This window comes from Zootoca vivipara, chromosome 5, assembly GCF_963506605.1.
Source record: "Zootoca vivipara chromosome 5, rZooViv1.1, whole genome shotgun sequence".
In the NCBI taxonomy this organism is placed as follows: domain Eukaryota; kingdom Metazoa; phylum Chordata; class Lepidosauria; order Squamata; family Lacertidae; genus Zootoca; species Zootoca vivipara.
Window position 1 is genome coordinate 30,627,517 of NC_083280.1, and position 144,179 is coordinate 30,771,695.

Genomic DNA, 144,179 nt, shown 5'->3' on the forward strand with positions numbered 1-144,179 from the left:
TACCTTCCCACTGTAGCGGTACCTATTTATCTACTTGCACTTTGAGGTGCTTTCAAACTGCTAGGTTGGCAGGAGCAGGGACCAAGCAACAGGAGCTCACCCCATCGTGGGGTTTCGAACCGCCAACCTTCTGATCGGCAAGCCCTAGGCTCTGTGGTTTAACCCACAGTGCCACCCATGTCCCATACCAGTAAGTACTGTCTCAAAAAAGCCCTGGCTGCAAGAAATGACCCAGTCCTGCATGTTCCTTGAAATATGAGATCGGTTAGTTTTCTTCCTCAACATCGTTAGTTTTCTTCCTCAACATCAGGTGTGAAAACCTTTGATCCTCCAGATGTTAATGAACTATAATGCTCATATAGGGGCTTGTGATTCTGTCACTTTCAGTTCTCTCACTTGCTCATTTTTCCATTCTCAAATTCAGTTCTCTGCATTTCTGCAATTTGCAGGTTTTTCCCCCCAGGAAGAACCCATCGTGATTTTTAAAATTGCGTTTTAATGCAAATTTCTCCTGATAAACACATTTCGTATGCTGTTTTGACCACTGTTTGGTTGACATTCGTTGGTTGGAAACTACACTGCAAAATTCAGTTAACTGCAAATTTCAAAGGATGGCTGTGTTTTCATATTGTTTCAGAAAGTGCAAATTTGATAAATTCGGCTTCACGTGCTAAGAGAATAAAATATCTCCCCCATCCCTACTCCCATCATCCCTAGCCAATGGCCAGACTTGCTGGGGCTGATGGCAGTTGGAGTTCACCCACTTTACTTCACTGAATATATCAGAAAAGAAGTTGGTCAACAGGCTGTGTTTGCTTCAGGATCCAGCCACAATAGGAGGATAATGCTGTTGCAAATAATGCTGTTGAATGCTGTTGAAAATACACAACACTAATAATATTATTATCTCCTTCTCATATTCCAAATGATAATTCACTCTTTCCACTTCCATAGCAACAAACTGCAATGTTGATCTTCCATTATTAAATTTGAGAGCCTTATACTAGGAAGCAGCTGTTCCTTTTCTCCATTCGTTCAGTAATGAGACACTAATACATCCAGACATTTACAGTGCAAGTCCACTCTGAAGTAAGCCCCAAAGAGTAAATTGGGGCTTCCTGCCAGGTAAGTGGGAATAGGATTGTAGCCTTAAATCAAACCTCCTTCTTGCCTTTTATTCATTTTCATTATATTACAGCATACTGAATACATGTCATTATGGAAAGAATATGAAAATCACAAACACCCAGCTCCTTTGAATGGAGCGGAACTACGTGATGTGTCTGCAGATTATCTTAGTGGACTGTCTGCCAATATAAATAGCGTATGGATATTGTGATAAAACCATGATGGAAAGACATTGGCTAAGCTAAAACCACACGAAGCTAATCTCTTCATCAGTGGGCTGCTAGATAATTATGAAAGAACACACATAAAAGATTGAGTACATGTAAGCACAGCCGCATATTCATATCAAAATGCTTTATTCTTCTTAGGCTTCCGTTCAACAAAATAATCAATCTGTATTTTAAAAAGCCATAATACAGCAACAAGGCTGGAGCAGCAGAAAACAGCAGGTTGTGTGTATGTATTTTGCAAAAAATGTTCAACACACTGCAAGGCCTGTTGAAGGGCTATTCTTGATTGGAATTTGCTACCAAGGTGTGTGGTGGAGTCTCCTTCTTTGGAGGTCTTTAAGCAGAGGTTTGACAGGCATATGTCAAGAATACTTTGATGGTGTTTCCTGCTCGGCAGGGGGTTGGACTGGATGGCCCTGTGGTCTCTTCCAACTCTAGGATTCTAGGATTACCTATGTGATTAGTATAGGAAGCAACACTCCCACTCTGAACTGCTTTCACTTGGAAGTTAGCAAGTTGCCTTTTGCTAAGTCAGACCGCTGCCATATCTAGTAAGTGGCCACTCTCTTCTGGGAGGGCTTGGAGATGGTAAGAGAACTGTTTTTCCTTGGGGGTTTCAAGGGAAAGTGTGGGCAGTAGAGATGGGTCCATTAGAATGAACGGGACACTGTCCCACCAATGTCAATCTGCCCTTAACCACTCCCACGTGTCAGCTTCCTTCTCTTCAGTTTCCCATGTTGTCCTTGTAAAACTCAGCAGAAGACTGGGCACAAAACTAGAATGAGATGGCTCTGCCTGCCATTGACTCTGGCTATACCTCTGCCTACTGTCAGACTCCCTGCCTTCTGTTCTGCCGATCTCAGTGGGGCCAACCATCATTGATGTCTTAGGGCAATCAGTGGCTGTATGACCCATGACCTATGACCCATGACCTCTCCCCCCTCTCTCACACAGCTCCTTTTAAGTGAACTGGTGCATGAGGAAGCAATGAGCTTTGAATAATTTTGTGAACCAGCAGTGCTGAGAATGACATGAGAACCAAGAATGTGGTATCAAGGGGGAACTGAAGCAAATGCTGATAGCAAGCCAACCTATGTATAGGGAAAGCAGCTGCTAGGGTGTCCAGCCTTAGCTAGCGTTTCCCTCGGCAAGCGTTCTCATCGGAAACTAAAAGGAAAGGACTGGAACAGACAATATATGCTCTTTTCTCCCCACTTCCAGCTCCCTCTTCAAGCATGAGTGGTTTGTAGAGGAAAATAATATTGGCAAATTTTCACATTATCTCTTTATCCCCCCCCCCAGTCTTGTTTAATTAAGTTCCTGCATTACATCACTCATGTCAAGCAGCTGTTCAGTTGCACTGGAATAATCTCAATGCCTCCAAAGCGTGATCCAGTTGTCTGGGGGCTCGATTCAAATGAAAAACTACTATAGATACATGCTTGGTTAGTTGGTGCAACTCGCAGCAACTATAAATTAGGAATTTAGAATTTATTTCTTTATTTGTGTTTTGTGTGTGTGTGCAATTCTGAACTGACAAATGCTTCCAGTGGAACAAATGCCTGAAACTGTACACATTCAAATCATAGAACTATAGAGTTGGAAAGGACCACAATGTTGGGCTTGAACCCACAACCCTGAGATTAAGAGTCTCATGCTCTACCGACTGACCTGTTTCACAAACTCATTTTTCATGGTTTCCATTGATAATGCTTAGACTTAATTTCCCCTCTGCCAAAAGCTTTTTGATTACTAAAAAAACATGCTTTTGAAAGAACAAAAAAAATCAAGCGGATTTGATGGGGTCACTCATGTGACTAAACCAGGAAGCATGATCCTATTTCTTAATTGATCCCAGTACCATCCAATACACTGCTGTATTTAATTGGTTACAAGAATAAGGAATCTCGGACCCGGGGGCCAATTGCAGCCATTGAGGCCTTTATTATCTTGTTCTTGGGACTTTCCACAGCCACCCCACTTGGCCCTCATCAGCACTGCTTTGCAGCCTCCTTGGAGTTTTTGCCTGGCTGGAATGTGTCTTTGAACTCGGCTAATGCTCCTTGCTTGCATCAAGAGGAGTGTAAGAGTGAGTGTAAAATTTAGCCTACTGTGGAAAGGTAATGAATGTCATCCATTGCTCTAGCCCTCTCCACCACTGTCATGTGACCCCCAGAGTGAATGCAGGCCTGGAGATGAAAAAGGTTCCTTGTCCTTGGGCTGCAATGATGTCATCCTGTTTACTCAGGGAATCACTATGTGACTTAAATGAGGAAAGATAGCAGTGCAGAGTGAGGGGAAATTGGTGCAAAAGCACTTGCCTCCAGGGAAAACAATAATACAGAACAGAAAAGGGGAGCAATTGTTTACAAATACTTTTTTCTGTCAAAATATTTCTGCCCCACTGAAATTGTTGCTTTCAACCTGAAAACTAGAGAATATTCAACAGTTCTAATGCTTAAGAAGTTACATCGCAAAGTATTAATTGCACCTCTTCCCGCCTGTCTCTTTGGTGAATGAGCTCTGAACAGAAAAAATCACAACGCATGGCTCCTTTAGAAGCAAAAGCGGTTTGTCTTCCTCTATTAGCATTATCATTTGGGAGGGGTGCTGTGGACAAACTTCCCAGAGAATCATCAATTTTGTCTCATCACACTACTCTTCTAAATAAACACACCAATTACAAAAGTACAAAGTTCCCGTCCCTGCTAAATGAGTATCTTTGGCTTATTAAATCACTTCAAGTACAGTACAATACCATATAGCTTAGGAACGCCTAATATGCCACATATTGCATTGCATAATTAATACAGATCAATAGCTAGGCAACGAGCCATACACGAGCATTCATCAAAAACATTTAAAATCATTCAGTCAACACAATACATTTCTCTTTCAAGAAAACTAACAAACCAAAGGCACAGTCTGCTCTGAATTTTTCTGCTGCAACCACTCTGATACTAACTGAACTCTGCAAGAGCATACCTCTGCAAAATCCATACCTGTTTCAAAAGGTAGGAAAAATTTCCTGGAGGAACAAGACTGAAGACATGGGAGCCCTCGACTTATTCCATGAGCGCTCTCTTCACATAGTACAGACCAATTATCTGTGCTTACAGATTGAGTCTGTCTCGGAAAAAGCACGAGATTAAAAAGCATTAGGATTCTTTGTAGATTTGCAATGTTTTGTTACAGAATGGTATCCATTGAGAGAATGAATAAAAATGCAGTCCCAGACAATACAAGAACACTGAGAATTGCAAATCTTTTTTTAAAGCAAATTAGTCACATTGTACCCAGTTACACAGGAAGATTGTAACTCTTGTAAGCTGTTGGAGAGAAGGGTTGGATGGAGTAAAAGGTTGCTTTTCACCAGAAAGCAACTCTTCTGAATCAGATTCTCCCTGTACTTGAACCTGCATTTAGGTAAATGTGAGAGATGCATGCTCTGATATCCCGTACTTTTCTTTGTTTTTGTCAAATAACTCCTGGAGTTCCTGCAGATATTTCTCATGGAGTTGATTAATTTCTTCAACGGTGGGATTCAGATTCTGTTTCACAGCAATGGGGTTCCCAACTGCAAAATCAAAAACAAAATAAGAAAATCCCAGTGAGAGTCATCTGTGTAATTGCTCTGATCCAAATATCTAATGATCTTTCATAAATTGTAAGGGACCGGTAAAGGTAAAGGGACCCCTGACCATTAGGTCCAGTCGTGACCGACTCTGGGGTTGCGCGCTCATCTCGCATTATTGGCTGAGGGAGCCGACGTACAGCTTCCAGGTCATGTGGCCAGCATGACAAAGCCGCTTTTGGTGAACCAGAGCAGCACACGGAAACGCCGTTTACCTTCCTGCTGTAGCGGTTCCTATTTATCTACTTGCATTTTGATGTGCTTTCGAACTGCTAGGTTGGCAGGAGCTGGGACCAAGTGACGGGAGCTCACCCCGTCGCAGGGATTCGAACCGCCGACCTTCTGATCAGCAAACCCTAGGCTCAGTGGTTTAACCACAGCGCCACCTGGGTCCCTAGACCCCTGGGACCTCTAGAGCTATCCAAATTCTAAACTTTCCTGCATTAGCAGAGCATCACAAATAACCTTGTCAAATGTGGACAGTAGGAATATATATCCATTAGTTTTTCAGTACCACTCACACTGAGGCATGTGGATACTCTTTACTATGTTGTTTTCATGAATCCATTTTTTAAAAAATGGTTCTGCGTGATCTTAGTACTGCAGAGCAACAGCAATGTCCAAGGATGCAATATGGCGAAACTGGCAGTATCAGTGTCACCGCTTCATCAGAAGCTGTTAACAAAGATCAACAACGAGGGTGCCTACAACACTTCTTCATGCACACACATTATGAATGGCAATAGCAATTTGCAAGTGAAAACAAACAAAATGAATGGTCATATGAAAAGTAATGGTGGTCATTCCAAATTTTATTTATTTATTTCTAAAAAAGTATATACTGCTCAATGGTTTGCTTGTTTTTTTTAAATCAAAGTGGTTTACATCCAACAAACTGCTTTTCCAAACAGTCTCACATACTGAAGACAGATTCTTTTGCAGAAAGGAAGCCATTCTGAAAACAGAGTAAGCGGTTCAATATGCCCAAAGAAAATAAATTTGCAAGTGGGAAGAACTTCTGCTGTAGCTATGTTAATTACAGGCAACTGCCTATTAAGGAATGGAAGTACTTTATTGGGCTAGTAAAATGGGCACATTTTGCTTATTCAATATTTATATATAAACAAATGACTGTTGCTATCTGAACAACCTGTTTCTTTATGGTGCCATCTAAACCTAGAGCTGGTTTGTAATTGTGGACACTATTATATGCATGGGATATGTTTACAAGTACTCAAAGATACAATGGCATACAAAACATCATAGAAATCGTCCTTATACCTACCCAGGTGTTCACAGTCTAAAACAGGCATCCCCAAACTGTGGCCCTCCAGATGTTTTGGCCTACAACTCCCATGATCCCTAGCTAACAGGACCAGTGGTCAGGGAAGATGGGAATTGTAGTCCAAAACATCTGGAGGGCCGAAGTTTGGGGATGCCTGGTCTAAAATGACCAGTATGCCAATTGATCTCCTTCCCGTTCTTGTTTAACAGTTATGAATAGACACTTGTGTCTTTGTTGCAATTTGTTCTTGTATACTTTTCAGTTTCCAAAAGTTAGTTATTTTGTTCAATCACATCCACCATGCATTGTTTGTATTTCTCAATGATTTCTTCCTTGATTTTTAAAATCGCTTTCATAAAACAACAGGTTGAATTAGCACCTGGAACCTGCTCCACCCTAAAAGGCTCGTGCATCGGTCAGAGTTTAAATTAAGCAGTCAGTGCACAAATAATGCTCTCGTCCTTTTAGGTTCTAGTGTTTTTGCAATTAGCATTCATTCTTTTCTTAGCCTCTTCCCCTCTCTCCTACCCCTCCTCTAATGATCTCCAACTTGTATTTACAAATGCAAATCTACCTCTCAACATATTCTGTGGCATATCATAGTGAGCAAGCAAAACACCACTTTTTAGAAGAGCTCTTCTCTTAATCAAAAGTTGAGCCAGAAGTGGTTTTCAGTCCTCTCTTCACTCCTGACAAAAGTGGTTAGAACATATCTTATGGTTCTGTTTACATTTTAAAGCAGCTGGCATAATACTTGCACAAGACCTCAAGAATATGGTGTGTTGCTAGAAGTTTGCCATTTGAAAACTACTCAAAGTACAGGAATGGTGGAATGCAATATAGAAAAAGTACAAACCACTCAGCATACGGTATTATCAAACTCCTGCAATAACCTGGTTTTGGTAGATAACCAAATGGGAATGTAAGTGGACATTTTTAAATTATTAATTATTAGGCGCTCAAGGAGACATGCATGGGGATTATTCCATTTTATCTTCATAATTATCCTACATAGTAGGTTCAGCTGAAAGATAATGGGATCTGTAATCATGCTGTGATATAATGGGATCCACAATCACTGATGTGTACCCAGTGGGCTTCTAGGTTGAGTACAGTAGGGACCCAAATCTCTCTGGTCCAAGTCCTCCGCCGCCGCCTTTAGCGATCACTCATAGCCGAGTAAAATCGTCTTCCATGAACACGGTCTTAACAATGAGTCTGTAAGTGACTGTGAAGGCCAATTCTGGATACACATGTCCTTCCACAGTGGGGACATAGGTTTCCTGGTGGGAGTTGATCATGGTGAGGGTTTGCCAAACGTGCCTTCCTCTTAGCATGTTTCTCCCTTTCATCCTGAGTTTGAGCATCTTCAAAGTCCATGACAACTTTGGTAAAGGCTGTTCTCCAATTGGAGCGCTCGCGGGCCAGAGTTTCCAAATTGTCAGTGTTTTATTGGATATGCAATCAAAGTATTTATTATCTGACTGCTGTACTGAAGTTACAAGAGAGCTTTGGTGATTTTAATATATCATTTTATTTTATTTGTTGTTGCAGTTGTTGGGTTTGTATTTTAATTGTGAACTGCTCTGGGATCTTGTAAGAAGAGCAGTATATAAATGGAAATAATAGTTAAAACACATTTGGTCTGATCCACAAAGGCTCTTGTGATGCTCTTAACACAACATACCACACCGACCATACAACATAGGGATGCTGGTAATAAAGTACGGTATGCATTGGATCATGTTATGTAGATTATTTTATGCTGACAAATTCTATGAGCTACATATAAACACAACACAGTCCAAGGGCAGGGGAGGAGGAGGAAACCTATAAATAAATGAACAGGAAAGAGACAAATGCTTATTTCAAACTTCCTCCTCTTCTGCATTTGGTGCTTAGATGGTATATGGAACCATTTGCAAAGGCTAAGCGGCTATTTCTTGCCACAGATTTGTATATTAAACATGTGCATATGAGATCAAAAGTTTCAAAAAGAACTTACCAGTAGTGTGAACAGGTTTCCTGTAAGGCATCAATCCAAAGCTATATTGAAAGATTCCTCTGCCATGAAACAAAGGCAATGCAAACCCCATAATCTTCTGCAGTTTCTCTTGCAATGTTCTGAGCCTCGATCCTTTTGGGTTTGCAACTTGTTTGAACAGTTCATTTTCCCCAAAAGAAAACACTGGGACCAGTTGAGCCCTGCCAGAGAAAAGCAACACTGCAGTTGACATAATTAACGTCAATGGGTTGACAAGTACACCCATTTAAAGGCAGCTAAATAACTTTGGCACATACGGTAACATGCAGACCTACCATGTTAATGAAATTACACTGTAGGTGCCAGGTAGATGTTTTTTTAAAAAAAATGCATGTTGCAACCTACTGCCTGCTAGGAAAAGCTCAACAGGCAATTGGACTAAGCCTCCCATTTACACAACTAAATGCAATATTAGTCCAAGACTAAACCAGGTTAGTCCAATGGGTAGTCCAGTAACACTAAGCAGATGCCATACATCTAGGGCTTTCTTTCGGCCAGAACTCAGTTCTAGCACCTCTCAGGTGGGCACCATTGCCATTCTAAGAGAATGAGGGAGGTGTTCGTGGTAATTTCCAGCACCTCTTTTTCTAGAAAAATAGCTGCATACATCAGAGGTGGGTGGCTAAGCTTATTTTGGCCCGAGGGCCCTTTCACCCTTGGCTAACCATGTGGAGACCACACGGTTAGTCAAGGGTTAGCACGGCCGTCTTAAGCGTATCTGGTGCTCTGGCGCCGTGATGCGAAGATCCCTCCGGCACCACCACCCCGCCCCATTTCCCGGCACAGCTGTCTGGCGGGCACAGAAGGGCTGACGCCGGCACAGCAGCGCAGCACCCCCCTGGCAGCCCGGCGCCCTGACGCATTGCGCCACCCAGCCTTGCCTTAGAGCTGGCCCTGAGGGTTAGTGGGGACTATTGCCAAAACTAAGCGAGGCCACCCCATACCCTTGCATAAACATTCTGGCATTGACATACAGGGTCATATGCCCAGGCAGACAGCGCTCTTCCCAGCCAAAATCAGTGAAGTATTAAGCACAGGGCAGAAAAAAAACTTGCATGGGATTTTTTTAACCAAATTATAGTTGGCTGCCTCTTTCACCAAGATAAAAAGTTAGAAATGACAGTAAATGCAAGAAATGTTGAAATCGGGAACAATAACCACAGGAAGGGAATAGCCCATAGGACTGCTATTGGCTAATAGCTCACTTACAAAGAAATATTGCAAACACACAGTAAAAAAAAAAGTCATGAAACAGGAAGTTGCTACATGTACAATTTCATACTTGCGTATTAAATGACTCTTAGACATATATAGGACAGCTCTTTTCTGTGTGTTTGGTTCTCGTTATTGGGGGTGGGGTCTATTTCACAACTCTGCACATCTTCCCTCATTTTTATATACATGTGGGGTGGAGGATAAATTTAATTCAATTCACACTTAAAGCCAAATTGATCAATTTCTCACTTTCCAAAAGAATGTGAGAATTCTTCATAATTTGCACTTATCCAAATTCCATGTTGCAGTTCTCCAACCAGCATTTACAAAAAGGCACATATCAGGGGGCGGGGGGGGGGCGGAGAATATACTAGTGAAAATAACATACAAAAATGTGTTATATTAGGAGAAAATGTTTGCAAAAGTTGAAATTCCATACAAAAATGTATTAGGAGAAATTCACTTTAAAAGGCTGGTGAATGTTCATGATGATTTTTAAAAAGTCACAGATTGCTGCAGAAATATGGAGAACTGAACTGAAGGTGGGGGAAATGAGAAACTGAGGGAACTGAAATTGACAGATTTTGTATGCAATTTTCTCTAGCAATTTCCCCTAACGTAATGCATGTCAACGCACACTGTGGAACAGCAGGTATGCTTTCGTACTATGATGTTACTTGGGCTGGGGAACTGCATTGCAAAAGTTGGAGAATGCCTTGCAGACAACCACAGTGCTAGAGAGAGACAGACAGGTTGTGTATCCACAGCAGTGACCAGAGGAGGGATTACTGCTGGGGAGGACTACAGAGGGAAGAAATGCCATGGTGCATCTGACCGTTTGACTTTACCCCAAAAAACACACTCCTCCATTGTCTCCCGAAATGGATGGTGGTCAATGACAAGATATACTTATAGAATACTATCAAGTAGTCCATTTCATGTTTTGGGTACCTACATTCCATCTTATTTCAATGACAAGTTCTCTAGATTCCCAGTTAATGCCCTGTGTGTTACCACTTTATTCTGAATGGGTGAGGTCTACACATGGAACTTACCCATGTTTCAAAGCTACCTTGATGAACCCCTTCCTTTTGAGGATGCTAAGAGTTAAGCTTCCAGGACGGGCATCTAAAGACTCTTCTGCTCCTCCAATTACAATCACAGCAACATTTCCACCACCTTCATGGCTGAGCACATGAGACACACTCTTCTTGGATGCTGAAACCAGCCCTGAAAATGTGAATAAATAAATAAATAAGAGAATACCTAATCAACCGATCTGCGTTGTATGGAAACCATTAGTCAGGTGGAATGAAAAAATCTGAAGTTAAATTTGTGCTCCGTACAGTAGTTAATTCTTTGTTTGCATGTTTATAATAGTCTACAAATGCCATATTACATAATGCAATCTAATAGTCACTAATTTACCGTTTATTTTGAAATAATCCTGTATTCAGATTGTGCCCTTAATGAATTGTAAGACAAATATAAATATGTTTTCTAAAAACTCATATTACAGTTTGTTTAAATAGCTACAACATAAATGATCAAATTATTTAATTGAATATGATAGCGGTGGGAAAAGCTTTATAAAAAAAATTAACTGAAGTTCTCGTTTCATGTACTTAAAAGGGGCCCACTGACTCTCAAATTGCTCATTTCTCTCTCTATCTTCCCTTAAACATACCAGCTCCATTAATTCTATCACTGTGGCAAGAAAACAAATTTTACTGAAACCATTTTTGTTTTGTGGGAATTATGGGAGTACACCATTTAGCTGCTGTTAACACTCTGACTAGATTTCAATGTTCTGTTCTTATATGTTAAAGTTATCCCAAAAGATCGTGGATTCATCAGTATTTGATATCCAACTATTTCTTATATATGCTCTGTAACAAACTACTGTTTTAACTTATGAAACAGTAAAGCCTACATGTTGTTATTATTGAATTTGGTGACCCCTGTTTGGGTGTCGTCGTCCCCCCCCCCCTCATGCACAGGGCCAGATTTAGGTTTGATGAGGCACTAAGCTACGGAAGGTAATGTCCAGCTGCCCTTTGTCAACAACAAATTGCCTCTGTTTTTTGTGTTGAATGTATGCTATATGGTAATTTATGAACCTAATAGGTATCTAACCAGTGATATTTTAGGGAGCAGGCTAGCAGGCGGGGCCCATTACTTACATCATAGGAGCCTACACAACACAAAACACTGTTGCTGTATGTAGGTTTTCTTTTTATTTGTTTTTATCTTATATTTTGGAAATGTACATCCAGGTTTTTTTCCTTTACATTTTTTGGGGGCCCCAAGAGAGTGGGGCCCTAAGCTATAGCTAGTTTAGCTTATACGTAAATTCGGCACTGCTCATGCAATTAATAATCACGTGAGGGGGTGAATGGAGCTGAATTCTTCATCCCCATCTGCAACCCCCTGCCTTCTCACTACCCAGAGACCAAGGAGCACATCTGTAGAGCGGAGTCTCCTCTTTGTGCATCCTCTGGTGATGTGGAATGCTGTTTATCAGAAGATGGAGAACACCTGAATAGGGCTGTGAAAATCATGCCACGTTCCAGAGCTTACTTTACAAGATGACATAGGTGCCAAGTTCCGGATTGAAAAATCCAGGATCAGCAGCACCGCGACGCCGGAAGTCGCTTCTATGCACTTCCGGACATGTGTAGAAGCGACTTCTGATGCCACTGTGCCCATTTCCAAAATGTCCGCAGCGCCAGAAGTCACTTCTACACATGTCTGGAAGTGCGTAGAAGCGACTTCTGGTGCCAGCGCGGCACCAGAAGAACATGGTCGCCGGCAGGAGCTCCGTAATCCGGGGGAATATGGGGTATTTTGCCATTCGGGACACCTGCGGGGAACAGTAAGAAAATACGGGGGTTTCCCGGGGAAAACGGGGTACTTGGCAACTATGCAAGGTGAACAAAGTTTGCCAGGTGAAAGCATTACATTGCTTCAAATAGCTGGTGAAGACGTGGCTTTTCGAAAAGGCCTTTATTGAATGATCTCTTTGCGAGCTCAATTTCTGATGGCTGTTCTTCGGATCTGAATCTTTGTGACTTGTATTTTGGTTTTCCACATTTTGACATTGGGCTGGGTTTAATTTGGGGTGGTTATTTGCTTTTCTAGCGGGCAGTATTCAACTAAACAGTTGAACTAGCACATGGATTACTGCTAGTGCAGCAAGATATCCCCCTCTCTTCCCCTGCATCTTCTCTGCAGCATCCCTCAAACTGCTCTGGAGGGTTGTGGGAAAACCCAGAGCAGATTTAGGTGGTGTACGGGGGTAGCAGAGGGGAATAATGTTCTGCTGCACAAGGAAAACTCCTGAAACTGGCAGAACATTCTCCTTAGTGATATGTTAAATACAGTCCACTGTTATTATCTGATTTGTTAACTGTGTTCGGTTGCTTTGGAAATCAGGTAGGGTCACATTTTTTAAAAAAATACTGTACATCAATTCCATTTTTTTAAAAACAGCCACATCTGAATTACTAGGGTTTACTGCTTACCGGCACACATAATATAGTCTCTGAAGAAAGGACACCTGAACCAGAAAGGCAAGATGTGTAGGTATGGAGTCAGACCAGGGAATAACTTCTTAAAACCTGTGTATTCTGTGCAAAAGTTTCCAAAAGCTCCAGCGACAAGGACGCCATGAGGATGAAACCCAAAGAGGTAGTTCTGGCTTGGATCCAAATCCGAGGTTTTTATGAGCTGAAATAAAGGCTCAGTAAGAAGTTTGCTCTCAATTTAAAAGTTGACTGGCAATTGCATACTGGCCAATTCAGGTCCCACAACGAAAGCTAATTATTGCTTTTGCACAACAAACCTGCTCCCCCCCCCACCAGACATTTTGACAAGATGGAAACTTATACCATTTATTCCAGTCACATTGGCGGACAGGAGGGGAGTGTGCAAAGCCCAAGGCTTATCTAGGACCATAATATCATGCTCAGCAATTGTTTAGTGCAACGTGTGGCCATGTTTCTGTGATGGCCTCTTCACACTGGCCATCCACACATGCAAAATTTCAGCACAGGAATAATAATGGAACAAAACAGAAGTGGAATCCTAATGAGATGCAAACTACATCGGCTTTCCTCACCGTGCTCTGGGACATACACACAGTGCACACAAAAGCATTAACTTTCACTGCAAAATATTTCACTCACCTGAATTGGAAAGTATTCCTTAAAGTATCTCCACACAGTCCAGCTTCTGACCCACTTGGATCTTCGCCCCCCAGTTTGGGGGGTTTCCCAGTCGAGGTAGAGCCAGAGCGCATACAAAGCCGAGATAAACCAGTAATCTCCAAACACAAAGATCATGAAGATTCCACAGCAGCACTGTGCTAAAACACACACACAGAAAACACAAAACAATTGAAATGATTCATGCAGCTCATTGCCATTTTCTTCTCCTTCCCCGTCGTGATCCCTATGGCTTGCCAAAAGTAGCCTCTTGAGGGTCCTCTCCATGTACCTAATCCATGGAGGGTGTTTCCCCCAGAGCCACACCAGCTTGCTGCTTTGCTTCTCTGCAACTCTCTGCTCTCAACTCTGACATACAACCTGCTCCCTGCCCCCAAAACTCCTAACTACCATATTGCTGTTGACAGCAATGGAGGGTTCTATCCTATTCTTTGCATTCCCATGCCTAAGGTTGCCACTGTTATATCAGTATGTGATACAGAGAGATAGAAGGAGGGTTTTATTAACCCTTTGAAATCCTTCATCAAATGTTGGGGTTTTTATTTTGCCCTTTCAAAGGCATCTCCTTTATTTTGTTTCATGTTAGTCATTCTGCCTGATAAAACTATAAATCAGAGCATGGAGGCATAATGTCCTGCCTTGGCTAATTTAAAATGATAAATATTAATCATTCTGCTGAGAATATGTGGTTCAGTACTACAATTCCATGATATTTTCAAGCTGAAGCTGGGCAATAATTTATATTGGCTTTGGGAACAAAAAGGAACCTTTCAGCCACACTAATGATAAACTATTCTAATCCTGACATGTATACATGAATAGATGCAAAAGTCGCTTTTCAGATATTCACAGTCAATATGCAGGTGTCAGGGGCTGAGTAGAGCTAACACGACAGTGGCAGATACAGCAAACAAGAGCTTCAGAAAAAATAGGCAGCCAACAGCGCTGTCCTGTTCATGTCTACTCAGAAGTAAGCCCCATTGCTTTCAATCCTACATCAATTCACTTAGCAGCAAGCTCATTTAAATCAATGGAACATATTTCTAAGTAGATGTGTATAGGAATTCACCATTTTAAGGAAAACGAACTTGAGAAGAAATTGTCTAAAGCCAAACTTTGTCATTTTTAAACTCTCAATTTTGTTTCTCATCCAAATCAAATACATTTGTTTCCCGTAATATGGCTTGTATCCAAAATGCATAATCCGACACAATTTAGAAATTATTTGGCAAGAGATAAGGAGACAGAAAGGAATGGGAAGAATGAAAGACGTGGAAGGCCAGACCTTTCTTGAGTAACACACTTTCAAAAGAGTCTTCTCCCAGTGCCAAACTTTAACAGGTTTAGAGCCTGCACAATAATCCCATTTACGTGCAGAACTTAAAGCAAAGGCATCCCAAGAACATTTCAGGGGAGAGGACAGTTATGATAAACTTTCCTCTTGATTTATCAAGCAAGTGGTCATGAGTTCTTGTATTACAAGTATCTTGCAGCACAAGTTTTGCAACTTCTTCCAAAAGGCGAGATGTACGTATTCCATTTGTGGCCGAGCAAGTTCCTGACATGACAATGACTCAATTTAGTCTCAATTGGCTTGACAGAATTACTACCCTTTCAGCTCCTTGGCAGGATTCCACATGGCTTAACATCAACATGACCTTGAGGTATGAAAGTCACACAAAGTTTGATGACTAGTACCTGGCAGGGCTATTCAAAGACTTCACAAAGGCTGCCACACAGACCAGATAGCAACAAAAGCTGATAGGATAGGTTTGATTTCCTACTAACCAAGGGCTTATCCTGAGTTGTGCGTACTGCTTTCTTTAGGGTAGGAAGCAAAAGGAACTCAGAAACACTAAGGTTCAAACTAACACACCCACTGTTCTTTCTGTGTTTGTCTGAATGACCTGTTAAGCAAAGTTAACAAAGCTCATGGTTTTAAAAAGATCAACAACAAATACATGAGAGAGTTCTTAAGCAGCTTTGATTAAAAGTAAGTTGATGACCAAGTTACATAAACCTTGGACAACAACATATTTTTGGTGACACAGGCAGTTCAACTAGTCAATCTCTGCGTGTCACTCTGAGCAATGTTATGGACCTGAAAGAGTAAATAGTCAGTCATTTAGACTAGAACTCCCACCAGGGATGAGCTAAATTACCACTCTTGTTTGCATTTAATTTCAGTTTAGTTCCTGCACCTTCCTGTTCAATTTATCCCTGACTTTCTCCACATGTATGGTTCCTCCTACCCCAGTTGCAGGCTTGGGCTTCCCCCAGGGGTCAAACCCCTCCTATGAACCTAAGCAGGTGGCCTTGGACCAGTCACTATCTCTGTCTAAACTACCTCACAGGGTTGTTCTGAGGATAAAATGGGAGATGGAGGGGGTAGTTTGTGAAGGGTTCTGGGAACTGTAGCTCTGTGAGGGGGAAAACTACAATTCCCAGGATTCAGTTGGAATGGTAAAGGTAAAGGTAAAGGGACCCCTTACCATTAGGTCCAGTCGTGACCAACTCTGGGGTTGCGCGCTCATCTCGCATTATTGGCCGAGGGAGCCGGCATATAGCTTCCAGGTCATGTGGCCAGCATGACAAAGCTGCTTCTGGCAAACCAGAGCAGCACATGGAAACGCCGTTTACCTTCCCGCTATAGCGGTTCCTATTTATCTACTTGCATTTTGACGTGCTTTCGAACTGCTAGGTTGGCAGGAGCTGGGACCAAGCAACGGGAGCTCACCCCATCACAGGGATTCGAACCGCCGACCTTCTGATCAGCAAGCCCTAGGCTCAGTGGTTTAACCACAGCGCCACCTGGGTCAGTTGGAATGGGGGTGCGTTAAATGTGTACACAACCTAAATGTGTTTCCCATAACCAGAGGAACTTTCCCCCATATATTCCAAGACAGAGGCTTATTATTGAAAACGCATTCTACGTTATCCCTCTGCTGGGTTTCACCTCTAGCACAAATGAAACTGAGGGCAGGGCACAAATATCTTGTGGCTTGGGCAGGGTTTTTTCTCTTTTTACAAAATAGGTTTGCATCTGCTTTTACGCCCCTAAGGGAAACAGTGTGGCTTGAAGGAAACGGGGCAAAAGGTGACACATTAATGGCCAATGAGGAAGTGAGACTGAAAGAAAATACCCCACAAGACCTAGGAGCAGGAGTGGGGGAACTTTTTCAGACTCCCTAAGGATATTCTGATGGCTGTGGGTTAGGGAACCAAAAACACAACCACTTTAGATGTACTATGTGTTATAGCAAGCTGTCTATAAGGAAAGAAAAGCTCAAGGATTCCAGTGTGTTTACATGTGTGCTCCTAGCCTAGATCTTGCAATTCCTTCACCTGAACCAGAATTTGTTGCTCCCTGCTGAATACTAGACTTACCACCAGATGACAGCCTTGTAAAGTCCTTAATATATGCTGCTATGATTATGAACTTTGCACCCTCTGTGGTTTCCAGTACCTCTTCCCGGTAAAAAAACAACAACTATCTCTCGGGGTCTTTGGCAACAATTTTGAGGATTCCCTTTAAATAAAAATAAAAATAGTGGACAGTTCACAGAGGAGCATCAGCTTCACTTCCATTCCTGCTGTAAGTGTTTATCCATATAATAAATATATATAATCTCCTCTATTTCTGATGTTCAGATTGTGATTGCTGTTGCTTTCGTAGCCAAAAACGGCAACATTCATGGACAAGAAGAAGATAGTGGGCTGGGGACCCTGCAGTGTTCAGGGGGAAAGCCTAGGAAGGGGAGTGATTCACAAAAAGAACTAGGAGGACCAAGGACTCAGCTACATTGACAAAGAAAAATCGCTTTATATGCATTGTTTATGTATTCTAACACTATGACACCAGATGGCGCTGTGGAGTTCCATTTTTGCTAACCTGATTTCTCATACAAAGTTTGCAATGTGAAATGCTTCTTCAATGTGTCTAGATCCAGCCCAAGTGTTCTCAGTGGCTGCAGATTATGAACTGCTCAGGGTGGTGGGAAAGAATGGAGCAACTAGAATCCTGAATAGGGAGCCCAACACACTGCAACATTTATTTGTACGGCAAAACCCACTTGTTGTATTAGATGGCATATGCAAGCAGATTCATCGTGAGATTAGAGATTCGCCAGGTTTAAAAAGAAGATAACTGTGCTTCTTTTACAGGGCAGGAGGTGTCATTGCAGAGCTTTCAGCAATGTGCAGCAATGGAGAGAGCAGTGTTGGCATTCAGACAACATCCCTATTTCCATCCTCAAACTGTATGGAACTGCAACGTACATGAAAGCAAGCGCTTGAAGCCAGACTTCCAGTTTGGCTCATTTGTATAGCTCCTCATCTAAACAGCCTGACTCCAGTCAGACATGCAACATAGGCGCGACATTATTTGGGATCTAATGCATAAAAGAAAAACCTAACGGAAAAGCACCACACAAAGTCATTGCACTGAAGCAAGTTTTCTCCGCTTTGCTTAATCCGCGCTGGGTGTTCAGCAAACAAAACATCATTACACTAATTGGATTAATCAGGAAACACTTGTCTGAGGCTGTGACTCTAGCTTGCATTAATAAAAAGCTGTCAGAGCATTGGATGGAATGACAGAAAGTCAATTCATCCTCACCGACAAAGAAGCAAGCCGTTTGGTCATTTTTTACTCCGGGCTTAACGGTATAAGAATGTGGAGAGGTGGGATTGCAACTCCTTTTGATGGCAGTGTTTCAAATGTGTCAAGCCAGCCCTGCTGCATTTGGGGCAGAGGGCTCCTCCTCATTCTGCTGAGTGAGGCCCTGAACTTCTGCCTAAAGTCCTGTCCTGCACCACTGGGCAAGTTGAGTGGCATACTGTGGTAAAGATCCAATCTCTTTTTTGCCAATTATTTGCAACATTTTATTCTCTCGTGTGGGGTGTATGGGGGGTTAGGAGGAGCACCTCTGGTGGGGGACACATTGTGCTACTTCTGGGGTAGCTCGTCCACCTTTGGTCCCCACCCTGCACTCAAATCTCACCTGTGGCTGCTAGAAGCTGTCAGCATGCGACAGCAGCCACATTCTGGGAAATGTTCCGACTGGCTGACTAAACCAGGTGAGGGTAGCCACCCTCAGTGGGTTAGGGACTTCCCCTGCAGACAGGCTCCAGCAGATTGAGCAGACAAGACTAATAATGGGCTCTAATGGTCAAAAAGGTGGTTTCTGCACGCGCCATGGAAGGAAGTGAGGAGCACGTGTGGCTCATCAACCCAGGAAGGTAGCCTATCTAGGCGAAGGAAAACTCTGGTCCTAATTTTCCCTGATAAAAAAAATAAATCTGTACCTGCTACCTGGTGGGGCATCTGCAGGAGAAGAAAAGGCTAAGGAGCAAATTCTACACAAATCCAGAATGGAGTCCCTAAGATACCTGGGTGGTTTCTTGTATACCTCCTTCTGGCAACACCTGCAGCCAAGCTGGTGCCAAATGTATTGCTCTGCTTTCCTTTGGACCATATCAGTGAGGCCAAGAGAAGGGAATTGTCATCTGGACAGTCCAAGACCTCCATAAACACTGCCCAGGCTAGCGCCCTAGAGAGGTCACTTCAGTGCTGCTAATGCAATAAAAACAACTTGGGCAGCAGCAGTTATGAATTACCGGCCTCGGTCCTGTATACCTGAAGGAGTGTCTCCACCCCCACCGTTCAGCTCAGACGCTGAGATCCAGCACCGAGGGCCTTCTGGCGGTTCCCTCATTGCGAGAAGTGAGGTTGCAGGGAACCAGAGAGGGCCTTCTCGGTAGCAGCACCCGCCCTGTGGAACGCCCTTCCATCAGTTGTCAAGGAAATAAGCAGCTATCTTAATTTTAAAAGACATCTGAAGGCAGCCCTGTTTAGGGAAGCTTTTAATATTTAATGCTGTATTGTTTTAATATTTGATTGGGAGCCACCCAGAGTGGCTGGGGAGACTCAGCCAGATGGGCAGGGTATAAATAATATATTATTATTATTATTATTATTATTATTATTATTATTATTATTATTATTATTTCATTGACCCAGACAAACTACAGGGGGAATTTTTAAACAGCAACTAGAATACACTAGTTTATTACTGTTTTTTGTAATAATGTAAGTAATAACTAGCTCTGAAAGCAGAAACATAGTCAGAATAATGGCAAGTAGATATTCAAATGTACAATTATTGTACAATTTATTAAAAAATGATTTTTGGTAACTGCACTGGGTGGTGGAGGCTTGCTAGGGTTTCATGCAGGACCTTTGCAGAGCTACTAGTACCTGGAGATGCTGGGGTCCTTCTGCATGCAGGACAGATGTTCTGCCAGTGAGCCACCACCCTTCACCAAAGGGACTGGCTGAGGTTGACTCACTGGAGCTGCACTCCTGGTTCCAGGGTTTAAGGGCCAGAAGTATAAAGCAGCATCCTATGTTTCTGAGGAGAGGGGGAGGGAGGAAGGAAGGAAGGAAGAAAAGAGGGAGTGGGAGGGAGAGAGGAAGGAAGGAAAGAGGGGAGAGAAAGAAGAGTAGGAAATAAGGAAGGGAATAAAGAAGGAAAGAAAAAGAAAGAGGGAGAGAAGACGGAAAGGGAGAAAGGAAGGAAGTAGAGGGAAAGAAAGAATAAGAATGAGGGAGAGGAAGAAAGATGGGAAGGATGGAAGGAAGAAAGGAAGGAAGGAAGGAAGGAAGGAAGGAAGGAAGGAAGAAAGAAAGAAAAGAGGGAGCAGGAGGGAGAGGGGAAGGAAAGAGGTGAGAGAAAGAAGAGTAGGAAAGAAGGAATAAAGAAGGAAAGAAAAAGAAAGAGGGAGAGAAGACAGAGATAAAGAAGAAAGGAAGGAGAGGGAAAGAAAGAATAAGAACGAGAGAGGAAGGAAGAAAGGGAAGGGGGGGGTCGCCGCCTTGATTCAGCGCCAGAAAAGAGCGCGAAGGGACCCAGGGGCAAAAAGCATTTCCCGTGCAGCGTGAGGCAGCAGGTGTCCGTTTTAGGAGAAGTGCGTAACGCCTCAGAGTTGCACGTTCGTGAGGCTGAGCCGCTGCTGAGCTCATGTTCATGAGGCTGAGCCGTGGCAGGAGGAGGAGGAGGTGAGGCAAGAGGAGGAGGAGGCGGCTTGCCGGGTCGGTGCCTGGCAGCGCCGCGCGGAGAGTCCCGAGCCTCTGGGACGCAGCAGTGCTCTGTAGCACTTTGAATCCTCCTCCTCAACGCGGAGCTGCTGGGTGCTTTGTCTGTGCTTCAGCAGCAGCAGCACCCGTTTCCAGGCGCCGAGCCGTGGCAGGAGGAGGAGGATTCAAAGTGCTACAGAGCACTGCTGCGTCGCAGAGGCTCGGGGCGCTGCCGGGCGCTGACCCGGCAAGCTGCCTCCTCCTTCTCCTGCTGTGGCTCGGGGCGCTCCACGCAGCACTGCTCCGGCCGCCTTTCTACCCCCCCGGCCCCAGCTGTTTGTCGGCGCTTTGTCGGCACAGCGCTTAAGCAGCAAGGCCCCGCTGCTGGGTCCCGCTGGCTGGGGCGCTCGGCGGGCCACATGACGAGGTCTGGCGGGCCGGATTTGGCCCCTGGGCCTTGTGTTTGACACCCGTGCATTAGTAGATCTGGAAAAAGCTATGTTCTGTAAGGCCCCATCCATATATAGAAACTTGCCTGAGCTAAGTAGGAATGATAGGAGACTTGATTTCTTTCATCTGCAAGAAGCCCCATGCAGTTGCCTTCATCATTCCTCATGCCACCATGTCCTTGATCTTTACAAATGATTAATAAGAGGACAACTGCTATCTTTGTCTGTTCTGCTTTGTAGAGCAGCCTCTGGTAGAAACTAGATGTATGCTGAGACAAATGAGCCACAAGCTGAAAGTTCCAAGAGAGTATTTTCATGAATTCATGCAAATGGTTTTTTGCTGATATTAGTCATGGAGAAGTGTTTCGTAAGGACACAAGAGCTCTGCTATGAAGGGGACTCTTGCAGCTCTGACTGCTCCTATACTAGCCACACCGGTTGAAGGGAAGGTTCCTCCTGATTGTTCATTCAGACACAGACATACCATGTGACACTCCACACATCTGGAATTTGGAAGCCACGTTCTGCCTTCTCTCCACTGAAAAATTGCATTTGTAACGTTGGCTCAAAAGTCTGTTGTAGTACTAACAACTGGAACACTCCACACCAAGCTGTCCACAATTTACAGTGTGTGCGAAGCCATACTAAACTTCTCAGAAGTAAGTCCCTTGATTGGCGTTCCTCAGGGCTACCCCTCACAAGGTAAGCAGCAGCAATAAAAGTAATGTAAACATCATCAGCACAATCTCTGGGTGCTTAAGACTTTGGTAAATACTACATTTTGCTTTATTTGTTTTTTTTTCAATAGTAGTAGTTGTTGTTATATTTGTACCCTGCCCATGTGACTGGGAATACAGGGTTCCTATTTGTACCAAATAATCATGAATGTTGCCAAATAAACTCATATTTAGTGGGGATGTGTCAACCATGAGTTTGTTTGGTCATATAAATAACAAACGTCCCCAAAGCAGAAGCAAAGTCGGTAGGGTCTACATCACCCCTGGTGGCACATATTTTATGAGTCGGGCTTTTTTGGAAATGGTAAAGGACATGACTTTTTAAAAGCAACAGATCTATAGAATAACAAGATGCATCCTTCCACCATTGAACAGATCACTAGATAAGGGGCAAGCAACAGATATAGAATTAATGGCTGAGAAGGTAGGTCAGAATTGGCCATCAAAAATGGATGAGACATATGGTAACTTAGCACCCAGTGCAACCTGTTTGCCAACAATAATATCAGATTCCATTACAACCTGCTTTCAAAACTTTGGTACTTAGTTTCATGTCACCACATATGTTCCTTGTACCTTACACTCCATAAGGGGGAAACAATATGTGCTGGTCACACCAAGGTAAAGGTAAAGGGACCCCTGACCATTAGGTCCAGTCATGACCGACTCTGGGGTTGTGGCGCTCATCTCGCTTTACTGGACGAGGGAGCCGGCGTACAGCTTCCAGGTCATGTGGCCAGCATGACTAAGCTGCTTCTGGCGAACCAGAGCAGCACACGGAAACGCCGTTTACCTTCCCACCAGAGCGGTACCTATTTATCTACTTGCACTTTGAGGTGCTTTTGAACTGCTAGGTTGGCAGGAGCTGGGACCGAGCAACGGGAGCTCACCCCGTCACAGGGATTCGAACCGCCGACCTTCTGATCAGCAAGCCCTGGGCTCTGTGGTTTAGCCCACAGCGCCACCTGCGTCACTCACACCAAGGTACTTTGGTTAATTTCTGCACTACAGAAAATTGCCAATTTTTCTGTGTAGAAGAGACCCCTATGTATAAGAGGATATGTATAAGATGACCCCTACCTTTGGGAGCCCAAAATTAAGAAATCAGTCTTTTAAATCACCTGAACAACCCACTGCTCTGGTTGATGTCAGTGGTGCTGTATTTCACAGCATAATGGCAGGAGCCTGCATCTTGCTTCCCTCGCCTCGGCTTGGCTCCACAGCTACCTCCACAGCCCAGACTCCAGCCCTCATGGACTCAGGAGCTGCCAGGAACCTCCGAGCCGATGCATAGCTCACCACAGACTTATGGTAGAAATCCGTGTATAAGACAACCCAAAAGTCTGGACTAAAAAATGTGTGTGTGTGTGGGGGGGGTGTTGTCTCATCCACGGGAAAGCTTAGCTCCTCGTGCGATCCTTTTTTAGTACGGTCAAATTGTGATGGGACACAAATCATACTTCAAACTTCCTCAACTGAATTGCCAAATGTCCAGTGCTTCACTTTAATGAAGGATGCAATTCAGAGCATGAAACAATTCATCAGACTTTATTGCTATGCTGCTGAGGGAGTATTGTACATTTAATAAAACAACTAATTCATTGTTTTTAGGTTGCTTCCGTATGTAATAGTGACCTAGTAACCCATCCCGCTGAGTTTTGCTTTATTTGCTTATGCTTAGGAAATTGATCACATTTCTTGTTTTGCAATGGCAGTAATCCTAAAGACATTCAATTGGAAGTATTTTCTGAAACCGGTAAGACTTACTCCCAGATCAATGGGTTTAGGATTGTGAAACTGAACAGCTGTACATACCTCATATTGGCAAAGATTGTAGCTTCTCAAAAGGAAATGTACAAATCTTAATTTCATATATATACAAAACAGTTTTAGCATATTGTGTTGACATTTTGTGTCCTCAAAAAACCTCAGTCATCATCAGGACCTTTTTTGGAATCTTTTAAGCAAGAGACTTCAGAAGAACTATTTCAACAGTTGTAAAACAAGGCTATCAAGAGCTACAAGCTGTGGTGACTATGCTCTACCACTACAAACAGAGGCATTATGCCTCTGAATACCAGTTGTTGCAAATTCCAGGTGGGCATAGCGCTGTTGTGCTCACATCCAGCTTGCAAGCTTTCCACAAGCATCTGGTTGGCCACTGTGAGAACAGAATGCTAGCCTACCGTAGATAAGCCACTGGCCTGATCCAGAAGTTTTTTTTTTCATTCTTAAAACCTCTGGTGTGCAGGCAGCCAAGAGTGACCCAAGTTTATTCTCCCTTCCGTTCTTTTTCATGGACTTTATTTAGAAAAATGTCTAGCCTAGTTTTCCAAAAGTGCAGGGTAGCTCACAAAGCAAACTTGTGGCTTTGGGAAAGTTTTATTTCACATCAAAGGAAGTGCTTTCAGAAAGACAGCTTTTCAAGTCACGGGTGGGCTGTGCAGATTTTGTTGGTCCAAGCAGTAGACTGGAGACTAGCTGGATCTTTTCCATCTACTGTAGATGGTTGTATATAAAACTCTGCACTGGTTGGTTGGCTATTTTTAGTAACTCCTCTTTGCCCTGTTTTCAGTGAGTAGCACAGCATCAAACGATCTATGGTAATTCACACAAAAACTACTCTTAAAATTTACAGCTAAACTGCGGTTAAAGCTTTTTTTAAAAAAAAAAAACCAAGAAGGTGAAGGGAGGAAAGTAATGTGACAGAGCAGTCTCAGCGAACCAAGACTTGGTTGGAAAATTGAAGCCCTGACTTCAGTTTGCTGTAACAAATGGCTCGACAGCTATGGTGAAGGATCTTAGAAGGTCATTTCCAATGGATAATGAGCTGATTAGTAGTCACTGGTTATGGTTATGTTATGTTTTTATAGGGGAGAGGAGGAAGGCTTGGCTACCGAAGCCCTGCACAACCCTCTCAATGAAGGAACAATAAATATTTGTTTTGCATGGTTTTTTTGAAGCATACCTTTCTTAATGTGATTTCTATTCATCATTCAGGTTTAAGGAGTAGGGCATGGGTTATACTGTAGCACTTCACCATGGCGCTACTATTATTTTTCTTCCTTCTCCCCACAAATAGCTGCATCTGATTATACTCGCGCAAGAACTTTGGTATCTCTTTGAATCCACATCTTCTCCATATTCTAACTTGCAAGATAAGTTTCTCCTGTTAGAAATTACCATCTACACACACACACTAGCTAAATACCGTAGTTTCAGTATGTCTAGTACTGTTTCTACTACATCACAGAGGAGTCCTAAAGTCAGGCAGTTATAAATTACTTAGGGGGCAATTGTATGGCAAGAGCCACCTGGATGAGCTGCTTAGGATGCATGTGAAGATATACTGGCATAATTTTCTCATCCCACCTCAGCCAGTTGAAGTGAGGCCAAATGCAACTTCCAAAAAGGGGCATTCTGGGTGTGGGACCAGAGAGGAGGGACTTACTGTAAATTGGAGCCCAGTCACGTGACTTGTGGGGGGTAGCACTTAACACTGTTTTCCGCCTGTTTCTGCTGCATAGGATTGCTCTCTTAGAATCCTAGAGCCATCACATCATCACAACCTTTCCACGAGCGCGCGCAAAGCTCATCACAAACGTATAAAGTTCCAGTAGGCAGTTTCCCAAATCCCCACGTGGGACACTGAACGCATCTTGCCTGTTTCTAGATGGTGCAGTCGGAGCTTTAAAGCACTTTTACTCTGAAGCAAGCCCCACCACTGCTTTAAATGGGGATTTCGTCACAAAGACGTGTGCACTGGCTTGCTGCCTTACTCTGGAGTAAGCCACATCAAGTGAGGAGGGGCTTATTGCCTAGCAAACGCGTTTGGAACTGCAAGCCAACAGACTCAGCTCAGGTTCCCTAAATCGCTCTTTGTTTCAATGCGACTTACTCCTTAGAGTAAGCCAGCAGGTTTATAGCATAGCTGCTTGGGACTGAGCCTCAGCTCCGTGAGGCTTACTTGCGAGTCAACTTGCACCGTGCTTGAGATCGAATTCTGCCCCATCATGTGCATGTTTACTCAGAAGTAAAACTTACTGAACTGCCTGCATAGAATTCCATTGTAGCCGTTCGACTGCTGGAGTATCTCAGTCGGTACAGACAATCTCAGGGTTGTGGGTTCGAGTCCCACTTCAGCAAAGAGATTCCTTCATTTTAGGCGGATGACCCTCGTGACCCCTTCCAACTCTACAATTCCCAGCTTCATCCAAGCTTACTCAAGCAAATTTTTCACTAGCCTACGGCGCGAACACGTTCGTTTACTGCGAAGTCCGTTTCTGCTTACGTCCAAGCAAACTCCACGAGGATCGGGCGCCCGAGAGGCGGCAGAGAGCGCTTACCTAGCAGCAGGAACGAGAAGACCCATTGAAACACGGCGGCCGTCTGCAGCCTCCTCGCCAGGGGGATGTTGAGCGGGGCGAACTCGACCTTCATGGCGCGCCGCCGAAGAGGCTTCACGCCAGAAGGCGCCCAAAGGGCAACCGCGAGCGCGGCTTCTCGCCTCCCCCGGGGTGGGTCCTACTCGCGGGACGGGCTGCGCCTGGCCACTGGAGAGAGCCCATCGCCCCTTCCAAGTTTGGAGATCCCGAGGCCGGGCCCCCTGCCGGCACGATCCCTGGAGCCAAGCCGGCGCGGCGGGATTTGGGAGACCTAGACGAGAGCTTTGCGCTTTCCCCAGCGCCTATGCTGCAAGGATCAGCCCTGGCTGCCGGCCGGGAGCAAGGAGAGCGCTGCTTCCTTGGGCGGAACGTGGCGGCCGCCCCAACGGAGCCCCTCGGAGGCGGTGTTGCTCGTGGGGAGGGGAAGCCTGTGGCCGGGGAAGGGGACAGGGCACAGGCGGCAGCGGCACAACACGGACAAAAGAAAGGAAAGCGCTGTTGCTTTCGAGGCTGTTAGCGTCCCAGACCAGTAAGCCCGTTTAGGATTGCACAGCCTCAAACAAACAGTTTATCCATTGCTATCATTTGTAACTGAAAAGTGTTTTTCATTTAATCCCAACAACGGGATGGAGTGAGTTACTTGTTGGGCGCAGCTCTCCCCCTCCGCCCCGCCCCGCGCTCTTTCTGCCCCCCCCTCCATGCAATAATAAGCCGTCTCTTAGTTCAAAGATCCAAAAATTGGTCTGCAAATGCAATTTGCTTCAGTGGCGTCGATTACAGCTGCAGAAAAGACAAAAGTGTCCCTTGTTCGTGTGAAGCCGCCGGCTGTTGCAAGGAAACAGCCTTGAAAGGTCAGATTCACAACATGCATTTAAACATGGCTTCTCCCCCATCCAAAGAATCCTGGCAATTGTGGTTCGTTAAGGATGCTGGGAATTGTAGTTCTGCGAGGGGGGATTACAGTTTCAAAGAGTCTTCAGAGGGGGAGTCAAGTGCTTTAAATGTCTCTTGACTGTGCTTTGAAAGTATGGTGAGGATTTGCCCTTTGTCATTCCTGAGGATGACTTACACCACAGAATGGAAAGGTGGTGGGGTGACCAGATTGGTGGACCTCTTAGTATTGACTGGCCATTTGAGCTAGGCTTAGGAGGCTTGGTGCTAATGGTGACCAGTGATGTGGGTCTTGGGGACAATTTTTAATTGGACAATGTTCAGGTGCAAATTTCCCCCTGCTAGTATATTGATTGGCCTTGTATAAAACCATATCATAGGAGCCAACTCCTGCGGCCAAGGTCCCTCCGCACTCCCCAATAAAATAGTTGAAGAGGCTGGGCCACCCCAAAGTTGATGGGCATTGCCATTCAAATGGTGTGGGTGCTTATCTGACCTCCACCCAATATTGGCACCCCTTAACCATATGCAGGCCCCTCCCCACTCATGCATGATCAGAACACACTCGACCGCAGACACGTGCCATTTGCAGCACCCAAACTTTGTTTGGACAGCATATACGCTCATCCCACTGACGCAGGTGGCAGCCAGGAACAGAACCCTCGTGTAAGTGGGGATTCCCCTGTACACAAACTGTTGAGGAGAATAAATCCAGATATAAGTTCAAGAAGGCTGGCCATAGTGTCTGCACAGTAATGGATTCCATGTGATATTACAAGTTGTCTCGGTTTGCCTACCAATGGAATTCCCTTCCCCCTGATTTAGTTATCTTGACATCCCTCCCTTTGGGTTAATAGGAAATTTGGGAAGACATGAGGTTTTGCAAGTTAGTTGCATTTTCCTTTGTGAACATTTTAAAAAGAAATATACATACTAGTATTGGAACTATGTATTTACAGTTCCAAAATTGAAACAAAATACTTCTTTACCTTGGTCCTTGACTAATGTTATCAGTAGCAACTCAGTATACCTTATACAATCTTTATCTGCACGATGCAGCCTACAACATTGCTTAAATGCTTTGCATGATGACCTAAGTTGGGTTCTTCCTGCTTCCATTCATTTGTCACTTACGCAAGGACTCATGCTCACACATTTCCCCTCTGCTACTGATCCACAAACCTGTCCACAGCCAAGGCAGGGTATTACATTTGCTGCTTCCCCATTTTGACTCCTGACTTCTTCTCTGCACCTTCCCTTATGTGGGGCTAGTAGATGTGGAATCTGGGGGGAACCAATAGTTTGCGCATTTAAAAAACAAACGAAAACAAATTCTGGTCTTGCTTTGCTCTAAAAATGTCTTTTTGCATCAAGTGCCAGAATGTATGTAGGAATGCAAATTCATATGTGCATCAAATGGAAAGCAATATAGTGCAAATCAATAACAAAATAGTGTGGCACCTTAAAGACTTAAGAAATTGATTATGGCAGAAGTGTTCATGGACTGGAGTCCATCAGATGTAACTGATGGACTGGACTGTAGTCCACAGAAGCTTATCATGGCATAATAAATTGAGTTACAATGTCACTTGGTTGTGTTTGCTGCACCAGACGACCACCTCTGCCTCTACAGAAGTTTCTATAATGTGGTAATGATATCCAGACTCAATATATTAATTATGTGTCCAGTTCCTAATCTGACATGTGCAGTCCAACACAGATCTCTTTAGGTCAGAATTGGGGAACTCATGGTCTTCCAGATATAACTGGGCTACAATTCTCTTACATGTTGGGAATTGAAATACAGTAAGTCCCCAACTTACATGCATTTAACTTGTGTGCATTCAACTTAACACACTTGGCAAAAAATGTTTCTTTTTTTTTAAAGGGGGGGCAGAAATGGGGCAGCCATCCATGAAAAAAAAAACCTCTGGCAATTCCACATGCCATTGAATCCAATGTGTTTTTACTTTTTTGTGATTATGGCTTTAGGCATGATCCCTGGAACGTAACCCCCACATAAACTGTGAGCTTATGGTACAACAGCATGGGGGGGGGGCAATTTCACCATCCCTCCTTTAGGAGGACTGGGGCAGATAACAGTGAAATATAAAGCCAAAAAATGGCATTCCTACTTTATGTTTTCAGGCACTTCTCAATAGGCTTTTTCAGAAGTAACTGTTGCTGAGTTCAATTGGATTCCCTAATAAATTTGTTTAGAATCGCAGTATTACTGCGGGGTAGGGGGGAGTAAAAGGTAGGAAGGTAAATAGGTAGAAATGTAAACGGCGTTTCCGTGTGCTGCTCTGGTTCGCCAGAAAAGGCTTTGTCATGCTGGCCACATGACCTGGAAGCTGTACGCCAGCTCCCTCAGCCAATAACTTGAGATGAGCACCGCAACCCCAGAATTGGTCACGACTGGACCTTATGGTCAGGGGTCCCTTTACCTTTAGAGGGGAGTAACAGGCTACAGTTCAGTGGTAGAGCACCTGTGTTGCATGCATGTGGTCATAGGTTCAGTCCCCAGCAACTTCCCAAAAGGTTGGTGAAGTTCCCTGATTGAAATTGTAGAAATCTGCTGTCAGCATAGGCAATACTGAACCAGATGGAACAATAGTATTACTTACCCCATGAAATCAATATGGCTGTAAACTCAGCTGCAGAGCATCTGCTTTGTGTGCAGAAGGTTCCAGATTCAATCCCTGGTGTCTTCAGGTAGGACTGGGGTGGTTATCTTTGGAACCCTGGGGAGCTATTGTCAGTGTTGATAGTACTGAGCTGGTTGGATCAATGGTCTGACTTGGTATATGGCAGATTTCTATGTTCCTTACAAACAAATCAAAATACTATCATGTTATAACTTTGGGGATTCTGTTTCTTACAGTGATTGTGTTCCCCCAAATTGGAGAATTGGGGACCATCCTGCTCAATGTGGGAAAATGAGAATGAGTGTGTCCCCAAGTTACAGAGGGCTGTCCACTCTCTGCTTGAAGACCCCCCAAGTGAGGGAGTTAGTCCAATTTTTCTACAGAAATTTTTTTTACATAAGAAAGAAAGATGTGTGTGTTTTGCCGCATGGTAAACCAGCACAGACATAACAATTAAGACTTGTTTTTTGGGCTGTGGATGAGATTTCTTGGTTATTTCTTGACACTGTGGCTCTCATTGTTAGATCAATCAAAGATGGAATAAGGAACAGAAAATGCTGAGATATGCTTCAGTCTTATGACTTTAATGCTACACTGATTTGTATCATTACAAACATATCCATCTCACGAAATAGTAAAAGCAAAGACCAAAGTTTGCACTCATCCATCAAACTTGCCCTAATGCATTTTAAGGATTTGAATTGTTGGGGGGTTCCCCCCCCCAGTTGCCTGGGCTGGCAAATGTTTCCTGCTGCAGGAGAGGAGAAATAAACTCTCCAGTGCTGTTGTCTGCATACATGGTGTGAAATGGGTGTGATGTGTGAGAGAGGCTAAGACATATGCTGGTATTTTTTTTGGGGGGGGGAGCAGCAAGCATGGTAAGAGAAGCAGCCCAAGGCAGACTGGCTTATGAGGCTTGTTATCTTCATATTGCAAGTTGGGCTGGAGCTGAAGCTGAGTGGCATATGACGACCCTATAATGCAAGGTAAATGCAATGTCACCTGCTGTCAATCCTAATGTGGCAGGTTGGAAGAGGGTTTAAAATCACTTTCTATTAAAGAGCCATGGTTAGCCCTACCTTGAAGAGGAGTTGGGCAGCAGCAACAGGACATAGACACTAGAACAAACAAACAAATAAACACGGACTGTCTCACCAGAGTAGTGCATGCTCTGATTATCTCCCGCTTGGACTACTGTAATGCGCTCTACGTGGGGCTACCTTTGAAGGTGACCCGGAAACTGCAATTAATCCAGAATGCGGCAGCTAGACTGGTGACTGGGAGTGGCCGCCGAGACCACATAACACCAGTCCTGAAAGACCTTCATTGGCTCCCAGTACGTTTCCGAGCACAATTCAAAGTGTTGGTGCTGACCTTTAAAGCCCTAAATGGCCTTGGTCCAGTATACCTGAAGGAGCATCTCCTCCCCCATCGTTCTGCCCGGACACTGAGATCTAGCGCCGAGGGCCTTCTGGCGGTTCCCTCGCTACGAGAAGCCAAGTTGCAGGGAACTAGGCAGAGGGCCTTCTCGGTAGTGGCGCCCACCCTGTGGAATGCCCTCCCACCAGAGGTCAAAGAGAATAACAATTACCAGACCTTTAGAAGGCATCTTAAGGCAGCCCTGTTTAGGGAAGCTTTTAATGTTTGATGGATTTCTGTATTTTAATGTTTTGTTGGAAGCCGGCCAGAGTGCCTGGGGGAACCCGGCCAGATGGGCGGGGTATAAATAATAAATTATTATTATTATTATTATTATTATTATTATTATTATCCAGTAGCACCTTAGAGACCAACTAGGTTTGTTCTCGGTATAAACTTTTGTGTGCATGCACACTTCTTCAGATACGAAAGCATATACCCAGAACAAACTTAGTTGGTCTCCTAAGGTGCTACTGCGGGAGGCAGTGGAAGACAGGAGTGCCTGGCGTCCTCTGGTCCATGGGGTCACGAAGAGTCGGACACGACTAAACGACTAAACAACAACAACAACAACAAGGTGCTACTGGACAATTTTTGGACTACTGGACTGCGTCAGACTAACACGGCTACCTACCTGAGACTAGAACAAATATAACAGGATATAGAGACATTTCACGTGAATTTAGTTTGCTAACTGTATCCATGTGTCTCAGGCTGCACACCTTTGGCCACTTGGCTGGGAGTAAGCCCGGCTGAACTCGATGGGGCTTCCTTCCTAACAGGCATGCTTAGGACCGCACGTTGTCAATCATCTGTACCCATCCCACAACCACGATGAAAACACACTGGGGTACAAAGACAGTTAATGCATATAGTTCAGCCAAAAGGAAAACACAGCAAAGTTAAATTAACAACTCCCTCGCCCCCTCGCAGCCAGCACGCAACTAAATGCAGATCCGGTTCGCTCTGTGTATTTGCATTAAGAGACAGACACGTTGCCTCGCTTGCAGGCGGCGGAACTAAATGAGTCCGGAAGCCGAAGGCGGGGGGGGGGGGGCTGTCAATCTTCTTCCAACCCCACATAAGTCTATGGGCAGAGAGTGCTGCTGATGCAAACGTTATATTTAGTTGTCTACATCTTGCCTGATCAAAGGTCACCCAAACCGCAGGCGAATTCCCATCTGCTGATGGAGGCGCCGCAATCATGATCTAGCCCCTTGACTATCTTCATGACAACCTATGTACTCTCTTGGGTGAGTCCGGAGAGCTGGGAAGAATCGGAGCGCGGCGGCGCGGGGCTGAAGCTGGATCAGGCACTGATTTAGACAGCGCTCGTTAAAGAAGGAAAGGGCCCGAGGCCCGACCCGGCGAAAGGGCTTTCCTTGTAGGGGCGCGCTTGGCGCACGCGCAGTGAGGTGCTCTTGCCCTGTCGTCTCTTCTGCCGACCATGCCGACTGTCAGCGTAAAGCGGGATTTGCTTTTCCAAGCGCTGGGCAAGAGCTACAGTAAGTGGGGAACGGCGGGGCCGAGGGGGGGGGGGTGGGTGGTTCTCGTGCCAGCGGGGTTTGGGCATCCCTCGATGCCGAGGGAGTCTAGGGAGACGAGCTGGGGGAAAATGTGTTCAGGATCAGGCCTTGAGAGGCTGCTTGGGGTCCCTGCCAGGGAAAGGCAAAGCAGGGAAAGGAAAGGCAAGGCTCCTGCAGGTCTGTCGGTCGGTGTGGGGTCTGGAGAAGGGAGAGGCTGGGTCCTGGTGGGTGGGTTGTGCGTGTGCCCCAGTAAGCTGCCCAGAGTGGCTGGGGCAACCCAGCCAGATGGGTGGGGTGTAAATAATATAGTTATGTATTTATTATTATTTTTATTATTTATTTTATTAAGATGCCTTTAGCTTCGGGTCAGACTGAAATCGGAGGCGTGCCTCTACTTTTTGTAGAAGGAACAAAAGATGTTTGGTTCATTCATTCCATGGCCAAAGGAAGGAAGCATTGAATTCCTGAAGTGGATCTGTTCATGCAACTGTAGGAGTTGGGAAAAGCAGAGGGCTTCTTGCCCAGCCCTTGCTCCCGTAGAATCACAGAACTATAGAGTTGGAATGGTCCCTGAGGGTCATCCACCCCAGCCCCTTGCAATGCAAGCAGGCTCAACACCAGGGGTACTTCTTCCATTTCTGCTTATTTTGAGGTACCAGTGGTTGAAAATCACAGCTGTACATGCTTGGAAGTAGGTCGTAGCTTCATGTGCCTTTTGTTGTTGTTTTAGATTCAGATTTGCTTGTTTAGGGTAGCTGTGGGCTTTCCCATTCTATAATAGAAACTGCACAGGTAGTAAATGTAATTGGTACAATGAAGAGGGAAAGAGGTATAATATAGAGTGTGAAAAGGGCTAGATGAGGAACACAAATGGGAGGCTATATGTAGCTGATAAGAATACTTGTCAAGTGGAAATTAGTAACTGTTAAATTACTATGCCAGAAAGCACAAAGATGGATACTATACTAAGTTGCAATATGATATGTATGGATTACATATGGATACCTTAAATGTTTTAAGGTAGGAGTGGCAAATTAGATACTTTGCAGAACTGGAGTTATTAATATACTTTCTGGCCCCTTCTGCAACTAAGCAGGTGAAATCAGTTACCCTTTTCAAGGACTAAACCATTTTGACTTACTGTAAATATTAGCACATGCCAGAATTAATGAAACAAATTCCTTTCCAGCGGATGAAGAATTTGATGAACTATGCTTTGAGTTTGGACTGGAACTTGATGAAATTGTAAGTAATTCTTTTTAGTGACATATCTACTTGCAAAGACATTTAATTTATGGCATTTGTTGTGTAATCCAGCTGCCATCCTACAACACTTTATTCCTGAATATTTAGGACCATGTTTAATGAACAGCCTACTAGTATAGTGAAACTATACGTTTAGTACTTTTCATTCCATATAATCTTTCCTAAGTTCAGGCTGTAGTTGAACTTGATTATAGTAAGTTAATGACTAATTTTTTTTCCAAATGGTGAGGTCTGAAAAACCAGTCTACACAGTATTATTATTTTGCTGTGAAACTCAATAGTGCAATTAGTTGTCAGTAGAATTTATAGACTTCTTTAAAAAAAGGTTATTTGGCTTGTCACGGTTATGTACCTGCTTCATTATACAAATTTTGCTTTAAAATAGTTGTAACATATTTGGTATTCTGAGTAAAAGTAGTTAGGGTTGTGCTGTCAAACATTTGTATGTCTGACTGGTATAGACTACCACTTCTTTTTAAAACTTCAATACAACTATAGGTGTTTTATTAGTGATCTGCATGTTTGTATGAAAGTCAAATTAACCAAACTCATATGTATTACTGGTTTCAAAACAGTTTCTTATGAAGTACGCTTGTTTCATTTCAGACTTCCGAGAAGGACATAATAAGCAAAGAGAAAGGTGGTGAAAAGGCTGAGGGTGCATCAGAAATAATTCTCTATAAAATTGATGTTCCTGCTAACCGATATGACCTTCTTTGCTTGGAAGGTCTTGTCAGAGGACTTCAAGTCTTTAAAGAAAGGTACCATCGTATTTGGAGATGTTGCAAACCTGTTTTATTGGTTTGCTAATAAGTGCTTAGGTAAAACACTTCCATTTGTTCTGTTCCTGAACAGCATTTGTGTAACTAGGCCGTAGGTGCTGAAGTTTCTAAAGCAAGTAAAGCAGATCTACAGAGCACTCCAAATGCATTGCAATGCATTAGGAAGCAAGAGTATTGACTTACACAAATACTCTTAAGTCCAACTCACTATTTTCTTATGTTTTCAAGGAAAAGTTTAGTATTATTAGAAACTTGGTGATTTTATTCTGTTGTTCTATTTGTTTTATGTAACTTCTGTTTGCATTCATTCGATGTCTGTTTATATTTGAGCAACATTTTCCTGCAAAATAATGTGTTGATAGTAGCACCCATTACATCTTACACATATTTCATCAGCCACTTATTGAATCCAGTAAGACTTACTCTCTAATCATAGAATGATAGAATTGTAGAGTTGGAAAAGACCCCAGGGGTCATCTAGTTCAGTCCCCTGAAATGTAGGAATCTCAACTAAAACATCCATGACGGATGGGCATCCCACCTCTGCACTTTAATACTTTCTAGCAAAAAAAAGTACCAGCTGTTTTCAGTTGTGTGTAGATGCTTTGAAATATTGAATAACACTTAAACAAAGTTTGGTTCTATTTAAAATATTTAAGGCACAGACTGCTTTTGCCCTACATGCATGTGTATGCATGGCTGACTAGAAGGTAGCAGAAGGGTGTTCCATATTTAGGAGTTGCATATGTTGTTTGGAGAAGAGGAGGATCCATGGTCCAGTGCTGTTACCTTTTTTTGTATATGTGTAAAAATTGTTCTTGAATGTTAATCTCAGTGCTTAATATTTTAGAATTAGGGCTCCAAGATACAAGAAGATCACACCACCTAATGGTGAAATTCAAAAGCTGACCATCACTGAAGAGGTAAATAAAACACAACTACATCTCAACATAACACTTCAATGAATATTTGTCATAACTGATGATGATGGGGCCTCTCTTTAGAAATTCTGAAGTCTATGCTTTATTGGATTTAAAGTAAAATATGGCGTTAGCCGTACTAAGGCTTTTGGTCACCGTGTGTGTCTTCAGGAATATATGCATGTGAGAGGACAAATTGATCTGGATGTCATTTACTGTGAATATTGCCACAGTTTAAACCCCAAGCAAGGAGTTCGTACTGTCTCGGTGAAATGTTCACTACTTATCTTTGGATTTCAGAATTCTGTGCTGTGCAGCAGCTTGCTATTGAAAAACTCTTCAGTTTCCGACACAGTTTACCATATTGTAAGGGTGGTGGGTTGCAGGGATGGGGTTTGTAGTTTGATAAAAAGCATCCTTGAGGAGTCCCAGAACTAATTCCATGGTTCTTTGGATCCTGGTCAATCTTTTCTTGCTCCTAGGTAGTGTTTCATTATAGAATATGGTCATTTTTCTTTGTGGATCCCCCCCCCCCCGTGAAAATTAATTGCAAAATATGCTGTGTTTTGGGATTGCTTCCTAGTGGCACAACAGAACCCACCCACCTCCACCAAATTCACTAATCTTTGTAATATACTCTTACACATTGCAGACTACTCAAGTCCGTCCTTATGCTGTGGCTGCAGTGCTTCGTAATATAACTCTTGACAAGGACCGCTATGATAGCCTTATTGATCTACAAGAAAAATTACATCAAAATATATGCAGGTTAGTTGACAGTAATGCATACAGTTGATTTTTTTTTAAATGATGAATGATCAAACTGGCAGCATTCACACATTATGTTAAACCATAGTTAAGCTTCACGATAATGTAAAGGCGAACACACAGCAATCTTGTGTTCAGTGTGCAAATCACTGCTGCTTCACTCCTCCCCTGCCATGTTGCTGGGAGCTACATCATGGTTTGGTTTAACATTAACACCTAATCCTGAGCTCATAATTTGTTTTCCTCAAGCAAACCAGGAGCAGTAAGCCAAGAACAAATGGTTGCTACTGCTTATGGTTTGGTCAGAGAGAGGAAAAAAATGAGCCTGGGTTCAGATACAGTGTTGTCTTGCAAAAGTGGGGGATGAGCAACTGGATCAATTTATTGGAAAAGTTGTGATTGAAGAAGGTGGTCTTATATGTTTGTTTTATATTTTAAAGCAATTACAGTGGTGCCTCGCTAGACGAATTTAATTAGTTACACGGGTCTTTTCTTATAGCGAAAAATTCGTCTAGTGAATCCCATAGGAATGCATTGAATTTTTTTTTAATTTTTTTTTTTGCCCATAGGAACACATTAATTGAATTTCAATGCATTGCTATGGAAACCGCGATTCGCTAGACGAATTTTTCGTAAAACGAATTCGTCTAGTGAGGCAACCTCCGCTAGAAAAAATCTTTCGTTAAGCAGAAATTTCGTTAAGCAGGGCATTCGTTAAGCGAGGCACCACTGTAGCTATTTTTTTAAAAAAACAAGGCTAATTGAAGAAGCTTCTTGGATAAAACATTTTTTCATGGTCCCATTTTATATGCATATTATTGTGCAACATTGAAGGCTGTTTAAGACAACTGGACCACTGAGCAGAAGTGATTTAATAATTCTATAAAGATGTGGTATCTGTATATTTTAATGAGGAATTTCAGGAGTGGGTGGAATCTTCATTGCTGATTACTCTTCTTTTCCTTTTATAGAAAAAGATCATTGGTAGCAATTGGTACCCATGATCTTGACACAGTCTCTGGCCCATTTACATACACAGCTAAGCCACCATCTGAAATTAAATTCAAACCTTTGAATCAGGACAAGGAATACAATGCTTCTGAAATCATGGATCTCTACAGGGTAGGTGACTACAAATTAATAAGATGTATTTTCAGAAAAAATGCAAGTGTAGAGACACATTGTTCACAATCTAGGGTGGTCCACAAGGCCTTTTTTGGCAGCACTCGGCAACATTCAAGAAAAAAAAATCTTTTTATTTTTTTATAAATACTTTTTATTAAATTTTCCAATTAAAAAAAAAACAATTCAATTATTTCAATTATATCCAATTATACATATACATATCAATTAAACCAAATATTATGCCAAATCCTTAAAACAATTTTTTTCGACTCCCCATGCTCCAAAGTCCTGGGATTTTAAGCAGCTGTTAACATTGCCATCCTAATCCTATTGTCAAAATCTTGCTGTTATCCATCATAGTCCCAATCTTTTCAATAATCCTTCTAGATGTTTTCCTCTCTCTTTTATCTTTCGTCGCAGCTTCTGAGATAAGCATCAAACAAGATTTAACACTGTCCATTTTTCCTGTGTGGGTTTTTTATCCAGTCCAACCTCCCCATAAATCTCTCTTAGTCCAGTATGCCTTTCTTGCCACGTCAACAGTCCGACACAAACCAGCGCCATTTTAGGAATCTCGGATTCTATGCACTCTTCTTCCAAACTTCTTATAGATTTTGCACGAGTCCAGCTTTTGGCGTGGAACAGCTGTTTCACATTATGTATAACCTCTTATGATTGACTTACAGCCTTCCTCGTCCTTCAGCTGGTCACCGCACTCCGAGACTCCCGTTTGGCTGCTACTATCCATCAATTTTCACATACGCCACAACTCAGCGCCATCTTGAGTGCCTCGGGATGTACCTTCTTCTTCCAAACTGATTATGAACTTAGCGAGAGAACAGCTTTTTAGCGAGGGGCCGTAATTGATTTATAGCTTTCCTCACCTTTCTGCTGAACCCTGCAGTCCGAGACTCCGATTAAACCACAATTAGCTCTCAGATTCCAAAGACGCCACAGCTCGTAAATCCCACTCGTCAGCGGCATTCAGGCAGTACTGATAAACGTTCCGGGGAGGAGGGGGGGTTTCCAGTTAAAAAAAACATTTTCTAAAATGATAATCCTCTATTTGAATAAGATCCAATGCCACACAGTTCATTTCCATTTCTCATTTGTCTAAAATAGTCAGGCAGTCCGTCCAGGAAAGTTATATGTACGTCTTAAAATATGAAAATAGAAAGTTCACTTCCCTTTTCGTTCCGCCCCAGTCATTCTTTTCTCTTGATAAAATACTCTCTCGGCTCTTCTCACTCAGAAGCTGATAAAGTCCTGGCAGTATCTTCTTCCCTTTCCTTTGAAGCATGTCCATGATTTTAAATCTAATTATTCTTCTTAATCATGGCGTTCGTGCTCGCATGGGGGGCCTCCAGGAGTTTCGGCTCCCATGAGTGCTTAGCCCAGTCCCCCCCACCCCTTCAGGAATCGGGGTGGGTTAAGGGGCACCCGCGGGCCAGCGGCCCCCCCCGTCACCCCCGGGGGGGGGGGTCAGGGGACTGCCTTACTCCCCTGGCAGCCGCCAAAATTCCTCATGGGAGTCGAGAGCGATGGTACGGGTCAGCCATAACTCCCACGAGCACGAGCGGAAGTCCAAGAAAAAAAAAATCTTAAAGCCTTAAAAATACTTTTGTGTTATTCATTATTCATGAAAGCACATTTATTTGTGTATTAAATTTGTTTAATAATTAAATATATTAGCTATATTAATTGTTACGTGTGTGTATGTATGTGTGTATATACACTCACACATACATATGTATAATATTAATGGTGTATATTAAATAATACGACATATATTGTGAACATTTTAATTTATGATATGGAAATTCAATCCAGTGTGTGTCAAACTACTCTTGTGGACCACTTGGTATGAAAATTTGGACTGCCCTAATTTAGAACTAGTTCTCTGTGTACAATGATGTCCCCCCCGCCCATTAGCTCCCCATACTACATAGGAAACCAGTTTTGGAACTGATAGGGAGTTTAAGAAAAAGATGACTAAAGCAAAATACAAGTTACATTGGTGAACCAAACATCATAATGATGCTCAATTCTCATTTTCGGCCATGCATGTTTTCTCTGGAGAAACGTCATGTTTTCTCTGGAGAAACTTCAGCATATGATTTTATTTTTTTTGTCCTAGGAATGAAACACTTCTGTTAGAAGCATCAGTGTTATGTTTTCCCTTCCTGTTATGTTTAAATAATATCATGGTGCTACAATCGCAGGATGATACCTTGCAGTAACTTCTTAGGAAAGAAATGTAAATATTTCTGCTTTGTTTGTTTTAGACGGATAGCCATCTGAGGCATTATCTACACATTATTGAAAATGAACCGCTTTACCCAGTTATCTATGATAGCAATGGTGTTGTGCTTTCAATGCCTCCGATAATTAATGGTAAGATTGTGCTTTTCTTATTTTGAGTTAATTTAGTACTATCTATCTGCTACCTCATTACTTTCTTCTTCTGTTAGGGTCTGGTGAAGTTCATTATTTTGCTTATACCAATACAGTTCTGATACTACCTTTTTGCTGAAACCTATGTTGCATAATAACCTTTTCTGCTTTTGAGAGTCTGTTTTTTATCTATTCTCAAATTCTGATTCTCTCAAATCTATATTAAAAGAAGAATATAAGCTCTGTTTTAAAAGTGTAGAAATCTGAGAAAATTAAATGTAGAGTGTAAATGTAACAAAGTGTTGTTCAGAAATGTACATATTACATCAGTGTGCCTGTCAGGACCAAATTGTAACTCTTAATTTCAGTGTTCAGTTGAGGTGAAGTCTTTGCTGTATGGGAAAAAAATTGGCAAGGTCTAGAAGCCTGCCCATATTTTAAATAAAAGCACTCTTGCAGCATCAAACAACTTCAAATGTCTGTATCTATATTTTCTAGGGGACCATACAAAAATAAGTCTTAACACCAGAAATGTGTTCATTGAATGTACAGCCACAGATCTTACCAAGGTAAATAAGCTTGATAAAGCAGCAAGATGCTGTACAGTATAATTATGCTGAAAGTATAATTCTGATTTGCAAAGTAAATTGGAAACGGTTCATCTTTGAAGCTGACCTAAACTGCTAGCATACATTAATCTCTAGAAATATATATTCGGCAAAGTCCATATGAGAGTTTAGGGTGGGTGTTTTATGGAGCCACCAGATCCTACAATCTCATAGTTGTTGGACTGATTGTTCCTCTGGACATTTAATTTTAGAGCACTAATCCACTTGATGCTCTCGTCTGCCAGCCACATCTTCATCTGCAGGAAAATCAATTGACTCCAACCAATGGAATTGGGTTGGGTAACTCTTTATTGCCTCACTTTTTTGGGGGGAGGGGAGCAGTTAGGTTTTAATGGTGATACACTGCTTGAGTATCTTATTGTGAACTAACATTGTAATACTGTATTTAAAACATGTACATGAAACTAAATAGTATATATATAATCTTTTCTAAAGGCGAAGATTGTCCTTGACATCCTCGTCACGATGTTCAGTGAATACTGTCAGAAGCCATTCACGTGAGTTAACCTTAACACTAAAAAATAAATAAAAATGTTCACGTCTTCTGTCTCCTGCATGTTAAACATTGTTTGCTTTTCCCTCTTCCAGTGTTGAAGCAGCAGAAGTAACTTACCCTAATGGAAAAAGCTACAATTTTCCAGTGAGTATTGCAGAAGCGATGCAACCAGAGCTTTGTTTTCATAAACGCAAGCTAATAAATACACACTGGTGGACCCACTTTTTGAAAGGAGCCATAAGACAGGGTGTATTTTCTCTTTCCCAGCTTCCATGTCTGCCACAGAGCACTTTGGGTATCGACCCTCGTTTGTTCCCTTGCACTTCATAGAGCTCTTTTACTGGGTAATGTTCCAACTATTTCCCCAGAACTGTCCTACTTACCATCTTCAAGTGCAGTGCCAGCCCAAGATGCTTTGCTACCTGAAGTGGAGCCTAAATAGTTCCCCACAAGGGCCAGTACTTTAAAATGACCTGTTGCACCAGCCTGTGTATTCCGCCTCTCCCACCCCTACCTTCATGCTGCCACCTCAAGCAGCTTGCTTTACTCTGTCCAGGTAGGCTTTCTGGTCTTCTGCCAACATACTCTGCATTGTTCTTCTGGGTGCTGAGTGGCACATAAATGCCCCGTAGTTTTTTCATTACATATGTAGGAGAGTGATACACTTAGAGAGAAAATCGATTTCTATACTTAAAACTTCCTCTCTTCTTTGCAGGAGCTGGCTTATCGCCGGGAAAAGATTAAGCCTGAAATACTGAATAAGAAAATCGGAATTAGGTACAGTATGCTAAATCTCTTGGCTCTCTTTGAAGGGTGCACATAGTTCCATTGACAGCATTTGTGTCACATTTTTAATGCTTGTTAGGTTTATACATTTTTAGGATCTGGTAAGAATACAGAGAGGAGCTTAAACCCTAGAGATCCATATTTTATTATGATATATAACCCACTTTTTGGATATACGGTTAAATATCAAAATCCAAAAAAAAAGCCAACTAAAATAAAATAGCAGCAGAATGAAAATTTGTTTGGTAGAGCCAAGAATGCCGTAGATACCATTTTATTTAAACTTCAAGTCTCAAAAGTGTTCTGTTGTACATATTAATGAACTCAGTACGTGGTGCTACAGGCTAGAGTACTATCATGATGACATTACAAAATACCAACAGTGCCAGCTGCTGCTCTGAATAAATGTTGCACCCACCATTCAGTAAGCATTCTCCTTGGATAGTTATGAATGGATTTGTACTGTTGCTCCAAAGCTGTACCTTTTTATTTGTTGTTGCTGCTGCTTTATTTACATATCACCCTTTGATAAAACAAAGGAGCGGTTGAACAACATGCCTAACCTTAAAATGAGAAACACAGTCTGAATCACTGAAACACAACCATATTAAACCTATAACAGAATATAGCATCCCGTAAAAGCATTCTAAGGTGCCATGTACCATATCATGATATTCCAAAGCACTTGCCATGTGTTGCGTTAGTGGGACTCATTTGGGGACCGAAATGCAAGGTAAAGTTTTTCTCATTGGGAGGAACAAAGACAAACACTTGACAGTGAAGTCAAATATGGACCCATCCAATATTCTCTACTTGTATTACTGTTCCACTGAAATACTTCTTTAGCTATAGCATTGCTACCAGGAAATCTGTCACTCAGTAGTGGCTCTATTTGTGGAATGCTCTCCCCACCCTGGCACCTTCATTATACACCTTCAGGTGCCAGGCAAAAATGTTCCTCTTCAGCCAGGCCTTTGGCTGATTAACATCCTATACCCTTTTAAATGTGTTTGTGGAAGGAGGTGGGGGAGCAGGGGTATTTGTTTGGCGGGGTTGTATTATGTATTTTGTGTTTTTATATTGTATTTTTATGTTGTAAACTACCCTGAGATCTATGGATGAAGGGCAATATACAAATTAAATAAAAAGTCCAATCATCTCCCATATGTCAGCGCTCAGATTCAGGGGCACATGATCTCATCTACTCATGCCGCACCTGAAATCTTAATCTGTACAACAGGAGCTGGGAATTGGATCCAGCTATTGGGCCCATGTCCTTCCTTCCCATATTATTTGCAGGTCAAATTAGTCAACCACCTGATGTCGTAAAGAGCCCGGCACAGTGCTTTGAAGTCCTGCTGATCAGCTCGTTGATAGTACAGAGTAGGGCTTTTGGCAGATCCTTTCAAAGACTGACTGGCTATGGAGCTCCCCGTGAGATTCCAGGGAGCTTGAAGTCGCCACCAGAATCTGCTTTCTTCTGGATCAGCTGCACTACTGTGTTCCCCTGACTGACAGTGAGAGCAAACCTCTCTTGTTAATGCACAATCAAGAAAACACTTTAAGGCGGCTCGTGGTTTGGATTGGCAGCTGACATCAGATGTGAGGTGGGTGGGTTTAGTTAGGGGGAAATGGCCTTATGGGTCAAATTGGGACCCATGCTAAGGTGTATGTCTCTGTTCTACTGAACTTCTAAAACCTTTCTGCTCCTGGGATTGCTCTCTTCCATTTTGATGGCAGTGCCATGGAATTTTGAGTTGTTGGAAATACTTAGGTGTCCAGTTCTAAGGTACTTGGGAGATTGGAGATGGTAGATGGTATGTTGTTTTGTATCACATCATTGGTTTAGGTATGGAGGGGACAACCATGTTGCCATTTGAGCCTTTAGTCATCAGATGCTGTGTGCCTTTATTGCCCTTTATTCCCCAACCTGATGCCCTCCAGATGTTACTAAACTACAACTTGCATCATCTCTGATAGTTGGCCATGCTGACTGGGGCTGATGGGAGCTGTTGTCCAAAATCGATTAAAAGACACCAGGATAGGGAAGGCTGATTAATTGTATCCAAATATGTGCTGTCTGTCGTAAAGCAGCCTACAGTGGTACCTTGGGTTACAAACACTTGGGATTACAGACTCCGCTAACCTGGAAGTAGTACCCCGGGTTAAGAACTTTGCCCCAGGATGAGAACAGAAATCATGCGGCAGCAGCGGGAGGCCCCATTAGGCAAAGTGGTACCTCAGGTTAAGAACAGACCTCTGGAACGAATTAAATTTGTAACCAGAGGTACCACTGTATTCCTATTTTAGGCTGGTTGACCATCTGTCAGGGACATTGTAGTTGGATAGTACCATACAACACGATAATTATACACTGCTGCACTGCACCGTACAACCCCTGATCTCTTGTCCTCAAGAAGTAAAAAGAAAATATACACCAGATAATATAATTCTAGCAGGAGCTCCAGTTAGGAACAGCCACTATTCATCTTTTACTTAGGCTTCACTTTATTGGATCAAACCAGTCTGTTTGAGATCTGGGACATTTTAATTACTCTACACTTTCTCTTGTGTGCAACTTTTCAAACTCCTATTTGTGTACTTTCATATGTGTGAGAGGATAAATGTTGGTGCAAGTTGAGGGGGTAATGATATGTGCTTGAAATGCCAATGCGGGTGTTTGAAAATTATAAGCCAGGTTTTTTGTTTTTTTGTTTTTTTTTAAGAAAATCGAAAGGTCTTAGGGTCTTGTTCAACACCAAGTATCATAAGGTTTGCTATTGTGCAGCAAAATACTACTATTTTATCTCCTGGATTGATTTGTGAGTCTTGGCAGTTTTTTTTTAGCACTGTGAAAATAAAAGGCAGTGGCTTCAGAATGAAACCATGTGACATTTTCCTTTAAAAATTACTCTTGCTTATGTTTTAGTGAGACTCCATCAAACCTTGCAAAGCTGCTCACCAGGATGTGTTTGAAGTCACACGTCATAGCGAATGGGAACAATATAGAGGTTGAAATCCCTCCTACCAGAGCTGACATTATCCATGCATGTGATATCATAGAAGACGCAGCAATAGCGTATGGCTATAATAACATTCAGATGACTATTCCGAAAACATACACCATAGCTAATCAAGTAAGATTGCACCCTTAAGTAAACAGTCTGCATTGTCAGTTTAAAGGCTAGAAGTATGCCAGAAGGGTTCTTAGAAGAAAACTGCGCCTCAGAATTAAAACAATATTCTGTCATGTCTTCTAGCAAGGGGAGTTTACTGTAGCAGGGATACAAAACAGATGCCCAACTGATCTGAGAAACTCCAAAGACCTGCAGTGGATGGGCTTGGGGCGGGGGGAGGGCAATGTTTAAACCTGGAGGCCATATTAAATCTCTAACTGGGAACTGCATTTCCTCAGTCAAGGCCAGATGTAGCTGTTTGGGATCACCTTTTTTGAAAAGCCGTCCTCGCAGTCATCTCCATGGTTTTATGATATTCACTGAGCTGAAAGATGAAAAAATTATTTTCTGTTCCCTCTAGCTTCCTCTCAATAAGCTCGCAGAACTTCTGAGACCAGATTTGGCAGCGGCAGGCTTTACTGAAGTGCTCACTTTTTCTCTGGTGCGTGTTAAAGAACTATTTAAGACTGCTATAATCTCAATGAGGATTCAGGCAGCAGCAGTGGTCTATGAACATTTTGTCAGGCTCCGATTTGCTAATGTTTCAGTGTAAACAAATTTCACAGCAGTGAAAAGGAATAGTTGCTCTGGTTTTTTGAGTTCAAAGACCCTGCATGACTTGCCTTAGCCTGTCTCTCTTTCATATCTGCCTGAGCTTATCAGCAGGCTGAAGAGAGAAAGTGAAAAATAAAGAGCCTTCCTTTTTGGAAAGTTGTGGCCAGTAAGAGAGCAAGCTGGCTCTGGCACAAGGATGTTAAGAGTGATTCTGCAGAACTGAGGCCCTGTTGGAAACATCTTTTCTGGAGGGGCAGTAAGTTATGCTGGTCCTGTCCTATATCAAAGAGAGAGGGGCTTGACTGATAGATCTGCTAATACCTGAGCTAAAAGGAGCTCCTCAGGCCCAGTTCAATAACGTCTGGAGCAGGCATCCCCAAACTTTGGCCCTCCAGATGTTTTGGACTACAATTCCCATCTTCCCCAACCACTCGTCCTGTTAGCTAGGGATCATGGGAGTTGTAGGCAAAAACATCTGGAGGGCCGCAGTTTGGGGATGCCTGGTCTGGAGGGTCATGCGTTCCACACCCCAGTCTTACAGAGAACATCTCGCCAGCTCTTAAAACAGCTGCAATGTCCATTTTAAGGCACAGTTCACTGTTAAATATGTTAACTATTGAAGCTGTAAGCAGCTTGAGACTTGGCTTTCTGAGGGATCAGCCTTTGTCCTAAAAATCTGTCCCAAACTATATATTCTTCATCAGAGGTTCTCCTTTGAGTTCTGCCGCTATTTGAAGGGAGGCTGTTGGTGACCCAAGAGAGGACTTGGTGTGCTGCATTTGGCATGCTTTGCCAGTGAAGCTCACTGGACAAGAAGTTTGCTGAATTTCTGGTTCCAGGCAAATGCTGCTTTTAGTTTTCCAGCATCTTGAATAGCTAGTTTTCATTGTTGTTTTATGGTTTGGCTGGATTATATTCAGATTTCTTGTGTTTTTAAGAGTGCACCGTCTCAGGAGCTTATGCTGGAAGATGGCTAACAAATGTACTAAATCAATAAATAACATAACTAGTGCCGAAATGCAACAGTACATGTTCCAATTTAAAAAGTTAAACACAGACCTGCCTGGTTAGATTTAGTGTTGCCAGCCTTCATATCCTGTCCATTCTTAGATATTTATTTTTTTGCTGTTAATAATTTTTGAAATTGATTTGTATTTAACTCGGTTGGGTTTAAATTAATTTGTTTCTTTTCATATCAGTGTTCTCAAGAAGACATTGCTAATAAACTGGGAGTTGACATCTCTGCAACAAAAGCTGTGCATATTGCAAATCCCAAAACAGCAGAATTTCAGGTGAGGATTCTAAATTGAGTTTTAGGCTAGAATGCAAAACTGCTTGTTGCCTGTAAATCTAAATGAGTTATGGCCAGTGAAAAACTTTGATTTATCGTGGCATGTAAGTGTGAAATATGTCAATCAGAAGCCATTCAAAGGCCATATTTGATAGCTTGCATTGTTTGTGGTCAGTCCTGAGTATCTTTTGCAATATTTAATTTCAGTCTTGTATTCTCCAGTTTAATAGTATTACTTTTTTCACAGACATAGTTTGTTTTAGATAATTACTACATAGCCAGTCTTGCAACTGTTGGTCTGTGTTGACAGACTGTAAGAGGCTGAGAATTGCTGAAGTGTAGGGGAGAAATAAGGGAGAAATATATCTCCTATTAATGCTGATACTTGACTCTTCTGTATGTTGCCACATCTTGCTCTCAGTTGGAGATGTTCTTACCTATAGAGTGTTTAATATATTAAGTTCCCTATGTGCCCTACAGGTGGCGCGCACTACTCTCTTGCCTGGTCTTCTGAAAACTATTGCCGCTAACAGGAAAATGCCTTTACCTCTGAAACTCTTTGAAATCTCTGACATTGTAGTGAAAGATTCCACCACAGGTAAGATAATCTCAGTAAATGCTAATGTCTTCAGAAATCAAGGGCATGATTGAGTCCCATCATGAGCGCACTGCCCACATGTAAATAGATCTCCTGTTTTCCCTCTGCCATGGGTTCATACCCAGGACATGGGTGTGCTCAGCCAGTGCATCAGGAGGAATGAGAATTACCATAACCCTGTTCAGCCTTTCCCCTCTGCTTGCTGCAGCATAGAGGTATGAGTTGGAAGGCACAAATAGACTTGCCATTCTTCTTCATGGCCTGTTGTACTAGCTGAGTGCTCTCATGCATGCAGAAGGAGAAACAGGGCTCTGTTGAATGTCAGGGAATCCCCTTGCAGGTGGGCACTGTGCTTTTGTGCTAGACTGGATCATACCTCAGTTTTGAAATGCTTTTAGCAGATACGAAACAAAATAAAAAAATTCCTTCCAGTAGCACCTTGGAGACTAACTAAGTTTGTCATTGGTAAGAGCTTTCGTGTGCATGGATCTGAAGAAGTGTGCGTGAACACGAAATCTCATACCAATGACAAACTTAGTTGGTCTCTAAGGTGCTACTGGAAGGAATTTTTTTATTTTGTTTTGACTATGGCAGACCAACACAGCTACCTACCTGTATTTTAGCATATACTTAGTCAGTGGGTAAAGTTGATGATTACACAATAGTTCTCTGTTTTTATTGAAATGTCTCTCTTTTGAATTGATATTTTAAAATATGTGCTCCTTTACCTATTCTATCCGCCACATTTCAGGAGCCTTGTATAGAGCTTTCCTATTAGATCATTCATGGGTCTTAACTAATCATTTGGAGACCTTGTATAATAACAACGTGGTAAAAGATGATGCACTTCACCCAAATGCAAGTGTCTTATGAAATTTTGCTGCTAGAGGGCAGCGTTTACCAATTTTATTTCTCATTGCGGTTTCTTGGCTCGCAAATTGTATTAAACAGGTTTTTCAGACAGTGCTTTGAAGTCACTACAGTACATATGAAATTTATGTTAATATATTTGGCTGGTCCATTTTTTAAAAACACAGCAGAATTGTTTTGTGGAATGACGCCATAGTTTTCGAGTTAGTTAGAATGAACTGAGAAAGCTTAGCTTAGATTTGGCAGCAAACACTCTATATGGTCTGTAATGAATGAACTTCATAATCAAGTACAATATTTCAAATCTGGATGTCATGAGTGTGTGTGAGAGAGAGAGGGAGAGACATCTAGAGCTGTTAGTACTGCCTGGATATGACTCAGACTTTGGCCGAGTTCTTTCGGTGGTAATAAAGCTCTGCCTGGACTGTGTCATTTCAGACTGCAGGTGGAGGTTTAAATTTGTTGTTAAAGTATATATGCTAGTTGTGTTTTTCACTGCATTTTATATGCTTGGTTCTTCCATTGATGAGGATGAGCCTGAGGCCCTTTGAGGCCTTGTTCAGATCACACTAAACTGTGTATAGTTAATTGTGGTGTGTAGGCACTACAGTATAGCAAAAATTAGCATGCCAAGGAGAAGGCTAGTCTAAAATGCATTTTCTTGACATGCTAGATTTCTATGAGGTGTAATGTTCTCTTTTTTAAAAGAGCCAAAGATTCAGTCTTGGCAACCCTTGCAACTAGTCTGAAGTGGTACAATTCAAACACAAATTTATACTGCAAAAGAACTAAGCCTCAGAAAATACCTTTTATTTTTGCTTGTTTTCATTTAATAAGTTACTACATTCTGTATTTTTCTTTTGATCTACAGATGGTCAGTGTGTAAATGTAAACAAACCCTGATACAAAATCGGATTAAAGCAGGCAAGAGCTATAAAATGCAGTCTGTGCAAAGCCGATAATTTTGGTTTCCTCTTTCTTCTCCAGATGTAGGTACAAGAAACCATAGGCATCTTTGTGCTGTCTACTATAACAAAAACCCTGGTTTCGAGATAATTCATGGATTGCTGGATAGAGTCATGCAGCTGCTGGATATCCCACCAAGTAAAGAGAAAGGATATTATATTAAAGCAACTGAAGGTAAGGGAAGCACAGAAAATGCCTGGGACCCCACCTGCATGTTGTTGCTGGATCAGAGCCTTATATACAGCCTAACTAGTAAAGCAATTATTTGGAGACAATGGCTTGTCTTGTAGTGGCAAGCAGAAGGAAGCAGCAATGAATTTCCCACCCCCTCTAGCCCCTTCACCTCCCAAAAAACTCTTCAGAAGTTTGGGGGAACTCTCCTGAACAGAGAGAGATGGGGGCCACATGGCCATTGAAGAGTGGTGAATTTCCCAAAATTGGGGTAAGGAGGACACTTTGTGCAATGTTCCTTCTGGTCGTTGTGTAGTTCTTCAATGCAACAAAGTGATCTTTCTAACAATACAGATGTTTGGTATTTTATCACAAGGGTTCATACAGTGTTGCATCACAATTTTCCTTGTGGAACCTCAAACTTTCGTGAAGTACAGCGGGCTTTTTTTTTTACTTCATACCATGTGAATGAAACATGAGGAGTTGAATGTCCAATGGACAGTAGCATGAGGCCATGAACTGTAAATAGCTCTCTGAGGTGTGTTTATATTTAAACTGGGGTGGGATGGGGACAAAGTGCCTGTGTCTTTCAAAGATATGTTGAGCTACAAATTTCTAGTAGCTTTTATAAAAGAGGGAGGGAGATGAAGCTTAGCTGTGTAGTTGTCAACCAGTCATTAACATTGCACTATAAATTGCAATAAGGATGCTGTTTTGTTTAATTCCTGTACTTCAGTCAGTGTGGGCATTGCAGATATGTGACTTCAGTTAAAACTTTGTACATTTTTAATATAAAAGCCTTGCTAAGATCTGTATAATGATCTGACTCATTTCATAATGTAGAAAAGGTGTCTGTTTACTGTATATGTTCGTTCTTGTTCCATATGTGCACACCACGGTTATTAGATCACCTTCTGTTCCCGTAATACCTAAATATCCATTAAGTTAATCTCAGGGTCACAACCTTTTTGCCCTTGCAGCAACACCTGTGCAACAATTACAGATGCTTGAAAATATGGGTGAAATTGTGATGTTCCCCAGGCCTTCACACTGATGTTTAGTGTAACTGGAGCCTTGCAGTATATTGGGAGAGAATTTTAGCCTTGAGTGATCAAGTTTTATTAAAGATGAAACCATACTCCTCTCTGAAAGTACTCTGGGACAGTCCCAAATATTTACCATCTGACACTTATTAAGAATCATAAATACATCTCTCAAATTTAGCATCCCTTTCAAAAACTTAATTGCAGTTTTTTAAATTAATTTGTTAAGCGATATGAAACAAGCTTTCTGTTGAAATTAGCAGACTATTACTGTAAACTACATCTTGCATAGTTTAGAGTCTGTCACATGCTGTCTTCCTTGATTGATCCATAAATAGATTAAATATACGTTTAGGGGCACAGATGGACGAGAAGCTTCCCCTTCCCCGTACTTGCTTTTTTTGTCTAAAGGCCTGAATTGTTAAACTTTTAGAATATCAAACTTGAAATCTTAGTATTCAGGGTTCAAGTCCCTTTTTGGGCATGTCCTTTCTTCTGCCAGGTATATGCATGAGGCCTGCCACTTTAGATCCTGAGAACTGTCCAAAAGTACATGATACAGCTCTAATACAGAATAGAAGCATGTCTGGTCCTGTAAGCTGCTTTGATAGAAAGCTGTTTTGGAACCATATCTAAGCATCATTGAACTCTTCAGAGGAAGAGCAGGGTTAGGTAGGGTGAAATGGAAGAAATACATTTAAAAAATCCTCCCATGATTTTCAAAAAGTAGAGATCTTTGCTCAGAACAGGAGGTGCCCCCTGTCATCCTCTTCAGTTAAAAGGATCTCTCATAGCTAGAAAGAATCACAGCATAATGCTTTAGAGACATTTGCTGGTAGAGGAGATGATATCTTCTGCTCTTTTCATTGCACAAGCAGAGCTCCTTGGTTATGTAAGGTTCCTTCATCAAGTTTCAGTTGATTCTGTCACAAGCAGTCATGTACTGCAGACCCTGCAGTTCAGGAGGGCCTCTTAGTGTTCTGGAGAGCATTTTGAGGGTAGCAGGTGGGCAGGAGAAAAATATCAGGCCTGCAGGCTCTGCTATCTTTGTAGTATCTGCTTTGCATGAACATCAGGTTCCATGTGTGGCCCTAATAATGTAGATACGCTTGGAAGCCTGACAGCTGAGATGTAAAATCGCCTCATTTTAAAGTCTTGGACCTTACTTCGGTGCTCATTGGGAGAGTTGTGCAATAATGCATCTCAACGGTGTTCCACTTCTTTCTGTTTCTGGGCTCCATTTGTTTGTTTGAAGGTGTGGCGTAGTGTGGAATATGTAATGACAGTAAATCGCAATGACAGCTTTTCATTTAAGGTTTGGTTGGCAGCGAGACAGTTGTTTACAATTTTTGAAATATGCGCTGCACATTTGTATTACCATAAAATGGAAAACAACTCTCACGACTGCAAGATGACCTTTGTTGTAATGTACCAAGAATCTCAATGTCATTATGAGATGTCCACCTGGCCAGACCCATTGATCATGCTGCACTTAGCATTTGATGAAAATGTTAAATAGTAGTCTCAGAAGCAACCAGTCTCAGTGCTGTTTGAGACCTTCCACAATAGGTTACATTCGCAGTTTACTCCACTGGTTATTACATTGGGGGACAGTTGGTAATTTGAAAGGGATCCCCCACCCCTCCCTCTTGCAATGTGTTCCCAGAGCAGGGATTATACCTCAGTTGTTGTTGTTGCTTTTTCCATTTCTGAGCCTATGGCCATTTTCAGTATAATCTCCCACAGGTCATGCTGGGGCTCCAGGCAGTGGTGGTGGTTAAATTATTGCCAGGTCCACAGCTAGTTCTTTGATTGGCCACAAGGCAGTTTGCTGGGGAGTAATTTCTGCATCCTGCCATTTTCCCTTGGAGATTGGTAAGATGTGTCAGAAGTTAAGCTGCAACTTTTTTTTTAAAGGAAAAAAATAAAAGCATGCTGTAGTAATAAACTCCTAACAAAGAAACTAAAATATGAAACATTTGTATTTGATTTGTCACACTATAATCTATAGTTTGTAATGGTTTTCGCGTTACAAATGTGTTGCAGGCTGTTTTAGTCAGGCATTATGCAAACCTAATAAGCTAGTTTTCTGCCATATATATATATATATTTATTTAAAGAACTGCAGCACAAATCTCTTATATTTCTTAAAGCCTGAAAAATGAACTACTGAACATTATAAATCCTACAGTAACTTGAGTTATAGGAGCAACTGCAAGCTGGTGAACCAGCTTAAATGTTTATGTAATGGCAAGTGTTTAGGGTAATACAAAGGGATAGAACCTCCCACCTATCTCTCCTATCCTGTTATGAATTGGTTCTAACTGGTCCCAGGACATTGTCAGAAGGCACAAGATGAGGCAACCTTGCTTAAACTAAACAGTTCTGAGACTGGATGGGAGGCTATCTACAAAGTTTCTATATACTGTATTGAGTTCCATCATGGAAGAGAGGCAGGACGTAGTTCATTTATTACTATTATTTTTAAAAAATATTACATTCATCTGTGGAAATGTAGAGACTGTTAGAAAGAGGTAGGATTCCAAGTCCATGAAAAGACTGCTTCTAGGTTGTGTTTCTTCCTGAATTTGTATTGATGTTCTGCAGTTTACTTAGTTCTCTCACTAGAGGTCATTTTCAATGTTTCACAGCTATGGGGGAAAGCTCTAGACCAGTGGTGGGCAACCTTTTGAGCTTGGTGTGTCAAAATTCGCCAAAAAAAACCCGAGCATAACTCGGGTGGTGTGTCACTTCGAGAAAAAACCCATAATTTCACGATATTTGTAGATTAAATAACAAAAATGTATAATTGTTCCCCCTTTAAAAAAAGGGGAAAGGGGAGGGCCGCGTGTCACTGAAAATGGCTGTGTGTGTCAGTGCTGACACGTGTGTCATAGGTTCGCCATCACTACTCTAGCCATGAGATCAAACACTTTATTGTGTTGAGATCAAAATCTGTCACTCTGTTCCCTTTATTGGGATCAGTGAGAGGAGCATAATGTGCTGTAATTCTCCTTACCTAATGTGCAAGTTAGTGACCTCCCAGGACAGGGGTTTCCAAACAGTGGAGTGTGAACTGCCAGTGGTCCTTCACAAGCTTCATTCTGGTGGTCCGCAGAATGTCTGTAAAAATATGGTTTGAATCTGTACCACATCTAACCTATTGCATTACAAGTGCTAGAACAGGCAAAAAAAATCCAGCAGGACCCTCAGTAATTTTTCAAGTGGTCCAGGGGGATAAAGTTTGTGGATTGGCCCATAGGAATTGGAGTTCTTATGGAAGATAAGTGGCTGCTGGCCAGTGTGAGAACAGGATGCTGGACTAGATGGGGTCCAGGAGGGCTCTTTTGTTTATTTATATCCTGCTTTTCTCCAAGGAGCTTAAGATGGTGTACGTAGTTCTCTCTCAACCCCCTGCCACCTCCAATATTAAACTCCCAACAACTCTATGAGGTGGGTAAAGCTAAGAGCTAGGAGCGTCTCCACCTCCATCGTTCAGCCCAGACACTGAGGTCCAGCTCCAAGGGCCTTCTGGCGGTTCTCTCACTGCGAGAGGTGAGGTTGCAGGGAACCAGGAATGCCCTCCCATCAGATGTTAAGGAATAAACAACTAGCTGACTTTTAGAAGACACCTGAAGGCAACCCTGTTTAGTGAAGTTTTTAATGTTTGATGTTTTATCGTGTTTTTAATATTCTGTTGGGAGCTGCCCAGTGTGGATAGGGAGGCCCGGCCAGACGGGCGGGGTATAAGTAATAAATCATTATTATTATTGATGGTGACTGACCCAAGGCTACCCAGTGAGCTTCATGGTTGAGTGGGGATTTGAACCCTGGTCTCCCAGGTCCTAGCCCAACATACGGTACCAACATGGCTTATGTTCATATCTTGATTTGATTTGTCATATTTTTGTCGTTCTCAGACAGTACCTGTGAAGTGTGCTCACAATAAATCAGTGGAAAGCTGGCACAGTGTTTGTGAGGCTTTGTCTGTCCCTGAAGCTACTGAAAAAGACTAGCATAGTTCTTGCTAAATATGTTGGTGTGTCAAAATTCTGACCCTAAAACAATCTTCCACACCAATCTAGGCAAGTCACACGGTGCTGAAGTCAGAATCCATCAATATACTGAAACATCTTCCCACACGAGCGCCAGTTGTGCTTTGAGACGTTCCCATTAAACTGTCAGCATTACCTTGAAGATATTCCAGACAGATTCTACCCTAGCACTTGGATCCAATGGACCAGACGAATTTCGTTAGAATGAATAATTATTCCAGTATCACTTAGGGTCTACGCATGGGGTCATTTCTTGCTGAGGCTGATAGTATACTATTTGAGCAATTTTGACACTTCTGTTCAAATCGTTTGTAGATAGGCACCAAAATTTAGCGCTCTTCAGACAGTGATGGTGAAGCAGTTATCTACATATGCTAATGTTTCTCATTGTCTTCAGCACCATCAAATAGAAGCACCACAACATGCCTGTAGTGGAGAACTTTATCTTGTTTGGTACTTCCTAATCATATGAAAATTCTTGTGCATTCAAGGTAATTAGCAAGTGTTTCTGCATCCATGGAGTACATCTTCATAGGGATCACAAGGGTAGAGAACTTCAGTCATCTGCCCAGAACTACAGTGATATGTTTTCCTTCAGTAAGTTCATCGCAGTCAGTAAAGAAGAGTGTAGGATTCTGCATTTGAAGAACGCAACTCTAGTATTTTGCCTGGAAAAACCAAGTCTGTGGGCAATTTATTTTTACTGTCTCCGTAAACCATGGTTGTTTTTAGGTGTGTTTGATCGATTGTGCGATCTATTGTTGATAAGCTAAATTCTTTTACATGGAGTTAACACTGGGAAAGTGCAGAAGGCAGTGAACTTTAGATGTTGGGAAATAGTTAATGGAAACTTTGGCATGTGTTCCATAACAAACTTCCTTATAGATGTTACAGAACAATGATATTATTATTATTATTATTATTATTATTATTATTATTATTAATTGAATTTATATACTGCCCTATACCTGGAGGTCTCAGGGCGGTTCACAGAATACTTATTCAAAGAACTGCGGCACAAACCTCTTGCTTCTTGAAGACAGTTCAGGTCCCCTATCTCCAGAATGGACAGACTAGGTAATTATTCCTTTTCACTTTGTATCTTCCTACCTGTTCAGACTACCACACCTGTCCTGTCCCACTGTTTCAGATGTACAGTAAAATATTTTTCTTTTTGATGTTCCCTAAAGAGATGAAAAGGGATGAGAGGCTACTCTTGAATTGAGGGATTAGGCTTGCATTTATTAAGAACTTTGGGGGCAATTAACTGTTTCACTTCCAGCATAAGCCATTTACTCAGATCAGATTTCCTGTTCTGCAAGTGGTATTTTTTGTTCTTTCTTCTTTTTTATGACAGTGTGTAACTAATGCCACTTTGGGAATATTTGAGTGCGCAGAGTATAGTGTTTTCTCTTGCAAAACCATATTTAATCATGGACAAGATTTATTTGCCGTATAGAATGACCAGCAAAAGTATTGGTTTTGTGCAGCAGAGAATATGTAACTTCTGTTGATGTATGGGCTCCTTTGGGAGGAAGGGCAGGATAAAAATCAAACAATAATTTACATAGTAAAATTTAGGAAAGCTTAAACACTTTGCTATGAAACGAGCAACAAATAAAGAGTGCATTTTAATCCCCGAAAGACTGAAAACATTTTATTTATTTAGTAACATATTTTTTTCTAATGTGAACTGACATTTCAAAGTTTTGACTGTCAGATTTCGATACATATTGCAAAATATTTGGGTGAAAACTTTTCCAAATCTAAGCTTTGTGGATGTAACTTGCGTGGATAGAGTTTGCTAAACTTCTGGAACAGGAGCAGCCATGGAGGATTTCTATAGGCTTTCTGGAGAACCACCAGAGAATAAGTTATTTGCTGGCATGACTATCGCTCTTTCTTTGTGTGCACCATATTTCAGTCATCTGGTTTGTTCCAGTTATTTTCAGGAAATAACAATTTATCCGAGGGAAAATGTGACCAGGACTTCAGCAGTCATGCTGAACAACACGTCTTCTGCCTCTCAGTTACTTAAGTGTTGACTTCTGATACTCTTCCCCCATCCCCTTATAAGAATATAATTGTTATGATCTCTAAAGCTTTTCCCAACTCTGACCCAATATCATCCCTTTAATCTTCTTCTCCCAAACATGGGAAGAAGGGAAGGAATTGGGAAGAGAAGAAAAGCCATGCAAGGTGTTTGACCAGCAAGCATACAGAGAATTCAACAAACCCTTTGAAGGTCAATTAGCCAGAAAATGTGCTAAAGACTAGGTACTTGATTGGATTAGTGGCCAAAGAATTATGCCCTGAATAATCAAAGCGGTCCTGCAGTCTGAACACACAGGCAATTATTGGTTCTTAGGGGCATAGTGTAAAAGCTTTAATAACAGATTCTTTGAACTTCAAAGCATTTTAGAAGCGACAATCCTACTATGAACTGTGATTTTTGTCTCTTGCTTGCATGTAGTGTTCCTATAACAAGGCTAGTTTTAGAGTTTGTTCCCACAGTGCAAACAAGGTAAATTCAGAGCCTCACCTAACAGTTCTCAGTTACTACATCAGCTGAAAGGCTGCTCTCCGGGCAAGCAGGGGCAATGAAGGTCAGGAAGCAGCGGCTGTGCTAGGAGGGAGGGCCAAGTGGCAACATCCTCATAGGGGAGTCTAATTGCACAAAGTAACCACAAGCACTGCTTGCCAACTGGGGAGGGAGCTCTACAGGGCTATAGTGACAGCCCACGGCAGTGTCCAGATTTTTCCGGTGAGGCGCCAAGAGAGTTGCACCCCTGCGCCCTTAGCAGGGGCCAACCCACCCAACCCCTAGATACACCTCTTGCGATCTCTCATCTTCAGAGATTGTGAAGGTTGTAGCTTTGGACGCAATGCCCATCCCCGAGTTTCTGCTCTCTTTAACACAGTAAAGTCTTGGAATGATTACTATTAATACAGTTTTTGTTTGGCAATAGATTCCTGTGAAACATCCACCACAAATTTCGGGGGTGGGGAGAGATTCTTAAAAATGACCTCATCTTGTAGCGCTCTCCCCATGTGGGAACTGTGTCGCACGGACATTTCACTACATTAGAATTACATGGTAAATTTACTGTGTGACTTTATCATGAGAAAAAGAATGTGTGGATTGGTCATTTAGTTTTATTAGTTTCAGAGGATTTGAATGGGTTACAGGGGATTTTGATTACAAATGGGGGTGTAGCAAGAGACAAAATAACTTCAGCGGCAAGCGGGTAAGCCATTTTTTCTATTTAAGACTAGTAGTTCCATTTCACTAATCATCACCTGCCCACAGAACATTGCCCACATATATATGAATGACCCCTTTCTCGCACCTACTTCCTTCCTTATTTTGTGGGAATCAGTGAATCAAGCCAGGAATCACAGTTAACTATAGCAGCCTGTTAACGTGTGTTGGGGAACTACGGTTAATGGCTACCAAACAAGCCGAGATAATAAGTCATGATACGAAATTGTCTTAATATCCTTGTTGCTTGGAAGCCATTAACCATAGTTTCCTGCTTTGAATGTAACAGCCATTTAGTATTACCAGTAAGTCTGGCTCCATGGCTTGTTTCTTCTCTTGCATGAAGAGAAGGTCAAGCAGCTGTGTACAGGGGCTCATTCATGAGTCTTATTTAGCTGAATTATGATTTGTCCAAGCATTGACATATTTTGTTTCACGATACATGAAGCAGCTTTGGCGGATTCATCATTCTTATTCACTCTGTGCAAAAGCTTGTAACCTCTACACTGAATGTCGAATCAAAGAACTGTAGAGTTGGAAGGAACCCCAAGGCATAATCTAGTCCAACCCCTTGCAGTTTGCCCTGGAATGTGAAGCATGTCTACTTAAGGATTCATCCCCCACCCCCCCAAAAATATTTCTTCTCTAGCAATCTTTCTTTATTTTAGCAGAAATTATTCTCGTGTAACACGCTTCTACTCTTGACGTTTACTTAAGGTTTAGTGCCCAGAATGGCTGGGGCAACCCAGTCAGAAGGGTGGGGTACAAATAATAAAATATTATTATTATTTTATTTTATTCATTTCTTTTTCCCCTCCCTCTTTTCTTTCAGACCCTGCTTTTTTCCCTGGACGCTGTGCTGAGATCTTTGCAAAAGGGCAGATTATTGGGAAGCTAGGAGTACTTCACCCTGACGTGGTCACCCAGTTTGAGCTCACCATGCCCTGTTCTGCCCTAGAAATCACAATTGAGCCTTTTGTGTGAAATCCTGACAACAGCATGCTTCTTCAGTCCACATAGTTCTGTTTCCAAGATGGTCGGTTTCTATCATTGGGCCCTGTCACTAATTTTAATAAATTAGGCAATGAAATAGACAGATCTTATTTTGCTCTTTGATAAATGTTCCTTCATTGCAATAATACTGCCTTCAGGTTTTTTTTTAAGGGCTTTTCTTAACAGATTGAGCCATCAGTCAGATGTAATTTTTTTAAAAAAAATGTTCAATATATTACCATGAATATATATGGGCAAAGAACATGATCTGTTCTCCAGAATGTTCCAGAGGTTGGATCTCAAACTGTAACAGATTATAGCTGCATAACAGGAATCACATTCTTTTATTGCATGAAATAACATAATTGATTATAGCAAACGTTGAACAAATGCGAACAGAACTGAGGAATTAAGCTTCCTTTGTATAGGGTTGATATGAACTCTTCAGGGTTGAGAAATGTGCATTTCTTGTAAAGTACAGCAGTTTTAAAGCAAGATTTCTATAATAGATACTGTTGTATGTTACCCTGTTTTATTGTAAAGGGATCAAAATAAAACTTGAAGGTTCTGTATTTATATACACCTAAGTTCCCGTGAGAAAGACTGGTGGTGTGAGCACTGCTTCTGTCATAGGGCTGAGATTGCTCAAACTAGACCTGTGTGCCGGAACACCATCTTAACACCCTCCTGGCTTCCCATGTGCTGGCAGAGAAATTGCCACTGGAATATGAAATGAGAAAGCCCCAGTGCATTTTTGGAAGCTATCACATCTATCTAAAGCAAGCACCCCCAAACTGCGGCCCTCCAGATGTTTTGGCCTACAACTCCCATAATCCCTAGCTAACAGGGCCAGTGGTCAGGGATGATGGGAATTGTAGTCCAAAAATCTGGAGGGCCGAAGTTTCAGGATGCCTGATCTAAAGGGACTCTTTAGGTTGCCATGTTGAAAAGGAGGAGGCCAAACAGGAGGGGAGGAGAAGTAGCATTATATGTAAACAACGTGTATACTATATAGACCTCCAAGCCAGACTGATGACTTGGATGATGCCTTCTTACGGCAGATTACCAAACTTTCAAAAAGGAGAGAGAGGGCAGTCATGGGAGATTTCAACTACCCCAGTGTTTGTTGGAACTGAAACTCTGACAAGAATGTAAGGGCCAGCAAATTCTGCAGTTGCCTCACTGACAAATTCCTTTCCCAGAAGGTAGAAGCAGCAACAAGGCTTGCTTGGACCTGTCTTGGACCTGGTCCTCACCAACGGGGAGGAACTGCGACAAAATGGAAGTACTGGGAACCTCGTGAAGAAGTAATGTGAGCAATTAGTCTGTGAGCAATTTAAAAAGGATGCTCCACATGGATTTCTCAAAAACAAGTAATGCCAGACAAATCTCTCTTTTTGATAGAGTTATAAACTTGGTGAATCAGGGGGTGCTGTGGATGTAGTGTATCTTGATTTCAGTAATTCTTTTGACAAAGTCCCTTATGATATCTTTGCAAAGAAGCTGGTAAAATGTGGGCTGGACAGTTATTTGGATTTGTAGCTGGTTGACTGACGGAACCCAAAGAGTACCCCCTAATGTTTCCTTGTCCTGTCCTGGGTCTGTTGTTCAGTGCCTTTATAAATGACTTGGATGAAGGAATTGAGTGATACTCATCAAATTTGCAGTTGACACCAAACTTGGAGGGGTAGCTAACGCTGCAGAAGACAGAATCAGGATTCAAGATGACCTTAACAGATTGGCGAACTGGCCCAAAGCTAACAAAATGAAACAGGGACTTAGGCAGGAATAACCAGCTGCACAAATGTAAGATGTGGGACATCTGGCTTGCAAGTAGGCAAGTAGGGGTCCTAGTAGACCACAACCTTACCATAAATCAACAGTGTGATGAAGCTGTAAAAAAAGCGAATGCTATTCTAGGATGCATCAACAGAAGTGTGTCCAGCTCAAGGGACGTCTTAGTACTGTTGTGTTCTGCCTTGAAGTACTGTGTCTAGTTATGGGCACCACAATTTAATAAGGATATTGACAAGCTGTAACTTGTGCAGAGGAGGGCAATAAAGATGATCAAGGGCAGGCAAGCTAGGGATCATGGGGGGTTGTAGGCCAAAACATCTGGAGGGCCGCAGTTTGGGGATGCCTGGTCAAGGGTCTCGAAACCAAGCCTTAGGAGGAATGGTTGAGGGAATTGGGGATGATAATAGGAGACTGGGAGGAAATACAATAGCCATCTTCAGTTATCTGAAGGGTTGTCATATGGAGGATGGAGCAAGCTTGTTTTCTTCTGCTGTGCAGGGTAGAACCTGAACCAGTGGATTCGTTACAAGAAAGGATCCAACTAAACATCTTTCTCACGGTAAGAGCAATTTCTCCCTCTGGAGGTGGTGCACTCTACTTCCTTGGAGGTTTTAAAGCAGAGGCTGGATGGCCATCTATGGATGCTTTAGTTGGGATTCCTGCATTACAGGGAGTTGGACTAAATGACCCCCTTCCAACTCTACGATGCTATTGTTCTATGAACAAAAAATCTGATGCATGAAAATAGTGGGTTGCCCTTCAGTCTTCTGCCCACTTGGTATTTATGCCTGCCTGCTCCATAGTAGCCTCCTACTTTATATAATACACTTGCAATGTATGTGACAAAATAAGTTTTAATAAAAAATAGTTTCTGGAAACATTTTAAGTTTGAATAAAAGTCAGACTTTTCAGAATACACTTTACAACTTACAGTAAAACAATACAAAAATAGAAATTGTGCAGGTTGTGGTTTATAAATCGCAGCATATATTTGTGATCATAAAGAAAATAAAATAGATGCATTTAAAAGAGCAGTTTTAGAGCTACAGCTAAATCTGAAGCCATTGCAACGGCGGACACACATAAATTTATTTGCGCATACATACCTATACCTGTATATGTATGTATATATACCTGTCCAGGGACACAACCACACATTTCTGTGCAAGCTTGCTGTTGCACCGACATTTTGCTGAGATGAGAATGCGGAGCAACAAGTAGCTGGCAGATGGGAGGGGCTCTTATATTCTCTTACAACCCATATTCTTGCCTACCAGCTCAACAGATTCACCTCCAATTTAGATGCAGATTGGGGGGTTTAGCAAGTATACCATATATGCCAGCACTCCCTTGCAAGTGCGTCTACTTTAGCATGTAGAAGAGAACCCCACTTACATTGTAAAATTCTGCTCCAGGGAAATTCTGTATTGACATTAGAATCCCTGTGGGCTTCAGGTCTGTGCCTTCATGCAACCCCCACATTTTACAGAACATGTTCTCTAAAGAATGAGCATGGCGGGAAAGATGAGAGCCCTGTATTTCTTATAGGACAAGTTCAAATTCCAGGACTATAAGTAGGAGTTATACCCTTGGTGTAATACTGAAGCTTAAGGATATATGAACAGTCTGAATGGATCAGACAGAAGGATCTCCTAGTTCAAAGATTCTGTTCTTACAGTGGCTAACCAGATGCCTTTATAGGAAACCCATGGGCAAGACATGAGCAGAATAGCCCTCTCCCATCCTAAGCCATTCCTAGTTTGGGTTGTTGTTTTTTTGTTTATATTAAAGTTAGGTTAACATTTAGACTCCAGTTAATTCTCAAATCTGCATGTCTAAGCAGCATTTCATTTAAAGGCTCTGATAAGTGTGCTCTATTTGCTTCCCTACAGTGGGAATCTATGCAAAGCAGCAGGCAGATAGCAATTTACCAACACTTGGAAGGGCAGAGCCAAAGTCAGACCAATGCTAGTTTCATCCTGTCCTCAAGCTCCAAAAAGGGCAACAGTTGTTTCACAGTTCTTGCTGGAGCCTTCATTGCCAATGGGAAATACCGCTTTGCACAAGAGCAATTAGTGGAAAGAAAGAGGACATGAAGATCTAACTTTGTTATTAGTTAAAAATAAATAAATCTTTAATCACATTTGCACTTGCCATCAGTTTACTTGGTCCTTGCAATTCATTTCTTGGCAGCAGCAGTGATTGTTTTCAGCATTCTGGGCCAATGCCATAGCATACCAGAACACAGCTTCAGACATGACACAGCTTAATTTAATAACATGGATATGTTAAGAACACAACATAATTATACCCATACGTGTGAATTTGTATGATTGGGAGTCTGTTTTCCAAGATATGACTTCAGTGTTCTTCATCCTGCTAGATGGGCAGCCAGATTCAGTGCCAACCCAGCTTCCTTGTATGCAGCATCTTATTTCTCCCTGAGAGTGCTTATCTTCCTCTCGATTAAGCTTGTAAAGATAATCACTTTGTAGTTTTGCTTTGTTTTCTTTAAAAAGGAGGCTCTTCTCCAACTACCCTGATCTGGCTGTATCCCTTGAAGGGCTTATTTTGAGGTTTGACAACCCCAAAGAAACTCTTCAAACCACCAGATCTAGGAAGAACAGATCTGACTGACTGTCATGGCAGGCTTCTAGTCGCACTAAATGTTTAGCTCAGACAGCCATAGACGCTGAAGCAGCCACAGCATGTTAAAAGAGTGCAGCGAACAAAAATTATTGGAAATTCAGTTTAGATCTCCACTATTATCTATGTTGTAGAGCAGGCATCCCCAAACTTCGGCCCTTCAGATGTTTTGGACTACAATTCCCATCATCCCTGACCACTGGTCCTGTTAGCTAGGGATCATGGGAGATCATCTGGAGGGCTGCAGCTTGGGGGTGCCTGTTGTAGAGCTACGCAGGAAGGCACAACACTTTGCTGCTCAAGTTTTTGCTTCTGCGTGCATTTTTATTGCACCCTATAATCTGGACTGCTTCTTAAAGAAAAGCGTGCAGCATTCAGTTTAAGCCCAATAATTTATGCAGCAATGGCACAAGCACCGTAGCACTCAGGCCGATGGAAGAATAGGTTATAAATTTATAGGGCACTTCAATTTCTATTTGCTGCATAGCTTCAATGTCATTAATAGAAACCTTGTACCAAGAACACAGTGATTTAAGAGCCAGGCTTTTGATGACCTGCCGTATAATCAGCAGTACACCAATTCCCACCAAAAACTGTGCAAGAACCATCAAGAGCATTTCGCCAGTGACAGAAGGGGTGCTGTGTGTCGCTTCTTCAGCGGAAACATTTGAAACGTAGCGATTGTTTATCCAGAACCCTGTAATTGCTCCAGCTCCAGCTCCCAGAATAGTGGTTGTGTCTGCCCTAGTAGGGCTATAGTAATCCAGTTTGGGGTAGTTGTAGCATAAGATGAGTGGGACAACGATGCAGAACAGGGGGCACCAGGGGCTGGTCAGCATCAGGTGATCCAGGAGGTCCCAAGTTGGATAAGCCAGAGCAGTTAATATGGCTGAGATCAGGCTGCCAACAATCACGTCCTAAAAAGACATAGAGGTGTTAGGCATACAGCACATTCTCATTTCCTTCAAGCAGACCACCCTTCCCCTAAAGTGACTGTAAGAATCTGGAAGAATAGGTACCTGATGAATTGCTAAAGATCACTGAGCTGTGATGCTTGAGCATATTATGTACAGGTGAAACTTGGAAAATTAGAATTACGTCGAAAAGTGCATTTCAGTAATGCAACTTATTATTTTTTATTTTAAATGGAAAGCCTGGACTTTGAAGTCATCTTATTTTATTTGTTATTTGTATTATATTTACTGTTTTTAATTAGTTATTGTAATTTTGGATTAAAATTACAATAACTAATTAAATCATCTTATGCTACATTGATCCCCCTTCATGGATCAATGCCTTGTCGTGGCGAAGGGGCTTGAATAACTCAGAGAAGCTATGAGCTATGCCATGCAGGGCCACCCAAGATGGACAGGTCATAGTGGAGAGTTTTGACTAAACGTGATCCACCTGGAGAAGGAACTGGCAAGCCACTCCAGTATCCCTGCCAAGAAAACTCCATGGACAAAGACAACAGGCATATAAAAGTTATGACGCTGGAAGATGAGCCCCTCAGGTCGGAAGGCGTCCAACATGCTACTGAGGAAGAGCGGAGGACAAGTACAAGTAGATTCAGAGCTGATGAAGCGGCTGGGCCAAAGCCGAAAGGACACTCAGTTGCGGATATGCCTGGAAGCGAAAGGAAAGTCCGATGCTGTAAAGAAAAATATTGCATAGGAACCTGGAATGTAAGAACCATGAGTGGAGGTAAGCTGGATGTGGTCAAAAATGAGATGACAAGAATAAATATCGACATCCTGGGCATCAGTGAACTAAAATGGAAGGGAATGGGCGAATTCAGTTCGGGTGACTATCATATCTACTACTGTGGGCAAGAATCCTGTAGCAGAAATGGAGTGGCCCTCATAGTCAACAAAAGAGTGGCAAAAGCTGTAATGGGATGCAATCTCAAAAATGACAGAATGATCTCGATACGAATCCAAGGCAGACCTTTTAACATCACAGTAATCCAAGTTTATGCACCAACTACCGGTGCTGAAGAAAGTGAAATTGACCAATTCTATGAAGACCTACAACAACTTCTAGAAATGACACCAAAGAAGGATGTTCTTCTCATTACAGGGGATTGGAATGCTAAAGTAGGGAATCAAGAGATAAAAGGAACAACTGGCAAGTTTGGCCTTGGAGTTCAAAATGAAGCAGGGCAAAGGCTAATAGAGTTCTGTCAAGAGAACAAGCTGGTCATCACAAACACTCTCTTCCAACAACACAAGAGACGACTCTACACATGGATATCACCAAATGGGCAGCATCGAAATCAGATTGATTATATTCTCTGCAGCCAAAGATGGAGAAGCTCTATACAGTCAGCAAAAACAAGACCTGGAGCTGACTGTAACTCAGACCATCAGCTTCTTATAGCAAAATTCCAGCTTAAACTGAAGAAAGTAGGAAAAACCACTGGGCCAGTAAGATACAATCTGAATCAAATCCCTTATGAATACACAGTGGAAGTGAGGAACAGGTTTAAGTATTTAGATTTGGTGGACAGAGTGCCTGAAGAACTATGGATGGAGGCTCGTAACATTATACAGGAGGCAGCAACGAAAACCATCCCAAGGAAAAGGAAATGCAAGAAAGCAAAATGGCTATCCAACGAGGCCTTACAAATAGCGGAGGAGAGGAGGCAAGCAAAATGCAAGGGAGATAGGGAAAGATACAGGAAACTGAATGCAGATTTCCAAAAAACAGCAAGGAGAGACAAGAGGGTCTTCTTAAATGAGCAATGCAAAGAAATAGAGGAAAACAATAGAATGGGGAAAACCAGAGATCTGTTCAAGAAAATTGGAGATATGAAAGGAACATTTCGTACAAAGATTACCATAATCAAGGACAAAAGTGGTAAGGACCTAACAGAAGCAGAAGACGTCAAGAAGAGGTGGCAAGAATACACAGAGGAATTATACCAGAAAGATATGGAGGTCTCATACACCCCAGGTAGTGTGGTTGCTGACCTTGAGCCAGACATCTTGGAGAGTGAAGTCAAATGGGCCTTAGAAAGCATTGCTAATAACAAGGCCAGTGGAAGTGATGATATTCCAGCTGAACTATTTAAAATTTTAAAAGATGATGCTGTTAAGGTGCTACACCCAATATGCCAGCAAGTTTGGAAAACTCAGCAATGGCCAGAGGATTGGAGAAGATCAGTCTACATCCCAATTCCAAAGAAGGGCAGTGCCAAAGAATGCTCCAACTACCGCACAATTGCGCTCATTTCACACGCTAGCAAGGTTATGCTTAAAATTCTACAAGGCAGGCTTAGGCAGTATGTGGACCGAGAACTCCCAGAAGTGCAAGCTGGATTTCGAAAGGGCAGAGGAACCAGAGACCAAATAGCAAACATGCGCTGGATTATGGAGAAAGCTAGAGAGTTCCAGAAAAATGTCTACTTCTGCTTCATTGACTATGCAAAAGCCTTTGACTGTGTCGACCACAGCAAACTATGGCAAGTTCTTAAAGAAATGGGAGTGCCTGATCACCTCATCTGTCTCCTGAGAAATCTCTATGTGGGACAAGAAGCTACAGTTAGAACTGGATATGAAACAACTGATTGGTTCAAAATTGGGAAAGGAGTACGACAAGGTTGTATATTGTCTCCCTGCTTATTTAACTTATATGCAGAATTCATCATGCGAAAGGCTGGACTAGATGAATCCCAAGCCGGAATTAAGATTGCCGGAAGAAATATCAACAACCTCAGATATGCAGATGACACAACCTTGATGGCAGAAAGCGAGGAGGAATTAAAGAACCTTTTAATGAGGGTGAAAGCGGAGAGCGCAAAATATGGTCTGAAGCTCAACATCAAAAAAACCAAGATCATGGCCACTGGTCCCATCACCTCCTGGCAAATAGAAGGGGAAGAAATGGAGGCAGTGAGAGATTTTACTTTCTTGGGCTCCTTGATCACTGCAGATGGTGACAGCAGTCACGAAATTAAAAGACGCCTGCTTCTTGGGAGAAAAGCAATGACAAACCTAGACAGCATCTTAAAAAGCAGAGACATCACTTTGCCGACAAAGGTCCGTATAGTTAAAGCTATGGTTTTCCCAGTAGTGATGTATGGAAGTGAGAGCTGGACCATAAAGAAGGCTGATCGTCGAAGAATTGATGCTTTTGAATTATGGTGCTGGAGGAGACTCTTGAGAGTCCCATGGACTGCAAGAAGATCAAACCTATCCATTCTTAAGGAAATCAGCCCTGAGTGCTCCCTGGAAGGACGGATCGTGAAGCTGAGGCTCCAATACTTTGGCCACCTCATGAGAAGAGAAGAATCCTTGGAAAAGACCCTGATGTTGGGAAAGATTGAGGGCACTAGGAGAAGGGGACGACAGAGGACAAGATGGTTGGACAGTGTTCTCGAAGCTACGAACATGAGTTTGACCAAACTGCGGGAGGCAGTGCAAGACAGGAGTGCCTGGCGTGCTATGGTCCATGGGGTCACGAAGAGTCGGACACGACTAAACGACTAAACAACAATTTTGGATTATGTGGAATGCTTTATCTGAGTGGATATAGCAACCGAGTAATTTTGTTGTTCCCGCAAGGGGACAATGACAATAAAGATATCTTATCTTATCTTATTTTTCTTTTAATTTTTACAAATGCTTTCTTTTGGAAATTCAATAGTAATAAAACAAATAGTTACAATAATGCAAAAATAAACATCGCTATTACATTTCATTGATTACATTCCATTTATAATTGACCTGCCTAACGACAAATAATTACAATTACAACAAATGAAGGCTTGGCATATCTTGCTTTGCATGTCATGCATTTATCTCATATATTGGTTTCACCTTTTAAGTTGCATTACTGAAATAAATGCACTTTTCGACGATATTCTAATTTTCCGAATTTCACCTGTATATTGAGCATGCAACTATGCTGAGCAGAAAACATATGAACATCAGAGCCAAATTGTTTTGAAGTCAATGCATTTTGGAGCTTTGCAAGACCGTTGACAAATTAAACGGACCTTAAGGCTATCCAGGAAGCCTAAAGACAGGCAGTCTTAAGTTGCTTAAATTAAGCAAATTAATTTAAGTTAAATGTATAACTTCATAACCCAAAACATTTAAAATGCTCGTCTCCTCTTAGTGCCTTTTGCAAACCAGTTAGGTGGGACAGAGGAAGGTGGGGCCACAGTTTACTTACAGGCATATAAAGGAAAACAAGCATGGTTGTTCAAGAATGAAGTACAGGGGCTAAAGATTAACTTTAATCAAATGAAATAATAAAATGCTGAGAATTCAGGAAGGGCTCTAAAGCCTCATAGCAACCCCTGGCCTCTGAGGCTATGGCCCTGGAACTTGTGTCATCTTGCTTTATGTCTTACCAGGTTAATGATTAACAGATGAATCACTTCCTTTAGAATGCATTTGGATAAGGACTTGAACAATTGCATACCCGTTTAAAAGTGTGCATATAGGTTCATCTACCTAGCAGCACAAAAATAAAATTACCTTATTTAGTTCAAGTTGACAAACACGGGGTGGAGGGTGGGGGGGAGGAGAGAGATCAACCCAGAATAGTCCCCCCCCCTTTACAGGTGATCAAGATCAGCCTGGTAACATTCTGTGCATTCTGCATCAGTTCTTTGCTAAAAGTTATTTTCCTACCATTTCATGTATTTGCACCATCAACAGTAACACCTGCAACCATATTCCTCTGCAGCAAAACTCAAAGGCTAAAACGAGGACGAGGAGAACTTTTATCCTGAGTACTTAATGTAGTACTTGCTCAATTTGTTCCAGAGAATCCAGACCACATTCTTCCCAAGCCTCAATGAATTTCTCTGTTTCCTCCATGGTCCTCTCACTGTTGTTATCATTATTATTTTAAAGCTATTGCATTTATGGTCATATTTGAAACTTCTACTGCAGTACCAGCACAAAGGTTTAGGTGTTAGCTTTTTCTCCCTTGAAAAAGTGCATGCAGCTGAAGAAAGAAGCTGGAAGAATCAAAGTCTTTTGCATTTTCTCTCTCAGTTATGGGTGCTTTCCCAAGGCTCACATTAAGTCTACCAGATCTGACTTTAACCCAGAGCCCTTGTAAAAGCAAAGTATGTTTGCTGACACACTCTTCCTGCTGTGTGTGGGGCAGGGATATAGGAGGCAGAAGTGACCAGAGTGACGCTGACAGTACTCACTCAAAAATATCTAAGCCCAAATACAGTGGTGCCTCGACTTACGAATTTAATCCATTCCGAAGGCACCTTCGTAGGTCGAAAAATTCGTAAGTCGAAAAACACCATTGGAAACGCCATTTCCCATAGGAATGCATTGGAAACGGAAAAATTCGTAAGTCAAAGCAACCCTATCTAAAAATTCGTAAGTCGAAAAATCCCTATCTAAAACCGCCGCAGTTTCCTTTCGGATGTTGAGACATTCATAAGCGTGCGGCCATTACCCCCATTCGTAAGTCGAAAAATTCGGTTGTTGAGTCGTTCGTAAGTCGAGCTACCACTGTACTGGCATCTCTGGTGCATACTACACATGGAGAACCCTATAGATACTTTCATCCTTTTTGCTTGCCAAAGGACAATGAAACCATCAATATAACCCCCCAAATAAAAACTGGCGACAAATTCACTGAAGCAAATAGTTTCAGGAACCCATCTAAAGCAAGTTTAAACAACAGGTTTCTGTTCATGCCAAGCCCTTCCCCGCCCATAATCTGTTAAATCTCTTAATTTCAAAGGAGGATTATGTTTCCTTCATCCACTTTTGCACAAGGAGGAAGCTCTATTAATGAAAAGATTAAGGAGAAAACCATCGCAAAAGTAGATGAATGCAGTTCAAAGGATTTAAGTTATGCCTCTCTGTAGATCAGCACAAGCATCTTCAGGCAAAAACACATGTTAACACTGAAGTCTGGATTGCTGCTGAGCAGCCTGAAACCAGCTTTGTCAGGTCAGCGTGGAATTTATTAAGAGAGGCAAGCAAGCAAGCAAGCAAGCAAGCAAGCAAGCAAGAAAGAAAGAAAGAAAGAAAGAAAGAAAGAAGGACCATTTTAGAGGACTTTAGCTACTGTCAATTACATGCGAGAAGAATAAAATGTTAAAATCATGTCAACACATCTGCAGTCCATGGTGAACGTAAAATGAAGAATATTGTTATTGGTATGTGGGGTGGGGGTGGGGGAGCTAAACCCTAGAAATTTTTATTTTGATTATTTGGAGTATTGAAGGGATGATTGCAGGCCAGTGATAAATACAGGCTAAGGTTCCTTTCCATCCCAGGGCCTCACCTGGGATAGAGACATTAACATGACAAAAGGTGTTAATGGCCCTTTTTGAGCCTGGGCAGACAGTGGTTGCCAAGGTGATGGGGTGTGTGTGTGAGCGGTGACAGGAAAATAGTACTTTTTAGTAAGGTGTTCTGGGAAGAAGAAGAGAAGGGGTGGAAAGAGAAGACTGAGATCCATCTTGAGACGGCTGGCTGAAGGCTGGCTGGTTGTGAAGCCTTTGGCTCCGGAGCTGCACTGCTGTGGGAAACAAGCCCTGATTGAGATGACTATGCTGTAAGATCTCGACTCCCTCCATGCAGACTGAAGGTGTAAATAGGTGAATCAATTATATTTCCTAAAGCTAAGACCGTCTCCACCACATCTTCAATTTTCCAAAGGAGCACAGAAGAAAGAAGAAGAGGAGGAGGAGGAGTTTGGATTTTATACCCTGCTTTATCACTACCCTAAGGAGTCTCAAAGCAGCTAACATTCTCCTTTCCCTTCCTCTCCCACAACAAACACTCTGTGAGGTGAGTGTGGCTGAGAGACTTCAGAGAAGTGTAACTAGCCCAAGGTCACCTAGCAGCTGCATGTGGAGGAGCGGAGACACAAACCCGGTTTCCCAGATTACGAGTCTACTACTCTTAACCACTACACCACACAAACCCTGGGTGAGCACCTGGAACCCCCCTGAAATTTTGCTACAGCTCGGTAGAGAGGGGTGTGTGTGTGACATCCAACTTTTGTAGTAATATGCTACTTATTATTTAAACAAAATGTATATACCACTTGATGGTAAACAGAACCTCCAAGTGGTTTACCTTAGAGCTATGCACTAATGGCCTCTTGAAATTTTCCATCTTTGGGTGCAGATGCAAATATATTGTGGGCACCGTTGAATTTCTTGGGGCAAGAGCAAAGCAGGAATCTCTCCAACAGTTTCTCAGGGATAGAATTCACCATTAGCACAGACTTCCAATTTTGCTATTATTTTTTAGTTTTGTTTTTTTCACTGCAGGTGATAGTAGCAGCAACTGTGTTGATGGTCAGACCACCATTTTACATCCTTCATGATGCTGGAATCTACAACACTCCAGGGTGTTGTGAAAGAAGAGTGGAAGTTATTCTAGAATCAGGACAAGATTCAAGAAATCTCCTACATTAGATACAGATAACTAAGTTTATTCAAATAGATTTAAATTGGAGAACATTTTTAGTTGTTGTTGTTGTTTAGTCGTTTAGTCGTGTCCGACTCTTTGTGACCCCATGGACCAGAGCAGGTCAGGCACTCCTGTCTTCCACTGCCTCCTGCAGTTTGGTCAGGCTCATGTTCGTAGCTCCAAGAAAACTGTCCAGCCACCTCGTCCTCTGTCCTCCCCTTCTCCTTGTGCCCTCCATCTTTCCCAACATCAGGGTCTTTTCCAGGGAGTCTTCTCTTCTCATGAGGTGGCCAACGTGTTGGAGCCTCAGCTTCAGGATCTGTCCTTCCAGTGAGCACTCGGGGCTGATTTCCTTTAGAATGGATAGGTTTGAAATTCTTGCAGTCCATGGGACTCTCAAGAGTCTCCTCCAGCACCAAAATTCAAAAGCATCAATTCTTCAGCCATCAGCCTTCTTTATGGTCCAGCTCTCACTTCCATACATCACTACTGGGAAAACCATAGCTTTAACTATATGGACCTTTGTTAGCAAGCTGATTTTTTTGCTGCTACATTACTATTATTCCTTATTATTTTATATACTGCTAAATGCCAAAGTAGGCCTCTAAGTGATTTACAAAAAATATATGAACCAGTTATGCAACCATATTAAAATCTTTTAAGGCTGCAATTCAACAGTCATTTACCAGGGACTAAGTCTCATTGAATGGACCTTACTTCTGAATAGGCCTGCACAGGCCTGCACTGTATTTCACGTTCTTGTGATAGCAAAAAAAATCTCACAGAACTATAATTTAAATCTATTGAAAGGAGGGGACTCTCCTCCCAACCCAAATTAAAGTAGCTTTGTTCTTTCAAGAATGTCAACAAAGGCTTCTCTCTTCTTTACCACCAACCCCATCTGAATTTAGAAAAGTCTCTTCTTATCATTGACTATCAAGGGAAATATGCAGGGAATTTTTACTGACTGACTTTAGGTCATTAGTTAAATCTAGACTGGAGACACCCTCCCTTTCAAATTATTGGTTTGATCTACTGAGGTCAAGACCTTTACCAATGTGCCTGATGAGGATGGTAAACAAGCAAATGTGTGATTCAGGAGGCTCACGGTACAGAATCAGCAAGCAGCACTGTGAAAAACGATGCACACCTTTCCTCATCACAGAAGCTACATCAGGCCTAATCTGCAATGAAAGAGGCTACTTGTAGGAGTATTCATATGGCATGCTATGAGTCAAGATGATGCATTCCAGCAAGCAAATCCCCCAGCTTTGCAGCCCTTCCCAGTCACCAGAAATACAGTGGTCCCTCGCGGTTTCCCATAGGAATGCACTGAAACTTCTTTTTTTTGCTCATAGGAACGCATTAATTAAATTTAAATGCATTCCTATGGGAAACCGCGATTTGCAAGATAAATTTTTCGCAAAACGAATTCGTCTTGCGAGTCACCATCAGATCGCAAGACGCATTCGTCTTGCGAAAAATTCATCTTGCAGGGCATTTGTCTTGCGAGGTACCACTGTACTTGTAGCCCTGGGAGAAAGAGGAGCAGAAAGACCAGCTCACCACTAGGCTAGCAAGCTGCTGTACTTAATTCTACAGTACCAGTACGGCTTTGCCCCAAGGGGCACCTACAATAAATACAAGAGGTGCCTAAAGAATGGTGCTCAATGTATGGGTGCAGTGAGAGAGGCTGATGATGTTCAAGCATAGGGTATTATTTATAAACCATGGGCTGTGCCTCTGCTTCACTTGCTAACCCCATCTACCCCACCCACTCCCTTTAGAGGTCACCAAAGCCACCCCCTCCCTCTCTTTATACCCGCCTTCTTCTGTCTTCCTCATCCAATGGCCCAACAGCTATCAGAAGTCTACCATCATGCTGTTATTTGCAGCAGCACCTGTCAGCCACTAAGAGAACTGCAGCATGACAACAGCCCTACTTGTTTATTATATGTTACATACATGAGCTTTGTACGGAAAAGTTAGGTTGAAAGAGAGAAAATGGATGCAGAATAGGTTGAGCTGCAAGTTTATGAGCTATTTCTAGAAGAAGGCTTAAGTACGATTTAGGCAGTTTTTGTGTGTCATTTGCTTTTAACGTGTACTGGTTTATGTTCATCCTTCAGGATATAAATCCCTAATAAATGGGCAATAAACTAAGGAGAGACCTTACCAAAAATGTGTGCATTCCAGTGTAAATTCTGCTGAGGCATACCAGAGTTGAAAATAAGAAGGCTCCCAGCAGTCCTAGTTCAAGTGGGTACTGTAAACATAAAAGGGGAGTGAAAGAAACATTAATAGCAGTTGCATATATCACCAAGAATCAAATAAGGCACTATCAGACTTTTATCAATGACCAGGCCATTCTAATTCAGAATCAACTGCATTCTGGAATATCAGAAGTTTGGTGAATTCAAGCAACGTTTCCAAAACAACCTGGACTGAAATATCTATCAGTGATTATTTGTATTGTTATCCTTAGAATAAATTCATCACCTACAATTGTTGGAAAAGGGTAAGATTTCAACCTCCACAGGTGGTACTGGAAAATGCAAAAGCTGCACTCTATTTAGACCAGGCATCCCCTAACTTTGGCCCTCCAGATGTTTTGGACTACAATTCCCATCTTCCCTGACCATTGGGTCCTGCTAGCTAGGGATCATGGGAGCTGTAGGCCAAAACATCTGGAGGGCCACAGTTTGGGGGTGCCTGATTTAGACCAACACTGGATGAAGAAGACAACAGATAGTGAGGAGGACCTCACCCCCGTATTTGGACCTGTGCTGTTAGACCTGTTCATAAATATATGGAATCAAGCAGTGGCTGCAGCTACATTTGCAGATGGCAAAGTCAGCCGAGAACACAAAATTCAATTGTGGAGGGCTCCTAAATAAGGTCTCCAAACTGTATGGTTATATGACAGAATAGCAGACAGGAGACAAACGGAACAGAATATTCTAACTTCACATCAGCACAAGAAAATAAATTGGCTATAAATCCTTAGGAATGATCTGAGCGAAAAGCTCACCTCAGAAAGAGAGATTCAGATCACTGGAAAAGGCACATTCCGTAACAGAAACTATTAGGTAAAGGCTTTAAACCAAGGTGGTCATGATGCCATTATACAGATGAATGTGTAGAATGTGGGGTCTGGATGCAGAGTAAGGGGAAAGGCTTTTAGATCATGCTGGATTCAGCCAGAGCTGCCCCTGTGTGGCAAGATCAATGGGGCAAGTTTGCCTGAGATGGTGTGGGAGGGAGAGAAAGGGGACACACCAAGCCTACACTTCTTAGATTTAAGCCAGAGTTTTTTGGAGAGGCTACACTTTCTGGGGCTGGAAAGGGGTTAGTTTGCTCCGGTTTGCTAGTAAAACTGAATTACTGTGTCATGAAAAGACGCATGTCTAAAGAGTGTGTCCCTGACACAAAAAGTTTGGAAAGCTCTGCCTTATCTAGTACACCACACTGCATGCCTACCTTGTACTTGTTCACAGTTGTAACCACAAATGTAAAAGAAATGGCGGTTGCTGCCATTGCATGTGTGGATGGCATTCCATACTCTGCAGTGGTCCTTTTTTCTAGCTTGACAACAGGTGGGGAAGAAGGGCGAGGCCACTTGAGCAGATCCTTTGAGACTTGGCCAATGTACATAACCACCTGGAGACAGCACACAAATAACAGAGATGTGCTTGTTTCATTTCATTTATACCCCACCTTTCACCCAAGTAGCCCCCCCCACCGCCTCTCAAGTGTCAGACACATTTTCAGTTACAGCAATTCACTCCTGTCATCTTGGCATGATACTTTTGAGACCAGCATATAGGCATATCTCCAGCTCAGCCAGATATATACTAGCATATACTAGCTCCTTGATCCCAGCTCAACTGGGGCTCAGCTAGCAAAGTTGACACTGAATTAAGTCCCCACAAAGGGATGTTCCAGGGGAATGGTGGGGACAAGACATTGGGGGGGGGGGGAGAAAGTTATACTGGCAAAAAAGTGGTGTATGTCAAACTCTGTTTAAAGGGATTATATCCCCTCTGCTAGGCTTGGGTTGGCTGAGCCCCTGCTCAGAGTTTGGAAAAGAGGTAAGTTACACCAGCATAGTTGCATAATTTACCTCTGGCTTTCTGTAGTTTATATTGATGTGAACAAAATAGCAACAGGAAATATTACTGGAGTGTGTAGAAAGAAGCTGGTTAAAAATGCTAAACCTCACAGCAGGGACCATCAAAACCAAAAGAGCAAATTTCATCTTTAAAAGGGGGGGAAAGTGATCCACTTTTTTATTACAGGTAGGTAGCCGTGTTGGTCTGGATCGAAGTAAAATAAAAAAATTCCTTCAGTAGCACCTTAAAGACCAACTAAGTTTTTATTTTGGTATGAGCTTTCGTGTGCATGCACACTTCTTCAGATAGGTATCTGAAGAAGTGTGCATGCACACGAAAGCTCATACCAAAATAAAAACTTAGTTGGTCTTTAAGGTGCTACTGAAGGAATTTTTTTATTCCACTTTTTTATGAATTTAGTTTCCTGTGCAAAGATATGCCTTGGGTAAAGATATGGCAAGACACGCAGAGCTGGATTATTAAGGACATGAAAAAAATAACGATTTGTGCTAGCACATCTCACTGCAAGAGGAAAATCCTTCTCCCACATACTTTAAAAGCCTGTTTTGAATAGGAGTTGTGTTCTCTGTATTTCCTCGTGCAACCTGGCAATGGGAAAACCAACTTCCTTGATCCATGAGTGTTCCAGTAAACTTTGGGCCACAGACTAATGCAATATGTACATGTTTTACACCACCTGCTTTTCAGAGTTGATCAGTTTGTCATTCAGTCCCCCCCCCCAACACACACACACACACACACACACACACACACACACACACACTCCCTCAGAACCAGATTTCTTGTCCTCCAATAAAACAAATCAAGGAGATTGGAGCAAAATGCTCTTATTTGCACCCATGTGGCAACAATCTGCAAATTGCTAAAGAACTGTTAAAACTTAGATACATGCCTGTTAAGCCATTGGAGGGGTGTGCGCTGCTGTGGAACTCTAAAGCCTACATATTTCTACACCAGTCTTAATTTAGTACAAATAAAGACTGCTTTGCATCTTCTAGCCAAGTCAATGCAGTCAAATAAGATCAATAATATAACTGGAAAACTGCATGGCAATTCATTCCATTTAGTTTACTTGCTCAGAACCTGCTAAAACCATTCCTGTCATGTGAAGAATGAGGCAATGTATAACGTCCAAGTTAACGTTGGAAGCAGCTGATGAAGCAACTTCCGTATGAGGAAAGCTTGCAGCCTTTGGGACTTCTCAGTTTTGAGAAAAGGCAAGTGGTGACACAATAGGAGTTGATAAAATGATGCCTGGCATAGAGATTCTAAGTCAGGCATCACCAAACTTCGGCCCTCCAGATGTTTTGGACTACATTTCCCATCATCCCTGACCACTGGTCCTGTTAGCTAGGGATCATGGGAGTTGTAGACCAAAACATCTGGAGGGCTGCAGTTTGGGGATGCCTGTTCTAAGTGGTTTGTTATTCATGGGATTTGTGCTTTCTATCTCACTACTGTTTCCCTACCAAGCACCATATGAAATCTCTCTCTCCTTGGGACTCCCTATACATTCTCAGATATCCCCTTCCAGAATAAGTTTCATATTATTTTCCTGCTTTTATTTCCAAGACTCCTCCTGGCCTCCTTTTGTGTTTAATTCACAATCCTCCTTGGTGAGCTAAAACCCCAAATATGTTATACTGCCATTAAGCAGTTCCTTTTAAATTGATTAAATCTTGATTAAATATGTCTATGAAGGTCTTAAAGAATAGAGACGTGGTGTTACAGAGTCAATATTTGGCTGCCATGTACAAGGCACTTTCCCCAGAATGCTCTCACACATGCGGCAGTGAAGGCCACAGAACTATTGAGGAAGACCCCATCCCAAAATCAAGACTGAAGGCCTGCCTTCAATTCCTGCATGAATCACTCATTTCTGAAGTGTTACAATTCCTTTGATGACCATGGGACACATTTAGTAACGGACAGTGCCTGTAGTGACTTTTTCAACTGGGTCATGAGGTCAAGATCATAGCAAAAGGCTAACTAGGTCTTTTCTCATCAGGTCACATCAGCATATTTATTGGGGGAATTTAGCTTTTTGTGTGAATGCTCTTCTGTCATCATTTCGTCCTCACTTTTACAAATGAGTTTTGCTGAACAAGAAGCGACTGTTCTGGTTCAGAACCACAACTACAGAATGGTTGAAGACAAGACACTGGGAGTCAAAAAAACTTAAAAAGTGAACAGCACTCTGGTTCGCTACTGCTGTCACGTACAACGTAGCCAGCGATGACATCAAAGCGAATCACTTCTTGTACTCGGTTGGATGGCTGAGAATTCAAAAGCTGATGTCACAAGTTTGGTTAGCGGCAACATCTTTTAGCTGCCATTGGCTTTAGTCTTTGCTTTTTTTAAGGCCACTAATTTGTAGGATAGCTTTAAGATGCACTCACATCACACAACTGGGCTGCCCAGGTGATGCTGACCATGGCATGACAGGGCCATTTCAATGCCAGTTACCTGTTTGTGGAATGCCCTCCCTGATAAGGTCTGTCTGTCTGTTTCCTGATTATTGATTTTCCTGATTATTGATTTTCAGGAGGGAGAGAATTCAAAAGCTGTTCTGTTTACTCAGGCATTTGATGATTCCTGGCAACTGTACTGTTTTAAGAATGCATTTGAGCAGTTTCTTTCTTTCTTTCTTTCTTTCTTTCTTTCTTTCTTTCTTTTAAAAATGCTTTATTGTTGCTAGTAAGCTCAATTTTGGGGGCAAATCTTCATGCATGTTCACCCAAAAAGCTGTGGAATGGAATGGAAGAAAACTACGGCCAAGTGACTCTGGCTTATGACAAAGTAGACCTGAAATGCCACTCTTGAAGGCAGATTTATTATTATTATTTTGGTCTGGTCTGTGAGAGAAGAAGAGGTAGTAATAAGGCCTTAGTCAAGATAAGACAATACCCATTTAATATCACAATTATTTATATGTTTGCTGCTCTGGGCTCCAACATGAGGACGGGTGGGATATAAATGAAATTAATAGTAATAATTGAAAGCATGAGCAATGAATGGCTTGTGGAACTACAACCTGCTATTGATGCACTTACTGTGTGTCCTGAAAGAGTGTGAAACTTCCATACAAGGAAAGAACCCTGGGCAGGAATTGTATGCCAGTTTGCACATGAAGGCCCATCCCTGGGGATGGTCATGTGAAATTAGACGCTGGTGCCAGATAGGTTTGTTTTTTAACTTTTTAATCCAACTGTTGCTCATTAAGTCACTCTACAAGTCAAAACCTGAAAACCATGTTAGCAGGGCCAGGGAATCCTTTTCCGGCTAGTGGGACCTGATTTCCTTGGGGGCAAGCTTCTGCGGATCACGTGCCGGTGGTGGGGATGGCGCTAGAGGCAAAAGAGGGCAGAGCAACAAAATGTGAATTTTGCCTTTGGACTGTAGGCTGGCTTCTTCGCACACACAAACAAAACATGTGTGCTCAGGCAATCATTATGCGAGTTCGAGGACGCATCCCAGCCAATAAAAAACTCACAAGGGGAGTGTAAAGTTGGGCTAGTGAGGGGAGTGTGTCTTTCGAAAGTGTGTGGCCTGGGGAGAATCTTACGGATCAGGTAAAGAGAGCTTTGGCCCCCAGGCCTGAGGTTTCCTACCCCCTGTCTTCTTGGGACAGAATTGTCCATGATCCCATGATGGAGGTGATGGTGATTTTGAAAATATTAAGAGTCTTATGTTCTTTCTCAAAGCAATTTTTATTTACAACTGGTGTTCCAGGTCTCTCTTTTCTTCTTTGTAAAGACTTTCTGTCAAAGGTTTTTTGTTTTTTTAAAAGGGATGTCCGGCAGCTAGACTGGTGACTGGGAGTGGCCACCGAGACCATATAACACTGGTCCTGAGAGACCTGCATTGGCTCCCAGTACATTTCCAAGCACAATTCAAAGTGTTGGTCCTTACCTTTAAGGCCCTAAATGGGCTTGGCCCTGCATACCTGAAGGAGCCTCTCCACCCCCTTCGTTCAGCCCAGACTAAGGAACCAGGCAGAGGGCCTTCTCGGTAGTGGCGCCTGCCCTGTAGAACGCCCTTCCAGCTTATGTCAAGGAAATAAACAACTATCTGACTTTTAAAAGACATCTGAAGGCAGCCCTGTTTAGGGAAGTTTTTAATGTTTAATGTTGTATTGTGTTTTTAACATTTGGTTGGGAGTCGCCCAGAGTAGCTGGGGAAACCCAGTCAGATGGGCGGGGTATAAATAATAAAATGTTGTTGTTGTTGTTGTTGTTGTTGTTGTTGTTGTTGTTGTTATTATTATTATTATTATTTCATTACAGATCTTGACCCAGACAAACTACAGGGGGAATTTTTAAACAGCAACTAGAATACAAACAGTATGCTTTTCATGCTTCTTCTTTTTTTGCACTGGAAGAGAGTGAATTTAGAGCTCTTGGTCCCTTTACCACAGCAGCAAAATGGAAACATAATGGATAGTGCAAGATAGCAGGGCTGACAATTTCAAAGCAATGCATGGGGATTAAAACTGTGTGACTCACAAAAACTGAGGAGGGGGGGGGGAGCATGACTAATTTTCTGCACAGCATTTAGAAAACTGAAGTAAAGCACAGAAACACCTCACAATGCTTTGCTTCCTCTTAGAGCTCAGTTTTAACTCCTTCATTTCCAAGGAAAGCTGCAGCCCAAGATCTAAAAACAGGAAGTGTTGTACGTATGCAAGAGACTGGAAGCTTAGAGGAGGGGGAAGGTACAAAGTGGTGTGGTCAAAGTACAGTGTAGGTCTAGGAAACAGAAGGAGAAAAGTATGGGAATACAAAAGGAAACACATTTCTCTCCTCTTCCAGCAGAAATAGAGAGGAATGCTCCTGAACTTCTGAAATATATATGAAGACAACCTAAATGTGATTGCATCATTTTGATAGCCCAAGATTAGAAACAAATCTGGTATATAGTCCATAATTTAGAGTACCAGTGAAGGAGTAAAAGAACATGTCAAGGTAGACATGTGGCAGAACTTTCCTCTTCACTTATTTTAATTATTTTGGGTTTGGAGTGAGAGGGATTTCTTGCTCCCTCCCCCCCACTTTTGTGTTACTTTAGATATAAACGCTGCTTGCACCTTTGGTTTCATGTTCTCTCACAATTCCTATATACTTAAATTTCTAATCCATACAAGGAATTACTTGGTCTCTGATTTCAAATCCAAGCAGTGGAAGCACACACCCAACCTCCTTCCTTGCCTACCCAATACCGAATTATAGGCTCTTAACCAATTAGTCGGCGTTCAAATGCAACCTTCAACACAAAGGCTTTTTCCACTTGGAAGTGGGCCTAATTTTAGAGAGAGAAACATTTACTGTAACAGAAGACAGCTGCATTTAGATGTTTATGTGCTCTCCAAGATGGCTAATTAGAGTGCTGCTGAATCACCGGGATTCGTTTAACGAAGTCTCAAAAATAAATTTAAAATACTCCAAGATGCACTCCTTTTTCCAGATGTTGCTTCATTCTTGTGTAAATGTTTGGGTGGGTGGATAGGTAGGGCAGATCTTCTGCTTCTCCTATTGCTGTAAGAATGGCTTGTTCTCCTGATTGCATTGCCATTAATTATATTATATCATGTTGCAGGAGTCCTTATTATTCCATTGTGTTTATGACCTTCCATTAAGCTGCCTTGATTCTACCTACGATGCCGGAAAAGTGGCACATCAACTTGAAAGATAAGCCCCCCCCCATCCATGCCTTTCCTCCTCATGGCCTTCTTCCGATAGATTTTCCAGCACTTTTCAACCACCACATATTCACTGCCTCGTCCACGCCATGAATAGCACAATTCTTATGGTCCCACACACTCCTCTTTTAGTGGCACTGTTCCCATCCCAATTCTTTGTCTCTATCTCAAGGGAAACTGCATGCCAGCAGTAGGTGTGGCCACACCACACTCTTGCACATGTGTACACATTGGGGCACAAGCAGATCAGTCAATGAGAGCCAGTTATCAACTCTTATTTCCTCAAATGACCTACCTGGTGGCCCAGAAAGGTGCAATTTGCATCTTTATCCAAGCTCAGAAAAGTTCAAACCTTTTGCCCCACCACAACATTGTGTCTTTATTATTTTTGTTTTGTTTTTCATCACCACCACCCAAACGGATGGGATCTTGGGGTGCTGGAAAATTTTGCTTGAGGGTTGAATCAGGTTCGTGGGCCAGGTGTTAGCTGCCCCTGGCTCTATCCAATAATATTTTGGACCTTCATCCCTCCTCCAGCAGCCATGTGGCACTGGGATCCTTTCTCCAGAAATTCTGTCCCCTTCTCTGCATTAACTGTCTGGGCTTTGAGGCAGGGTGGCATTTGTTGACTAGCGACCGGAGGCTGTGGGAATTCCTCTTGTGGCTGCATGCAATTACACTGACTGTATGATGTCAGGTTTCCTCTAAAACCCCCAAGAAGTGACACACACCAGAGGCAAATGGAATGAAATATTCCAAGTACAATACAAGATTGGAACACACAGTTGTAATTAAGGGACCTAATGCACAGGATTATTTGAGAACCCACAGCTATTAGCAAACTGCTGGTTCTTTTCTTCCTTGGGGAAGTAATGTATTGATGCTCTCAAGTTCGTGAAATGCTTTTCTATTAAAAAGCTCTTTTGAAATTTTGAGAGACTTCTTCTATAAACTTATCATCTGACCTCATGATTATGAGAGTTATTTAAAAAACCACAGAGCATGCCCACCTGAAGAGCTTGATGCCATTTGCCAGCACAGATCAATGGGAAGGACCACTAATGTAGTGGTTTTTGTATTTGTATGGATAGATAATGATCAGTAACTTGTAATATAACTCCCAATGGGGATTTTGTAGAAATGAATTTAGTGGCCAGCATCCAATCAGCTTGGTGAATTCCATGGTCCTCCAGCTCTAATTCTTATTTTGAACGAGTCATTTGAACAAGGTTTTCAATATGGGCAGAGAGAGAGAGAGAGAGAGAGAGAGAGAGAGAGAGAGAGAGAGAGAGAGAGAGAGAGAGAGAGAGAGAGATTTCAACAAACCTGCATGCTAGAGTCTTTTATTTTATAAACATTTGTTCTAATTCTGTATCCTGCTTTAAAAAAAGAATACTTAGTTCCATTGCTGCCTCTGGCTTTTTAGTACTTTTGAGACAAGCCTCGTTTTAAAATTTGTGTCAAAATTACTCTTGACACAGTTGCAATGGTTGTATTTTACATCAAAAAGCAGGACATGCACTTTTAAAATCTAATGATTGAATACAATGTGGCACATTCATTGCTGACGAAATCTTTGAGGGGTCTGAACAGATGCTCTGAACAGCAAAAACGAGATCAATCATGAAAATGCTGAAAAAAACCTCAGTGCACATTTTGTAGAGACACTCTTAGTCTTCTGGGGTGGGGTGGGGTGGAATAAATCTTCCAACCACTAATATTTCTCCACCAGTTACTGCCAGGCATCTTGTTTTTCTGCAATCTATCAGTTTACATGAGACACTCCCCTGCCAAAGTCCACACCGCTCAGCCCTTCAATATAGAAATACATATATATGCTGCTTGTGTCCCTGAGCTGACAGAACATTCTGGTGTGCATTTGTAAATCTATAAAGCAGGGAGGCGTGTGGAATTTTTGCCAGTCTCTGGGCCACTTTCCCTCATGAGGAACTTTTCATACACAACTTCTTAGTCCAGTCAGGTAAAAGCACTCACAGTGTGTGTAGAACTGGGCATGTTGTGGAGAGGGGTGAAGTCTGGGCAGAACTCCGAAAGCCAAAGATAGAGAACTGAAGGTTTATTCCTGCTATGGAGCAATTCTTGTCCCCACGTGTTCTGAACAATATGCAGAACCATTGTAGTCAAATAGCTTAACTTTCTGCTTAGAAGGTGTACATGAGCAGCACTGAGATTAAGCAAGTGGAAAATCCTTCTCCCACATACTTTAAAAGCCTGTTTTGAATAGGAGTTGTGTTTTCTGTATTTCCTCGTGCAACCTGGCAATGGGAAAACCAACTTCCTCGATCCATGAGTGTTCCAGTAAACTTTGGGACACACACTAATGCAATATATACATGTTTTACACCACCTGCTTTTTGGAGTTGATCAGTTTGTCACAGACCCCTCAAAACCATATTTCTTGTCCTTCAGTAAAACAAATCAATGAGATTGCAGCAAAGTGCTCTTATTTTCACCCATGTGGCAACAATTTGCAAATTGCTAAAGAACTGCTAAAACTTAGACACATGCCTGTTAAGCCATTAGAGGGGTGTGTGCTGCTGCAAAACTCTAAAGCCTACATATTTCTATACCACTCTTAATTTAGTACAAATAAAGACTGCTTTGCATCTTCTAGCCAAGTCAATGCAGTCAAATAAGCTCAATAATGTAACTGGAAAACTACATGGCAATTCATTCCATTTAGGTTATTTGCTCAGAACTTCAGTTTCCTGTGAACGAAACCTGCTAAAACCATTCCTGTCATGTGAAGAATGAGGCAATGTATAACGTCCAAGTTAACATTGGAAGAAGCTGATGAAAGCTGATGAAGCAACTTCCCTACGAGGAAAGCTTGTAGCATTTGGGGCTTCTCAGTTTAAAGACAAGGTGAGTGGTGACACAATAGGAGTTGATAAAATGATGCACGGCATAGGGGAAGTTCACAGAGAAATGCCCCCCTCCCATAACACTGGAACTTGTGAGCATTCAATGAAGCTGAATGTTGGGAGATTTAAGACAGATAAAAGGAAGTAAAGGTAAAGGGACCCCTAACCATGGTCCAGTCGTGGACGACTCTGGGGTTGCGCGCTCATCTCATTCTATAGGCCGAGGGAGCCGGCGTTTGTCTGCAGACAGCTTCCAGGTCGTGTGGCCAGCATGACTAAGCCACGTCTGGCAAACCAGAACAGCACACGGAAACGCCGTTTACCTTCCCGCTGGAGCAGTACCTATTTATCTGCTTGCACTTTTATGTGCTTTGGAACTGCTAGGTTCGCAGGAGCAGGGACTGAGCAACGGGAGCTCACCCCGTCGCAGGGATTCAAACCGCCGACCTTCCGCTCGGCAAACCCTAGGCTCTGTGGCTTAGACCACAGCACCAACAATGGAATTCACTCCCACAGGAAGGAAGCCGCAGTGACCACCAGCTTGGAGATATTTAAAGGGGGATCAAACAAATTCATGGAGAAGGCTATCAATGACTCTTAGCCATGGGAGGCAGTAATGCTTCTGAGTACCTGTTGCTAGAAACCGCAGGAGGGGAGAGGGATCTTGTGCTCAGGTCCTGCTTGCATGTTTCCTACAGGCATCTGGTTGGCTACTGCGAGTTCAGGATCCTGGACTAGTTGGGCTGCTGGCCCAATCTAGCAGGCTCTTCTCATGACTTTATGAAATTGAGGTTTTCAAGACATGCCTGAAGCAGAGGATGTCAGGGCTGGTATTAGATAGCGGGTGGATACCACAATACTTTTTAGGTTTGTCTCCCCAAGTGGCAGACTTCATAGTTTTTGCTCTGGAATGTCGAATGGCATTATCCGAGGAACATGCAGGAGCGCAGCAGCAACATGTCCCAATACCAGGCAGTGTGGAACGTTGTTAAACACAACTTGCTTATAAATTCACTTTTATTTTTGTTAATTTGAAGTATGGTTCTCAGACAGAAGTGGCTACTGCATCATTCCCAATACTTAAACACTGTGATATACTAAGAAACCTAAAAATGCCCCCTCCCTCCCCAAAAATTAGAAACCTAGAAAGCTGCCATAAATCAAGTCAGACCATCAATTCTCCTAGCTCAGTATTGTCCACACAGCCTGGCAGCAGATCTCCAGGGTTTCATGCTGGGTTCTCTCCCAATGCTATGTGGAAATGCAGGGAATTGAACCTGCAATGTTCAATTCCAGGTTCTCTACCACTGAGCCACAACTCTACATACTTTTTAACTTAGCAAATTAAGCAACTGGCTTGCCTGTGTGTTAACCAAAGAATGACCATTCTGATGCACCTAGCCTTGGGGGAAACTATTGAACGTATCTATATATTATCTCCAGCATGCAGAGAATGAAAACAATGACTATTTCTAGCCGGGAGATACTCTCCTTTGGACCCAGAGATATTGCCTAAAGTAATGCACCTTACTCAAAAAAAATGGAAAGTATTGGTCTCTCCCCCTCCCCCCATCTTTTCTGTTTGAGATTTTCCAAAAAGCATCTGAACTACAAGGGAGAGGGAGAAGAGAGGGTGAAATACACTCCAGTTCCATCCATCAGTTTGGCCTTTCTGAGTAACACCCAGCAGGCTCCAGCAGAGGTCACTACTACACACAGCTGCAAAAAGTTTTAAGTTTATGTCAATAATTATATTACAGTGGACGCTCGGGTTGTGAACGCGATCCGTGCGGGAGGCACGTTCGCAACCCGCAGCGTTCGCACCCGACATCTGCACGTCTGCTCACGCGCGGGTCGCAATTCAGTGCTTCTGCGCATGCGTGTGCACCAAAACCCGGAAGTAACCCATTCCGGTACTTCCGGGTTCAGCGCAGAGCGCGACCCGAGAAGACCCAACCTGCAGCGGCTGTAACCCAAGGTATGACTGTATTAAGCAGCTTCAAAATATGGGCACGAATATGGATTTTGGAGAATGAATACACAGCGGGGGGAAAGCTCACTGTCTGTTTTCGGTCAGTTATCCCAAGCCAGTGATGGGCAACCTTTTGAGCTTGGTGTGTCAAAATTTGCCCAAAAACCCGAGCATAACTCAGGTGGTGTGTCACTTTGAGAAAAACACCATAATTTATAGTTTAAATAACAAAAATTGTAATATATAACTGTATTTAATAAACCAAAAACTAATGATTTAACCAAACCAAACCAAAAACCCCTTATTTATCACAAAGTGCCCAGAGTTGTTGAGCTTTTGGGGGGAGCTGCTGACCAAAGTTTTGGAGGTTTTTTTGGGGGTGCAAAAGTTGCTTTGGTTTTTTTGGGGGATGCCCCAAAGCTGCTGCACTTTTTTTGGGGGGGGGGAAGAGAACAGAAATAAATGACGAATAATACCGTACCTCCGCTGGAACTAACACGCAGCACCGACATAGTCTGCCAAAGCGCCAAAAAACCCAGCACAGAACGGGTTAAAAAATGAACGCTGTTACACCCAATCATCGTCTGCCAAAGCACCAGAAAAATAGCACAAAAGGGTTAAAATACCAATCTCTGGCTACCAGCAGCAGCAACAACAAAAAAGGATCCAGATTTTAACAGGGGAGACAACAGGTTTTAACAGTGGAGACAAGCTGTAGTGTGAGGAGGAGCATGAGAACAAATGGGGGGGACAACAACAACAGTGTGAATGGGCCAATGGGGCGTGTGCCAGCAGTGAGGGCTCTGCGTGTCACGTCTGGCACACGTGTCATAGGTTCGCCATCACTGTCCCAAGCTGTTCAGTGTCCAGTTCTAATAACAATGACAATAACGTTTATTTATATCCCGCCTTCTCACCAGAGCAAGACTGAAGGCAGCTTACACAAATCAAAACAACACAGATAAGATACAAAAGGCTAAAAACATATAAAAGATAATAAATCTAACAGAATTTAAACCTATTAAAATATAGATACCAAAAACAGTACAGCACAGCAAAGCCATTTCTTAAAAATAAAAAAACAGTTCCCAAAGGCCTTTTGGAATAAAACAGTCTTTGCTTGCCAGCGGAAGGACAACAAGGAGGGAGCCAGTCTAGTTTCTTTAGGGAGAGAGTTCAGTGGGAGCAGCCACTGAGAAGGCCCTTTCCCGCATCCCCACCAAGCGTGCCTATGAAGGTGGTGGGACTGAGAGAAGGTCCTCACCCAAAGATCTCAGAGCCCAGGCAGGTGTGTATGGGTGAATACAGTCCTCCAGAAAGCCTGGGCCTAAAACTCCTGAAAAGGTAGCAAGTCTAAAATCATCGACGAGGGAGAGCCAGTGCAACCAAGTGGCGTGAGTACTTCAACTTAAAAAGCAAGGTTTGCCAGGTTCAGTTCAGCTTAGGCATATGAGGGCCAATTTACACTGTCTGTCACCGAGGTGGTATAGCTGCATGGGAATGACCATATGATCTCCATTTTCATGTGGCAAGGTGGGCTTGTTTGTTTGTCTTTAGAACATGGAGCGTGGAGAGCATTTCAGAGATGTGTAAATTTGCAACAAACGTTAACCCATGTGAAAACTGAAGCCATAAAGTGGCTTGGAAGTTCTGTAACTGAGTGTTTTATTGCCCTGATTCACTGAGGGAGGTCTGGGCACAGAAACAGGAATCCTTGCCAAGTATTCCCTGCTGGCGCAAAAGAGGCTGCCAATGCACACAATTTATCTGCCCAGGTGTCTGTCAGGTGTATGTGCAAAGTTCAGTTGGTGACTAGGGCTGTCACCTTCAACAGCGCTCACCAACCAACCATCTCCTGCAGAGACAATGGACACACACTGTTGAGGGTGGATATCAATGAAGGTAAGCTCTACCTTTTCTCAAAAGGCTATTCAGCCACAACTGTACAAACACACACACCCCCAAAAACACACACAGAGAGATTTTCAAACACTGCAAGAGCAAGCAGTTATGTTTGCTAAATTTTTATCCTGGTGTATCCCAAAACAGTATGAACCCATGCTAGAAATCAACCACCAACTGGATGGAATGCCAGTTGTGTAAAGGGTGAGACTTGTACATTCCAAACTGAAGACAAGAACTTTGAACTTCAGGCAAAACTTTTTTAAAAAATGAATTTAATACAAAAATTAAAATTGCATATAAATCAAGCTCAACCTATAAAATAAGTACCATTTTTTAATGTTACCTTTTCAAAAGGCACACTTTCATCCTTTCTGTTTCCAGAGTGGTGGGCATGGTATTATGTTGCAGCCAAAATAAAAGCAGGCATTGTGGTATCTTAAAGACCAACCAGTTTTATTATGGTTTGAGGCATTTTCATTGACTAGAATCCATTCCCTTTAGATGCAAGATGAAGTAGAGTCTAGTCCATGAAAGCTTTAAATCTGTGAGCCTTTAGGGTGTCCCCAGATCTTTCGTTGCTAGAATTGTCAAAAGTTATACAGCTTGATTGCCAACCAGAAAGCTAGAGGGCCTTCTGGCGGTTCCCTTGCTACGAGAAGCCAAATTACGGGGAACCAGGCAGAGGGCCTTCTCGGTAGTGGCACCCACCCTGTGGAATGCCCTCCCACCAGAGGTCAAAGAGAATAACAATTACCAGACCTTTAGAAGGCATCTTAAGACAGCCCTGTTTAGGGAAGCTTTTAATGTTTGATGGATTTCTGTGTTTTAATATTTTGTTGGAAGCCGCCCAGAGTGGCTGGGGGAACCCGGCCAGATGGGCGGGGTATAAATAATAAAATATTATTATTATTATTATTATTATTATTATTATTATTATTATTAGAAAAATGTTACAACAACTTGCACATATATAGTAATAATCCAAGCAATACTTACGGACCACATAAGTATCAGCCTTCTGGCAACATAGGGGTTAATGCTCCAGTAAGTGAACGGGAGGAATGTGATGTAGAAAACCTCTTGACCCATTGCAGCTGAAATCCTGAACAGGTAGTAGTAGAAATAATTCTTTACAACATATTCTTGTGAACAGTCCTAAGAGAAATTGTTTTGTAAAGGTTAATATGTTTTGCTGAAGAGAAACCAATGTTACTTCGCCACTCTAACAGCCCTCCAGAAACTAATTTGTTATCCAAATGATCTTTTTGCATGTGACATTTGGGTCCTCATGTTTTAACACGTGGGTGCAATGCATTTCCTGCCTAACTGGCATTTTTTAAAAATATAATTTGTTAAAAGTGTCTTTTAACCCACATTAATCTATTACATCATGCAAAATAGCAAAGCAGATAATGCGCCAAAAAATTTAAAAGCCTAAAAGATGTAACAGCCTGCTTTTTATTTGCTAAGCTAAAACCAACTAAAGAATAAGCAAAAAACGAATCAAATCCATGTTCTACAAGATACCATGACGATAAGGTATTGTTCTGAATATATAACAAGGAGGAGAACCAAGAAACCATAATTCAATCTGTCCCTGTGATCAGAACAAAAACCTATAGGGCTTATTTTAAAAAACAGCAACACTCAGTATACATTTTATTTTATTTGCAACATTATTCAAATGTTACTATATCACAGTGAATGGCACACAATGAAAATCTTCTTCCCTGGACAAGACACATGCAACCAGCATTTATCTTCTCAACAGAAAGGCGTTTTTCTAGTCTGAGAATACCATTAACACCCACAAATCAACGAAGTTCTTATGTGAGTGTTGACGTGCGCAGGCAGTGGGGGCAGAGGACAGGATACAGCATTTCCTTTACGTTTTCCAAACGGAAGTCTCCCTACACTTTGCTTCTCATATGGGGGCGGGGAGCTGCTGGTTGGAAAACAAAAGGAAAACCTCCACTTTAGGCACATGCCTTCTCAAACAGCCAACTGCTCTCAAAGGGCGAGGGACACCTTTCTAAGGTGGCATGGATAGTTGCAAAGGCAGATGCAGACATCTTACTCTCAGTGACTGAGACAGCAGACTGAGCATTTGCTCACTGACATCCTTGCCTCCCCAATGCACTATAAAGAGGGGCAAAGTTGCCAGTACAAAAACTAGCATTACTTGCAAGTTTTGCAGGGCATGTGGCCAGGCACTTTTGAAGACAGGAAACTGGATTGGGTGGAATTCTGGCCCAAGACAGGAAGCCAGTTCTTGGGTTCTCAAGGCCAAGCTAGATGTGATGCTTGTCATTTTTCATCGTCATTAGATCTATTTGTCACCGCACAATAGACTCCAGCATACAAGATTTAAAAATCAATATAGCCACCAACAATTAATGAAACACTTATCCTGCTGAGGATAATATAAAACAGTAACAAGCAAACAAACAAGCAAGCAAACAAACAAACAAACACATTATATTATAGGCCAAGATAAGAAAGACATCAGATAGGAACCACAAAATGGTGACTTCCCCATCAGGGAAGATGGTGTGAGTGAAGATTTATGTCAGGAACAAGGGGGGAGGGAATAAAGATCTACATTGAGAACAGGGGGCACTCAAATCAACCTTACCCAATGGTTTAAGTGGGAACCTAAGGCCATCGTGTCGGAGAAGGGCCCCACTCTGAATCACACCCAGTGGGTACAGAGCCCAGGAGCCCCCACCATTTCCTCCCAAAGGGTGGGATGAGAACAGTAGAGCCTCCTACTCACCAAGGAGCCACCAGGTAGAGGCATCATTGTGGGGAAGGTGTTGAAAGGGAGCAGACAGATCTAGTCTCCAAGGAGCATGCCACAGCCATAGCTGCCACCACGAGAGTGGCAGCAGGAAATGCCTTCCTTGAAGGCCAGATTTGCTGCTCCTGTGAATCCTTCCACCTGAGGCAGTCACCTCTCCTTGCCTCATGGATGAGTTGGGCTCATTTGTCCCCTTCTAACTATATCTGGGAAAGCTGAGTTTTATTTAAGTGAACAAGCTATGCAAATCTGATGAAAAGGGGGGGGAGGGGGGGAGGGGGAGGGGGAGGGGGAGGGGGAGAGGGAGAGAGAGAGAGAGAGAGAGAGGGAGAGAGGGAGAGGGAGAGAGAGAGAGAGGCTGTCCAGCCAGAAACCAAACAAATTCATAGTTATGAAATGCATCGTGCGGGGAAGTTTGAACCACATAATTTAATTGACGTTAATGATATTTTCTTCCTGCTTGATTTTCAGAGTAATTTCCTTCAAGGCAACTCCAGCTTGTTGTACAATGGTCTGAAGCAGCGCCCGCTAACCATGTGTCTTCCAGAGATTTTGAAGCAGAACTCCCATCAGTCCCAGCCAGCATGACTGTATACTCCAAAAACACCAAGCACTGGAGGTAGGACTGGGACAGATACCTGCCTGAAACCCTGGAGAGTCACTAGCAGTCAGTGTAGACTTATACTGAGCTAGATGGACCAATGGTCTGATTCAGTAGAAGGCAGCTTTCCATGGAGGAAGGATGCAGACAAAAAGCTAAATGGAAACAGGGCCCTGGGAGCAGCAAACTGCCAGCCAGTCTGGTATGGTGGCTGTTCAAATCTCATTCAGCCACAAAGCTCAGTGTGTGACTTTAATGCAGTCTTCTCTCAGCAAAGTCTACCACTAGGAATAGGTGAAACTGACAATTTTGATCTCTCTTAGTTTCTCTGCTTTCCATTCTTAAGTTCAGTTCTTTACATTTTCACATCAGTTTGTGATTTTTATTTTTTTTAAGTCCTCTTGAAAATTCGTCAGCATTTAAGTGTGAATTTCTCAAAATAAACATTTTTTAAAAATGCAGTTTAGCCTAATACGAACATTTTTGCAAGGCAATTTCCCCCAGTACAATGCATTTTTGAATGTTCTTTTTATTTCATGCACACTTTAGCCTGGAATATGCAGGGAACATTGGTGGGAACATTGCACTGCAAAATTCAGAGTAGTGCAAATTTTGAAAGATGACTGTGCTTTGGTTCATGTGTTGTTTGCAAAGAGTTGGCTCATGTATTGTTGGTGGAAATTAGGTTGGTTTGCCTTTAAAAGCAAAGTGAATTTCTCCCTCATCTCTACCTACCAGGGTAAGAACCTTTTGAGGGCAAAATGTGGGAAATTATGTACAGTTGACCAGGCGTGTCCAACAGGTAGATCGTGATCTACTGGTTGATAGCACAGTTGTCCCAGGTAGATCGCAATATGAAGTTTGGTGATCACCTTTGGCCAACCCTCCCCCCAAAAAAGCTCAACAACTTTGGCCACCCCTCCCAAAAAAACTCAACAACTCCTGGCAACAACAATGGGTAGGTCACAGCCGGTCTTTTTATACTGTGAGTAGATCTCAGTCTCTTGGGAGTTGGATGTGCCTGCAGTAGACCATCCCAGGTTGCTTGCAGACAGGGCAGGATGAACATGCAATAAATAAAAACAAAATGTGTGCATTTTTTTAAAAAAATGCACACCACTTACTAGAATAAAACACCTCTAAGCAGTTTACAAAGAACACTGGGCAGGAAGCTCAACAATGGTCAGAGAGGACCTGGATACGTATGACATGATGAAAAGGCAAATGGAAAATATGGGAGGATGAGAAGGAGTGCAAAAAAGAAGAGAGATGAAAAACAATAGGCTGTGGGGAAATCACACAGAACCTAGGGACAAGAGGAGCTGTGTGTGGTTAAGATAAAGGTGAAGGGAAAACAGCTAAAGAGCAGGGCAGCTGTGTTGGCAACAAGTTTTTAATTACTTCTGTGAATAGCCTCCAGATATAAGGACCTTGCCATCATTGGCAGTGATTAAGCCTTTCTGTTTTCTTACTCCAAGAAACATGTAGGGAATGCTCTCCTATTGTGATGCACATGAATTATCCTGTAACATTATCCTGGACAGACTACAACAGAACTTTGAGAGAAGCTTAAATCTCTGAGGGGCAAAGAGCAACACACCATATCCGGTACCCAGGGCTGCATCTAGATACAGTACCTGCAACTTGCAAGCTTACCTCCAGCTGTCACTGGTTATTAAAACAATTGTGAATCGATTGTCCTTCTTCCTAAGAGGCTGTGGCAGTGTAGATGGGACCGTTCCCTGGTATACCGTATTTCACAACCTGTTCCCTTGAAAAGTGATGTGAAAACAGGAATGTAGGCACTCTCAATGGCACAGGTTTCCCACAAGAATGAAAAATGTGTGCCTTCAAGGCTCTGTTCAGGTTCTAGGCAGCAGACACGTCTAAACTCACCATCCTTGTATTTTTCCAGAGATGTTAACATGGATGTTTACTTCTAAATTATTTGTGAGACTCCCATAGCAATCTAAAAATGGTTATACTTTACTGAAAGAAGCAAGTGTCTTAAATTATTAAATTTCCCTTATGAAGTATTAAACACATGATCTAGTTACAAACAAAAGTATTCAGTTGAGCTCAGCTCCAGACGTGGGGGGGGGGGGCAGTAATTTCAAGAATAATTTTCAAAAGACATGCTAGTTTTCAATGCACAGGGACTATTTGTCACCGCGGAGCATTCAAAAATGTGATTCCTTTCCATTTAGGAAAGTCTGTGTGCCAGAAAATTCTGCTGCATCAGTTTATCTGATCTGGCTCAGCCTTCATCTAAAGCAAAAGATTATAATGTGTGGTTGTAAACCAGATTTTTCTTCTTCATGTACACATGCGTTTCTACACAAATACCCCTACCTGTTCTGCTTTCAGCAATAAACATAATGCAATAAAACCTCAAACCTGCTCCTCCTCCTTTGCTTTCACCAGCACAAGAATTGCAATATTGAGTTTCTATAGTTTAATACCCAACTGAGGAACATGATTCGACAATACTAATCCTCAGCACTCATTTAGAGCTTTGTATCTTCAAAGGGTTGTGCAACATTAATAAATTAAGCTCCACTACTCTAATGAAGCCATCACTCCTACTTTGTGTAGAAAAATGAGTTGCCGAAGGCAAATAAATAGGTGTTCTCAGATTTGGGATTAGAATCTGAGTGTTACCGGTGATCAGACCCACACAATGCGCAATAGCCAATTCTGACTCTACTTAGGCTTATTTTTAAAATTAACTATAATTTGTGTGCCAAATTAATATTGTTCAGTAAAATGCTGAAGGCAATGCAATCCAAAATTACGAAAGTCTTTCAGATATTGTGGCCTCCAGGATTTGAAATACATTAGCTCTGCTGTGCAGTTACCAAATGATGCAGGGCTGAAGGCAAGTAGGATTTTAGCAGACTTTGCAGATTTATTTAACGATTTTGAAATCATGTAAAAGTGGCAGCTAGGGCCTTAAGACACCTACAAGGCAACGTCAGTTTCACCCAACATAAGCAGACCCTTTATGAGATCTTGCTAGATTTTCAGTGGAGAACTACCTTTCTGGGGGCCAAACTAGATGCAACAGTGGCAGGCACAATCACTTTCATGCGTCTATCCATAATTATATCTATCTAGCAATAACCTCAAAAGGAAGGGAGTTGAATCATCATTCCTGAAGTCAATTGTCCAAACTCAAAGCCCAGCACCAACACCAGAAATGAACCAGACATGGAGAAGAAGCAGAATTGGATGCTTCCAATCAGCTGCTTGCCGCACCAGAGGAAGGAAGGGTGGACTTTTTCCCCACCTCCTTTTGACAGGGCCCAGATTTTCTCCATGAATTGGATCATTCAGATGTGAGTGCCTGGCTTTTCTCAAAGATAAATTAAGCGATTCCCCATCTTTTTCATTCCCACTGTGGGCAACCATTGGCCCTCCAGATATGCAGTTACCATTATCCCTGGCCACTGGCCATGCTTGCCGGGGCTGATGGGAGATGCAGCTCAACAACACCTGGAGAGCCAAAGGCTCTCCACACCTGCATTAGAAATTTGCTCTTTGGAGCTGCTCCTCTGCGTAGAACTAAGCTGATGTATTGATTGAGGGAAGGAGGGAGGAAAACCGTACTTGGAGGAGTGGGGAGAAACAAAATCTGCACACCAGCATATAGTATGTGTGTTATGTATTTAAAAAGCACGTGTGAAAGACAGAATAAGTGGAATGGTAGGAAAGAGCAAGGCAATGGAGACCTTTAAGGTGGAAAGAAGTTTTTTTAAAAAAATGTTTCCATTATTCTGAATATGAAAAAGCTCATTCATTCCACTAGAATATGAATGAAGAACCTCTAACTCTCATAAGCCCCAGCTGACAAGGTCAAGGATGAGAGTTGCAGACCACTGCCATCTGAAGGGCCATAGGCTGTAGACAAGAGTTTCCCAAACTTGGGTCTCCAGCTGTTTTTTGGACTACAGCTCCCATCATCCCCAGCTAGCAGGAACAGTGGTCAGGGATGATGGGAATTGTAGTTCAAAAAAATAGCCAGAGACCCAAGTTTGGAAACCCTGTTGTAGGTCATATAGCCAAAATCATTCATGATTCTTGCATAATAATTCTCCCCCTGTGCCTAGATTGGGATTTTCTTGATATGTTTAATCAAGAAAATCCCAATCTAGGCACAGGGGGAGAATTATTATGCAAGAATCACATCAAAGTAACTTGAAAACTCATATTTCTTCCACAGAGTGATTATACATTTAAACAAAAAAGTCAGTTCCAATAACAGTTGAATTGCTGTTAGTACTGTGCTCTCCCCGCCCCTGTTGTGCTCTCCTATAATTAGTCTTTTGTGGCAAATCATAGTTTGCCATTATGTGTGAAACAGGAAAATACCATAGTTTGATATTTTGCTAGGAAACGACCAATGGAGCCATTCATTAAATCTAATTCAGCAGCGGGCACGGAGACAGATTAATCTTCTTCAAACATCAGATAAGTAAAGAGTTACAGTGCAACTAGATCGCATTACCTCTTACATTCAAAAAGTATACAAAGAGAAACAGAAAGTATGCCAGTTGCGACTATAACTATTGACACAAGGGCTTTTCACATCAGAATAAAGACCGTCTTGCTTGGATTGGAGAGGATCTGAAGGGGAAAAATGGGAAAGCTATGGAACAAAAGAATAGGGGGGTGAACTCAATTCAGGAGGAAAGTAGTTGGCTGAGATGACACAAGAAACAAACCAAATTTGGGAAAGGAAGAGGAGGAAGGCAGGGAGGGCCACAACATCCGCTCTGTAAACTGAAGGTCTCATGTTCAAGCCAGATGGGTGGGGTATAAATAATAAATTATTATTATTATTATTATTAGCCCAGACATCTCTAGATAGGGCTCAGAACGTTGCCCGCCCGGGACACTGAAGTGCTGCACTTGGCATGAGACAAGTTCCTGTGTTCCTGAGGAGGAGGAACAATAGCACAAGAAAGAAAAACGAAAGCTGCAGCCCTAGAACCACTTTTCTGGGAATAAGCCCTGTGGATCATAATGGGACTTGATTCCAAGGAGACATGTATGTAGGACTGCACTGTAAAGTGCAGAAGCAATAAGTTGGAAACAAACAAGATAACAAATTGAGCATGGGAGGACATAATACAAAGGGAAGAGACTTTTGGTACATTTACGTGATAAACCCTTGCTCAGAGACCTCCAGTCTTTTGAGACAAGAGGATAAACAAACTGAAGTGGTCAGATATTAGTAACTCATCTACAAAGTCCACCTGAATAGTGAAGTATTTCATAAAAGTCACACATTCACCCTCTTTAGCAGTGCTACGCAGGTAGCACACTTGAATCTTGGTGCATAGTGCCCACACAATCAGAATTAATTAGTTTGTGTCTATTTTCAACAGAGTTCAGTTTGGGCACATCGCAATAGCTATTATCACAGAGTGGTATTGTTTCTATTTGTGCACAATGGTTTCCATGGAATTCTATGACATAGAACTGTGAGGGGGGGAAGATCTCTTAACACTTAAGCACTCTTGCCATGCTCAAGGGAAGCGTTACAGTTTCAAAGAGTAAGCCAACATTACCTTATCAAGTTCCTGTTTGCGTTAGTACAGAATCATTCCAGTCTGCTGGTAAAAAGGAAATCAATGGCTAGGATACGAAGAATACATAAGGAACTGTACAATAGGAAAGTATCTCATTCCTTCCTCTTCCCTATAACCACCTGTGATCCCCCCAAAAGTATTGCTTTGGGATCAGCGGAGCCTTTAAACAATCTGGGGCAGGGGCTAAATTGGAGGAATTCCTTCTCTGAATTCCTTTAAAGTTAACATATTTTGATCCAAGCCAATATGTTTATGATGTCACAATATCTGAGGTTTATTATAATTTTCTTCTGACATCATAGAACTTAATCAATTCTGGGAGCAGGAAGGAATACAATGTTCACATTTTCAGTTTTATTGAAGTGTCCAATTTTTCACTTAGTTTCTCACTGAAAATACCATCACCCTACCTATGTAAGGTCAAATTGAATGTTGTCACACTATACCATGATTTTGTACTTTATTTTAAATGAATGCAAATCAGCAACTCTTTGGAAAGTGTCAACTCATTCACAAATTCTGAAGCAAATATCTCATCACCCGCTATTCCTTTTGCTGGGGGGCGGGGCGGTTATCCTATAACCCAATCACCTAATTTGCTTTCATTTAAAATTAACTTGAAAAATACAGCAGCCTAGGAAATTTGCTAGATGCAAGTCAGGTAGGTATAACACTGCCAAATTCTTCTGCAGCAATATCGTTCCATGATATTGCAGGGTCTGCCTTCCATATCTGTGCTCTGGCATGTCAACACGAGCGCAGCACAACCGAGGTCGAAGGCTGCGGTGCTCGGCTTGAAATGAAAAGCGTCCCGCACAATATCTTCGGCTAACCCTGATGTCCTATGCTTGCAACTCAATTATTGCTGAGCAAAGAAACGGGGGCTGCAGTTCTTTCTTCTTCCCCTCCCTCCCTCCCTCCCTCCTTCCTTTAACCTTCCTTACTTGAACAACAGGATATCCATCCGCCTCCGCGAGAAAAAGAGGTGGGAAAGGAGCCAGATAGTGGGGCGAGAGACCCGGACAGGGCAAACCTGTGCAAGACTGAGAAGAGCCCATTTCCTCGAGATAGCAAGCATTCCGCGCGCTCTCGCAACTCACCTGCATTCAAGGAGGTGCCATTTCCTCCATCCAACGTGCCAAGCTCCTTATCTGTTTCTAAGACGCGCTTCTGGGTCAGAGGCTACAACTTGAGCCCCGGTACCTTTTCCTCTCCCCCCTCCCCGCCGCTGTTTCAATTAACCCCTTCCTCTCCCTTTGTAACTTTCTTACCTTCCAGCCGTTGCTGGCGGCGCTGGGGGCCCGAGGGTGGGCGCGCTGCTTGTCCGGACTGCTGCGGCCATTGGCGACGTCCCTCGCGGACAGCTGGTGGGGGCTGCCATTCCCCACCGCGCCGGCCTGCTCCGCCCCTCCCTCGGAGGCCGGGAAGAGCCCGCAGCGGCGCTGGAAGCGGGCCACGGGCTGCGAGTCCATCAGGCGGCGGACCAGGCAGGCCATCCTCCTTCCCGGCGGCTGGGGACTCGCTTCCCCCGCTCAGGCGCGGCGCGCAAACACAGCCCAGCCCGGCCGGCCACCGCGTTGCGAAGGAGCCAAGGAGAAAGGGCGGGGCTCCGGGCGCCCCGCGGACAGGTGCAGGCGGCGAGGCCCCGCCCACCCTTTGCCGCTCCTACGCCGCAGCCCACGACCCTCCTTGCCCCGCCCCGCCCCGCCTTGGATGACGAGGGCGGGAAAGGTGACAGGGTGATCTCCTCGTCCGACAGGAGCGCAAGATTGCTGCAGGAACCTGCTCTTTGTGGAGCTGAAATCAATGCCAATCAAACCCAGCCAACTCCACACCTGCCTACCTACCCAATCTTTCTTGCGAAATACTGCAAATGATCTTTCTTCTGCTCTGGTGGTGGTTAAGTGTTGGGCTGAGACCCAGGTTCAAATCGCCACTCCGCCAGGAAGCTCCTTGGGGAAACTTGGACGACGCACTGATTCTTAGCTGAACCTACCTTCAAGGCTGTTGCAGGGACAGAGGTGTACCTAGGCTCTTGCGCCCTTGGCAATGACCTTGGCAATGACCATGGACCAGAAACCCCAAAAGTTTCCTCCTCCTTGCCTTTCACGCTCCGCCAGTGACTTCCTCCACGCAGAGGCGGTTTTAGGGCAGTACAACTGGTTCAGCAGCACTTGGCACCATGCTGCAGGGGGCGCTATGACAATGCTGTAGAATGGAGCATGAGAGACAGGGGCACTGAATTTTAGAACCACACAGGGCACAGCTGACATTTGAGAGCCTAAGTCCACAGCCATAAAAATTGGGTCTGCTCTGCCTTTCCTCCTCTTCCTCCATCAGTCTGCCTGCCTGCCTCCCAGCCTTCCTCCTTCCTTCCACTCACTGCTTTGCATTCTTCCTCCTTCTGCCTTTCCTTTCTTTTTCCTCCTCTGGCAACTCTTATTACTCTCTCCATCTTTCTCCCCTCTGAGTCCACTCACACTTCTAATAGCACTGTGGGAGGCCCCACAGAGCTGCTGCTGTGGCCCATGCCAGTGACTGGATTCTCCCACCCTGGCACCTGGAGGAACATGAAAATCTCGTCTAGATGCCCAGAGTAGCAGAAGGACAGTCCAGGCAGTGCATGGATGGGCAGGCTGGCTTCTAGCCACTCTAAGCTAGAGTGGAGAGGTTCATTTTTTGTGCCCTCCTTGGGCCTAGGCCTTTGGTGAGGACCAAACCAACCCCTAGGTGCAACTTCTGTGTGAGGACAAAGAGGAGGGATGCAGGGACATACTGTCACAACTCACAAGTAATCCTGTGTGCTCAGAAGGAAATCATTTTACGGTTTGGTTAGCCTACAGCATAGTGCTCATAATGCCAAGGTTGCAGGTTCGATCCCTGTATGGGACAGCTGCATATTTCTGCATTGCAGGGGGTTGGAGTAGTAGATGATCCTCTGGGTCCCTTCCAACTCTACAATTCTATGAGTCTACATTTAGTGAGGCTTGCTGCCGTTTAAGTTATATAGGGCTGTAGCCTTAGTTACAGAGCATAAGAAGGAAGTGGAATTGAAATGTAACCAACAAAATCAATGGGTGTGCTAAGGCCAAAGAAAGCTACTGAATTTAGCAAATTTAGCTACTGAATTTAGCAATTTAGAAAAGAGATTTGCTAAATTTTCAGCATAAGCCAAACTGCTTCTGCTCAAATTCCCCCTTGAATTCAAGGTAAGTGGAGTTGGGACTGCAGCCTTAGTTAAAGTTCATTCACTACCAGTAGTACAGTATGTATGAGTTACAGTGTCTCAGCCAGAATCAGGAGAGGTGCTGTCCAACAAGTCTGACACAGCTGCGTTACATCTGCCACTTGGGACCCACATAAAGCAGGGCTTTGTCTCGTTATGCTCATCTTGAAACAATAGGATCACCTTTAAATTGTCCTGGCTGATTAAGCTCATCAAGTGGTGCTCTGAGTCTATTGTTGATTTTCTAGAAGAAGAAGTTTCTCTTTTCTTTTGCAGGTGCTACTTATCTGCCAGCCTACTTTGGGCTGTGGTGCCACTTTAACTGGGGCTAAACAAGACTGCAATGCAGATGCGCCTGTTTACAGAGTACTGCTCTCAGCACAGCCTCGTGCCCTCATTTTGATGCTGTTGTGCACAAAGCTTTGTGCTGCACACTTCACTGTGGTCCCGGCGTTCTGCCACACAGAATAGAGAGGGTCATCTGCTCAAAGCGTAAGGAGAGACCCCAAGGTCCAACCTCATTTGCACCCATACTATTGCCCCAAAGAAAGCTCATTCACACAGCACCTTGCCACTGATTAAGGCTGCGGTTCTATTCAAGCTTTCCTGGGGATCCCATGAAATTCTGTAGGCTTCCTTCTGAGTACGCTTGTATAGGATTGGACTGCAAAGGTGCGTAACCCAGAGGACAGTGTGCCACAATCAAGGGAGCCAAATAAATAAAATAAATAAAAACATCAATATGCCTGTAGAGCAGACAGCACCAATTAACACAAAAAGTCTTGTGTTACATACAAGTCCTTTGAAATACAGTATATTCAATATTTTGCTGACCTTACTCTAGGAAACCAGAGTTAAATGAGTTTAACTTAAGCTTAATGTGAAATTATTTGGTATGGTATCGTGGCATAAATGCAATCAGGACACTTACAAGAAGCATTAATTTAAAATCACGGAACATTAAGTATCTGATCCATCTTCTTCGATATACTTTTTTTTGCGTGTGGAAACTTTGCAAAGACACATCACAGACATTTTGCCTAGAAGCCCCAAGAAACTTAATGCCCCTCTTTTTTAAAATATAAAAACAACAACAACTCCAGCCCTTTCCCCAACAAATCTGTTTGTAAAAAGGAGTACCCACAGAATGGCCTGGAAGTAAACATACTGTAAACATACCTTCCAATCGGCATTCAGACCTCACCATGGGACTGAAACTGCCTTGGTCGCGCTGGTTGGTGATCTCCAGCGAGCTAGGGACAAAGATGAGAGCTGTTTCCTAGTTCTGCTGGATCTCTCAGCGACCTTTGACACCATCGGCCATAACATCCTTCTGGACCGTCTAGAGGGGCTGGGAGCTGGGGGTACTGTCATACAGTGGTTCCATTCCTTCCTCCTGGACCATGTTCAGAAAGTGGTGTCAGGGGATGAGTGTTCAGACCCCTGGGCACTCACTTGTGGGGACTGTCTCACCAGAGTGGTGCATGCTCTGGTTATCTCCCGCATGGACTACTGCAATGCGCTCTATGTGGGGCTACCTTTGAAGGTGACCCAGAAACTGCAATTAATCCAGTCTAGTTTCTGCAATTCTTGGAAAACAAAGCCACCAGCATTTGTTATCCCAGAGGGCTACTTTCATATCTCTCTCCATGTATAAGAACCAGTTAACTATAGTGGCCAGAGCGGCAGACACAGACAGGATGGAATTTGCTACTTGGTCACATGTTTGCTGAATAACTATAGGAACAGGAAGCTACCGGTACCATTGATCTAGCCAGCTTAGTACTGTCGACTCCAATTGGTAGTGGCTGTTCAGGGACTTAGAGAAGGGTCTGCACCATCACTTCCTACCTAATGCTTTTACATAACAGGTGAGAACCCTGCTCCTCAGGGGCCACAAGTTATTTAGGCCTCATTTTATCTAGCCCCACTCTCACATCCTATCCGAGTTCCATCCTGTGTAATTGCTCCTTTCTATGTAATTTCAGAATCAGAACAACTGGAAAGGGCAGCATTTTATTGAATAGAAATAAATCAATGTTTGCTTTTTGAACTTTTTTTCTTGGTTGCAAGACTTTTGGGGAAAGAAATAGTGCCCCATCTATCTGAGAACAAGTTGGTAGATGTGTGTGTGTGTAGACATTAAAGTCAGAAAGATCCCCCCCCCACACACACACTATGGTCAGTTGTATTGGAGAAAAAATCAAAATCCTCTGTATGCTTATTTTATGGTGACCTTTTCCAGGCCAGTAGAGCTTATCTGCGTAGACCTGAATAGGACTGGGAATTCTAATCTGAAGTAAATTTGAAGCAGGGCGATCCGTTATTTGGGATTAGTTCATCAAAAAAGGTACGTCTTTGCCAACCGGCAGCTCAAATTCTGCCCACCAGCTGGCATGCAGCCCCTTACAAATTAACCCCTGAGGGGATGCAGCCCTCAACAAAAAGGTAAAGTTCCCCACCCCTGCTTTAAATAGATATCAGGGATTAAACCTGCATACAAAACAGTGTGCCTTATCACTAAACTATGGTCCATCGCTTTGGCTACTCAGTCTCTCTCAGCCTCACCTTATAAGCTTGTTCTCAAGATGAATGGGGAGGGGTATAATATTATATACTACCCTCAAGCTCCTTGGAGGAAGGGGAGGATAAAAACAAATAAATAGGAAATGTCACGCAGTATAGTTAGAGGACTAGGCACAGTTAGCAAATAAATGGGGCAGGTCCACACCACACATTTAAGCACCTTCAATGCACATTTCAGGCATGTGACTCCCCACAAAGAATCATGGGGGGTGGTAGATTTCTCTTCACAGAACTACAATTCCTAGCACTCTTTACAAACTACAGTTCCCATGATTCTTTGGGGAAAGCCATGTGCTTTAAAATGAGTGTTGATTATGCTTTAAATGTATGGTGTGGGTCTGCCCATAGGCCCCGTGTTCTAACCTTTGGTGCTATATTTTCCAGGGGTCATGATAGAGGTGTACATGATGGTGCATGCTGTGCTGTGTGGAAAGTGGACAGGGTTGTTGTTTTCCCTCCCACTCTCAGGACCATCCAATCAGATGGAATGTTGGAGGATCCAGGAGAGACAAAGAAAACAAACTTCTTCAAGCAACACTTGGCTTAAACAGTGGGATTTGGCTTAACCCACAAAAGGTACTGATGACCACCAACTTGGGTGGCTTTAAATAAGGATTGGACAAATTCATAAAGGACAAAGCTATCAATGCTTACTAGCCATGATGGCTATAATACCTTTACATTCAGAGGTGGTTTGCCTCTGAATACCAGTCCCTGGTACCACAAGTGGGAAGACTGCTGTGCTCTCAGGTCCTACTAGGGAGGTTCTCCAAAGTATCTGGTTGGTCACTGTGAGAAAAGGATGATGGATTAGATGAGCCTTTGGTCTGACTAGTAGGGTTCGTCTTATGGTTTTTTAAAAACAAAACTTTATTGATTTTTTACAAATTACAGAAATAAAACACAAAAAAGAATAAAATGACATTTGTGGTTGTTCCAATACACTCAAATCCCCGATATATATATATTTTCTTTCGCTTATCCCTCCCACTTATCCCTTCCCTTCCCTTCCCCTCCCCTTCTCCTCTCCTTCTCAGCCACTACTATGTTTCAATTGTGAGTTACCACATTTAACTGCATACCTCCTTTCAAGGTGTGTTTCTCTTTTTTCTCATTTATTTATTTACTTGAGCCTTTAAATGTCTGCCAGAAGATCAGCTTTTTCTACATGTTGCTTAACATAATCTACAAATAATTTCCAATTTTTTCTTTCCCTTCCTCTCCTATTCCTTTAATTTCATCATGTTTAATCGCCAAATTATAATATGTAATCATTTTTAATTGCCAATCTTCTTTATTTGGTATTTTTGGGGTTTTCCAATTTTTTGCTACAAGGAGTCTGGCTTCTACTGTTGCGTAGCTTACTATACATCTATCTTTGGCTTGGATGTCGCTTTCCATCATTCCTAATAGGAATATTTCTGGGTTTTTTTAAAGGAATATTTTAGGATCTTCTTTAATTCTTTATAAATCATGTCCCAGAAGCCTTTAATGTCTTCGCACTGCCACCACATATGGATATATGTACCAATTTCCAATGGGTTTTATCTGTTTCTTTTATGACTGCGGGTTTTATCCAATGGGCAGAGGATTCCATTACAGGATTACATTAGAATTATTAGTTTTTATTGTAAACTAATAAATGCCCCAGGTTCCCTATTAGCCAGGCAAGCCTTTTTAACTTGTTCCCATAGCTACCAATGGTCCAAGGGCATGGAGACTATTATTACACACTACTCCCTCCCAGAATTCGACACGCTGTCATCCTGGGACCAACATAAAATCCGGGCCTGGATTCTTACAAGGGATGAGGCCATGGACCGGGCATGGTCAACCACAGCCCGCCTCTCTACGTGGCTTCCTAAAGTGAAAGTGGTAAGATCACTTGCCAACTACTTGATAGACCTGACGGAGCCCAATTTGAGAAGAGCGTTTACTATGGCCCGTTTCCATTCTATACCCACGGCCTTCCTGCAGGGGATTTACTCTAAGACCCCTATTACTCAGCATCTATGCCCATGCACAATGAATGAAATAGAGGACTTCCTACATTTCTTTTTCTACTGCCCCATTTATGAGCCAATAAGATCTAAGCTCCTCCTCTTGATCCCGTCCACCATTACATCTAAGGAAGACTGTTTGAAATCACTTCTTGTGGACGCAAATCCCCAAATTTCACGTAGGGTGGCAATCTTCATAGTGCAGGCTCTGAAACTCAGGGCTACCCTGACAGGGTAGTGTGTCCTATGCCTGGACCTGTTTTAATGCTCTCTTTTATATTTTTAACTCAATGTGTCGAGCCTATTTTGGGCTATTTTATGTTTCACATATATCCGCATATTAGATTTTTGGCGCTGGCACCTAAACCTTTGCATCATTGTCTTAGGGTAATTTAAATGCTATTACGCCAACAATACCGCCTTGAATTATGTTTCGTTGCTTGTCTCTGGCATTTTTGTATTGTTTTATTTTGCTATGGCTGTATGCTAACGCAATAAAGATTTGAATGTGGATTCCAAGTGCATGGACCTTAGTCATGTCCATAATTTCAATGGGTCTACTCTTGAGCATGACTTTGTTAAATACAGCCTATGGTTCACAAGGGGGAAATCTCTCTCTTGATTGTGATATTAAATGACGACTCAAAACAGGAAATCAACCTATTTGCTGCAATAATTAGGATGCAGGTTTGAGGAGCTCTCAAAGGTTTATATATTATTGCACTTACATGCCACATTTCCTCTAGAGGTTCAAAGTGGCATACGTGTTTGCCCTGTCTCTCCATATTATCCTCATAACAACCCTGTGGCGTGGGTTAAGCAGAGAGGTAGTGACTGTCTCTGGGTTACCCAGCGAACTTCATGAGTGTGTGGGTATTTGAACGCTGGTCTCCTAGGTCCAACACTCTAACCACTACACCACCCTGGAATGACCACAGCAGTATGAATTATACAGACTACGTTGTGCCTGCTTTTTATAGAGTAAGCCCCCCAAATTAAATCTGTTCTTTAAATAGTTTTATTCAGTTTTTGCTTGTTTTGATCTAATAGTTACTGGGATATTTTTTAATTCTGCTCATTAGCATGCTTATTTTGCATTTGGCATCCATTTCTATTTCAAGGTACCATGAGAACAAAAGAAGTGGATTTTAGTGTGAGGTAAACATATCCTGTGAAATAGTAAAAAGAACAAGCACTACAGCAGCTGCCTGCTGCAAATTTATCTGCTTCAGATAGAAGCAATTAACTTTCCTGTTTATGTGGTAAGTAACCAGATAATACTATGTAATTATGTATGATTTGCATTGCGCGAAATGGTGCGGGTAATTTCCATTGAAGTTTTGCAGGCCATTTAAAAATTTTCCTCCAAATTGTTTTAATGTTATGAGGAAGTATGGCTGGTTGAGTTTTAACACAATTCTGAAAAAGGCTTTCCAAAGCAATCCCCCCCCCAAATGTGCTCAGTGATACGGTTGCAACATAATAATTTAAAAAGGTAGGATGGAAGCAGTGGAAGTAGCAATTGTCTTAACCACAAAAGCGAAAACATATTTTACAAATTCTTCCTACGCTATCCTGAGCAATGATGAAATAATAGGATTCGTTACCTTTTTAAACCTTATCCTTCCTTCCAAAACCATCTGCGGTTTTTTAATCCAAGGAGAAGTGTTTCTTGTGTTATGCAGAAGCAGCTGTGTGTTTGCTTCTGCGTAACAGTTGCTCAATGGGAGAGCATCTTCCTTGCACGCAAAAGGGCCCAAATTCAATCCCTGGCATCTCCAGGTATCACTGTGAGAGCCCCATGTGAAACCCTGGAGAGTCATTACCAGTCAGTGTAGAAAGTACTGAGCTAGACAGACCAATAGTTTCTATCTGTATAAAGCACCTTCCTTCCCAAGTTGCTATGCTCCTATGATATTATTTGAATAATGAAAGGACACTCACAAAGTCCCCTTGGTCACCTCATAGGTAAAGTAAGTGCATCAAAGATCTTACACCCTCCTAGGGATGGGAGGAGATGTTTGAAATAGTTTGCATTTAAAGCCAAGCCTCCCCACTACCACTCAAGTTGGAGCAGAATTCATGCAGAGGTCACCAAAGGCTCAGACTGAAATCAGAGGACAAAAAATGCCAAACTTGTTCTAAGTACTTGACACAAGGATTCTCTTCCATTGGAGCTGGAATAACAAAGCATCTGGATGATTAAAAACCACCTTGACTGGTCCAGGGATGGGTGTGGCTTGAGGCTGTTCACCTCTCTTAGTCCCTAAAGCAACTGGGGCGAGGGAGTCTTGTAGAACACTGGAGAAGAATGCAGTAGCAAGTTGTGTTCTTCTTCTCTGCAATCCAGTCTCCATGACTGCTTCAGCAGCAAAGAGTGGTTGAACCAGGACCTGCTCACGGTTCATTGCCACCTGGCGAGAAGGACAAGATGGCACCCTAGCCAATTCCACATAGAGATGAATAGCTGAATCTTACTTCAGCACTGGTGATGGGACAGCGTCCTACCCCACACCTGAGAGTAGCAGCTTATTTTAGGGAGTTCAGAGGGAGGCTGCTGCCAGCCCCTTTCCTCCATAACTGCTACCCGAGACAGCTTCCTTACTCTGTCAATTGATAGGGCCGGCTGTTCGTTGATCAGACTTGGTTCATCCTCCTCTTTCTGAACAACCAAGGATGGGCAAGACTTAATTGCAGACGAAGCTGTTTGAAGTAAGCGCACAACAACTACAAATCTTAGCCCATGTTTAGGGGTGAGTAGTCTCTGCACTGTTCTTCTCAACCAACAACAAAGCTCCTACCCTGCTGAACCCCTCTATTTCTCACTTTCTGCATCCAGACACATGCAGATGTTCATTCAAATCATGCTATACAAAGATGTTCATATAAATAAAATGTCATTGTTAAAATCCATGGATGAGACTGGCTCTGAAACCATCATACGGCCCAAATAATTCCCACCTCTCTGCAAAGCTAGAGTCCTCTGCCTTGAATTTTCTCAGCCTATTCATAGCAGTTTTGGGAGATTTTCTCTGAAACATATGGAGCCAACTGTTTTCTGAATTAAGAAGACAAATTGTGGGAACTGAGAGCCCAAGTGACAAATGTTTCCTTTACATGTTTCTCCAGCAAAGATTGCAATGATATACACAGCCAAGAGCAAATGAATACTTGTTTGGATGAATGAGAAAATCTTGTGGAAAAGCCGAGGCCATCATGAATTGGAAAAGCAACTGAGTTATAAAAGGTTTTATTTTCAGGCTTTCAAAAATAGCTCAGTACTGAGAGTAAAGGGAAAGAATGGAAAGTCAGGCTCAGCTGCCATTCTTAAAGTTTAAGCAGTGGAATGAATGAGCTGGTACTGAATAATAAATATGGAGGGCTTATGGGAATATTGACATATTCAATCCTTCTTCCTTTGCAGTCACAGTTCTTTTCCTGCAGTTCTAAATCCAGTTAGGAGTGTGCACACTTGTGTCCGAAACATGGGAAATGATGCCCCAAAGGACTTTTAACTATAAATTATTCAGGAATATGTATGTTTATAGACAGAAGCAGAAGTTTATCATGTAGGTCATTGTGAGCGCGTAGGACTTGTAATATATGGGATGAAAATACTGAAATAGCCAATATACTCATCACAAAGCAGTTATGCCTCTTTTCTCATTCTTGGAAATGTGAGTAAATAGCATGAATAAAAAATAAGGCAGGTTCCCCTTCACCACATAAATTTTAGCTGTGGTCAAGTCATGCAGTCCAGCAGCAATAAGGCAGAATATAAATGAGTGGTTCCTCTATCCCAAAAATATCTTCCAAGAGTGTCTGATGTCTTCCATGGTTCACAGTAAAACACTGTGATGTAATGGTTAAAGTGTTGGAGATCAGGGTTTGGATCCCCACTCAGCCATGAAGCTCACTGGGTGACCTTGAGCCAGTCACCATCTCTCAGCCTATCCTGCTTTGCAGGGTTGTTGTGAGGATGAAATGTGGAGGAGGAGAACAACCCTGTAAACAACCTTGATATCATTGGAATATAAAGGTGGTACTGTATATGTTGTTGTTGTTTAGTCATTTAGTCGTGTCCGACTCTTCGTGACCCCATGGACCATAGCACGCCAGGCACTCCTGTCTTCCACTGCCTCCCGCAGTTTGGTCAAACTCATGTTCGTAGCTTCAAGAACAGTGTCCAACCATCTCGTCCTCTGTTGTCCCCTTCTCCTAGTGCCCTCCATCTTCCCCAACATCAGGGTCTTTTCCAGGGAGTCTTCTCTTCTCATGAGGTGGCCAAAGTATTGGAGCCTCAGCTTCACAATCTGTCCTTCCAGTGAGCACTCAGGGCTGATTTCCTTCAGAATGGATGGGTTTGATCTTCTTGCAGTCCATGGGACTCTCAAGAGTCTCCTCCAGCACCATAATTCAAAAGCATCAATTCTTCAGCGATCAGCCTTCTTTATGGTCCAGCTCTCACTTCCATACATCACTACTGGGAAAACCATAGCTTTAACTATACGGACCTTTGTCGGCAAGGTGATGTCTCTGCTTTTTAAGATGCTGTCTAGGTTTGTCATTGCTTTTCTCCCAAGAAGCAGGCGTCTTTTAATTTCGTGACTGCTGTCACCATCTGCAGTGATCAAGGAGCCCAAGAAAGTAAAATCTCTCACTGCCTCCATTTCTTCCCCTTCTATTTGCCAGGAGGGATAAATAAATTCCTACAAAATCAATCAAAAGCAGAGGTCTCTCTGGTTGATAAGGATTTATTTCTATCTGCCTGCATTATGTGCAGAAGAGATGAGACGGCAAGACTCTTCCACTGGCTCAGGTGGGACCAGCAAACCACATGACACCTCCTTTCCCAGAAGTGTCTATGTGAACTGTGCACCTCAGAGAGAGACAGCAAAGCTCCCTGCATCAGCTTAGTTAGGCATGTGAATTCGTGTCATTAGCCTCCTGTCTGTACCTATTCAATGGTAAGCTGCCATGCCTAGTTCTGACCAGGGCCAGACACCGATGCCTCAGAGAATGAACCAGACACCCCATGGGTCAAAGATCTTGAGGAGAAGGAAGGCCCCCTGCCTAAATCCAATGCTGAGCATCCCTTTCAGTGGCTTTCTGGGTTGATATCCAATGAAGAACCCCAGGAACTGTCAGAGGAGGAGGTGGAGCCATCTGCCAGTCCTCGAGTGCGGGTTGAAGAATAATGATGCAGCATACGTCTTCAGCCCCAGACATAGCTGCCAAGTTATCCCTTTTTTACAGGGATTTTCCCTTATGCTGAATAGGCTTCCTCGCGAGAAAAGGGAAAACTTGGCAGCTATGGCCCCAGAGTCATCGGCCTACTCATGAGTAAGAAATCCCTGATGCTCCTTTGCTGCCAGCAGCTGTGGTTAGGGTGTGGTTGTTGAGGTGGGAATAGTAGCCACATTCAATACTTCTTCCTTTGCAATCACAGTTCTTTCCCTGCAATTCTAAATCCAATTAAGAAGATACTCCCTGGGTCATGCAATAAGCCATTTAAAAACAAACAAACCATGTATTAAGAATAAAATGGCTGAAAGTGTGTGTTTTTCATTCCTGTTATGTGTAGTAATGCACTTCTCATTTCCCCAAGCAATGAAAAGCCCAGAGTTAGCATTACAGGCATAGCTGCCAAGTTATCCCTTTTTTAAAGGGATTTCCCCTTATGCTGAATAGGCTTCCTCGCGAGAAAAGGGAAAACTTGGCAGCTATGATTACAGGATTTTAATTCTTTCTCACTTTGTGTCCCTGAATCTGCTCCAGAGGGTTGGAGAAACCCAATAGCATATTTAGGGTGTGTGTGCAGAAGTAACATTGCACAGCTAGAAGTGACTGTACAGGTATAACCATTTAGTTTAAAACTGCCCACTGTTTCCACATTAGATTCCCAGAACAGTAGGATTCCTGCAGCCTCCAAGGCTTTTACGGTCCAGCTAAGAACATTAGAGGAGTTTGCTGAATCAGCCCAGTGGCCTATCTAGTCCAGCATCCTGTATTCACAATGGACAGCCTGTGGAAAGTCCACATACAGGACCCGAGCACAAGAGCCCTCTCCCCTCCTGCATTTTCCAGCAACTGGTTTTCAGAAGTATCAATGCACCTGACTGTGGAGGTAGTTGGCCTTGTCCTCCATGAATCTGTTCTAATCCTCTTTGAAAGCCATCCAACTAAAAACCCAGCTGGTGAGATTTCAAACTCCCATAAAACTATTTCTCTGCACCTTCCATCTTCCAAACCCTCCAACCACAGAGCAGCATTAATATTCTCTCATTAAAGTCCACAACCAATGAAAAAGAGAGCAAAAGTAGCTGCATTGGGCTGAATTCAGGAAAGAATTCCAAAATGCACAGCTAGGCAATATCTTTATTGGGAATGTCCCAAATATCCCTAAAATGTGACACTCTTTCAAGTTCTCCAGATCTTGTAGTTAGGCAAGATGCTACACAAGAAAGGGGAGACGGGTATAAAGCTGGTGTTGCAGCCATGAGATCAGCTTGTAGATTTAGGCCCAAAAAGGAGACTGTAGGCCAGGCATCCCCAAACTTCGGCCCTCCAGATGTTTTGGCCTACAACTCCCATGATCCCTAGCTAACAGGACCAGTGGCTGGGAAAGATGGGAATTGTAGTCCAAAACATCTGGAGGGCCGAAGTTTGGGGATGCTGTAGGCTGAAAAAGTTCCTCCCAGGTGCTACAAATATCAGGTCACACCCTAGGATTCTGGGACAAAGAAGCAATGGCTGTTTGTCATCTTTGAGAAAGTGAAGTTAATTTGTTTATCAATGATAGACTCATTCTCCACAAACAGCACAGCCAAAATCATAATAGTTTGGGAACAGCATTTGTACTTAGCTTTTGAACTTACTTCATCCTAAAATGACTATCCAGGCTATCCGTCTGCCTGCCTGCCTATTTGTTTGTTTCTGTTATAATCATCAAAACCTCTAACTGGTTTACTTAAAGTAAAAATCATTTTGTGATAATCTGTTGGACAGAGCATACTAGCCTTTATTTAGGTTTCATCACAGAATTTGCCCCAACCTTGAGGAAGGACTATAGCCCAGTGGGAGAGCTCATGCTTTCCATGCAAAAGGTCCCAGGTCAAACATCGTGAGGCAGGGCTGGTAAAGACTACCTACCTGAAACTCAGGAGATTTCCAAGTGGGCCAGGACAGACTCTCAGTTGGAACCCAGGAGAGCTTATTCAAGTTAGTGTAGACCAGCCTTTCTCAACCTTGGGTTCCCAGATCTTGTTGGACTATAATTCCCATCATCCCTGATCACTACTCCTGCTAGCTAGGGATGGCCAGCTGGTCTGTCCCAGGAAAGGCAACTTTCCTGTACTCCTAATCCCTGTTTACAGAGGTCTTTCATTGGCAAATTTTGGTCAGAACTCTTGAAGCAATGCTTAAGCTTGTGCATCTTTTCTCTGAAATCAACGTAAAAAGTTTCATTTCTCATATGAATCCCCTCCTCCCCATCACAAGGAGAAATTGTATCTTTCAGGAGTAATGTGCAAAAAAGTCACAAGGCTTGGTCAACCCAGCACAGGGACACAAAGCAAGATGTCATAGTTTAGTTACAACGTCTACCAGTGTTGCAGATGCAAACCAGGTTAGCTATTTGGGATCTGAACGTCACTATCATCAGACAAGATGGGGCAGAGGATGTACAGGAACACTGGATTTGATTGAAGGCTTGGCTGCTTTAATAATATTGAAGGGGCAGCTCATTGAACCACATGAACAGTCAGGCAGAATTGAAAGAATGTGGATGGGAGCCAAAAGGAACCACAATGGTCTTCCTACTGTGCACTCTCAGAGGGATGGAAATCTGTGGCCCTGTGGTGGTGGTGTACTTCAACTCTCGTCTTCCCTGGCCAGAGGAGAGTGAGAGGAGATACGGTAGCCACCTTCAAATATCAAAAAAGGCTACCATATGAAAGATGGAGCGAGCTTGTTTTCTCCCGCTCTGGAGGTTGTGACCGGAACCAATGAATTCAAGTCGCAAGAAAGGAGATATACTGACTGAACACTAGGAAGAACTTTCTGACAGTAAGAGCTGTTTGACAGTGGAACAGACTTCCATGTGAAGTTGTGGACTCCTTGAAGGTTTTTAAGCAGAGGTTGGATGCCCCTCTGTCATGTATGAGCTAGTTGAGATTCTTGCATTGCAGGGTGTTGGACTAGATGACCCTAAGGGTCCCTTCCAATTCTGTGATTCTATGATGATGTGAGTTGGGCTCGAACAACATCTGGAGGGCGGCAGGTTCCCCAGTGCTGCCTTGAGCGGGTCAGCATCATTTGTGGGTGATTTTCTGTGCCTCCTTCCCACCTTCAGATTTTAGGAGGGGTTCCAGAAGATAAACACATATTGCACACTTTCACAGAACGTCCGGAGAGTCAGCCCTGCTTTATCGAAATTCAAATGTGTATATATATATATATAAACAACAACCAAAATCCTTGCCACGTGCAGGTTTTCTATCCTCAGGGGAAGGAAGGAGATGGAAGGGTTACATAGTGAATTATCGCTTCCGGGAATCGACGCTGGAATCACTGCTTGGCATGTCCGTAATCCACGCAGAACCCCCTCGAATGACATCATCGAGCAGCTCATGATGGAGGGGGAGGGAGGGCATCCTGTGGCTACACTTGGAAAGGACCGCTATACGATCCAAGAGACCCGGAAGCAGTGACGGGGAAGGGGGAACCACACAACCTGAAATGCATTGAGAGAGGGAGAGAGAGACGACCACCTGTTTCGGCTTCAGCGCCCCACCGCCGCCGCCAAATCCCCCCGCCCAGCGTTTGCTTTTCCACCCACGGAGCTGTGGTTTTTCCCACCACCTCCTTTTCCCGCGGAGCCAAGCCAGCCGAGAGGAAGGCCGAGCAGGGCAGGAGGTTTCCTGAGAGGCGCCCCACCCCTCGGATGAGACGATGGACGACACCGCAGACGATTGCGGCGACAACAGCTTGAAGGCAAAAGCTGGTCCGGATGGGGAGCCGGCGGGGGTGTCCGCCCCTCCTAAAACGGAGGAATGCCGAATCTGCTACAGCCCTTTCGACGTGGAGTGCCGCCCGCCCCGACAGCTCGAGTGCTTCCACACTTTCTGCCTGGATTGCCTGAGCCAGGTACATCAAGCCGAGCGCTGCCGTCGCGGCCGCCGCCACAGTAACCTCGGCACGGCCACCATCACTTGCCCGCTCTGCAGGCACCGGACAGCCCTGCCAGACGGCCGCGTGTCCAACCTGCCCGTCGACCACGCACTGGCCGCGACAACCTGCCCGCTGCCTCCAAAACCCTTGCAGCCTGTTCAGCCTTCGCAAGCGGCGGCCCAGCCTGCCCAGCAGCGCCCCCTGCCGGACCAGGGCGGCGGCAGAAGCAGCGACGGGACGGCGCCCCAGCCGCTTCCTTTTGCAGTTCCCGACGGAGAAGCGGAGCCGCGCTCGGGATGCCACAGTTGCCACGTGCGCCCCCAGCGGCTCGTGGAGAAAATTCCTTGGATGTGGGTCGCCTCCTGCCTCCTCTTCGGGGCGTTCTTCTCCATAGCGTTCATTAGCGCTCTGCTGTGGAACTGGAGCCCGTGGGTCCTATTCCTGGGGGCCTCCCTCTGCTGCATCCTGCCCTGTTGCCTCATCCTCTGCTACACAGAGATTAGGCGATACCAGAGGGAATCACCTCCTTGCCCACCCTGCCTGGTCCTTCCCTTTTAGGTTCTTACGTCTGAAGACGTGCTGGTGGACTTCCGGCCCATAAGGGCTTAATGGGGACCGGCCCTACCGTTAGGCAAAGAGCGTAAAAAGAGACCTGCTGGATCAGGTCAATGGCCCATCGCAGACCAGCATCCTATTCTCATGGTGGCCAGCCGAATGCCTACGGGAAGCCTTTCCATTCCATGCACAGAAACCAACCAGGCTAGCAGCCGCATCTTACTTCAGCACTGGTGAAGGGACAGCAGACTAGCTTAAAGGGTGCGGTGCGGCGGGGGGGGGGGGGGCTGGATGGCATGCACCGCTCTGCCCTTCAGCACCATCCCGCTGCTCCCTGCCCACACCTCACTGCCTAAAAGGCTGGCCCTATTAGGGGTGCCATGTACACTCAGCAACGATTGCTGTATTTGTTTATTGCCAGGGAGGGGCGAAAAGGTGCATGCTGGTGTTTCTGCCTAAGCTGCCAAAATCACTTGACTGCCTTTCCGTCTAAGGCAGCAGATAATCTTGAAAATGCCACAAAACTTTGGGTGGTTCCCATTTTCTGACTTATTGTAATGTGAACCCCACCCCTCCAGTGCAAGTGGGAGGTTACCATAGAAATCAATGGAATGGATTTTAATGTGTTTCCATCCCCAGACAAATAATAAAAAGAGAGGCATTTTTGCCATTTCTTTATAATCATCATTTGAAAAAATTCCCTGCCATTGCAAATACCAATGCAAAAGTATCCATTCCTGTGTTGGAAGGGGTTGTGGTTTAGAGATAATGGTTTACAACAGCCCTGTCAATTCTGACATTATATTGCAGTTTGGAGCTGAATGCATTGTGTACAACAACCCTCCAATGTTGCCCAGTTACGTTATATCTCCTGTTACAAGTTGGGAGTCCGCCTAGGTTACAGTAGAACTGTGTAAGGTAGTCTGATCTCTTATGCCCCTATTGAAGGCTGGGGAGCTGCTCTGAGAGACACTAGTTTGAGATGACTTTGCACTGTTGTTGTTGTTGTTGTTGTTTAGTCGTTTAGTCGTGTCCGACTCTTCGTGACCCCATGGACCATAGCACGCCAGGCACTCCTGTCTTGCACTGCCTCCCGCAGTTTGGTCAAACTCATGTTCGTAGCTTCGAGAACACTGTCCAACCATCTTGTCCTCTGTCGTCCCCTTCTCCTAGTGCCCTCAATCTTTCCCAACATCAGGGTCTTTTCCAAGGATTCTTCTCTTCTCATGAGGTGGCCAAAGTATTGGAGCCTCAGCTTCACGATCTGTCCTTCCAGGGAGCACTCAGGGCTGATTTCCTTAAGAATGGATAGGTTTGATCTTCTAGCAGTCCATGGGACTCTCAAGAGTCTCCTCCAGCACCATAATTCAAAAGCATCAATTCTTCGACGATCAGCCTTCTTTATGGTCCAGCTCTCACTTCCATACATCACTACTGGGAAAACCATAGCTTTAACTATACGGACCTTTGTCGGCAAAGTGATGTCTCTGCTTTTTAAGATGCTGTCTAGGTTTGTCATTGCTTTTCTCCCAAGAAGCAGGCGTCTTTTAATTTCGTGACTGCTGTCACCATCTGCAGTGATCAAGGAGCCCAAGAAAGTAAAATCTCTCACTGCCTCCATTTCTTCCCCTTCTATTTGCCAGGAGGTGATGGGACCAGTGGCCATGATCTTGGTTTTTTTGATGTTGAGCTTCAGACCATATTTTGCGCTCTCCTCTTTCACCCTCATTAAAAGGTTCTTTAATTCCTCCTCGCTTTCTGCCATCAAGGTTGTGTCATCTGCATATCTGAGGTTGTTGATATTTCTTCCGGCAATCTTAATTCCGGCTTGGGATTCATCTAGTCCAGCCTTTCGCATGATGAATTCTGCATATAAGTTAAATAAGCAGGGAGACAATATACAACCTTGTCGTACTCCTTTCCCAATTTTGAACCAATCAGTTGTTCCATATCCAGTTCTAACTGTAGCTTCTTGTCCCACATAGAGATTTCTCAGGAGACAGATGAGGTGATCAGGCACTCCCATTTCTTTAAGAACTTGCCATAGTTTGCTGTGGTCGACACAGTCAAAGGCTTTGGCATAGTCAATGAAGCAGAAGTAGACGTTTTTCTGGAACTCTCTAGCTTTCTCCATAATCCAGCGCATGTTTGCTATTTGGTCTCTGGTTCCTCTGCCCTTTCGAAATCCAGCTTGCACTTCTGGGAGTTCTCGGTCCACATACTGCCTAAGCCTGCCTTGTAGAATTTTAAGCATAACCTTGCTAGCGTGTGAAATGAGCGCAATTGTGCGGTAGTTGGAGCATTCTTTGGCACTGCCCTTCTTTGGAATTGGGATGTAGACTGATCTTCTCCAATCCTCTGGCCATTGCTGAGTTTTCCAAACTTGCTGGCATATTGGGTGTAGCACCTTAACAGCATCATCTTTTAAAATTTTAAATAGTTCAGCTGGAATATCATCACTTCCACTGGCCTTGTTATTAGCAATGCTTTCTAAGGCCCATTTGACTTCACTCTCCAAGATGTCTGGCTCAAGGTCAGCAACCACACTACCTGGGGTGTATGAGACCTCCATATCTTTCTGGTATAATTCCTCTGTGTATTCTTGCCACCTCTTCTTGATGTCTTCTGCTTCTGTTAGGTCCTTACCACTTTTGTCCTTGATTATGGTAATCTTTGTACGAAATGTTCCTTTCATATCTCCAATTTTCTTGAACAGATCTCTGGTTTTCCCCATTCTATTGTTTTCCTCTATTTCTTTGCATTGCTCATTTAAGAAGACCCTCTTGTCTCTCCTTGCTGTTTTTTGGAAATCTGCATTCAGTTTCCTGTATCTTTCCCTATCTCCCTTGCATTTTGCTTGCCTCCTCTCCTCTGCTATTTGTAAGGCCTCGTTGGATAGCCATTTTGCTTTCTTGCATTTCCTTTTCCTTGGGATGGTTTTCGTTGCTGCCTCCTGTATAATGTTACGAGCCTCCATCCATAGTTCTTCAGGCACTCTGTCCACCAAATCTAAATCCTTAAACCTGTTCCTCACTTCCACTGTGTATTCATAAGGGATTTGATTCAGATTGTATCTTACTGGCCCAGTGGTTTTTCCTACTTTCTTCAGTTTAAGCTGGAATTTTGCTATAAGAAGCTGATGATCTGAGTTACAGTCAGCTCCAGGTCTTGTTTTTGCTGACTGTATAGAGCTTCTCCATCTTTGGCTGCAGAGAATATAATCAATCTGATTTCGATGCTGCCCATTTGGTGATATCCATGTGTAGAGTCGTCTCTTGTGTTGTTGGAAGAGAGTGTTTGTGATGACCAGCTTGTTCTCTTGACAGAACTCTATTAGCCTTTGCCCTGCTTCATTTTGAACTCCAAGGCCAAACTTGCCAGTTGTTCCTTTTATCTCTTGATTCCCTACTTTAGCATTCCAATCCCCTGTAATGAGAAGAACATCCTTCTTTGGTGTCATTTCTAGAAGTTGTTGTAGGTCTTCATAGAACTCGTCAATTTCACTTTCTTCAGCACCGGTAGTTGGTGCATAAACTTGGATTACTGTGATGTTAAAAGGTCTGCCTTGGATTCGTATCGAGATCATTCTGTCATTTTTGAGATTGCATCCCATTACAGCTTTTGCCACTCTTTTGTTGACTATGAGGGCCACTCCATTTCTGCTACAGGATTCTTGCCCACAGTAGTAGATATGATAGTCACCCGAACTGAATTCGCCCATTCCCTTCCATTTTAGTTCACTGATGCCCAGGATGTCGATATTTATTCTTGTCATCTCATTTTTGACCACATCCAGCTTACCTCCACTCATGGTTCTTACATTCCAGGTTCCTATGCAATATTTTTCTTTACAGCATCGGACTTTCCTTTCGCTTCCAGGCATATCCGCAACTGAGCGTCCTTTCGGCTTTGGCCCAGCCGCTTCATCAGCTCTGAATCTACTTGTACTTGTCCTCCGCTCTTCCTCAGTAGCATGTTGGACGCCTTCCGACCTGAGGGGCTCATCTTCCAGCGTCATAACTTTTATATGCCTGTTGTCTTTGTCCATGGAGTTTTCTTGGCAGGGATACTGGAGTGGCTTGCCAGTTCCTTCTCCAGGTGGATCACGTTTAGTCAAAACTCTCCACTATGACCTGTCCATCTTGGGTGGCCCTGCATGGCATAGCTCATAGCTTCTCTGAGTTATTCAAGCCCCTTCGCCACGACAAGGCATTGATCCATGAAGGATCAATGCCTTTGCACTGTAGTCTACTGTTAATATTGCTGGCAAGACGTGGGGCTGAGGCTCACTTATTCACAGCCAAAAAAAATAGCTCATACAAAGTGTAAACCAGGCCTTCCAAGTCAGTTCCAGTGCTCCACTGCCTTGCCTGTAGAAAAGCCACATTTTAAAATATTACACAACTAAATAAAAAAAGCCAATGTCTCACATAAAATAAATGTGAACTTTTATTTTTGCTTGTATCTTTTTGTTTTGGGGTGAACAGGTTGGAGCCTGATCACAGATACAGTAAAAATATTTGATTTATCCATTGATTTCTCTGGCCAGTTCTCACTTCTGCCCTGTGAGAGAAGAAAATGAACTTTTAAAAGACTGTTGACACCACAAATTAAATGGATTTGTCTCCATATAGAGAATTATCAGTGTTGTTGTTGTTGTTAATAGGTTTATTGCTCACTTGTTACCAAGTTCTCAAAGCGGCTTATACTTAAAAACATCAACACCATTAAACATTCATATAAATCATTAACATTTTCATGCAAAAACCCACAAGGCATATAGATGCATCTAAAAAAAACAGCACCTTACAGCATGAATTGCATTGTAGAAAATGTACATAAATATGTGTATCTGAAGAAGTGTGCATGCACACGAAAGCTCATACCAAAATATAAACTTAGTTGGTCTTTAAGGTGCTACTGAAGGAAATTTTTTATTTTGCTTCGACTCAGACCAACACGGCTACCTACCTGTAACTATAAATATGTGTGTATGACATCTTGCAATGTGGCAATGCTCCTCTTCAGGGTTCCAGCCACTCCTTTTTCTTCTTCTCACCAGCAGTCAGACAGTATTCTGTGTGTTCAGCCTCCATTGGACAAGTTTTGTTTTTTGGTGGAAAAGACATTAGCCCTATACTTTTTCTCGCTAAATATTTTTTGTACTTCTCCTAAATGTGTTGATATCCACTTCTTGTTTCTTGGTAATGACACTTTGGCTGCATAGGAACCAACACCCAAAGAACTGATTTTGCTATTAATATCTACAAGAGGAACCTGCAACAAAAAGTTGCAGCATGAAGTGCTTCTGCTCATGGCTGGCTAACTGCAGCCCTGTCTTCTTCCAGGACAATCCAGTCCAATTCTACTCCTCTCCTGGTTTTTCTTCCCTCTTGGCAACATCCAGTCAGCATTCCACTGCCAAGGCATATACTCTGTCCTCCCTGTGATGTTCTTTCTGTACTTCTGCAAGCCTTGGGCTTCCCCCAAACCTGCTCAAAGCTCCCTCTTCTGCATGGACAGTGCCTTTTTGGGTACATACAGTACTACATTACGACTAGCACTCAAAGAACTGAGATTGCTAAATATATGCAAGTGGGGACTTGCAACCAAGGGAAACCCCTCAACAAAGCAAATAGCTGATTTTCCTCAGGACTGCAGCAGAGGAAGAAAGAGGCCCGTCATAGCCTCAATTCATGTGTGGCCTGATCCCATTATCACTCCCACAACAGATGCAATTTGCATTTTTTTTTTTAAAAAGCCAAATTTTCTAACTTTGGAGCTGTGTATCCACTGGAATTTAAATGGATCATTGTGTTGATCAAAAGTAGGGATGGGAAAACAGTGACCCTCCAATTGTGGGACTCCAGCTCCCATCAGCTCCTACCCAGAATTATAAAAGTCAGGGATGATGAAAGTTGCAGTATGCATCTGTAGATGGGAGGGCCGCTGGTTAACAACCCCTTACCTCAAACTCATAACCTACCAAGTTGCAGGGATAAAATTTAATAAATTGAACATGGACTATTGTGTTTCTGTACAACATCTTGAGCATGCAGTAGCTATCTCATTGCTGTAAGAGTCTCCCAGTCCTGCTGCTAGAGCTTTGAACAACGATGTGTGCCTAAAGCAAATGTAAACCCCATTCCTGTTTCTGAAGAAGCAGCTACACCAAATGAGGTGTGGGACTCAGAGTGCCTTGTGGGCAAAGTTCCAGTTGCAATTGTCTCAGCTTATTTCCAAGAGGGAAGGGGGATATGCCTTAGATCCACCTAATTTCCTAAGGAAAACTATGACAATGGCCCAGCGTGTCTTGAAGAAGCTCCTATAGTTTCCAAGCTGCTGTGTCAGAGTGTGCTGTACATTTGCTGACCCCTTTGAGTGAGTCAGTATATTGGACTAGGACCTGGGTTCATGGCTCCATTCATGAAGCTCAATGGATGGTCTGAATAAGGGGGAGAACTATGTATTATACTGCCTTCAGTTCTTTGGAGGGAAGGTAGGATATAAATGTAATGCTAAACTAACTAAATAAAGATAAAAAAGGTAAAGATTAAGGATAAATGCTATGTAAAGGAGCTCTGTAAACTGAACATGTATACTCAGGTGATATGTACCTGTATATTTTGCATTGTAACTGTTCCGAACATATCTACCTTAGGTTTACACGTACTGTAATGCCTTTTTAAAGTAAAACTCCAAATGTTGCTTAATCTGAAGTCTTGCTTGCTGTGCTTTGAGATTTAAAACTACAAATGCCCTAAAATATTCCTGTCTGAATCTGAGATTTCATATGCATGATCTGAACTTTGGAAAACTGTGTAACATTTGCAGGCTGTTAGCCATGTGACTATGGCTAGGGTTTGCTCGTACACAACTTGTAAAACAAAAGGCTGTACATGGGAGCTTGAATTCAAGGGTCCTTTTAAACATTCATTTTAGATTATGCAGAAGGAGGGAACACCCCATGTTTAGAATGCATGCTTCAGTGTACTGTTTTTTCTCTGTAATCTCTATGGTATTTAAATATGTTTGATTGTGACTGTCATAACTGCAGTCCTTTTGTACACAGCATAAGCACCCTCTGATGTCATTCAGTTTTTTGGGTGGGGGGGAAGGGGTGTGTCATGGAGAGTTAAGAAGTGAGAGGTTAAATGGTTGAAATGCTTACCGTATAAAAAAACCTTACCAATGTGTTACTTCCAGAGCCCAGTGGGGCCAGTTTACTTAAAGGAACACATTACCCTCTCAACATTTTAGTCTGTGGAACTGGCACTTTTATAAGTGCCACATAATGGCCGTTGTTTTATTGTAATGAATCAATCCTTTGTGTGGCTGCGCTTTTTCTCTGGAACTCCTTGCCTAGTAATAGTAGGGGCCATTAGTATACCACACATCCAGGAAAATGTATTTAAATCAGGGGAGGTCAACTCTCAAGAGACTGTGATCTACTCACAGAGTTAAAGGCTGGCAGTGATCTACCCCCTTTTGTGGGGTTCAGGTCAAAGTTATTGAGCTTTTCTTGAGTTTTTAGGGAGGAGGAAAGCCCCATTTGGGGGGGGGTGCAGGGCAATAATGTTGAGCTTTTCTTAGGGGAGCCAAAGTTGTTGAGCTTCTTTGGGGTGAGCCAGTGATCTACCAGTGATCTACCACAGATGTGCAGTGATCTACCGGTAGATCACGATTTACCTGTTGGACGTGCCTGATTTAAATCATGTGATTTCATTCTATAGTGGACAGCCTCTGGTGATGGAGCCACCATCAAAAGCTGATGAAACCACCAGCCAATCAGGAGTGAGAGAGAGGGACTTTCTGTCACTGTGGGCAGATGATGTCTCTGACTGAGAGGGTTCAGATAGGGACTATCTGTCATTGAGGATAGAAGGGACTTTCCATCAGTGTGGACAATTTTGGGGGGTTCTGACTATCTCCATGGGCTCAGACAGGGATTACCTGTCAGTGGGTATAAATAGGGACTAAATGTTACTGTGGGGAGCTGGGAGCTTGGACTATCTAAGTGGGGTGAGACAGGTAGTGAAACTCAGTTTGGATTCCCTGGGAGGAAGCTAAACCTTGAAAGGGGCTATGTGGGTGTTGCTAGTTAGGGCACTGATAGCTATTCTAGGTGGGAAAAGTCTTCCTGAGACTTGGTTTGGAAACTACTGCTGCTTTGAAATTCTCTGTTATGAATGTGTGTCTTAAAAGAAGCTCTGTCCTCACTTGTGAAGCTATCACACTTTAAACCCTCATAGAATGTACCGTAAATAAATAAACAATTCAGTTTTGTTGCAGAAGTGATTTCTCATACTTTCACCCTCTGGATGGGGGAAGAGTGGCTATCAGGCAGCCTTCACAGTAGCACAATACCTTGCTGCTTAGAAAATGGAGGGTTTTTAAAAAATCTATGATCGCACCCATAAAATCAGTCATGTTACCCAGCACCCATCTTCAGTGAGGGTGTCTGTCACACCATGTCATAGCCTGTTTCATATTTCTTTTCTCCATCTTTGGATAGGTCACAATGGGTTTTTTTTTATTATTCATTTTGCCTCAAGGCAAACAGGAGAATTAAAATTCTTATTTTTTTGTATCACATTAGCAAAAGCTGCTATGGAGTGTGATTCAGTTCCATTAAAATAAATGAGCCCCTTGCAGTTAGGATGTGGGTTGCACCTGTTGTGTAAAGGGAACACTTTAGAACGGGATCTGCCAAGGAAATGGAGTGTGCGATTGAAGGGTAACAGTGAGTGAGCCATTGCAAGTTTTCCAAATAAGGCAGAAATAACTCTCAAGTAACATTTTGTGTTGCTGCTATTTGATGATATTCTGCTAAGCCATTTTGTGCCCCATTTGTGGAATCAGTGATTCTGGGCCTGGACTTAACCTTGGGTGCCTAGGTGATGGCTGTAGCCAGGTGCATCTTTGCCCAGCTTAGGCTTCTCCACCAGGTGTGTCTGTTCCTGGGATTTGAAGATAACCTAACACATGCTTTCAAATGTGGACCACTGCAGCACACTCTATGAGGCTGCCTTTGAAATGTGTCCAGAATCTTTAATTGGTCCACAAAGCAGTGAATAACAGAGCAATGCAATCCTCCCCTTGTGCTGGACTAGGGATGGTGGATTTGGTAGATGTCCTTCTGCCCAACTACCCTCCCACTAGTCGCAAGATGGGCAAGTACCATGGTGGCAGATTCCCTGCTGGTGGGAACCAGTGGAAACCCCCCCCCCCCAAAATGGGGTGTTTGGAGGGTGGGAACAGGACAGACCCTGAGCTGTTTTCTTAGCTGCTATGTGAAGACATCAGCCCTGATCATTCCTCTTTCACCTTCTACCACGGCTGCCGTGATAGCTCAGTTGGTTAGCGCATGGTGCTGATAAGTCAAGCTTGCAGGTTTGATCCCTGCATGGGACAGCTGCATATTCCTGCATTGCAGGGGGTTGATCCTCAGGGTCCCTAACTCTACAATTCTATGATCAGTAGGGCTGAGGATGTGGTAGTAGCCCAGCCATTATGCCAAGTACTGTCAATGGGGGCAGGTTAGGATTAGTCGTTAGCCCAAAATTGTTCACAGAGGGCTGCCTGTTGGGAGCACAGGACATTGTATTATTGATGCTGGCTTCCAGCTGGTTTCAAATCAAAATACTGATGGTTACTTTAAAGCCATGTATGGCATGGGTTGGTATTCTGTGGTCATCCAGATGTTGGCCGAGGCTGATGGAAATGGAGTTCTACAACACCTGGAGGGCTACAAGTTCTCCATCCCTGCTTGATGGTTTGGGGTCTGGATATCTGAAGGATCTGTAACTCTGTAATTCTTTCTGAAGGGAAGTCTGCCTTGATCTCTTGCTAATGCCCCCGAAGCATTTTTAGGAAGGCTTTTGGTCACTAAGTGTTTTAAGTATGATTGGGAAATTGTTCTAATGTTTGCTGGAAATTGGTCTTAATGGATGTTGTTATTTGTTGTCTGTGGCCTGCCTTTGGGTTATTCTGGGTTTTGTTTTTTGTTTTGCTTTGTATTAGAATTTTGTTCAAATGTTTTCTCGTTAAGAGCTGCCTTGAACACCGCTGGAAGAAAGATGGGGCAAAATGTTTTATACGCTTTAAAAATGAAAACCAACCAGCCACAATGCTACTCAGTGGAGCCAGAAAAAATGCACAAGAAGGTACCTTTGGTCCATTCAGTTTAGTGCTGGCTGTTCTATGGCAGGTAGCAGCATCATTGCAGGGTCAGGGATTAAGAGGTGCAGTTGGTAATTTTAGGCTCTGGAGTCTGGGCTTAATGCTCTGTCTGCCCTCTTCAGATGGCAATGTGTATGAAACTGGGGTAGTTGTCTAAGCACCCCTGCTTTAGAACATCTACCCTCAGCCCAAGGTAATAATAAAAATAAACATGGCAAAATTGTATGAGCTATTAATAACAAAAATAATGTTGTTCCCCTTTAGGTGGTGGTTTCCCCATCTTCACTCTTTTTTTGACGATACTGAATTTTATAAATCATAATGAAAAGTTTGTTCTACCCCCTTATGTGCATGGCATTTGCAGCCTCTTATTAAGTGCAGCCACTATTTAAACATTCACACAGCTGAACCCAAACTTTTACCAAGTGTGGTTAATAATACAAACATGGATTAAGAGCAAGATACCTAATGGTAGAGAAACAACAACAAAAGCAAGCAGCTTTTAAAAAAACAACAACACCGTGGTTCAGACTCGTTTATATATAGCTCAGTTGGTAGAGCATGAGACTCTTCATCTCATGGTTGTGAGTTCAAGCCCCACATTGGGCAAAAGATTCCTGCATTGAACTAGATGACCCACGAAGTGCCTCCCAACTCTATGATTCTAGCTCTCTCCATAACACTTCTAAAAGAATGGTGCTGTTAAATAAGCTTTATTTCACACTCGGTTCCAAAGGAGCATGGGAACCTCCTGGCACTCACGGGCGGCTATGGACGGGCACCTTTATTTGAATGCGTTTTGAATTTGTGAATTTAATGTATTGTGCAACTAATCTGGTGGGCATAGCTGTCAAGTTCTCCCTTTTTTAAGGGAAATTCCCTTATGCTGAATAGGCTTCCTCGCGAGAAAAGGAAAACTTGACAGCTATGCTGGTGGGGAGGAGGCTCTCTTGCCTCTTTACCTTTCTCTGTTATACCTATATAAATATACATACGCATTTGAAATTGAAAGCACTTGTCCGCATAGCTGCACTTCGTTGCGGGTCTCGCTTCCCGCTGTCTCCCTTTCCTCCCTCGTGCCGGCGCTCCCCCAAACCCGCCCCCTTAAGCCAGGCAGCAGCTTCCGGCTTCCCTCTCCGAGGAAATGAGCTCACGCTCAGGCAGGCCGACCTCTTCGGAGAGGGAGTGGCGGGGCCACCGGAGAGAGCCTCTGCCTACTCAGGCCACGGGAGGGGGGCTACCCGCGTGACGTCACCGGGCTGGGGAGAAGCAGCCTTAGCGTGGCACCGCCGCCGCCACCTGGAGGCGGGGGAGGGGAGATCAAAGCGATCCCGAGGGGGTGCCGAAGGCTCCTTCGCCAGGGAAAGGAGAGGAAGGAAGGAAGGGGGAGCATCACGCACAACTGCGGCCAGCTGAGCATGTGAAGAGCCCGCGGAACCCCGGGGAGGGGGGAAGTGAGAATCTCCCGCCCCGGCCCTCTGCTGCGTGGAGGAAAGGAGGACAGCATGGACCAGCAGGCAGAGCAGGAAGGCTGCAATCGAGGCGACCTCGAGGGAGGGGCTCGGCAGGATGGCAGGGAGGCGGAGGCGCTGAAAGGGACCAAGGCGCAGCCTGTTCCTCCTCCTGCTGCTGCTGCTGCAGAAGCTGCCATCCGGGCGCCTTCCGCGCCGCCGCAGCCCGAGGCGCTGCTCAGCTCGGGCGAGTACGAGTGCCGCATCTGCTACAACTTCTTCGACCTGGAGCGCCACGCTCCCAAGCTGCTCGAGTGCCTGCACACCTTCTGCCAGGACTGCCTGGCGCAGCTGCACCTGCGCGGCGCCGAGCACTCTCCGCGCGGCCGGGGCGCTCCCCCCGACGCCCACGTCACGTGCCCGGTGTGCCGGCACCGCACGGCCCTCCCCGACGGCCGCGTGCACAGCCTGCCCGTCAACACCAAGCTGGTGGAGGGCATCTTGCAGCAGCTGCGCGGCTGGGCGCCTCTGCTGCGGGACCTGCGCGCCCAGCGCCTGCTGCTGCTGCAGGTGCCCCGGCCCCCCGCCCGGCAGCCCTCGCCGTCGTCGGACCGCAGCAGCGGCGCGGCCACGCCTTCGGCCACGGTCACCGTGGGCAGCCCGGACGCGTCTTGCTCAGAGGACCCTGGCGACGGCCACTGCTGTGCCTCCTGCCGGCGGAAGGCGGGATGCGTCTGCCTGGTGTTCACCTTCCTGGGCATGGTGCTGCTGGGCTTCGCGTGGATGGAGTGGCTGACGGGCTCCATCTTCCTCGGCGTCGCCCTCGTGCTCCTCTTCGCCTCCACCGTGCCTTTCATGTACAGCTACAAATCCAGGAGCGAGCCCAGGACTATCTTCTTCGCCAGAGCGACGGCCGGCGGCTCCAGGGAGGTGGCGTCGGGGCGCAGCACTCCCGCAGGCCGCGCGGCTGCAGAGGGCAGCAGCAGGAGCCGCTGCTAGACTGGCGGGGTTGGGGCGGCCTCTCCCGCTTTTAATTAATTGATTCCTTTCTTTATTTCCGGTGCATGATAAGCTGCATGATGTTTACGCAGGCGGGGTCTTCCCCCCACATTTGCACAGCCGTGCCGCCGGGGAAAGCTATTAAAGGCATAGGAGCCTGGTTAGAACAAGAGATGTGGCAACCCGGACGCTTGCGGTTCCTACCCTTGGCAGGGTTGCCACCTTTTCCCCTGGCAAGGTTTCTGATTTGCATGCTAGGTAGGAAGTTTCTTTTGTGTGGGGGGAGGGGTCCATAGCTCTCCTTTGCATGCAGATCACAATTTTAGCACTAAAAAGGACCTTGAGTACGGTAGATAGGCAGGGAAAACTCCAAAATCCACGCTAGGACAATACATTTATTGGGCCAACCCAAATGACACAAAATAGTGTGAGAGATTTTGAGCTCCCCAGAGCTCTTCCATGTGGTTTGATGGGTGAAGAGTTCTGGAGAACTTGGAAGTTTCCACACTGCTCTGGTCTAATGAAGGCATTGCCTTAATATGATTTTTGATTTCTTCTTATGGGCTACCCTTTGCTCTGTACAGGGCTGGGAAAGACTCTGTAGAAGTGAGGGGGTCAATACTTGTCCAGTGGCAGCTTCCCACATTCCTGTTGGCAGGCCATGGGGAAGAAATCTCCCAGCTTGCTACACAGGAGTTGGAGGAGTCCCAGAGGTTGGAGAAATAAAAGAATGAAACTTTCATCCTCCTGAAGGAATGATGGGCTGGAAAAGTCTTAGGCCAATGACCTCTCCTATTTGCATCTGGGCTGGACTTAGCCCTGACATCTATTTGTTGTGCCAAAGTTAAAACTCCAGGAATGTTTAAAGCAGAGTGAGTTTCTGTAGAGTGCCTTTTCTCACTTCTTCCAAGGACAATCCTCATGCACACCCTAGATTAGTTGGTGCACCTTCCAAGGCAGACAAATGCTTTCCTCTCTCAGAAATTATGCACTGCTCCCCAAAGACATACTGAAAAATGTGGTATTTGTTGTGTGGCACCCCATGCAGTTGATCATGATGTAGAATCAAATGTGTTGCTATATTTTTATGGTTAAAGCTGGAGCAAAGCTGGGGTATGGGATAGTCCATTCAAATAGGCAGCTCTTTCATGTCACATTCCTTTATTCTTGTTCTTTGGAAACGAAAGAAGTGGTTGGAAAGTGGTTGCACCTGCATGTCTTTCTGATGTGTAAGGTGTGGCGAAACCAGGCCCACTTATTGTTCCTCGGGATTTCTTTACCATTCGTATTTCCATGGAGATGAGAAAAGAATCAGAGCTAGCATTATGAAATGCAAATAAGAAATATATAAAACTGCCATTTCTTATGTTACAGCTGACCAAGCACATTTTTGAAGCATTCACGCATACAGTACTCGAATGAGACTATTCCCAAATAAAGAAACCTGGATAAGGCTGAGGAAGTGGCTTAGTGTTAGGGGTTATATGGGTTTAGAGCAGGCATGTCAAACCTGCGGCCCTCCAGATGTTTTGGCCTACAACTCCCATGATCCCTAGCTAGCAGGACCAGTGGTTGGGGAAGATGGGAATTGTAGTCCAAAACATCTGGAGGGCCGCAGGTTTGACATGCCTGGTTTAGAGGAAGTGCCCTTCCAGGACATCTGTAAGACAATGAAGAGGACAGTTTGCTTCCCCCTGCAGCTACACAATCAAATAGATAAAGCAGAGCTGGAGCTGTTGCTGTCATCATCATCACCTAGGAGTTCCACTGGTGCTGACTTTCTCGCCAACTCCACCTACCCACTTACTCTTTAAACCTCGCCCCAAATTTTCCCCAGCTCCTTCCACTCACTCACCCAGCTCATTCCACCCCCCTGGTGTCATAGTGAGGTCAGGACTTCAAAGGGAAGCACAGAGCTTTCAGATTTCAGTGAAGGTCTGCTAGCATCTTTTGAGTTTCTGAGCTATTGTTTGACACTTTATTCGTTTTTTTAAAAAAGCTGTGTTTAAGGTTCCTTAAGACTTATTTATCATAACCAGCAAGTATTTATTTATTTATTTGTTTGTTTGTTTAAAGAATGTTTGCCCCGCTCTTCAGCCAAAAACAAACAAATAAAGGCTTGTAGAGAAGGCATCTGAAGGCAGCCCTGTCTAGGAAAGTTTTTAATGTCTGATGTTTTATTGTATTTTTAATATTTTGTTGGAAGCCGCCCAGAGTGGCTGGGGAAACACAGCCAGATGGGTGGGGTATAAATAAATTATTATTATTATTATTACTATACTGCTACTACTACTCCAGATCAATAAAAGCAAGACAGTGCCTTCCCTCAGTTTACAATCTAGAAGACAGGACACAAAAAGAAGAGGCAGAAAAGTAGATAGATAGTGGGTAGATAAGGCTCCCCAATGCAAACAGAAAGCCCTCATTTTATGGAGTGCAGTGGGGATGGACAATGAGGAATGGAGATCAGGAGCTCATCCCTGTTCCCTCCCATGTCACATAAGGAGCATAATGCCTGAAGAAGGCTCTACTATTTGTTAGAATTGGAACTAAGATAGGTGCTGTGTTGGGTGTTACCCAGGTCCATACAAATCAACAAGACGCATTTGTCAATAGCTTTATCAGGGTGTGGACTACACCTGTTGAGGAGAGGAAGCACTTTAGATTCTTAACAAGTGCCATAGAATAATATGATCTGAAGAGAAGCCAGAGTAGAGAGATCAGTAGTTGTTTTTTTAAGTACACCCAGGGAAAAATACTAAGAGTGTGCTAGTGATTTGTTATTTTTATTTTTTATTTTTTGCACTAAATGCACTTTTTAGGTTGGGTGGGTCAGACATCCAGGTACCAGCCTTTCATTGTATTGATTCATTATATATTTGGGGGCTCTCTGAAGAATGCATGCCTTTTCCCCACTGAAAATGCTGTGTGTGTTTTCACTGTAGATAATACTAAAGTTCTGTCTGTGGCAATTAATATGTGATTGCTCATTCACATCTGCAAGCCATTGCTTGATGCTAAAGTTAAAAGGGCTATTGCCACCAAAAAGTCACATAGGCCTTGTTCAAACGTGCATGCTCATGACGGCAGTGTTGTGGTGACTTTCATATGTAAAGAAGCCATTACAGATGTAGAATCATCAGTAGAATCTTCAGAACAGTGATCTCGCCTCAAACATAGCTCACACATTCAGTTGTCAGTACTCAAATTATGTTTGTGTGCGAACCTATAGAAATAGTGATGAACACAGAAATGTGCATTTCCCCTGAACATGCATGTGACATAGATTTTGCCTACATGTCTCTCATGCATGGTAAAAAAAAAGCTCCTGGACTGTACCACTTCAGGCTGATGTGAGACTCCAATGATAAAATACCCTCCCATTAATTCATTTATAAAATCTCCCTTCACAAAGAAAATTTGATGTCAGGGAATCTCTACAGCTATCAATGTGAAAGGGACTTCCCCCCCCTTTTTTTTTTTGGTCCCGCTCACGATTGAAAATTGAAATGTCCAGGAACTGCATTACCATATGATTGGCTTTTTCTGTGTGGAGAAGCCCTAAAGTGTGTGTGTGGTTGTGATAGATTATTTAATCTTTATCAGGTTTTGTTTTTGTTTGCTGCTGACTGTGGATAGTTGGCTTATTCTTAAATATAGGCCCATAGACCTGTATTAAAGGTGAGTCAGCTCAACTGGATTCTGTCATTACACTATGCCTGCTTCTTTCACACATTCAACTTATGTGGTTTTAGCTATTCGCAGGCAAGGTGGGGATGCTCTAACGAGACCTTGCAAAAAGTCAGATTGTTTCACAAGGTCTCATGAGAGCATCACTAGCACTCCCAGAGATGGCCCACTGAGTGAGTCTTGCACAGGAAGCAAGGTCAAGAGCTTATAAACTCTTTCCATGTTGGGTCTGCATGGGTCTACTAGAGATGCTTTCTCTTCCCCTCACTAGCTGCCTTGTAGAAGGCCGGCTGGCTAGTTGTGAGGCAGGCAGGTGGATTTCTATGGATTATAGGGGTGTACATAAGTCCCAGATTTGTCTGTTCCTTATAACAGACACATGGAGTCTATGCAACTGAAGCTCACCATGCAACTGAAGCTCCCATTTGATGTTACAAGTAGACCACTGGCAACCAATACAATCCACATAGAATTGGAAAGGTTTGGATGGAAATATTTGCCATTTTTGTACCATTGTGATATGTGGGCAGATTCTTGATTTTCTTGCTACTACACAAAAGTAAAATAAAGCACTCCCCTTCTTCCAGTTTCCATTAGTGGTGACGGCTGCTGTAGTCATAGATGGTCATCACTTAACATGGGTGATCACTCCTTCTGTAGCAAAGTGTTCACTGATAGGGAGTTTTTTAAAAATGTATTTTATACTCTACAAGTAATTGTGTGTTGCTTGCTGCCTTGAGAACCAGCACTTAAATCACAGCTGAATGGACATGTGAGAGAGGATAGCCTGTTTACACTGTGTTGCTTTGAATGAGATATGTATTCTAATGTGCACTGGCATCTTATTTGTGTGGTAGACCTGAATCATAATAAGTGAAATACAAAAGCATTCTTTGCACATCAAGGGAGCAATCCTATAGCAAGATCTGGCAGGATGAACATGGTCAGGAACCAGTGGATCTCTAGCTGAGCTAGGAGATTCCTGGTGCAGTCAGGCTTTGCTGGTGCAGCTCCCTATCCTCAGCTCATCCAGAGATAGAATATCTCTGGACAAAGCCAGCTAAGTGGAGCCTAGCAGGTCTTAAGCCAGAGTTAAGGCCTGGAAAGGGGGCATTCCCTGGGTGGGACCATAGAGCAGGGATTTGGGCTTGATCTTAAGCCCATTCAACTTGGCCATGTGACCTGGGACCCTGACATCAATTAAGCTGGCAAAAAGAGTGGTGTAAATATGGTTTGTTTTCCCTCTGCCAGTCTTAGGCTGCCTCAGTCAGCAGTAGCCCTGCTCCAGAATAAAGCTTGGATCCGCCATACTTAGCCCTGACTGAGCTTAACATTAGACCAGCATCTTGTGCATAGGATAACCCCTTTATAATGTGCTTAGGGTGGTTTCTGCTCCTTGAAATGCTTAAATGCTATAATACAGATTTATGCCTAAGCTACTTTTTGTACCCTTCAGATTTGGATTTTTACTTAACTGCTCTCTTTCATAAGCGATTATTGTACATTTAAAAATGCCACCAGTGATTGTGCAACCTGCTAATTAGCACTTGATATGCAAGTATTTTTGTGCATTGCAGGGTATGTCTTTCAGTGCCCAGTTTATGTTTTAACCTCATTAGCTTGTTAATTTATTATTAGGAATGAATAAGTATTTAATGGCAACAGTACATGAAAGTTGAGTCAGATATTTCTCTCTGTGTGGTTATACCTCTGGACTGTGAATTATTCCTTGGTTTTGCTCCCTGTTCTGTTCAATGCATAGATGAGGCCATTGAGTGAGACCGTATGAACACATGGTGTTCAGGAGCTATCAGTACTATGATGACACTCATCAGCACCTCTCCTTTTCATCTGATCCATGTGGGAATGTTAGGGACGTGGATTAGGATATATTATTAAATAGATCCTATCCAAGCTTGTGTTATCAAGCTTCCAATATCAGCAGAGTGACATTCCTGTTTAGGTTTGTAAAAAACTTTTACAAGAATATTATACTTCCTGGTAAATCCCCTTTATCCCTCTTAAAAGAAAAGACACGACACAGTGCCCTTTAAAAGTAAAAAGAGTTTACTTACAGTACATCCTGAGTTAACAGCATAATCTCAGAAAGGCAGGCTTGCTTAGAAAAAGTAATATATACATGTGAAGTTCACTCATATGGGGTGAGACTCCATTTTCTGTCTCTGGGCTGGAAGCCGGAGAGACTCTAAAGCTAAGATGTTGCTTCTCTGAAGTGTGTGGTCCAAGAGAGGGAAATGGCTACTGGTCAGTGAATTTATCTGCCACCTTTCCCATCTCATTTGCATGTGTGGAGGAACAGAAAACTGACCTGGTCAGGTGTTCCTCCATGTGGTCCTCCATGTGGACACTCTGGGAACTGTTGTTACTTGTCTGCCCCAGTATTCCATCCCACAATCCAGAGCCGAGTGCTTTCCCACTGTCTGGCCATGGTTAGAGACTGGCTGCATAGAAAACACTGGAGGTTAGATCAAGCAGGGGCAGATTAAGGTAATCTTTCATAATACGACACCCTGTGTGAGGCCAGCATTTGGCGCCCCCAAATGGATCTTTTCAATTATGGATCTTCTCAATTTTGTGCCCGCTTGGCTCAGCATCCTGGGTGGGGGAACCATCCACACCTCCCTAAATCAGGTGCTGTGATCAATATGACCTTGTAAAAGATACTGGAACGTCCATAATCGATGGATTCACACTGCTCTGGAGACTGAGGCATGGTGTCATAAGATGCCCCTTGTTTTACTAGTCTACACACCTAGATGGTGGCATTGGCCAGAGGTACCTTCCACCTGTGGGAATGTTAGGGATGTGGATTAGGATATATTATTAGATAGATGATATCCAAGCTTGTGTTAGCAAGCTTCCAATATTAGCAGAGTGTAAACCATACAATCCCCCTTGAAGCTTGCAAACTAAATGTGCCTGATTTGGCTTTATAAAACCTTTAGGCTGCTTCATGTAAATTTCCTCAGAAATTTCCCCATGCAAAAACGCAGTAGCTATATGTTTCACCTCCATCCCTTTAGATGCTGCGATGCTTAAAAGTAATCTTACGCTACTGTATCTTACTGTCGGTGCAAAGACTTCGTCATAGTCGTGGCCATATCGCTGTGAAAAACCTTGTGCCACTAGTCTTGCTTTGTAACGTTGCACCTCCCCTTCTGAACCCCTTTTAACCTTGAACACCCATTTGCTTCCAATTGCTTTCTTACCAGCAGGTAATTCTGTGAGTGTCCAGGTCTTGTTCTTGTGCAGTGCGTCAATCTCCTCCTGCACGGCTTTCCTCCAGAGACTGGCTTCGGTGGCTGGCATCTGCTCTACCTCTTCCCAAGTGGAAGGTTCTGGTGGAGACGCCGACCCTGCAAGATAGGACAGTCGTAGTGGTGGAACGCCCTTGTTGGTTCTGGATGAGCGTCTGACCTCTGGTTGTGCAACCGCATCAGCATCCTCATCCTCCTCCAACGCTGGCATGTCCACGTACAGCTCCTCCTCTTCGTCTCTGGTGCCGCCAGGGGTCTGGACCTCTGCGTCTTCTGGATTGTCGCCTGTAGGGGGTGTTGTGACACTAGGAGGTATATTAGTTCCTTGTGCTAAAGGAAAACTTATAAACTCTTCATCTGGTGACTCTCTAGAACAGTCAATAACAGTGTTCTTTGTATCAAACTTTCCTTGTTCATCAAAATGAACCACATGGTATGGGTCTGCTCTGCCACTCTTTGGATCTAGAACTCTATATCGCTTACCTCCAGGAGCATATACAACCAGGATACCTGCTTTTGCTCTGGAGTCAAGCTTGTGTCTGCGCTCTTTGGGCACATGGTAATAACAGACACTTCCAAACACACGTATGTGCTGCAGACTGGGGACTCTCCCGTGCCAAAGTTCAAATGGTGTGCGTTCTGCACCCTTTGTAGGCAATCTGTTTTGCAGATAAATCGCTGTATTCGCTGCTTCAGCCCATAGCTTCTGTGACAAGTTGGCCTCTTTTAACATGCACCTTGTCATCTCCATAATAGACCTAAACTTTCTCTCAGCAATAGAGTTCTGTTGAGGCGTGTAGGCAACTGTAGTTACATGTGCTATGCCTTCTTGTGCCATGATGGCCTTCATCTGCCGTGAGCAAAATTCCCCACCATTATCCGAAATTAAGGTGGAAGGAGCTCTCTGGAATTTGTTCTTCACCATGTTTAAGTACAGTTTGAACAATTCCGGTGTCTGACTCTTTTCCTCTAGAAAATATCCAACACAATATCTTGAGAAATCATCTATAAATATCAGAATGTACTTATTGTTTCCTAGGGAAGGTACATTCAGCAGACCACATAGGTCAGTATGAACAGTGTCCATGACTTTTGTGCTTCTCTTCTCTGTACAACGTGGGAAGGAGGGCTTGACTGCCTTTTCAGTTATGCAAGTTGTACAGTTTCGCATTGGTGTACTGCAATTCTTTACCTGTAGACCTTTTACCAGATTTTCCTTCTGCATTTTCAGGATAAGGTTGGTATCCCTGTGTCCAAGCCTTTTGTGCCAGAGTTCCAGATCTGGTTGATCCTTTTCGCTGGGTTGTGCAACCCTTGCAGACTCATTCTCTGAAATATCAATCTCATACACATAATTGATTAGTTTGGCTTGAATAAACACTTCACCATCTTTTATCACATTGCATTGTCCATTTTTAAATATAATTTCACAACCTTTCTTGTCCAAGCTAGACACACTTATTAGGTGCATACTTAACATTACTCACTGTAGTATCAAAAGACTCATTGTTCACTTTGAAATTCAAGTTCAAAGATCCTGCACCTATTGACTTTATAACATTTCCATCAGCAATTTCAATCTCAGACTGTTGATTATTGTCTATTTCCCCCTTCTTTTCGCCTTTTGGTGGAAAGGGGCGGGATTTATTCCTAGGTGCCCGGCATTCCTTCGCCATGTGCCCTTTTACATTGCAGTTAAAGCAAATTATTTCCTTTGGCGTTTGTCTGGACCTTTGAAAATGCTTGGAAGCATAATTAGTGTCCTTTCTCCCTGTATTCCTTTCTGAAGAATCAAGGTAATCTCTGCATTCCTCTCTCAAATGATCAATCAGTTCTTTAAAAGTCAGGTCCTTTTCATGATCCATGCAACTTTTGAATGAACTGAAGCTTGGTCCTAGAGATGCTAGCAAAAATGAAACCTTTGTCACTTCATCAAGGGCATTAGGAGTAAGATCAATCCTCTGAACAATTTCACTAAATTTGCTGATATGTTCAGTGAATTCTTCTCTTGAATTCATCCTCAGCGCGGTTAATTTGCTCATCAAATTCCTGTAGGAGTTCTTTGTAGATGCTCCATACATGCGCTCAATATCTTTTAAGATTTTAGCTGCATCATCTTTGCTATTAATTGATGTTAGATGCCTGTTGCGAAGTCCACTCAAAATTATGTATCTGGCTTCGCTGTTCATGCGTTTCCAAGTTGCTATCTTGGCTAAATCCTCAGCTGTTCTGCCAGTAGGCATAGGATTTTCAATGGCATCCAAAACATTCCTTGCATCTAAAAATGCTATCAGGCGTTGTTTCCAAAATACGTAATTGTCATCATCTAGAGCCATGAATCCTGGCTTAACTCCACTATCAAAATCTGCAAAAGCCATCTTGGAATCTCAAAATTCTAAAAAATTTCTCAAAATTCAAAAATTTGCCAAAAATTCCAAAATCAAAATCTCTAAAAATATCTCAAAATGCAAAATAATCTTCACTGCCTCTGAGTTCTCAGTGCTGTAAACTCCGAGGGAGGGGTAGCTAATCCCCTAGGCACACTGGATAACAATAGACCATGTGCTTACCAGGAAGTTCTAACTGAAAAATCGTACACAGTTCAAAAATCACAATCCAAAGCAATCCTTCAAAAATACGCACGCCTGGGCCATAATAACCCTTTGTGGGAATGTTAGGGGTGTGGATTAGGATATATTATTAGATAGATCCTATCCAAGCTTGTGTTAGCAAGCTTCCAATATCAGCAGAGTGACATTCCCCTTTTGCGCGCAGCAAAGCATGTGCGTTAGGTTCACTAGAACCTCTATAACAATGATTATACTTTATACTTCAATATTACACTTCCTGCCAAAGCCCCCTTTGTCCCTCTTAAAAGAAATACACAACACAGTGTTTATAAAATAAGATAGAGTTTACTTACAGTTTCATCCTGAGTTAACAGCATAATCTCAGAAAGGCAGGCTTGCTTAGAAAAGTTACAAATATATACATGTGGAGACTACTTGCTAAAGTAAGGCTCCATTTGGTCTCACTCTTGGCTGCAGGCCAAGAGGGAGAACCATCCTATCTGTAGATTCTCTGAAGATGTGTCCTCATCGAAGGAGGAAGTAGCTAAGAGAGCGAGTGATTGGTGGTTTGGGGCTTAAATCAGCTAATCCAACTCATCTGCATATCTGGAGGAACAGGAACTGACCTGTAGTCAGGTGTCCCTCCAGGTGAGTTCCTGTTAGTGGACACTCTAGGAACTGTTGTGATTTGTCTGCCCCAGTGTTCCATCCCACACCACCTACTACCATGACCGACCCATTTTGAATTGGATCTTCATAATTAGGAAATCCATGCAACCCCATTCTTCATGCCAAACCCTAAAGGGAGCATCCTGCACTCCAACCAGCCATTGTCTTTCAGTAGGACACCACACATTAAAATACATATACAAGATTGGGACGCCACCTTGTGAACCCTAGTGATCCAAAAGGTGGCTAATAATTGTGGGAATGTTCAGGGGGGCAGGAGAGGATATATAGTTTAAAAATACCCTTCTTAGTTGTGTTAGCAAGTCCCTTAGCAGAGTGCACGCCGCTTTTTAATACACAGTGGTTAGCTTGTTGCAGGCTAGTTTTAGCCTCTCAGTAAGAATCCTGGTAAGATTCCTTCTTGTCCCTCTTAAAAAGAATAGACATGACAATCTTATTTAAAGTCAGTAAAATATAGTTTACTCACAGTATCATCAGTTCACAATTGGATCCCTGAAGGCAGACTTAGGTTACAAAAGTATATATACACGTGGAACTATCCCATAAGGGAGTTAGTTCTTTTGTCCTGTGTTGGCTGAAAGCCAACAGGGCATCTCTAGCTGAAGACATGTTGCTTCTTCGAGGAATGGAGTGAGAGAGAGAGAGAGAGAGAGAGGGCTGTGTCCCAGGTGCTTTTGTCACCTGGGCAGGTATGGTCATGCCCACCTCTAGTCACATGCAGAGGAAGTTTGCCCCAGCCTAGGAGGAAACAGGAAGTTTACCTACTGGCTGGTGCAAACATTCCTCCTTATGTCCACTCTAGGAATGTTGTACTTGACTGCTATGTGTTTCACATCCCACAATAATAAGATAGAGACTGCAAGGACATTTTGTTTTCAGAAGATTTAATATACAGTAGAGCTGAGTACTCTACTGAGGGCACAAGGAGAAGGGGACGACAGAGGACGAGATGGTACGACAGAGGACGAGATGGTACGACAGTATTCTCGAAGCTTCGAACATGAGTTTGACCAAACTGCGGGAGGCAGTGGAAGACAGGAGTGCCTGGCGTGCTATGGTCCATGGGGTCACGAAGAGCTGGACATGACTAAACGACTAAACAACAACAAGAGCTGAGTACATGTCAGAATCCAAGTTCCCATCCCAGAAGTGGAATAACTGAAGCAGTTAGCACAAATTTTGCTGCTTATTTCACATCATGATGGCTCCTGAGGAATCAGTCCATGTTGAGCAAATCAAAGTGTATTTGATTGGTGCCTTATTGGCACCAATCCCCCAGCCCCAATGTTGCAGGGTGGCTGCTGCTGTTTAGGGTTCCAGCCCTAAACTTGTGCCCCCCCACCCCTTATATGGTTCCCAAAGGGTAGCTGAAATGGAGCAAGGAGATATATGCCTCAAGAGATGACTTTCTGAGAAAAGATTTGGCACAGAAGAGAGAAAGAGGCATGGAGATGTATAGCGATGGAAAAGGCTGGTGTAGACAGCATGGCAGGGCTAGGGAGCTACTGGGGACAAGAGAAGGTTCTCCGTGGTTGAGAATTATTATAAAAGAATAAAAAATAATGCAAACGCAGGTGTTAGGAAATAATGGCTACTAAATTAGGAATCCCACTTTGCGGGAGGGTATTAGCAGTGGAGGAGGAGGCAACTTGCGAGCGTGTCAAGGCTTGTCCTGAATCAGCGAACCGCCCCCGCCCCCGAGAATAGAAGAAAGCCTTGAATTGAAACGCACAATTTGGGAGATATGCGATCACAGGGGCGCTCATATTCGGAGAAGGGGCGCTACCATAGGTGCCAACTCCCATAACGGGGCAGGGCACCCACAAATTTCGGTGCCAGGGCCACGCACGCTGTATGACACCCACGGCCCCGAGCACCCACGGTCGCGAGGCCAAACTGGCACTCCTTTGTGCTGGGTAACACCGTCGGTAAAGCTCGACGGCGGGGCGTGGAGCCGCGAGAGAAATCTGGAGGAGAGGGTGTGTGTGTGAGGAGCCAATAGCAGCAACAGCCAAAGAAGCACGCCTGTTCACAGCCAGCTGCCCGCACAGCATCATGGGGCGGAGAGAACCCGTGTTGCCTCCAGATCTGGCCCTTTGCACCAGCACCCACGTCGGGAAAACGAAGTCTTCCGATGAAACGAAGTTCTGACGGCAGAACAGGCGGAGCAAACGGACCAGGAGAGCAACAGTCGCCAGCATGAGTAGGCGGAAGCGGTCCAAGAAACCCAGCAGCGAGGGCGGCCCCTCCTTCCTCCCTTTTCCGAGAGCGCGAGCGCCGCATCTGCAGCAAGCCTTTCGACGGGGAGGCCGCGCGCCCGCACTGCAGCGCGAAGCACAGGCAACAAGAAGACCAGCGCGGCGGCGCGGAGGATCTCGGTGGCGTCCGCGTCATGTCGTTGCAGCCTTGCCGGGCAGGCACCGCCCGCCCCTGTGGGATGGCAGAGCGCGCAACTCCTCGACGCCAAAAAGTCCTGCCCTCGCCTTCTTCGCCGCTACACTGCCCGCAGCCACCAGTCACTGTCCCCTGTCCTAACGTCCAGCGCCCCCTGCCGGAGCAGAGCGGCCACTCGTTCGGGGGCAGCCGTCTCTGCAGGCAGCTGAGATTCAAGGGCGTAGCCAGGATCAAAACTAGGGGGGGGCAAGCCATGATCATTCAGGGGCGGGGCCACAAAGTGGGAACGTAGGCGGGGCTACAGGGCCAGCTGGCCTGACGATATCGTGGTGGCGGCAGCGGCGGCAGCGGCCACCTTGTGCTTCTGGGGCTGGCAACGGCGGCGGCTACCCTGCTTGGCTGGAGAGGACGGGAGGGTCGGGCCGGCAAGAGGGGGTGACAGGGTGGGCGAGGGCAAGGCAAGGCACGGCCGCAGTCACGACGGCTCCGAGGCGTTGCTGCATATCAGCATAATATTTCAACCATGTTGTGGGTTCAAGCCCCACCTTAGGAAAAAATTCCTGCATTGCAGGGGGTTGGACTAGATGACCCTTGTGGTCCCTTCCGACTACAATTCTATGATTCTATTGATATATTGCCATAGCATATGCATCATTCTGCTTTCTTGAATTGTCCTACTCCTAGGCATAGCAGCCAACTCCTAGAGGCCTAGGTGCCTCCCCCCCCCAATTACTAGTAAATACCGTATGTGAAAGAGTCATCCCCCCCATGTTGATGGGCTTTCTATGTGGGGCTTATCTGCCCCCCCCCATATTTTATTAAGAATGGAAGAGGGAGGGAAGAAAGGAAGAAATAGAGAGAGGGATAACTCATATTTGTGGGTGCCTCTGGGTGACGCTGTGATGCTGGAACTCTGCAGCAAGAGGACAGGAGGGTCGGGCAGGCGAGAGGGGGTGGCAGGGCGGGTGAGGGCGAGGGAAGGCACGGCCGCAGTCACGACAGCTCCGAGGCGTTGCTGCATATCAGCATAATATTTCAACCATGTTGTGGGTTCAAGCCCCACCTTGGGGGGAAAATCCTGCATTGCAGGGGGTTGGACTAGATGACCCTTGTGGTCCCTTCCGACTACAATTCTATGATTCCATTGATATATCACCATAGCATATGCATCATTCTGCTTTCTTGAATTGTCCTACTCCTAGGCATAGCAGCCAAATCCTAGAGGCCTAGGTGCCTCCCCCCCCCCCAATTACTGGTAAATACCGTATTTGAAAGAGTCACCCCCCCATTTTGATGGGCTTTCTATGTGGGGCTTATCTGCCCCCCCCCCAGTATTTTATTAAGGATGGAAGAGGGAGGGAAGGAAGGAATAATAGAGAGAGGGATACCTCATATTTGTGGGTGCCTCTGGGTGATGCTGTGAAGCTGGAACTCTGCAGCAAGAGGATGGGAGGGTCGGGCAGGGGAGAGGGGGTGGCAGGGCAGGCGAGGGCGAGGCAAGACAGGGCCGCAGTCTCGATGGCTCCGAGGCGTTGCTGCATATCAGCATAATATTTCAACCATGTTGTGGGTTCAAGCCCCACATTGGGAAAAAATTCCTGCATTGCAGGGGGTTGGACTAGATGACCCTTGTGGTCCCTTCCGACTACAATTCCATTATTCTATTGATATATTACCATAGCATATGCATGATTCTGCTTTCTTGAATTGTCCTAGGCATAGCAGCCAACTCCTAGAGGCCTAGGTGCCTCCCCCCCCAAAAGAAATTACTGGTAAATACTGTATTTTAAAGAGTCCTCCCCCCCCATGTTGATGGGCTTTCTATGTGGGGCTTATCTGCCCCCCCCCCCCAGTATTTTATTGAGGATGGAAGAGGGAGGAAAGGAAGGAAGAAATAGAGGGATAACTCACATTTGTGGGTGCCTCTGGGTGACTCTGTGATGCTAGAACTCTGCAGCAAGAGGAAGATACCGGTACACCTGTACAGGAGCCTTGTAAGCAGCTTTCTCTCTGCTTGATTTACAGCAGGCACGTCCAACAGGTAGATTGTGATCTACCAGTAGATCACTGGATGTCTGTGGTAGATCACTGCTAGATCACTGGCACCCCTAAAAAAAGCTCACCCAAATTTTTCCTCCTCCCTAAAAAAAGCTGAACTATGACCTGAAGCCCTAAACAAAAATGGGCCTCCCTCCCTCCTAAAAGAAGCTCAACAAGTTTGACCTAAACCCCCCAAAACAGGGCTTCCCTTCCTTAAAAAAACTCAACAGCTTTGACCTGAACCCCCCAAAAGGGGGTAGATCACTCCCAGTTTTTAACTCTGTGAGTAGATCAGAGTCTCTTGGGAGGTGGCCACCCCTGATTTACAGTATACAGATGCAGGAGGAGGGGCAGACTGGAACACCAATGCTTTTTATAAACATCACTGTGTCTATCAAAGCTACAGCCCCCCCCCCTTCTTATTCACTTCCTTTTAGCCTTGCAGGGCCACCTTAGTCAAATTGAATCCTCTGCACCCTCATTAAATCATCAATAGAACTGTTAATGCGATCCCTGAATGCCCATTAACAACTCCCACTGAATAACAATAGGGTGAATAGGGTGGACCTTGCCTGAAGGGATATTCTGCTCCATTGTCTTAACTGCTTAAGTACTGGTAGCCACTTTGCTTTATTTATTTGATGTGTTTTTGTTACAGCTGTGTTCCCTCCCCCAGCAAGTGGAGAGCTGCTCTTGCTAAAGCAAAGTCCTTTCCACTTCAGTTTTTTGGAGGGGCAAAGTATTGGTTATGGTCTGTAAAATACAATAATTTTTTGCTTCTAGGGGGGGGCAGCTGCCCCCTCCTGCCCCCCCTGTCTACACCCATGCTGAGATTTCTTGTCGCGGTCTTTTTTGCGACCAGGGCCAGTGCCGGATGTATGTATAAGCTAAACAAGCTACAGCTTAGGGCCCCACTTGCCCCCCCCCAAAAAAAATTAAAGGAAAAGAAACTGGATGTACAATATAAAATAAAAAACAAATAAAATAAAACCTACATACAGTTAGAGCTTAATAATTATTTCACTATTAATATACTTCTTCTTAATTGTACTTCACTATTAATATACTTCTTCTTACTTGTATTTCAGTCCAACAATTACTTTGATAAAATACATATTTTGTTATGTGCAAATGGCTTTAGATACCTATTAGGTCTATAAATTACCATATAGCATATATCCAACACAAAAAACAGCAACAATTTGTTGTTGACAAAGGGCAGCTGGACATATAAAGGACCCTGTTTCCTTCAGTAGCTTAGGGCCTCATCAAACCTAAATCTGGCCCTGACCAGGGCATAGCTAGAAATCATAGAATTGTAGACTTGGAAGGGACCACGAGGATCATCTAATCCAACCCCCCCCTGAGCTAGCCAGTACATTCTGACTGTGCCGCCTTTGCCTTCAACTACGAGGGTTGCGTGCAGCTCTTCCTGGCCTCTCCCGTCGCTGTCCTCCTGCCTTTGGAGGGAGGGAGCAAGCAGCAACAACATTCAGAGTGATCCTGTGCAGAAGAAGCTGGTATAAATCAAGCCAGTGTCAATTAAGGTGGGGGTCTGCGTCAGCCTGGGAAAACAAGCCTTTAAAACAGTGTTCTTCATTAGATTGTCAGGCCACATGACAGCTGAATGGGATCAGGACCCAGTCCAAGTCCTCCCTCTCTGCTTCTGCCCCACCAAGCCCCCAGAACACTCCTTGGGAGAGACTTACACCAGCCTTGGTTTAGCAGGCTTTGGCTGAGCTGGGTTGCGTTGGGTTGGGGACTAGCTGAACTCAGCTGGACTGGAGAGCCATTGCATCTTGTCATAGGGTTGTTCCCTTAAAACAGGCACATCCAACAGGTAGTTCGTGATCTCTGGAGCAAC

At 43.5% G+C, this 144,179-nt stretch overlaps 3 protein-coding genes across 5 annotated transcripts; 1 reads left to right on the plus strand and 2 right to left on the minus strand.

Annotated features, from left to right (window-relative positions):
• Nucleotides 1–1,467: 1,467 nt before the first annotated feature.
• Nucleotides 1,468–26,479, minus strand: MOGAT1 (monoacylglycerol O-acyltransferase 1). The gene is made up of 6 exons (XM_035132574.2): nucleotides 26,373–26,479; nucleotides 13,724–13,902; nucleotides 13,061–13,265; nucleotides 10,592–10,766; nucleotides 8,283–8,482; nucleotides 1,468–4,935 (listed from the first exon to the last, which is right to left on the minus strand). The coding sequence occupies exons 1-6, from the start codon at nucleotides 26,464–26,466 to the stop codon at nucleotides 4,781–4,783; spliced, it is 1,008 nt and encodes a 335-aa protein (XP_034988465.2). The 5' UTR covers nucleotides 26,467–26,479; the 3' UTR covers nucleotides 1,468–4,780.
• Nucleotides 26,480–32,769: 6,290 nt separating this feature from the next.
• FARSB (phenylalanyl-tRNA synthetase subunit beta) lies at nucleotides 32,770–59,628 on the plus strand. Its single transcript, XM_035132567.2, has 17 exons — nucleotides 32,770–32,874; nucleotides 34,085–34,140; nucleotides 34,768–34,922; nucleotides 35,794–35,866; nucleotides 36,516–36,631; nucleotides 37,603–37,753; nucleotides 40,042–40,150; nucleotides 40,649–40,719; nucleotides 41,215–41,276; nucleotides 41,368–41,419; nucleotides 41,991–42,052; nucleotides 44,991–45,198; nucleotides 45,599–45,679; nucleotides 46,992–47,084; nucleotides 47,564–47,681; nucleotides 49,539–49,691; nucleotides 58,881–59,628. The coding sequence occupies exons 1-17, from the start codon at nucleotides 32,817–32,819 to the stop codon at nucleotides 59,030–59,032; spliced, it is 1,770 nt and encodes a 589-aa protein (XP_034988458.1). The 5' UTR covers nucleotides 32,770–32,816; the 3' UTR covers nucleotides 59,033–59,628.
• Nucleotides 59,629–61,482: 1,854 nt separating this feature from the next.
• SGPP2 (sphingosine-1-phosphate phosphatase 2) lies at nucleotides 61,483–98,979 on the minus strand. 3 transcript variants are annotated; one of them, XM_035132569.2, is made up of 5 exons: nucleotides 98,755–98,979; nucleotides 89,485–89,643; nucleotides 75,376–75,555; nucleotides 74,072–74,161; nucleotides 61,483–64,401 (listed from the first exon to the last, which is right to left on the minus strand). In XM_035132569.2, the coding sequence occupies exons 1-5, from the start codon at nucleotides 98,977–98,979 to the stop codon at nucleotides 63,859–63,861; spliced, it is 1,197 nt and encodes a 398-aa protein (XP_034988460.2). In that variant the 3' UTR covers nucleotides 61,483–63,858. The 3 variants fall into 3 exon arrangements, with proteins under 3 accessions (XP_034988460.2, XP_060130541.1, XP_034988459.2); XM_060274558.1 differs by lacking the exon at nucleotides 98,755–98,979 and adding an exon at nucleotides 97,463–98,715; XM_035132568.2 differs by lacking the exon at nucleotides 98,755–98,979 and adding an exon at nucleotides 98,584–98,707.
• Nucleotides 98,980–144,179: the final 45,200 nt, after the last annotated feature.

What these genes read in the sequence shown, in the direction of transcription:
- MOGAT1 (XM_035132574.2), bottom strand. Translation starts at nt 26,466, where the DNA reads ATGAAGGTCGAGTTCGCCCCGCTCAACATCCCCCTGGCGAGGAGGCTG. An exon ending in AGACTATATTATGTGTGCCG is followed by an intron (nt 10,767 to 13,060) that starts GTAAGCAGTAAA and finishes TCACATTTTCAG; the next exon opens with GGCTGGTTTCAGCATCCAAG. An exon ending in AAGGTAGCTTTGAAACATGG is followed by an intron (nt 8,483 to 10,591) that starts GTAAGTTCCATG and finishes TTTCTCTGGCAG; the next exon opens with GGCTCAACTGGTCCCAGTGT.
- FARSB (XM_035132567.2), top strand. Translation starts at nt 32,817, where the DNA reads ATGCCGACTGTCAGCGTAAAGCGGGATTTGCTTTTCCAAGCGCTGGGC. An exon ending in AGCGCTGGGCAAGAGCTACA is followed by an intron (nt 32,875 to 34,084) that starts GTAAGTGGGGAA and finishes ATTCCTTTCCAG; the next exon opens with CGGATGAAGAATTTGATGAA. An exon ending in TACTGTCAGAAGCCATTCAC is followed by an intron (nt 41,277 to 41,367) that starts GTGAGTTAACCT and finishes TCCCTCTTCCAG; the next exon opens with TGTTGAAGCAGCAGAAGTAA.
- SGPP2 (XM_035132569.2), bottom strand. Translation starts at nt 98,979, where the DNA reads ATGGCCTGCCTGGTCCGCCGCCTGATGGACTCGCAGCCCGTGGCCCGC. An exon ending in CCGCCAGCAACGGCTGGAAG is followed by an intron (nt 89,644 to 98,754) that starts GTAAGAAAGTTA and finishes AATTTCTCTTAG; the next exon opens with GACTGTTCACAAGAATATGT. An exon ending in CTGGAATGCACACATTTTTG is followed by an intron (nt 64,402 to 74,071) that starts GTAAGGTCTCTC and finishes ATGTCTTTTTAG; the next exon opens with GACGTGATTGTTGGCAGCCT.